At 43.3% G+C, this 144,179-nt stretch overlaps 1 protein-coding gene and 1 pseudogene across 1 annotated transcript; one reads left to right on the forward strand and one right to left on the reverse strand.

Moving 5' to 3' along the window:
• Positions 1-27,695: 27,695 nt before the first annotated feature.
• Positions 27,696-41,503, reverse strand: LOC113902711 (annotated as a pseudogene).
• Positions 41,504-43,278: 1,775 nt separating this feature from the next.
• TGM3 (transglutaminase 3) lies at positions 43,279-85,908 on the forward strand. The gene is made up of 13 exons (XM_027559279.1): positions 43,279-43,383; positions 55,025-55,192; positions 55,526-55,768; positions 56,383-56,501; positions 57,855-57,983; positions 60,964-61,141; positions 61,249-61,384; positions 73,147-73,250; positions 75,036-75,278; positions 78,871-79,179; positions 81,447-81,604; positions 84,757-84,890; positions 85,259-85,908. Exons 1-13 carry the CDS (start codon positions 43,377-43,379, stop codon positions 85,404-85,406), a joined length of 2,076 nt encoding a protein of 691 aa, XP_027415080.1. The 5' UTR covers positions 43,279-43,376; the 3' UTR covers positions 85,407-85,908.
• Positions 85,909-144,179: the final 58,271 nt, after the last annotated feature.

The following is a 144,179-nucleotide window of genomic DNA, read 5'->3' on the forward strand; positions in this document are numbered from 1 at the left end:
TTGTGATCCCATGGCTGGCAGATGCCAGGCTCCTCAATCCTCCACTATCTCCTAGAGTTTGCTCCAATTCATGTCTGTAGAGCTGGTAAATGCTATCTAACCATCTCAACTACTGCCGCCCACTTCTCGTTTTGCCTTCCATCTTTCCCAGCCTCAGGGTCTTTTCCAATGAGTCTCTCTTCACATCAAGTGGCCAAAGTATTGGAGCTTGAGCTTGAGCTTCAGCACTAGTCCTTCTAATGAATAGTCAGGGTTGATTTCCTTTGGGGTTGACTGATTTGATCTCCTTGTGGTCCAAGGGACTCTCCAGCACCACATTCGAAAGCATTAATTCTTCAGCTCTCAGCCTTCCTTATGGTCCAACTCTCACATCCATATGTGACCACTGGAAAAATAATAGCTTTCACTATGTGGATCTTTGATGGCAAAATGATGTCTCTGTTTTTTAATATGCTGTCTAAGTTTGTCATAGCTTTTCTTCCAAGGAGCAGGAATCTTTTAATTTCGTGGCTGCAGTCACCATCTGCAGTGATTTTGAAGAGTGAGAAAATAAAATCTGTCACTGCTTCCATTTTTCCCCTTCTATTTGCCATGAAGTGATGGAACCGGAAGCCATGATCTTAGTTTTTTGAATGTTGAATTCTAAGCCAGCTTTTTCACTGTTAAAGCCTAAATATGAATCTTAGTTTTACTGTGTGATTTTGTCTGTGTTTCCTCATCTGCAAAATCAGAGGATTGAATTAGAAGGTCTTGAAGTTTTCTTCAAGCTGTAAGAACTCGGATTCTTCTGACTGGGACTGATTAACTGCCCTAGGGCACTACAAGGAGGTATAGCCTGTCCAGGCTGAGAGAGAGCTGACAAAACAGGGAGCTGAGACATCCAAGACCTCTCACTCACTGTGCATTGCACCACACAGCCTGAGCCCCTGGGGGCAGGAAGGTGAGAGCAGAAGGTGAAGACGCTGGGCCAGAGCAGCATGGATTAGAAGCTGGAGCTAAGCTGTTGTAAGCAGGAAGGAGCAATCTGGGGAGGCCATGTTTCAAATCCCCTCTGATCCCCAAAACCTGAAGCACTGCTGAGCGTCACTGCTTGATGACAAGAGGAGGGCTCCCTTAAAGACCTCCTTTAGGTCTGCGGCAGGAAGAGGCCCACATCTGGCATCGCACGTCACCTGGAATCGGTCACCAGTGTGTCTATCAGTTGTATCCATTTACCCCCATGTTGGGTAGGGAAGCAAGACTTGTGAAGACCCAGGTCTGCCCTTGAGTTTTTCTGAACAAGTTAATTGTCTTCTCTAGGCTTTAGATTCCTAGCTATAAAAAATAAGCCTGACATACATCACTAATTTTTAGATCTTTAGCACTGGAACAGAAACAGATTAAAAGCTTGAGATTCCACAAGCAGCAAGCTGTCTTCTTGGCAAGAGATACTTAATGATTGGCAGTACCTGTGGCATCTCTGAAGACCCCTCTGCCTGCAGCGAAAACTTCTAGGTGACCTTGGATCTCCCTCTCTGCTTGTTGACCTTGGCCTTTTTGATTATGGTTATAGTTTTTTTTTTTTTCTCATATTTTCTGTCCACTGCAGTTTGACCCCACACGTTGCATTTTTAAAATATCCGAGGTACCATCATGATGTGATCTCAAGTCGACATGTCTCACCTCTGTACATTGCTTGTTTCTGGTCATTCCTCAGTTTCTTCATTGAAGTTTTTAATTGCCCTTCCCCACCCTAATTGTCTCCTTTGTCCTTGCTCCAGACACTTATTCATGAGATGCGATGACAAAGGCAGCCATTCCTACTCCTGTCTCCATGTTGAATGAGTCACAGTGAAGCCGATCCTGAAAAGAAGCCTCACACCTGCATGAGACTGTTGATTCTACTCTGTGCCTCATCTCAGGGGTGGAAGCTGCTGACTTTAACTTTTTATTTGTGTGGTCTCTTGGGGGAAAGAACTTTTGAGGTTGGTTTCACAAGTGACCTGCTAGACCGGTTTCACTTAGGTTCTGCAAGCCAAAATGATGATCTTCTTCCTTCCGTTTCAACTTATAACAGCAATAAAAATACCAAAGAAACTCAACTAACATTGATAGAGTGCCTATTAAGTGCCAGGTCTTGTCTCATTTAATCCTCTGACAACCCTTCAGCTGACAACAGATCAATGCACTGTTCATTGAACACCTACTGTGTGCCAGCTTATTCTTGGAAACAGGTGGCACACAAAGATGACTAAAATAGGGATTTCATGTGATTTTTATTTTATTTTAGTATTTTCCCACAATTAATTTATCATGAGAAGATCTTTTCCTCTCCCCCATCTTAAAAAAAGTTAAGGAAAAAGGAAGTCGAAGTCTAGTAGAAGAGACAGATATGCACAGTGAACCAGCGCTTGTGGAAGATCATGGTGAGTTTCATCAAAGAGGTAGCAACAGCTGGGACAGTAAACTGTGACTCTAGGGACAGGAGGCCTTTACATGCCCTGTGAATTAGGAACAATAATAATCCCTGTCTATTCTTCCTCACAGAGTGGTTACAAAAGCTCAACAAAATGGACAAAAGGTCTCAATCCTATATAATGGTACAGCCTATAATAGATTATTATCCCATCTGCTCATGTTGCCAGTAGAGTTGAGGGTTAGGGTGTTCCCTCTGGCAGTTGTGCTGCGCCGGGGTCATCTGAGGACTGTCCTCTGGACAATTCTGTGAGCCCTTGAGCTCACACTGCGGGTGGCAGCCCCAGGAGCCACAAGTTCAGTCCTGCTGCCGTATTAATTCTTGCCTCGTTTCCTGTCTTTGTCCCTTTCCCCATCTTGCATTGAGCTCTCTTCATCCTTCTTACAAATCTCTTAATCCTTCTTGTCCTTTTTCGATACTGTGTGGGTATTCCTAAGACCACTCCCAGTTTCTGTGACCTGTTATGAGGACTCACACAATGATTTATTTACAGTGAAAGGACATGAGGTGAGATCAACGAAGGGAAGAGGTACGTGGGGCAGAATCCAGAGGGCACCAGGCTCAGGCTTCCCGGAGCGTTAATAGACTCTCTCCCAGCAGATGCACTTAATTCCTCCAGCAACAAACTGTGACAATGCATGTGAGATTTTATCTACCAGGGTAGCTCACCAGAGCATAGAGGTTCGAGGTTTTGTTGGGGATCAGTCACATGGGTACCCTCTGCCTGGCAGGTCCCCAAACACCAGGTTCCCAGAAGGAAAGCAGATGTTCAGTGTGAACCATGTCATTTGTACAAACAGGTCAGGATAGACAACCATTCATCATCTCAGGTCTGGAGGGAACCCTCCAGAAATTCATGTTGCCCAGTGCCAGCCGAGGGCCTGTCTTTCTGAAATGTAATCTCAGGCCTGCTATATTCACTCTTTTCTGCACTGTCCACTTCCTCCCTTATTGGCCAAGACGTCTTTGCAGCAAAATTATTCTCACTAGGAGCCCATGAAACAGGGTGAGACCAGCCCAGCCTGCAGCACCGACCTCAGTCATGTACTTTAGAGGTTCAGGACTCTGCCAGTTAAAGCCCAGTAACCAGAAAGGGCTATTTTAGGAAAGCAGGTGGCTTTCTCCTCAAGTTTTACTGGTCCAAGGCATCAGCTGAAGTTTAGCACAGCTGCAGATAGAAAGTTGAAGCTGACGTGAAGGCTTCCAAGTGGTGAAGTGATGCTGAGGTGCAACACACAAGAAGAGCACCCCAGAGAGCGTACCTGGAACTCCTGAAAACCAAGAGCTGGTGATTATCAGGGCACCCCAAATAGGACAGCCACTAGGCAGGCAGTACAGGTTCATAGGGCCCCCAGTGTGCCCCCCACCCAATCATGGGGCTCCCTTCAAAGGTCTCCACTTCCATCCAGTTAGTTCAGTTTAGTCCTCACATTCGGAGGGGCTACCCAAGGCTGGCAGTTACAAACGCTGGGCTTGTCTGAAACAGCAGCTCACCCAACCTCGAGTGGACAGCATCTGAAGGCATTCTCCATGGGAAGTGTGGGGCTGGGTTGCACTGTGCTCCGCAATGTCAGATGTGCTCCAGGCTTAGTGAGAATTGAAAGGTTTCAGCCACTTGGAAAGTGAATTTTCCTTCAGAAACAGGGAAGCTTCCACGGAAGTTCTGGAAAACAGAGCATTGGTGCTGCCCTGAGCTCCCTAGGTACTGGTTTTGGATTTTCCTCTCTTGTCTCAAACTCAGTGTGTCCCATTTAGGAATCATAACTTAACATGTTGAAATCATCCCTTAGGGTCCTCCAGACCTTTCACCAGAAGGGTTGTATGTGGAAGGATCAAAAGCATTCTTATAGAAAAACATTCTTACACAACTGAACCAGAAAGATAATCCTGTTCAAGAAGTGGTTGGGATGAAACCCAGAATCTTTAACACCTTTAAGAATGGGCTTCCATAACTTCCCATCCTTTCACCCTGATCTTTCATCCAACGAGCAGCAATTTCTGGAGCAGCTGCATTCAACAGTCAAACTACCTCCTAAGGTGTTGGCCCAGGAAGAGAGGGGAGGGGCCATCAGTGCGTATTCTGGGAACAGCAGGCAGACGTCTCTGAAGTGGGCGTGAGACTCCCATTTTTCTGTGGGAAGCTGAGGGGTTGCAGGCACTGAGGTGCAGCTGCCAGCAGGAAAAACTCAAGTGAGAATGCCATCAGTCTGTGTCAGAAGCACTGAGGAGCTTCTGCAGGAGCTCCTTCTCAGATGGTCCCATCTGATCCTAAGCCCTTTCCTGTGGACACTTGTATGCGAACCAGACAGTTCAGCCAGAATCCATGACATTCTCTTTGTTTAGGACTTTTTATCTACATGGGTACCAGAGTTTCTAGAGCTTGAGTCCAGCTTTTAGGTCAGCCCAGCTCCAGTTGAGGCTATAAAGACCCAGAGCAGAGAGCGTTAGGTTTAAGGTCAGAGTTAGGCGTAGGCCCTTAGGATCAGTGAATTTAGGACCCCAAAGGCCAATGGCATTTCCCTGGTGCCAGAAATAGCTGATGCTAGTGGACCAAAGGGCCAGGTTCTAAGCCCAGTGACAAGCGAGTCTTTCCCAAGCACTTTCTGAGAGTCCAGATTCTTAGAGTCCAAACCGACCCACTCAAATATATGCACAGCAGGCAAAAACATAAGCCTGTTACGATCGGCATTTGCAAGATCTGATATTATCAGATGAGTATTAGCTACTAAAAACTGCTTTTTAAAACTCCAAAGTGTGTTTTCAGCCGGTGAGTGCCTATATTTTCATGTCAATTGCCTTTTCCCCATGAAACCAAGGGCAACTATTAATTAGATCCCTTAAACTTTAGCTTGTTTGTGCGTGTGCTCAGTTGACTCTGGCTCTTTGTGGCTCCATGGGCTATAGCCCACCAGGCTCCTCTGTCCGTGGAATTTACCAGGCAAGAATACTGAAGTGGGTTTCCACTTCCTATTCCAGGGGATCTTCCCAACCCAGGAATCGAACCCATATCTCTTGTGGCTCCTACATTGGCAGGTGGATTCTTTACCACTAGTACCACCTAGGAAGCCCATAAGTTGCTTAGTAAATAATATCCTTCATTGAATAACTTACTTTAATTATTGCTTTTATTATTGCTTTAATAACTTGCTTTAATTATTCTCACAAACATATGTCCTCCAAGCTTCAGGTAACTTAGATAGTATATCACAAGACTCCTTTAACTTCCCGTTATAAATAACACCTCTGATGTGTGGGTCACTCTAGAATTGGTTGCTTGAATTGTTTTCCAGGAATGTGGAGCTAGTCTTGTTCAATTCAAATCAGTAGAGACCACTGACCATTCAACTGGGCCTGTGTGAGTGTCCAGTTCATGACCTTTTGTCTTCAGAGGCCAAAAACTCCATTCTCAGATCATGTTAATGATGCTATTTTCTGAACAATGTCCCACAAAGAAGCATGTAAGACAGATATGCTTGTACAGAACATCGATTACTTCACCTTTCTCTTACCTCCAGTCATCTGTCCCCACACCTCAGACTACCCTACTTCTTTATCCCATAAGTATCCCCAGCCCCTCGCCTTCCAGGAGACGGATTTGAGACTTGTTCTCCCACTTCCTTGCTTGGCCACCTTGTGAATAAATGCTTTCTCCACTGCAAACCTCAGCATATCAGAGTTTGGCTGGCTGAGCACCAGGCAAACAGACCTGGTTTGGTCATGCCAGAGGCTCAATAGGCAAAACTCAAAGTGAAAATCATCAGTAAGGATGTATTTCACGAATACTTTTTGTTGTTAATTTTTCAGTTTCCCTCTTTGGGATGATCTCTCTAGCATTTATGAACTTACATGGCTAGGACTTTTCTTCAGTTTTAACCAAACATCCAGATGCTCTAGCCACAAAATACAAAGCCATTACAAAAATTCCCCCTTTCAAAAAATTGCATATTTACACAAGTCCCAAGCATTCAGCATTTATACGGCTAACATTACAGCTGCCAGGAGATCATGGTTGGAATGCCAAGGGGATGTGGGCCTGAAGAATTGGCTGCATTGCCTCCTCTGGTTTTCCCTAGTTTATCCAAAGTTTTACTCCTGGCAACCACTTTGCCCTCTGCCTTAGAGAAGAGGACGTTGCAATGTCAACCTCCTTAGCCCCCTCGAGCTTCCCTTTTGGAAGAGTTGGGCTCTGGAGGAGAGGATGAAACCAAAGGCATCTCTCAGTCTGGATTTCCCTTCTCACTCTGGCCAGCAAGTAGCCAGGGGAGATGCAAGCCAGTTCTTCTGGAGTAGAACTCACGTTTTTGAATGCTATAGGTAACTTTTCCCTCTAACAAGAGGCAGGAACCAGCAGCTATTTTATTCCAGCCCTATCTCCAAAGCCATCCTGACAGCAGGTGTGCAGCATCTCCTGCCCCTTTGTCCTTCCTTCTTTCCCAACAGCCCCTTCACTGTATTTCAGTCAGGTTCCTTCTAGGGAAATCCACTTCTAACTCTGTCCCAGGGTCTGCTCTCAGGTTCAATCGTTCACTGAAGTGAAAGTGTTAGTCACTCAGTCATGTCCATCTCTGTGACGCCACAGACTGGGGCCTGCCAGGCTCCTCTGTCCATGGAATTCTCCAGGTAAGGATACTGGAGTGGATAGCCATTCCCTTCTCCAGGGGATCTTCCCCACCTAGGGACTGAACCCTGGCCTCCTGCATTGCAGGTGGATTCTTTACCATCTGAGACACCAGGGAGGCCCTCAATCATTCATTAGCAGGACTCCTAAGACTCAGCATATAGTCGTACTCACAGCTAAGGTTTATTACAGTGGAAGGATACGAAGCAAAATCAGTGAAGGGAAAAAGTGCATGCGGTGAAGCCCAGAGGCAAACCAGGCCCAACTTCCAAGAGTCCTCTCCCAGTGGAGTCTAGCAGGACGTACTTAATTCTTTCAACAATGAATTGCAACAGCAGGTATATAATCTTGCCTACCAGGGAAGCTTCCCTGAGCTCAGAGGCCTAGATCTTTAAGTAGAGGGAGGTCACATAGGCACCTTCTGCCAAGCATGTACTAAATACAGATTCCCAGAAGGAAAGCATAAACCACATGGTTCCTCCCAATAGTTTAGCACAGTGAGCCACTCTTTTCATTAAGAATGACAGAAATCTCCCCCAAATCGAAGTTCTAGACTTACTGTCACAAGTGAACACATCTGGGTAACCACCACCTAAATAGAGAAAAAAAAATTACCAGAATCCCCAAAGCCCCACTTGTAGCCCCTTCCAATCATTACTGCATCTCTCCAAGGGTAAACTCTGTCATGACTTCTAAGGCCATAATTTTTCTGTTTGTTCTTGAACTTCATATGAATGGAATTATATAGCAGGTATGCTTTTGTGTCTGGCTTTTTTTGCTCATCATGATATATATGAAATTAAACCATGATGTCATGCATAGGTTGTCATTTTAATTATTATGTAATATTCTTGTGTAAGTAAATAGCAGTTTGTCTATCCATTCTGATGTTGATAGAAATCTGGGTTGTTTCCAGTCCTTGCTATGAACATTCTAGCACATCTTTGGTGAACATATGAATGCAGTTCTGTTGGGCACACATCTGGGAGTGGAATTGCTGAGTCACGGAGTATGAATATGTTCATTTTACTCGATTCCCCCAAACACTATTCCAAAGTAATTGTTCTGCTTTACACACCCCACAGCAATGTATGAGAGTTTTAGTTGTTACACGGCCTTGTTAACATTTGCTATTATCTATCCTTTTCATTTTAGCCATTCTGGTGGGTGGGGGCAGTATTACATTGAGGTTTTAATTTGTATTTCCTGATGACTAATGAAATTGAGCACTTTTCTGCCACTTGGATATCATCTTTTATGAAGAATTTTTTCAAGTCTTTTTCTACTTTCTTTGCTGTGTTGTCACCCTTCCAGTTTTTACCCTTTTAGAAGCAGATCAAAAAGGGAAACAGGGATGAGAAAAAACTGATTAAAAGTCACTTCTGCATGTTACACACTGTGCAGACGTATTTCATTTACTCTGTGTGACATTCTTATCATATCATATCATTTTACAGATCCATTCACATTTCTCAAAAGAAATGAAGTGTCTGCCATATTGTCTGGCACAATACTTGGCTCTGGAGATACAATGAAACTCATGATCAAGAAGGTCCCTTCTATGGGACCATCTTGCTGTGGGGGATAGTCAGGTAAAGGGAAGATACAGTGTGTCCTGTGATCATAATAGAAGTGGCTCAGAGTGTTAACTTAATGGGTTAACTCAGACCCGGGGAAAGCAAGATTTCCTAAAGGAACTAAAAGGACCAGGCGTGGGATAGAAGAATGGAGATGATGGGTTGGGAAGATGAGGAATGAGGCCGGAGAGGTAGGCAGACAGCAGACCCTAGAGGGCCTAGTATGAAGTCTGAATTTACCCTGAGATTGGTGGGAAGGTTTTCAGTTGTGGGATGGCAGCTGAGATGTCCCAGTTCTGGAGCTGCAAGTGAGGTCAGCTATGACCATAATTCAGAGCAGCAGAAACAGGAGCCTGAACGAGAAAAGGATCAGGGGAAAGAGAGAAATGGAAGAGATAAAGACATCAGTGTAGGAATCAGCAGGACTTGGCAACTGCTGTGCTGTTAGAGAATTCCAGCATGGCTCACAGGGTTTGTGTTGGGCAGCACTGATGTGATGTGCCACTGATGACTCAGTTGCCCACGAAAGAGAACTGAGGTTCACGCAAGCAATTTGTCCAAAGTCAGTCATCTTGTCAGTAGTAGAGCTGCGGCTCAAACTCATCCCTCTTTGATGACTTTCTAACTGTAGTGATTTCAGAATTTTCCTGTTCAAGATTGTCTAGACAATAGTCATGAACAGCTTTAGTCAAAGCACACATAAGCTTCTGCAGTTCATTTGAAAGAAATGTTAAGAACCTCGCCACTCAATTCCCTGGTGCAGAGAGCTATTTGCTATCCCCAAAGGCAGCCAAAGGATCAGGAAAGAATCATTAATCTGGGTCGGGAAAGCTGTGTTCAAGTTCTGGTCCTGCCACCTCACATACCTTCTCTGGGCCTCGGTTTCCCAATCTAAGAATTAATGGGCCAGGCTGGCTGATCTCCAAGAGCCTTCTCAGCATTGACTTTTAAGATTCTACATTTCTGGGAAGCAGGGAATGTGCTTAAACATGTAAGGTTGTAGGCCTGAGGCATTCTGGAGACCATTTAGTTAAACTTTCTAAATAATATGTTCTCCTCTATTGGGATCCCAGCTGTGACCCATGTAAGTTGGGACATTCATAGACCTATGGCACATTGATCAAGCCAGAGTTTGTGAGTAGGGCTGTAGAGAGGAATCTTTGAACACTCTTTAGTAATCAGCGTGTAATGAGGATTCAGAGCCTCTCTGTCTTTGCGGACGCTGGGAAATCAGCAAGATGTGTGTCACCCACAGGAAGCCAGTGGGAATGTCAGGGACCTCCACAGAAGAGAGATCAGCCCTGTGAAGAGTCAGGCATTCCAGAGAAGGGAGGGAAGTGAATGCATGGCTGAGAGTTAATCCTGACTCAGTCTCTAAACTGTGTTCCTGGTTTCACAGGAAAAGGGTACACAGGAAAGATGAAGCAAGAATTCAAGCCCTTAAAGACTTAAATACAAGACCAGACACCATAAAACTTCTAGGAGAGAACATAGGCAAAACATCCTCTTACATAATTCATACCAATGTCTTCTTAGGTCATTCTTCCAAGGTTAGGTCAGTCTCCCAAGACAAAAGATATAAAAGCAAAAATAAACAAAAGAAACCTAATAAATCTCACAAGCTTTTCTATAACAAAAGAAACCATCAACAAAAAGACAACCTATGGACTGGGAGAAAATATTTGCAAATTATACAACCAGCAAGAGCTTAATTTCCAAAATACACAAATAGTTCATACAACTCAACCCCAAAAAGCAAACAACCTAATGAAAAAATGAGTAGAAGACCTAAATAGACACTTCCTTGAGGAAGACATACAGATGGCCAACAGGCAGAAGAAAAGAAGGTCAATGTCTATAATTATTAGAGAAATGCAAGTCAAAACTACAATAATGTACCACTTCATACCAATCAGAACGGCCGCTATTTAAAAATCTACAGATAACAAATGTTGGAGAGGGTGTGGAGAATCGGGAACCCTCCCACACTGTCAGTGGGAATGTAAATTGGTATAACCACTTCCCTAATGAAAAAATGAGTAGAAGACCTAAATAGACATTTGCAGCTTCCCTGATAGCTCAGAAGGAAAAGAATCTGTCTGCCAATGCAGAGGACCCTGGTTCAATGCCTGGGTTGGGAAGATCCCCTGGAGAAGGGAATGGCAATCCACTCCAGTATTCTTGCCTAGAGAATTCCATGGACAGACCGTGGGGTCGAAAAGAGTCAGACGTGACTGAGCGGCTTTCCCATAGCCACTATGGAGAACAGTATAGAGGTTCCTGAAAAACTAAAAATAGAGTTGCCATATGGTCCAGCAATCCCACTCCTGGGCCTATATCCAGAGAAAAGAAAGAAAGTGAAGTCGCTCAGTCATGTCCAACTCTTTGGGACCCCATGGACTGTAGCCTACCAGGCTCCTCCATCCATGGGATTTTCCAGGCAAGAGTATTGGAGTGGGTTGCCATTTCCTTCTCCAGGGGATCTTCCCTACCCAGGGATCGAACCCATGTCTCCCACACTGCAGGCAGACGCTTTACCATCTGAGCCACCAGGGAAGCCCATATCCAGAGAAAACTATAATTCAAAAAGATGCATGCACCCCTAGATTTATAATAGAACTATTCACAACAGCCAAGACATGGAAGCAACCTAAATGTCCATCAACTGATGAATGGATAAAGAAGATGTGGTGCATATACACAATGGAATATTATTCAGCCATAAAAAAGAATGAGACAATGCTATTTGAAACAACATGGAATGGACCTAGAGATTTATCATACTAAATGAAGTAAGCCAGAAAGACAAATACCATATAATATCACTTCTATGCGGAATCCATAATAAAAATGTGACACATGAACCTATCCAAAGAACAGAAGCAGATTCACAGACATAGCGAATTTGTGGTTGCCAAGGGAGGGAGTGTGGGAGGGGAGGACTTGAAGTGTGGGATTAGCATTCTAGCATGCGTGTGTGTGCAGGCCAAGTCACTTCAGTCATGTCTGACTCTTTGTGACCCTGTGGATTGTAGCCCACCAAGTGCCTCTCTCCACTGGATTCTCCAAGCGAGGTTACAGGAGTTGAGTTGCTATGCTCTTCCTCCAGGGGATCTTCCCAACCGAGGGATTGAACCTGTGTCTCCTGAGTCTCTTGTGTTGGCAGGTGGGTTCTTTACCACTAGTGCCACCTGGAAACCCTGAACTATTATATATAGGATGGATAAACAACAAGGTCCTACAGTATAGCACAGGGAACTATATTCAATATCCCGGATAGCCATAATGGAAAAGAACATATACATATGTAAAACTGAATCACTTTGCTGTACAGCAGAAACTAACACATTATAAATCTACTACACTTCAATAAAATAAATTTTAAAAGTTTTGAGCCTTTTCCCCATTGCTCCTCTCCCTCAGTCCCTTCAGAGCACCTTCCCAGCTCTCTGCTCCCGCAGCATTAGCATGAGTATTGTGGCTGTCACTGGGCTCAGAGAGTGACGTGACTTGCTACAATCTCATAAGAGAAGAAGACAGAAAACACTCTGAGTTCAGAGTAAAGAAAAATTATATCTGGTCGAGAGATGGGAAGACTTTGTAAAAGCAACACCTTAAATTTCATCAGTAAGAATTTGTTGACAACCGTGTTTGCATGCCCACTCTGCTGGGCATCATACCTCCCCTGAGATGAAAACAGGAGGGATGCACACTTGGACCATTAGCCTCCAGATCAGAGGAGGTGACAGACTAGCAAATTACAATCACAGTGTAGCATGAGAGGCTCTGGGAACCCAGAGGAGGGCCACTAAAGCTCCAGCCAGGCATTCCAGGAAGGCTTCCTGGAGGAGTTGGTGCTTGAGCTGATTTTTGAAGGACAGGCTTGAATTATTTATGTAGGAAAGAGTGTGTGGGTGTGTAAGGGAGGTATTGACGCCATTACAGCATTTTGTAAGGTCCAAAGCCCTTATCCATCCATTATTTCATTTGGTGATGGTATGATGCTTATTGAGAAATTCACAGATGAGAGTTTCTTTTGGACCTCCTGACCATTGAGGGACTAGGATAGGAGGCTACCCTCATCATTACAGTAGGAGAATCAGAGATCCTCACTTGACAAATACAGTGGTTATGGAAGGAATCTTCTCTGGTGCTTGGACTCTGCCCACAATTCCTCTCAGTCTCTCTGGTGACAAGTGAAATGGGTGGAATTTTCTCTATGGAAGAAGAAAACAAGGCATAGGGAGAGTGATTTTTCCAACCATACTTGTGTACTTAATGACTAAGCAAGGGTTCAACATCTTTAAAGACTTTCTGGATTAAGGTGAAGACTCCATTAATGAGCAGTCCTCCTAGAGCAGGGCTTTCTTTTACTGCATCCTCCCGCACAGGAGGGATTATTATGATACTGTTGATGGACCTCACCCACTCCCTGTTTAATCCTATTGTTTGGCTGTCATAACCCAGCAATATTAAAGACAATGAGATTATTTTAGTTTGGGAATGGATGAGTATAACTATGTCATCTTAGCAAGCTTCTCCTATGACTACTTAACTCATGTCACCAGAGCTGATGCTGTCCAGGGCTTAAGCACACTGTGAACCTGATCTTTCTGGTTGTATTTCAAGCAATGACACAGAGAGGAGGGTTCAGAACTTTGCCAGAGTCCCCTGAGCTTTCCAAGATGTGCTAATGGATTCCAGCACACATGGTAGATCCCAGGTATAGGGGTCTATGTGTTAAAGATAATTTTTTACCAGTGAATCACAGTATGCAAATTGTGATGATTGCAAAGGACATGTTCTAGTCCAGAATATTGTTTTAATAGTCAGTTTTTTAAAATTAGATAGTTTTAAAAATTTCCTTGTAACTAAAATAGATGTTGCTGTACTATGAAGAGAAAAAACAAAGCTATAAATTTTAGATGAAAGGGGAAGGTAGTGTTTAATTCTGGAGAGGCAAAGGAGACTTTTTTAAGAAATTAAGATGTAATTTATGTACAGTGCAACACACCATTCTTATTAAACATTTCTCCAACTGTTGGCAAATGTGTGTTTGTGTGTGTGCACTCTCAATCATGTCCTACTCTTTGCAGCCCCATGGACTGAAGCCTGTCAATGGAATTTTCCAGGTAAGACTACTGAAGTGGGTTGCCACTTCCTACTCCAGGGGATCTTTCCAACCCAGGAATTGAACCTGGGTCTCTTGCATCTCCTGCACTGGCAGGCGGATTCTTTACCACCGCCCCCCCTGGGAAGCCCTGACAAACGTATACAGCATGCAATCACCACCACAGTGCAGGCATAGAACAGTTCCATTACCTCTCAGCTTTTCTACCGTCTCTTTAGAGCCAAGCTCCCACCATCTTTAGCCCCTGATCTGCTTTCTCTCCCTATAGTTTTGCCTTTTTTGTGATGCATCATAATAGAATCACACATATGTAGCTTTTGAGAGACTTTTCTTTTTTATTTAATTAATTTATTTTTAATTGGAGGATAATTGCTTTACAATGTTGTGTTGTTTCTGCCGTACAACATTAATCAGTCATAACTATAACTCTCTCTATATATATATATATATCTCTCTCTATATATCTCCCCTCCCTCTTGAGAGTCCCTCCCACTCACTCCCATCCCACTCTTCTAGGTCTTCACAGAGCACTAAGCTGAGTTCCCTGCTCTTTGCAGCAAGTTCCCACTAGCTATCTATTTTACAAGGTAATATATATACGTCAATGGTACTTTCTTAATTCGTCCTACCTTGTCCTTCCCCTATAGTGTCCATGAATCTTTTCTCTACATCTGCATCTCTATTCATGCCCTGCAAACAAGTTCATCAGTATAATTTTTATAGATTCTATATATATATGTGTTCATCTGCACAATTTGTTTTCTCTTTCTGGCTTACTTCACTCTGTATAACAGGCTCTAGGTTCATCCGCCTCAGTTCAACCGATTCACATTTGCTCCTTTTATGGCTGAGCATAATATTCTATTTTATATATGTACCACACTTCTTTATCTATTCATCTGTCCATGGTCATCTATGTTGCTTCCATGTCCTGACTATTGTAAATCATGCTGCAATGAACATTGGGGTACATGTGTCTTCTTGAACTATGATTTTCTTAGGGTGTATGTCCAGTAATGGAATTGCTAGGTTATATGATAGCTTTATTACTAGCTTTTTAAAGGAATCTCCATACTGCTCTTTTCACTGCATGCTTTTTCATATCTCTTTAATTTTGCACCATGTATTCAAAAAACAGATATTATTTTTGGATAATAAAAATCATACTTCCATGTCAAATCCATATTAAAGAGGAAAGCCAGTGAAAATTTAAAAATATTTAGAACTGAATAATAAGAAAGTATTAATGAAGTAGCATTAAAGAAATGAGTTTTGATATTATCACATGCAGTGGAAGTAATGGAAACACATGGATGCAGTAAAAGTGATACTTGAAGGAAAATTCATAGCCTTAAGTGCATTTACCAGAAAAAAACAGCAAAAAAATTTTAAGACCCTAAACCTATTTTAAGAGCCAGAGAAAGGAAACAAGGTAAATCCAAAGAAACTAGAAATAGAAACTAGTATAAAAATAAAGATAATTGTTGAATATTAATGAATAAGGACAAAAAATAGATGGCAGTAATAAAGATGCATATGATTTGCATAATGATGTACAAACCAACTTAGGGTGGTGGAGTGAACATTGAACTTAATACCTTTGAGCTTCAGTTTCCTCATCTTTCAGATGGACACAGTAATGCTGGCGTCTGCCCAGCAGTAGGTAAGATTTCCCCTAGTAAGGATTTGGCCTTGATAACACTTCCTTTTCCGTGTGCATCAGCATAAAAGGTCATTAGAGTGAGGATTATGGTGTGCTGTTAAGGGAGTTTCACATCAAGATGTTACATTTGTGTTCCCTTGCCTGAATTTTTCTTCTCTTCTTAAATCTTTCCTTTCCTCCTCTGCTGTTGCCTATTCTAGAGAAGCACTTCAGGAAAAGGACACTGGGGCCGCTGAACCCTCAGTCAGGCCGGTGGGAGCTCACACGCTGGATTCTGGATGCCCTGAGATACAAACTAAAGACCTGTATTCGGAGGCCAGGGTTTCCAACCACATTTACCACCTTCTAGCTGTGTGGGCATAAGCAAAGCTTTTAATCATTTTGAGTTTTGTGTCTGTATCAAATGGGATCATAATAACGCCTATATTATAGGGTCATTACAAGAATCGAATGGGATGATACATGAAAATACGTGATAAATTTGCAAAGTGCTATAAAAATGTCAGTTATTATGGCAATTATTGTTATGAAAACTTATTCACCAAGAGTATACTCCAAAAATACTTCCTTGGTTCGAATATGACTTCTGTGCCTGTGGCAGTTGGAATTGGGGTGGTTGTTCTTCTGGTTAGATGCCTGGCTTCCTGGGTTGGCTGGTCAGCCACCCAACAAGCTACCAATACTTCAGTGGATTTCCCAGCTTTCTAGGTATGTGGTTAAAGAGACTGCAAAGGAAACTTTAGGGAAAGAATTAAGGTAGAAAAAAGAAGGAGGAATCTTTTTGTTGTTGCCAAGAAAGTTAATTACCCTTATCTTTATTTCCTAGTTTCTCAGCTAGACTGAAAAAGTAATTTTTGCTGAAAGGTTAACAATTCATATATAATTCTTTTTGGTTAATTTTTAAGGCTTTTTTCTTTTTTTGTACAACAAAGTGATTTGATACTTTTATGCATTATAAAATAATCACCATGATAATCTAGCAGTTATCCTCTCTCACCATACAAAGTTATTACAATATTATTGGCTATATTCCCAATGTTACACATTACATCCCTGTGGCTTATTTTATAATTGGGAGGTTGTATCTCTTAATCTCTCACCTATTTTACTCATCTCCTGTAACCCTGCAATAATTCTTTTTCTAAAGCTTCTCTAATCTAGATTGCAATAGAGCCCAATAGATTTATAATGTAAGCCACAAAGGGAAGCCATACATGGAATTTAAAATTTTCTTGCCATATTAAAAAAAGAAACAAATATGATTGATTTTAATAGTATTTTATATTCATGTGGGCTTCCCTGGTGGCTCAGTAGTAAAGAATTTGCCTGCAGTGCAGGAGATGCAGGAGACACGGGTTCAACCCCTGGGTCCTGGGGATCCCCTGGAGGAAGGCATGGCAACCCACTCCAGTACTCTTGCCTAGAGAATCCCATGAACAGAGAAGCCTGGCAGGCTGCAGTCCATAGGGTCGCACAGAGTCCAACATGACTGAAGTGACTAAGCAGCAGAAATAGCTACCAACCACCCATATAATAGATGAAAACCAGGAAAACAAATTGGTTACTGTTTAAAAGCACTGAGATCTTCCAGAAGCATTTGTGTATCAATGACAGTGACTCTATGAAGTAAATGTCAGGGGTGTGTGTGAGGCAGGAATAGGGTGTCCCCAGACCCCAGCAGGATCAGGTTAACACTCCCTCTTGTGTGTCTGGATTCAGGCCTCAGCTCAGGGGCTGAGTGTGTGGCTGGTGGCAGGAAATCCTTTCCTAACTCTGAATTAACCCAAATTGCTGAGTGACTCTGAGAAAATCAGACTTTGTAGCTCAGTCTGAATAAAAAAGTTTATAATGGGTTTCACAAGGATGAACAATAGTTATTGCTGCAAAATAGTTTCATTTGTTCAGGAAAGAATAGCATATTAGGTAATATGATTAAGTACAATGGAAAGGAAAAGTTATTGAAAAATAATTGATAAAACCTGGAAAATAGCTTGACAGTATTTAGTTCTTTAATATATGGATACAGATTACCAGTGCCTCAGACTTAAAGGTAGTTATGTGACTGAAAGGTAGTTATATAACTGAAGTTTCCTCATTATGCATATAGTTTTTAAACTGCTGGTCACTGACGCTGGAATAAAAAGCAGGCTTTATCAAGCGTTGCTCTTTTCAGTGGGTTAAAGGGCAGTGCTACAGTTATTGTTGGTGACGCCATGAAATATCAGGCCCAGACAATTGTTACGGCAGTCCAAATAGAGTTCTTTTTTTACACACTACTTGCAACATGAGTGCAATATTGTATATACTGTATCAAAGAAATAAACTATTTTTTGTCATTTAAAAAAAAATAGTATTTTATTTAACCCAGTATATCCAAACTATTATTGGTTGAACATTATTGATTGAACAATAGTTTTTTAAAAATTAGTAATGAGATATTTTACAGTTTTTTTTTCATACAAAACCTTCAAAATTTGAGCTTCATCTATAGCCCATCTGTTTGGACCTGCCACATTTTAGCTTTTTGTAGAGCCAAGTCAGGGTAGAGAAACATGTACCAGTTTTGAGTTCCTTCAGTCATTCATTTATCAAGTATTTATTTATCAAGCACCTACCAGTGCTATGGTCTTGGCTCTGCAGCCACTTTACTCAATGAATGTGGGCGAGTTATTTCTCTTCTTAGGGCTCCAGATTCCCTGTTCCACCTTTGAGAAAATTAAGATATCCATGTAGGAAAGAGAGAAACCCAGCTGGAGGAAAATGCATCTGAAAATCATTAGCTTACTTGGTGGAGTTTTGAAAGACCATCGGCACCAGTCACTTTCATTGATAGTTGGATGGCACTCTCACAATCCCTTTACTGTTAATGTCAAAACTTGATTGACCCCACAGGAATTTACTGGAGGAATTAATCACACAAGTCTTATCCGTGGAAATGGTGATTTGTCATGTTGATGGTGTTACCCAGGACCCAGATTTCTTCACCAATGTTTTATGGACCATACTTTTAGGGACATTTGAGGAAGAACTAATAAAAACAAGTCATAAATTCCTTTGTGCTTTAGAAATGTTAAGTAATCCTTCCCATCTATCAGTAGGTCTAACTGCAGGAAGTTGTCTGGGAGGTGTTGCAAGGAGTGGTGTACTATCTCAGTACCGTCATCGGCTTGGAAATTAAGTCATATTCATTAACTTGTAGATGGTCATGACTTAGAATGACTGCAGCTTAAACAAAAAAGGAAATAGAGCTCTACTTCCTGATAACAGGGTGGCATTAGCCAGACAGCTAAGCTATCAGGTGAAATCAGTTTTTAACTTCTGTGTTGGGAGAATGATTCTCAAAGTTATTTAGAAAGAGAGAGAACAACTCTTAAAAAATAAAAGTGTTGGAAACTTATTTAGTAGATACTGATCAGAATATCAAATATCACTTGTGGTTGCAGGCCAAGCCAGTATTGGTAATTGAGAGGCATGGAGATAGGCAGGCATCACAAGGGCTAACTCAAGTTCAGGTGGTAAGCATAGAAAAATAATACCTGAAAAATAGTACCTGCTCTTTAACTTTGCAAAGATCTTTTGCAACATTGTCTCACTGGAGCATCACAACAGCTCTTCATGGTAAGATAGGGAGACAGGACCACAGTGAATGACGAAGATGTCTCTAAGAGTGATACAGTTTGTTGTGTTGGTTGTCACTACTTCTTGCTGCCTTCCTCAGCTTCCCCAGAACAGAAAAGTGGCCTTGATGCCTTATACAACTTGGGGCATGTGAAGAGCTTCTTAGAAGACTGTATGTCTAGAGAGATCCCAGCAACTAGGCTTCCAGCTAATTGCTGAAAGAGAACTCAAGTATAGACGTAGGTCAGCCTCTGTTCTCTCATATATGTGTTGACTTTTCACTTTGGACAGGATGGAAGAAAGGGCGATTTTTCCAGTGATGTCAGCCACAGAAGATGTAGGATCATTGCTAAGACACAGTTCCCTAGAACTGGACATAATGGACTTTATTAGAAAGGAAAAAAAATTTTGGATCCCATCTTATGTATAATAACCCATTCCTTCCCAAAGCACTTTATAGTTTATAAAACTTTTTCAGACATGGCTCAACCAGTTCATATGTGTAGCAACTTCACAAGTAGAGAAAGTTATTACTTCTTGCCTACAATGCTCTGTTGAGTTGAGTTAATGAATAAATGAATCTCCATGTTATGGATGAGAAAATTGAGATCTGAAGTGGGGAGACACAAGACTGAATCCCTTATTTTCTGAGTTCAAGTCTGATCCTGTTCCTATATGAGTTCTCCCTTAAGATATGGTTTCTGAACCTGCACCATGGAATATCACTGGGGAAAACAGTCAGACTTTCCATGATGTGAGGATCTGGGGTTATCTCAAGTCTCTTCTGTCATTCCCAATCATTTCTATAAATTAAATCATTATTCACTGTCTCTGGAAGAGCAGTCAAAAGATCAACTTGGCATTCTGCTTCCTAAATAGCCCAAGGCAGAGTGAAGATGGCAGTGAACAGTAGCCACATTTCTAATCATCTCATCAAGAATCCAGAGCAGAGGAATTAATTCAAGAGCCATCAACCACAGGTGTAAAATAAAGCCAACTTGGCAAAGAAAGTGGGGGAAGTACACACACACGAACACGCACACACACACACGAACACACACACCCACACGTAAAATCCCCCAGCAGCACCTGGTACTGGAATCCCACTTTATAGGACAGATGCCTTAACAAGGGAGATACTGTTTATTTATTCTCCAGGAATTTCAAGGGTGAAGCGAGAAGTGTTAAAAGAAGTTTAAAACTCCCAGTGTTTATAAGGAGGCCCCAAAGGAGGAATGATGGCCAATGATGAGAGAAAAGATGTAATTTTTTTTTTTTATAAATCCAAAGATGTTTGGATAGTGATTTCTTTCAGGAAGGTTTCAGGCACTACTGGGCACCCAAAAGGGCAAGCATCTTCTATTAGGGATTTTCTAGAAACCAAGTCTCCAAACTGAAAGGGCCCTTCCTGAAATTGACGTTCTAGGGTAACCTGCTTGACTCTGGTTTGTCTGCCAACCGTTTTCAAAACGTTTCTGTCATGTCCTTGAGCCTCCACTTGTTCCACAGCAGTGGACAAATCCACCATCCTTTGAAGTGTTGTTTCTCTTGATCTGAGTTCTGGAAAGTGTTGCCCTTATGTTGAGCCCAACCTGCCACCCTGATATTTCTACACTGGAGCTCATTCCAAACAAAGACAATCCCTCTTCAACATGACAGCCTGTCAGCTGCTGAAGACCTTAATTGTGATACTTCTGTCTCATGCAGCCACTCAGCTCTACACAAGTATCTCAGTCAGAGGGGGCTCCCTGAACACATTCCAAGAAGAATTGGGTTTCCAGTCCCATTGTCATTATGGCTGTCCTCCTGTCCAAATTTCAGAACTGAAACTGGGCTCCAAAGATAGTCTGAACTGCAGCAGGCACTTTCTCTAGATTGGTTCCTCGTTGCCTACCTCCGACCTCAGAAAAATGCCCACTGAGAGGGGAGTGCGTGCAAGATGGAAGGATGGTCTCTGAGCTCAGGAAACTTTAGAGCTTTAGAAATGGCACGGTCCATGACCTGGAACTGTTCTGGGTTGTCACAGCAACAGGCAGCACCATGTCAATACCGCAATGCTCTGGCCATCAGTTCCTGGTGCTGGCCCCTGCCTGTGGCTGTGGGCCCAAAAGAGGGTGAGGGGCCATGTTCTTCAGAGGGTCCTTTGGGGCAGGCTGGTTCTCCTTCCTGCAGCTTGGGCAGTGGCCCCATCAGGCCTAGTCTCACTCTGGCAGGTTAGTTGAAATTTAATTTATTCTCTGCCAATAGCATGGCCTGTCCAGACTGGGCCTTGAGTCTCCTGAACACAGATTCTGTAATCTCAAGACAGAAAACATGGCAGGTAAATGGCCAGGGATTAAATGGATAAGGCTGTAGAACAGGGCAGTGAAAGACAGAAGGACGTCAGCTATGCTGTGTCTTTGATATGAAACTCCTTTCCATGGATCATTCACTGATAAACATCACAAACCCAACCTCTTCCTTCTTAGATATGAGGAAACAGGCCCAGAGAGATGGGAAGTGACCCCTGCACCCCAACAAGGGCACACAGTGCTCTGCAGGCAGAGTCTGAGAAGGGCTCAGTACCCACCCCTGGAGTCCAAAGCAGTTAGTCATGTTTTCCTAGGACCTACTGAGAAGGGCCACCCAAGATAGATGGGTAATGGTGGGGAGTTCTGACCAAAAGTGGCCCACTGGAGAAGGAATGGCAAACCACTTCAGTATTCTTGCCTTGAGAACCCCATGAAAGTATGAAAAGGCAAAAAGATATGACACTAAAAGATGAACTCCGCAGGTTGGTAGGTAGTCAATATGCTACTGGAGAAGTTACTGGATAAATAGTTCCAGAAAGAACGAAGAGACTGAGCCAAAGCAACAACAACACCCAGTTGTGGATGTGACTGATGATGGAGGCAAAGTCCGATGCTATAAAGAACAATATTGCATAGGAACCTGGAATGTTAGGTCCATGAATCAAGGTAAATTGAAAGTGGTCAAACAGGAGATGCCAAGAGTGAACATCAACACTTTATGAATCAGTGAACTAAAATGGACTGGAATGGGTGAATTTAATTCAGATGACCATTATATCTACTACTGTGGGCAAGAATCCCTTAGAAGAAAGGGAGTAGCCCATATAGTCAACAAAAGAGTCCGAAATGCGGTACTCGGGTGCAATCTCAATAACGACAGAATGGTCTCTGTTTCCAAGGCAAACCATTCAATATCACAGTAATACAAGTCTATGCCCCAACCACTAATACCAAAGAAGCTGAAGTTAAACAGTTCTGTGATTACCTACAAGACCTTCTAGAACTAACCACCACCAACAAAAAAGATGTCCTTTTCATCATAGGGAACTGGAATGCAAAAGTAGGAAGTCAAGCAATACCTGGAGTAATAGGTTAGTTTGGCCTTGGAGTACAAAATGAAGCAGGGTACAGGCTAACAGTTTTGCCAAGAGAATGCACTGATCGTAGCAAACACCCTCCTGAAACAACACAAGACAAGACTCTACACATGGACATCACCAGATGGCCAATACCAAAACCAGATTGATTACATTCTTTGCAGCCGAAGATGCAGAAGCTCTATATAGTCAGCAAAAACAAGACTGGGAGCTGACTGTGGCTCAGATCATGAACTCTTTATTGCCAAACTCAGACTTAAATTGAAGAAAGTAGGGAAAACCACTAGACCATTCAGGTATGGCCTAAATCAAATCCCTTACGATTATATAGTGGAAATGACAAATAGATTCAAGGGATTAGATCTGATGGACAGAGTACCTGAAGAACTATGGATGAAAGTTCTAATCTAGAGATCTCGTCAAGAAAATTAGAGACACCAAGGGAACATTTCATGCAAAAATGAACACAATAAAGGACAGAAATGGTATGGACCTAACAGAAGCATATTAAGAAAGATATGCAGAAGGTAACAGAAGATATTAAGAAAAGCTGGCAAGAATACACAGAACTATACAAAAAAAAAAAAAGATCTTAATGACCCAGATAACCACAATGGTGTGACCACTCATGTAGAGTCAGACATCCTGGAGTGTGAAGTCAAATGGGCCTTAGGAAGCATCACTACAAACAAAGCTAGTGGAGGTGATGGAATTCAGCTGCGCTATTTCAAATCCTAAAAGATAATGCATTAAAGTGCTGCACTTAATATGCCAACAAATTTGGGAAATTCACCAGTGGCCACAGGACTGGAAAAGGTCAGTTTTCATTCCAATCCCAAAGAAAGGCATTGCCAAAGAATGTTCAAACTACCACGCAATTGGATTCATTTCACATGCTGGCAAAGTAATGCTCAAAATTCTCCAAGCTAGGCTTCAGCAGTACTTGAACTGAGAAATTCCAGATGTTCAAACTGGATTTAGAAAAGACAGAGGAATCAGAGATCAAATTGCCAATATCGGTTGGATCATAGAAAAAGCTAGAGAATTCCAGAAAAGCATCTATTTCTACTTCATTGACTATGCTATAGCCTTTGACTGCATGGATCACAACAAACTGTGGAAAATACTTAAAAGAGATGGGAATACCAGACCACCTTACCTGCCTCCCGAGAAACCTGTATGCAGGTCAAGAAGCAATGGTTAGAACCAGACAAGAAACAACAGACTGGATCAAAATTGGGAAAGGAGTACATCAAGGCTGTATATTGTCACCCTGCTTATTTAACTTATATGCAGAATACATCATGCAAAATACCGGGCTGGATGAAACACAAGCTGGAATGAAGATTGCTGGGAGAAATATCAATAACGTCAGATATGCAGATTACACCACGCCTATGTCAAAAAGTGAAAAAGAACTAAAGAGCCTCATGATGAAAGTAAAAGAGAAGAGTGAAATCTGGTTTAAAACTCAGCATTCAAAAAAATGAAGATCATGGCATCCGGTCCCATCACTTCATGGCAAATAGATGGGGAAACAATGGAAACAGTGAGAGACTTTATTTTCCTGGGCTCCAAAATCACTGCAGATGGTGCCTGCAGCCATGAAATTAAAAGATGCTTGCTCCTTGGAAGAAAAGCTATCACCAATCTAGACAGCATATTAAAAAGGAGAGACATTGCCAACAAAGGCCCGTCTAGTCAAAGCTATGGTTTTTCCATTAGTCATGTATAGATGTGAGAGTTGGACCATAAAGAAAGCTGAGCACTGAAGAATTTATGCCTTTGAACTGTAGTGTTAGAGAAGACTCTTGAGAGTCTCTTGGACTGCAAGGAGATCCAACCAATCAATCCTAAAGGAAATCAACCCTGAATATTCATTGGAAGGACTGAAGCTGAAGCTGAAACTCCAATACTTTGGCCACCTGATGAGAAGAGCCAACTCACTGGAAAAGACCCTGATGCTGGGAGAGATTGAAGGCAGGAGGAGAAGGGGACGATAGAGGTGGAGGTGGTTGGATGGCATCACCGACTCAATGGACATGAGTTTGAGCAAATTCTGGGAGTTGGTGATGGACAGGGAAGCTTGGCATGCTGCAGTCCATAGGGTTGCAAAGAGTTGGACAAGACTGAGTGACTGAACTGAATTGGGAAGGCTCCATGGCCGGAGGCACTTGATTCAGTTCCCCCTTTCTTCACCCAATCCCCACAGGTAGGAGGCAGCCTCATAACCATCACATTTTGATTTTCCACCTCAATAGCCTAAGGTCTCACACTGCACATGAACTGTGGGGGGTGCCCTCACTGGATCCCAGTGACGTGCGACCTCAGCCTCCAGGCCTCATGCCCCCATGTAGCCTGGACCAGATTAGTCACTGAGCTTTCTTTTCCAGCTCAGACTTTCCATGATCATTCTGTGGTCAGGCCAGGAATGTTTACTTACATTGCAGAGGGATTTCAACCACTGTCAGTGAATTCCTCAGGAATCTCTGCCTCTGCCAATTGCTTCTTTCACTGTCACGAGAGAAGGAAGGGCTTTGTGGATGTGACTGGAGGTCCTAAGGCAGCTCTGCTGTTCCTGTCGTGTGGGCCAGGGGCAGAGGCTCTAGCTTCCCATGGGCTGAGACGGCACCTCACAGGAGCCAGTCCCTGATCTGTTCAGTCTCCCAGGAAGCCTTCTCCAGGCCTTTGAGCCAGGTTCACGGGAGGTCCACATGCTGCCACAGCATCGCCAGTGCCATCTCTGCACTGCCATGTGGCTGCCTCTCCACAGTGCCATGTTAACCCCAGCACCTGGCATGTGCTGGGTATTTACCTTATTCCTAACAACTAATGAAATGGGCAGAGCCTCTCCAGAGAGACAGAAACGCAGGTGTGGGGGTGCTTGGAATTACCCTGCTTCTGCTTATTGTATTACTTGGGCAAGTCTCCTGCCTCCAGTTTAATAAAGAAGTCTGATTAGATGAATATTTTCCAAAAAGGTTTAAGAACACAAGTCTCTTTGTATTTTTCTGCTTCCAAAATGCTCTAAAAACATGGGTTTCTTGGTATTTTTCAGGCAAAAAAACAGTAATTTAGGTGATGTGGCATACTACAGCTCCCTCTCAGAGACTCATGTACACAGTAGGATATTAAAAGCTCTGAGAAATCCCAAAGAAAAGATGTCAATTTAATTTATTTAAACCAACTTTCTCCAAAATCTCCTGGCCTCCTCCTCCTCCCTGAAGAACTGGTGTATTGATGCACACAGCCTAGGGGATCCCAAACTAGACGATTTCCAAGTCCCCTCATAATATACCCTACCCAGAGACACGGTAGCCTGATGTAGGGAAAAGACCAGGGACTTTGGAGGCAGACAGAGCTGGGCTTGAATCCTGGCCCTGTTTTATGGTAGCTGTGCGGCCTTAAACAAGTCATTTAACTTTCTAGGCTTGGATGTCCTCATCTATAAGATGAGTATGATAACACCTACTTGTTAAGGTTGTAGGTTGTTGAGAGAATTTAATGAAATAACAGGTATGGAACACCTAGTACCGTGTGTGACACACAGGAGGCCCATAATAAATATCAGTTCCTTTGCCCCATTACTCGTGACCCTCTTCTCTCATCTCTCACCCCGCATCCCCCAGACCTAGAGCCAGCCATTGGCAGGGCAGAGAATGTAGCAGGAGGTACGCTGAGGCTAAGTCTCCACATGACCCTGACTGTGTTCTGTCACTTTCATGGAAGGACCACACGTCAGCAGGACCAAGGTGAAGGGGCCAAAGGAGAGGCGGCAGAAGCTCCTGCCCTTCTTTGCCAAGCAAGTGTGTTCTCTCTATACTAGGCAACCAGATGCTGTTGGTAGAAAGAAAAGATTAGGAATGCTGTCAAAATGTTCCAGAAGAAATGGCTACTGTCATAAATCCACTACCTAAAATACCAAACCCTGCTCAAGTCCCAGCTTGAGGGCAAAGCCTTGGCCTGTTTGCCCAGACCAGAAGCTGAAACAAAAGCAGTGGTCTGAGTGATGGCAGCAAAAAAGGGCAGGGTTCAAGATGGCTTCTAGGAGCCTTGGCACCAGGACTGTTGTTTCAGGATCTGCCCTTGGAGAAGAGCCACCACTTGACAGACAAATCAAGCACCAGGTCTGTGCCAGGTACAGGGCTTGATCATGATGAAGGGAACCAGTTCTCCAGGGAGGCAAGAATGGGCTGTGGGGCTTGGCTCTTCCTAGGAACTGAGCAAGCTGGGTGGATGAATGCATTGAACTCTGCAGAAAGATCTCATTTTTGTGTATCTCCTTTCTTCCTTCCTTCCCACTGTAGGGCAGTGTTAAGAGAAAGAGCACGGGCCTTAGAAATGTAATTGGCTTCAATTCTTACTCTGCCTCTGCTAGTTTTGTGACCTTGAACAAGTTACAACCCCTCTGAACCTTGGCTTCTGCATGTGTAGGAGGAGGACCATCATCTCTACACCAGGGAGTGGTAGCCAAGACTGAAGAAGCTAATCTAGATGTATCCTGAAGTATGGCATGAGTAACTATGACATGGGGACAAATGTTGTTTTACTTCTAGTAGCTATATGTTGATTTAAATATGCACTAGAAAAATAACTAACCTACCAAGCCCTTCTATAGATGCCATTGATTGGTAGAAGGCTAAAGTAGCTATACAAGTTAAAGGAAAAAAAGAAAAGAGAGCTGATTCAAAGAAAAATACTAAGTAGATGATGCCATACCTGGTGTGTAGATATGGCAAAACCCATGAATATGTTACGTGAGTGAACAAGGGTGGGAAACTGTCCAGAACCCAACACTGTGGCTGGCACATGGCAGGCCTTGAAGGGCTTTTCTCCTTCTTCCTCTTCTACTCCCAGGAGATGAAGAAGATCAAGGAAGGGAGGAAGGAGGGAGGAAGCAAACCGACTGACTTATGTACCTACTTGATTTGTAAGTCTACTTTAGCCCTACCCTTTAGTTCCATAGTTTCCCTTTATGTAGGAGTTGCCTGCTTACCTCTGTTTCCTCTCAGACGCATCTCTTAGCTTTCCTACTAGAAAATGATTCTTGCCTAAGTCTTCTGATGTAACCAGGTATTGGAAATTCTAACAATACCTATATAATAAATTCTACCTATTCTAAATCCTCATCTGCAGCACTGTTCAACAATCCTTTGGAGCTTTGCAGGAGAGAAACAGGTTTTTTTAAATGTATTATCATATGTAAGTACAAAAACTTTTCCAGTCATGTCACATAGAGATCATTTTATCCACTGCTCTGTTTGGGTGCCAGTCTCTTGTTGCTCTCCTCAGCGATGGTAAGGTTAGTACCCTTCCCACTGAAAGAGAGAGCCATGGTTTACTGCCTTTGCCAATAATGAAGATGTTTGAGAGCCAGGTGGCAAAGCTGTTGCCGTTGGTATCTTTCACATAAACTACATCAAAAGAACCTGGATGTCTCTCCAGGTTGATGATCACACCAATTCTTCCCAGGTTAGCACCTCCAGTCACCATGCACAGGTTACCAGTGTCACATTTGGTGAAATCAGTAATCTTGCCAGTCTCCAAGTTCATTTATTAGGTGTCAATGCACATTGATGTGGGGATCGGGGTAGCAGATATGTGAGCATCATGGGTCACCAGATGAGGGGTTCCTTTTGTCCCTACAAAGATCTTTCGCACTTTGCACACTTGTACTTGCCCTTCCCAAGTGTAATTCGATGAACAACAAAGCGACCCTTGGTGTCATAGATCAAACAAAAATTCTCTTGAGTCTTATTAATGCTGATGACATCCATAAAACCAACAGGGTAGATTATATCAGTGCAGACTTTGCCATCAATCTTAATGACATGTTGCATGCAAATCTTTACTTCATCTTCTTAAGTCTGTTCCTTAGAACTTAAGTCTGTTCCTTAGGAAAATAATTAGAGGGAGACATTCCCTCAGCTTGTGGGGACTGGTAGATGGATGGGGGGCAAACACACCAGTCAATTTATCCAGCATCCAATTCTTTGGAGCTGCTCTGCAATTCAGGTGCTTTTTGGGACCCTGAGGCTGTGCTAGGCACAAAGAGAGGGAGCTAAACATTTTAATGGATGTGAGAGAGAAAGAGACAGAGAGAGCATGTGTTACTTATGGGAGGAGAGGAAGCAGAATTCAGGAGGGGGAGATTGTGGGCCTTCAGACTTAGGTCCTGGCTCTTGAGTCTTTGGGACTGGCCTGAGTTGTCTTCCTGTTTCCTAATTGTTCTGGGTTTTTGTTTGTTTTCTCTCTTGAGGAAGTAGAAATTCAGGGAAAGGAAGTGATTTGCTCACAAAAACAGGAACTTAAACCTGAATATCTCATTTCTTGGTCCTATTTCTTGCATTCTGTCATACTGGGGTACTTGGGCTTTCCAGTCCTAGGAAAACCAAAGCAGTTCTTAAGAATAACCTCAGATGACAGGAACAAGATGGCAGAAGAGTAAGACGTGGAGCTCATTTTCTCTGCACAAAGATACCAAAACTACATCCACATGTGGAACAACTCCCAGACATTATATAAAATATGTACTAAATATATATTTAAATGTATATATTTGAAGACAATACATGACCACTACATATATATCAGAATGACCCAAATCTAGGACTCTGACAGCACCAAATGCTCGAGAGGCTGTGGAGCAACGGAGACTCTTATTTATTGCTCATGGGAATGCAAGCTGTCACAGCCACTTTGGAAGACACTTTTGCAATTTCCTGCAAAACTCAACATACTCTTACTGTAAGGAACTGAAATTTTATGTCCACATGAAAACCTGCACACAGAAGTTTATGGCAGCTTTCTTCATAATTACCTCTTGGAATCAACCAAAATGTCCTTCTGTGGGTACATGGATAAATAACCTGTTTTATGTGAGGAAAATGAGATATCATTCAGCACTAAAGAGAAATGAGCTATGGAGTCATGAAAAGACATGGAGGAGATTTAAAGGCATATTACTAATATAACCTAATTACTAATACAATCTGAAAAGGCTAAGCACTGTATGATTCCAACTATATGGTACTCTGGAAAGGAGAAAGCTATGGAGACAATAAAAAGGTCAGTGGTTGCAGGGATTGAGGAAGGGAGGGAAGAATAGGCAGAGCACAGAGTAATTTAGGGCAGTGAAGCTATTTTGTGTGATACTATAATGATGAGTACATATCATTATTCATTTATCCAAATCCACACAATATATAAAACCAAGAGTGAACCCTCATGTAAACTATGGACTTTGAGTAATTATGATACGGTAAAGTAATGCTCAAAATTCTCCAAGACAGGCTTCAGCAATACGTGAACCGTGAACTTCCAGATGTTCAAGCTGGTTTTAGAAAAGGCAGACGAACCAGAGACCAAATTGCCAACATCCGCTGGATCATGGAAAAAGCAAGAGAGTTCCAGAAAAACATCTATTTCTGCTTTATTGACTATGCCAAAGCCTTTGACTGTGTGGATCACCATAAACTGTGGAAAATTCTTCAAGAGATGGGAATACCAGACCACCTGACCTGCCTCTTGAGAAACCTGTATGCAGGTCAGGAAGCAACAGTTAGAACTGGACATGGAACAACAGACTGGTTCCAAATAGGAAAAGGAGTACGTCAAGGCTGTATATTGTTACCCTGCTTATTTAACTTATATGCAGAGTACATCATGAGAAACGCTGGGCTGGAAGAAGCACAAGCTGGAATCAAGATTGCCGGGAGAAATATCCATAACCTCAGATATGCAGATGACACCACCCTTATGGCAGAAAGTGAAGAGGAACTAAAAAGCCTCTTGATGAAGGTGAAAGAGGAGAATGAAAAAGTTGGCTTAAAACTCAACATTCAGAAAACGAAGATCATGGCATCTATTCCCATCACTTCATGGGAAATAGATGGGGAAACAGTGGAAACAGTGACAGACTTTATTTTTGGGGGGGGCTCCAAAATCACTGCAGATGGTGACTGGAGCCATGAAATTAAAAGACGCTTACTCCTTGGAAGAAAAGTTATGAACAACCTAGATAACATATTGAAAAGCAGAGACATTACTTTGCCAACAAAAGTCCATCTAGTCAAGGCTATGGTTTTTCCAGCCGTCATGTATGGATGTGAGAGTTGGACTGTGAAGAAAGCTGAGTGATGAAGAATTGATGCTTTTGAACTGTGGTCTTGGAGAAGACTCCTGAGAGTCCCTTGGACTGCAAGGAGATCCAACCAGTCCATTCTGAAGGAGATCAGCCCTGGGATTTCTTTGGAAGGAATGATGCTAAAGCTGAAACTCCAGTACTTTGGCCACCTCATGCAAAGAGTTGACTCATTGGAAAAGACTCTGATGCTGGGAGGGATTGGGGGCAGGAGGAGAAGGGGACAACAGAGGAGGAGATGGCTGGATAGCATCACCGACTTGATGGACATGAGTCTGAGTGAACTCCGGGAGTGGGTGATGGACAGGGAGGCCTGGCGTGCTGCGATTCATGGGGTCGCAAAGAGTTGGACACGACTGAGCGACTGAACTGAGCTGAATGTAGGTTCATCAGTTGTAGCAAATGTACCCTTTGGTGGGGGATGTTAATAGTAGGGGAGGCTATACATGTGTTGGGGCAGAGGTGAATGGAAAGTCTCTGCACCTCTCCCTAAATTTGGCTGTGAACTCAAAACTGCTGTAAAAGATAGTCTTAATTTCAAAAAGACAGCACATACACTGATAATCACAAAGCTCATATCCATTCTTACTAAAAGAATCCCAGTATTGCATGATGTGGCATGAGTCCCAGCATCCCTTCAGTCCAAAATGACAGAGCCACACAGGTTCTGAGCAATGAGATGTAAGCAGAAGTAAGCTGAGGAGGGTTTCCAGTAAAGCTTTTTTAAAGGATCACAGTCAGCAGGCAATACTCTTTGCCCTTTCACCTTCCTGCCAGAAACACAGGGGTCATACTTGGAGCAGCTGTCTATGAGCTTGAGGCCTGATTTAGGCTGGAACCTCAGAAGGGGGAACAGAGAGCTGGGAGGATCCTGGGTCCTTGGTATCAACTCTGGACAGCCTGGCCCAGAATTCTTATTTAGTAAGAATACAAAAGATGTTTGCTTAAGTCATCATTTCTCAGGTCTCTTTTACATGCAACCAATTGATGTTCCTAACTTAATATGTATTCAGTAAACAAATTCAATGAGTATACAGTGAAAAGTCTGTGTCTTTGTTTCTTTAACCACCAGACTCTCCGTCTCTTCCCTAGAGGAAAATCACTGTTACTTAAACCTTTTCAGTTATTGCTTAAGCACATACAAGTATGTGCAGGCATCACTGTGTGTGTCTGTTTTTTCAGTGCTCTTTTGATGATCATTTAAATCTAGAATCCTAAACCTTAAGCAGAGAAGGCAATGGCACCCCACTCCAGTACTCTTGCCTGGAGAATCCCATGGACCGAGGAGCCTGGTAGGCTACAGTCCATGGGGTCGCTAAGAGTCGGACATGACTAAGCGAATTCACTTTCACATTTCACTTTCATGCATTGGAGAAGGAAATGGCAACCCACTCCAGTATTCTTGCCTGGAGAATCCCAAGGACAGAGGAGCCTGTTGGGCTGCCGTCTATGGGGTCGCACAGAGTCGGACACGACTGATGCGACTTAGCAGCAGCAGCAGCAAACCTTAAGACTTACAGGTGTGAAACACATGAAGACCATTTTGTTGAGATTCTCAGGGGAGCTCAGAGAAAGGACCACACTTGTTGACAATCACTGTGTCCAAATAAGCATTTGGATGAGAGTGTGTAGAATGTGTGATGGTGTGGGGACTGAAGAGAAGCTTTGGCCTACTAACGGACACCAAGCCCCTCATTTCCAAGGTCTCCAACTGAGTTAGTGATGGAGCCAGGATTAGCATCCAAGTCTCTAGTCAATTTATTGCTCAAATGTCACTGAAATGTAATCATTAAGAACAGAGACTGTGAGCCAGAGGAAGTGCTCCTAGCTGCTTTCCTGGGACCAAAGCTGAAGAGAGGCCAGGTGTTTGGGGCCTGCTGGAAGCAGGTGGTGCCTAGGAAAAGCTTTATGCAGAGGGATGCCAGGACAAGCCTGAGCCCTCTATAATTTATAGCTTTCTTTATAGATGCATGAAACTAAGATCTGAATCTGATGAATTAGTAAATCCCCACTTGTCCATGAGAATTAAAGAATTGTTAGTATCAGATGCAATTGGTGAAGATGAAAACTGCCAATCAAACCCGTTTGCCAAGAACCAATAATTCAAACTAAAATAATTCATGTGACATAAGTCACATAAAAAAACTAAGTGACTTATGAGTATAAGTCACATATATATAATGAATCCATGTTCATTTCCCTATCCAGTATACAATAAGATCAAACCAGAATGGAAAGTGCACCCTTTGCACTCATTCAGAACTGCCTTGTTTGAAAAGGTGTGGATGACCCTGATGACTAAGCATGGTGGTTGGGTGGGAAAGAAAGACTGAGAGCTGGTCATGTGTGATTAAGCCTATTCCAGGCCTTTTCCCTGCTGAGAATGCCCTTTCCTCCAATTTTTGTTTGTTCACACCTACCTTTTAAGGTGTGGCTCAAATGTGTCTTTTCCATGAATCTTTCCTTGAGCCCCTTTCCACTGTGATTGCTCCCATCTCGGTGAGTTCGCAGAATGTTGCTGTACCATGTCATCCCATTTCTCTTCTCATCTCCTCTGTTAGACTATCAACATTTTAGAGGCAGGGGCTCTAAAGAATCTACCTGCATTGTGGGGGACCTGGATTCAATCCCTAGGTCGGGAAGATCCCCTGGAGAAGGAAATGGCTACTCACTCCAGTATTCTTGCCTGGAGAATTCCATGGACAGAGAAGCCTGGCAGGTTACAGTCCATGGGGTCGCAAAGAGTCAGACACAACTGAGCGACTAGCACTTTCACATTTCTTCTATTTTATTAATACTTTTTTTAAGAAAAATAAAAACCTTCTTGTTACATAATTTTACTTGCCTGTTAATAATTTATTATTGCCCATTCATTCTAGACAGCAGACAATACAGCAAAGCAAAATCAGGGAATGCAAATCATTTGCATTTTGTTGTACATTCGAGGCTTTTAAAATTCCTATATTTAATAACAAAAAAGAAGCAGACTCACAGATGTAGAGAATAAACTAGTGGATACCAGTGGGGAGAGGGAAAAGGGGGGCAATATAGAGATAGGAGATTAAGAGATACAAACTATTAGGTATGAAATCAGCTACAAGAATATATCATACAACACAGGGAATATAGCCAATATTTTATAGTAAGTATAAATGGAGTACAACCTGTAAAAATTGTGAGTTACTTTATTACTATATCACTATATTGTATACCTGTAACATATAATATTATACATTGGCTATACGTCAATTTTTAAAAATTCATACAGTTAAAATTTCTACCTTTATAGGTGTATCAAAATTGGGTCCTTCTATACATAAAGTTTTAAGATTTTCTTTCATGTTATTGTATATCAGTAACGTCAGTGATAATATGGTAATTTTTAATGAATGGTAATATGTTTTTCTGATTATAAAAGTGTGATATGATTTATAAAAATTAAGAGAATAGAAAATTGCATACAGTGTCAAGATTATCTTTTAATCACACCACACAGATAGACCACTATTAACATTCTTGTATATAGCCCTCGATACGCTGGAATACTAGATTTTCTTCTGAGAGCAAGTGTATGTATATGTATCACATTCATGTATACTTACTTAAATATATTCATTCATGTAAGTGTTTTAACTTAATATTAACATCTTTCAGTGTCAAATTCTTACATATCTACATCATCCCTTTTCTTTTAAACTAATGAATGAATTTATTTTTGGCTGCGCTGGGTCTTCGTTACTGCACTTGGGGCTTTCTCTGGTTGCAGCGAGCAGGGGCTGCTCTCAAGTTGCAGTACCCGGGCTTCTCATTGCAGTGGCTTCTCTTGTTTTGCAACACAGGCTCTAGAGCAAGGGGACTTCAGTAGTTGTGGCCCTCGAGCTCAGTCGTTGTGGCTCATGGGCCCTAGAGCACAGGCTCAATAGTCATGGTGAACAGTCTTAGCTGGCCCTTGGCTTGTGGAATCTTCCCAGACCAGGGATAGAACCTGCATCCCCTGGGCAGGCAGACAGAATCACTCTACCATCACTGTACCAATGTGTGGATCTGCCACAATCTAATATACTTCCTATTACTGAACATGGACTCTTTTTTTTCCAAAATATTTCCTCTTATTAACAAATTTTATGGATCATTGTGTTAAATACATTTGTATATGTGTACTTTGAAATGTTTTGGTACAAATTGCCCTCTGAGACGTGTTCATCTTTGAATTTCCCGAAGTGTCTAAAGAGAGCCTTGCACACTGTGGACATAATAAATTGGGATAAATGCATGGAATATAGAAAAATCTTTGCCTCTCTCTCTAATCTTTCTTCTTCTCTTTTGAGACCTCAGTGGAAGATCTGTTGATTCTTCGGGCACCATGGGAAGGGCCCAGGTTAGAGGCAGGACCAGTGCAAAGTAACTGCCTCAATTCCCTTAGCACTTTGGAGGCTGGGGAAATGGGCCCTGAGAGGGAGCATCTGGTTCTGAGCCAGCCTGTGGCTGAGCAGCTGAGCAAGTGTCAGAGAGGGCCCTGAGGCTATCGACTCCTAGCCCAGCCCTCCTTCCCCCTTCATACTCCCCTGGACAGCCCTTTACCTCTTCCCAAACCTGTAGATTCTTCATAAATCATATTTATATCAAGTAACTTATGTCAGGTGGCAACAATAAAGTGAAACATGGTACATACAAGTTACTTACTATAAATCATCCAGCACGTGAGTGACCCTGAAAATCTTTTTTCCCATTTATTATTAGCACTTGACCTGAAATGCAGAAGAAAGAGGACAAAATTTGGAGGCCAGAATTTTAAATTTGAATCTGGTCTCCATTCTCTCCCCTGTAACATGGCAATTGTACTAAAATCTGCTTCCTTAGGAACCAGGTAACGATCGGGGAGATGGTGAATATAAAAGCAGATGTTGTGATAATTGTACTGTATTTAACAATGTTGGGGCTTTCCTGATAGCTCAGTTGGTAAAGAATCTGCTTGCAATGCAGGAGACCCTGGTTTGATTCCTGGGTCAGGAAGATTCGCTAGAGAAGGGATCAGCTACCCACTCCAGTGTTGTTGGGCTTCCCTTGTGGCTCAGTTGGTAAAGAATCTGCTTGCAATGCAGGAGACCCTGGTTTGACTCCTGGGTCAGGAAGATTCGCTAGAGAAGGGATCGGCTACCCACTCCAGTGTTGTTGGGCTTCCCTTGTGGCTCACCTGGTAAAGAATCTGCCTCCAATTTGGGAGACCTGGGTTTGATCCATGTGTTGGGAAGATCCCCTGGAGAAGGGAAAGACTACCCACTCCAGAATTCTTGCCTGGAGAATTCCATGAATTGTATAGTCCATGGGGTCCCAAAGAGTTGGACACTACTGAGTGACTTTCACTTCACTTTACTTCTTAACAATGTTAATATTTTCTGCTATTGATAAGATTGAAAAATATTTCCCTACTCTTGCCAGCTCAACCAAGAGGCCTTTCTAAGGTGGGTTTCTTAACAGAAAGTTGGCAGCAGAAAGAGGGTGATGAACTGGAAGCATGCATTCTAATTTCGGGTGTCATGGCCTCAGTGCTCTCCTCGGAGGAAGGAAGTTCAGTTCAGTCCCTCAGTCGTGTCCGACTCTGCAGCCCCACGGAGTGCAGCACGCTAGGCTTTCCTGTCCATCACCAACTCCTGGAGTTTACCCAAACTTAAGTTCATTGAGTCAGTGATGCCATCCAACCATCTCATCCTCTGCATCCCCTTTTCCTCCCGCCTTCAGTCTTTCCCAGTATCAGGGTCTTTTCCAACGAGTCAGTTCTTTGTGTTAGGTGACCAAAGTATTGGAGTTTCAGCTTTAGCAGCAGTCCTTCCAATGAATATTCAGGACTGATTTCCTTTAGCATTTGCTGGTTGGATCTCCTTGCAGCCTAAGGGACTCTCAAGAGTCTTCTCCAATACCACAGTTCAAAAGCATTGATTCTTAGGTGCTCAGCTTTCTTCAGAGTCCAACTGTCACATCCATACATGACCACTGGAAAAACCATAGCTTTGACTAGATGGACCTTTATTGGCAAAGTAGTGTTTCTGCTTTTTAATGTACTGTCTAGGTTAGTGATAGCTTTTCTTCCAAGGAGCAAGCATCTTTTAATTCCATGGCTGCAGTCACCATCTGCAGTGATTTTGGAGCCCAGGAAAATAAAGTCTCTCACTGTTTCCACTGTTTCCCCATCTATTTGCCATGAAGTGATGGGACCGGATGCCATGATCTTAGTTTTCTGAAGGTTGAGCTTTAAGCCAGCTTTTTCACTTTCCTCTTTCACTTTCCTCAAGAGGTTCTTTAGTTCTTTGCTTTCTGACATCGGGGTGGTGTCATCTGCATATCTGAGGTTATTGATATTTCGCCTGGCAATCTTGATTCCAGCTTGTGCTTCATCCAGCTCGGCATTTCGCATGATGTACTCTGCATATAAAGAAGTTGGACAAATGACCTTTAACACTTTCCAAGCTCTGAGCCCACGCCAGCTATTCCATGACCTTAGGCAAATCATTTCTCTAAAGGCCTCAGTTCTCCCATCTGTGAAAGAAAGGGTTGGGCTGGATGACCTCTCTGGGTCGCTTCCTTTCTGAGGATTGACTCAACCCCAGAGACATGCCCTCTGTCCATTTTGCTTCCTGGTGCCCTTCTGGTGCCTGTGCTCTTGGGCAAATCGCCAGCCTTCCGGGTGGTGTCCCCCAAGCCACCAGGTGGTGGGCTGTGGCCTCCTCTCTTTCCTGGTTGGTTTTCCAGCCCCAACCGGAAAGAGGTGACTGAGTGACAGCTGGACAGATTGAACCACCCCTCCTGTTAAGAGATTACACACGTGTGCTGAGCGGGGCTGCCCCCTGCGGTCCCTTCCTCATGCCCAGGATCCATGTCCTCACCCTGTTCTGGGGCGTGGCTAGCCTCCCCCACCCTCCCCCACTGTTCTCACACTGGGTGCTCCCCATAACCTCATGTTCAGTCTTTTCCCAGAACGACTTGATTGCTGTCCTCTCTTTGATCTTTTCCCGCCTTCTCCTCAATAAGTAAGTCTTTTTTTAATCTCTGTAATTGGAGCCCGTCACTCGTTCTGCACCTCTTTTTAGCTCTTATCAGTCTCTGTGTTTAAGAAAAGTTCAGCTTCTCCCTAAACTGCTTCATGTCTTCCTCCCTGAGGGAAGCTCCCTGAAGGCTGGATGTCTGCAGTTCTGACTACCTTTGACCCCCCTCAACAGGCATTGTAAGAAATCAGTGCTGACATGAGCTATGAAGGACTTTTACACTTCTATTCTTCCTTCAGCATTTTGCTTTATTCGTTTGGGTGAGAGTGGGAAATGTGGGCATAAACACATTAAAGTCGAGGCTTTCATATTAGTTCTGCAGGGACGCTTCCTTCTGTTCAGCCCTGAGTTACTAATACTATCATCCCCAGAATCAGAAACACTCTCCTGAATGCAAGGTCCAGAGTCACTCAGATGTCACTGAACTGGAGGATTCATCAGGGACAGGGCAGCATAGAGAGGCCTCTGCTGTCTGGCAGACCTGGGTTCACATCCTGCTTTGCTACTTGGTTAGCTGTGTACCCTTGTCAAGTTCCTTAGCTTCTCTAAGCCTCTGGCTTCTTATTTATTAAATGGGATTGCATTGAAAATATCTTCCTCGGAGGACTGTTGTGACACTTAAAAGTCAACTGATGTGAAACTCAGCACAGAGCCTGGTGTCAGGAAAAGGTGGCCAACCATCCAGACCCACACGCTCCCCTCCTGAGTCAGATCATGTATCATTAGGTGCCTGATGAGTGACACAGGGCAAGTTGCAGAGGCTCGGGTGGAGAGAAGTCACTGCATCTTGTCACTTACATGTGTCATCACAGGATTCCTCAGGATGCTCTGGAGGGTGAGTGGTGCTGGCATCACCAGACCTATTTTTCAGAGGAGAAAACTTAGGCTCAGAGAGATTAAGTGATTTGCCTAAGGTCTGTGTGATTATAAAAATGTGTGCTTGTGATAAGTAAGAGTGTGTCTGAGGCTTAAACCTCAGTTTGCCTCTTTTAGCACCAGCCCTCTTTCCTGGAACAGCACACTGCATTGAGCACGAGGAGGGAAGATCTTTGGCTTGGTAGTGAGAGATCCTGATGCAGAGGAAATAGAGAAGGTGTTCCAGGCAGGGGCATTTTACAAATGGGTGTAGAGGCAGGGAAAACATATGGGATTCCAGGAAAAATGATTAGGTGTGTTTTGCTGAATAGGAGAGTTAATGTAAGAGTAGCAGAAAAAAAAAAACAGAATTCATTTGGACATACACTGGAGGGTCTTGAATGCCAGACTAAAGAACTTGAGCTGCGAGAGGCCCTGGGGAGCCACTGAAGGTTTCAGAAGAGGGGATGACCTGATCTCATCAAGGAGATGAGAGGTCTCCAAATTGTGACTCCCCAGGAATGGTTGGAGAAACTGATGCTTAATCTGAAGAAGAAAAGACTTGTTGGAAGGGAAGGGTTTTTTTTTTTTTGGCATATTTGGGGGAGCATGTGATCTTTGTTGGGTGAAGAGGGGACAGGTGGGTTTGTGTGGGGTCAGTGATGGATGGAAGAGAAGCAGTGAAGATCAATGGGCAGAAGCTCAAGGGAGATAGACTTTTTAGGAGGAACTTTCAGAGAGACAGACTTAGAGAAAGAACTTATGGTTGCAGGGGTAAGGATGAGGGGAAGGGATAGTTTGGGAGTTTGGGATGGACATGTACACATTGCTGTATTTCAGATAGATAACCAAGGACCCACGGTATAGCACAGGGAACCCTGCTCAATGTTATGTGGCAGCCTGGATGGGAGGGGAGAATGGATACATGTATATGTATGACTGAGTCCCTTTGCTGTTCACCTGAAACTCACAACATCGTCAATCAGCTATACCACAATACAAAATAAAACGTTTAGGAAAAAAAAGGAGGAACTTTCTAGTCCTCTCAATGCACTTTGAACTCCAGTTACTGAGAGCCCACCGCATGCGCTGGGCACAGTGATGCACTGAGCATGGAGCAGTGAAGCATACAGTAAAGCCCCTGCCCTCACAGACTTCCTGTAAAACAGGAAGGGGGACATGTGCCTTAAACAGAATCATCCCCGACATGGATGTTACAGGCAGAGCTGCCTGTTTCATGTAGGGACTGCTTTGAGACTGTGCATTCCCTGTCACCGGAGTTTTCAAGAGATATGTGTCAGGAAACAGGATTCTTACTATGGGAGAATGGCTGGGGGTTAGATGATTCTTATAAGGTTCTGTACCTTTACATGTGTTGTGAAATTTTCAGCAACTCTAAATCTCTCAATTAGAGGGAGAAAAAAGGCAAATGATCAATTAGTGTCTCTCTCTCTTTTTTTTAAGTCCATATTTGCACGTTCCATTCTAACTGGAGTCTGAGGTGCAAAGTGGGTGGCCAAGCAGGAATTTCATCCTGCGTGTAGCTGGGTGACTCCACCTGTGAATTGAAAATCATTTAGCTGAGATTGTGACAGCATGCAAATTACGGCCCGCCTGCAGGCTGGGGCTGCAGCTGCAGCCATGGTGCAATCCTCCAGCTGCTAACAGGGAGTCGATTCAGGCTGAGGACACAAGGCCCTGCTGCTGAGCAGTTAGAAGCTGCAGGGACCAGCAAGCAAGTGGCAGGCATGGGAGGAGGCAACCTGGCACCACCCTATCTATAGGGGAGTGTCATATCTATGACTTCAGGGTTTGAAGCCTCACGACAGTGCTGAGAGGTGTCTGGGTAGGCTGACGGGAAAACTGAGGCTCAGAGAAGGAAAATGACTCTGCAAACCACACAGCGGGTAAGCCCCAGAGCCCGGCTTTCAGTTGGGGTTTCTGAATCCAGCATGGGCATCTTTCTGCCACACCACCTTGGGGTCAAGAGTGATCAGCTACAGATCCTTCCAAGGGGATGCCAAGGGGTCATTGGGCAGGCACCATTGTCCACACTGTGGGTCCCATTGCAAAATCTATGACACTTGGGAGTGCTTTAAGGGCATTGAGAACACCGATAACATCAGCATGAAGGGGCTACGCTGAGCGGTGCCAGAGGCGGTGCTGAGCACTTGTGTTCATGCTCTCCTTTGACCCTCCCTGAGCTTCTAGCTTAGCTTTACCCATGTGAAAACCAGGACTCTGAGAGGAGGGCTATGTCAGAGCCAGAGTTTGGACCCAGATCTGTGTGATCTCAGAGTATAAGGGCAGAGCTGCCTACCTGTCATCTGACAGGTTTCCCTGCCAGGTCACTGAAAGAGATGCCAAGGGTCTAGTTCTTGGCTCTCAGGCCAACAACAACAGCAGTAATAAGCAACTCCCCCATCCATTTCTTTATCCCTCTCTTGAGGGCATGCACAGCCCTTTACATCCACTCATTCCCTTGGATTCACACAGCTCTTGGGTTTCTGGCAGGACTGATTCAGCGTAGTGAGACCCTTGCCCAGAGTCTCAGCCAATCCCACAGCAGGGACCAGGACCCATGCCATACACCCAGCTGCTGATCAGGGTCCAGCTCACTTTGCTGTTACCTCTCTATGCTCTGCTCTCTTGTGGATCATCTGCAGGAGCCAACAGCGACCACATTCCATGGGGCCATGGATGCAGAGCGGCCAGGCCTGGGAATGGCTGACCTACCACCTCACTTAGGCAGCCAACCTCCAGGTTAAGCAGAAAGACTCTGGAGTCACTCACATAGGGGTGGGAATTTCTCCCTCCTGTAAGACAGCAGAGGTAATGGCACCTATGCCATAGGACTGATCTGAAGACAAGAAAAGGTGACACACGTGAAGTGTTTAGCCAATGCCTACCCAGGTTGGGTTCTACACTGACGGGAATTATTATTTCCAACTTTACATCGATTGATTGATCCACGCATTCAAAAATAGGTGTGCTCCTGCCATGCGACATGCCCATGTTCGGTTCTGAGAAGACGTGAGTAACACATAGCCTGGGCCTTTCGAGAGTGAGTGATGGGGATAGATGTAACCAGATGCCCCAGTGTGGGAGACGCATGTGGTAAGAGAGGTCCTAACAGGCACCAAGTGCTGTGGGAGCCCAGATGACAGAGAGGATAGACGTAACCAGACAGCCCCAGTGGGGGAGACGCATGTGGTAAGAGAGGTCCTAACAGGCACCAAGTGCTGTGGGAGCCCAGATGACAGAGAGGATAGACGTAACCAGACGGCCCCAGTGGGGGAGACGCATTTGGTAAGAGAGGTCCTAACAGGCACCAAGTGCTGTGGGAGCCCAGATGACAGAGAGATGACGTAACCAGACGGCCCCAGTGCGGGAGACGCATGTGGTAAGAGAGGTCCTAACAGGCACCAAGTGCTGTGGGAGCCCAGATGACAGAGAGATGACGTGGATTTCCTTTTTCCCATCCGCCTTATTCAGTCTCATCTTTCTCAGGGTCCAGCGTTCCCATCTTCTCCCTAAAGACCTAATTGTGTCATGGTGCTTTCCCACTCCAAGTCTGGCGGAAGCCTTGAGAAGTTTCCTCTCTGTCACAAAGCCTTGGAGCATTATCATTATATTTTAAAACTCCCTTGTCTATCACAGGAAAGCTTGGAACTTGTATATAGCCACCATGGGATCTTTAAATATATATATATATATACATATACCCTTAAAACAACAAACAAGCAAACAAAAAATGTAGAATGAGAGTCTCCCCCCCCTCTTAATTTTTTAAAACTGGTGTAGAAGCTGGGCTCAGAGAAGGCCCGTGACTTGCCCTCCAGTTTTACAGACAACGTGTGGCAGAACCAGAATGAAGTCGTGTCACAGTATAGCTTCACTGGCTGTCCTCACTGCCTCACTGAAAAGAATGATCCTCCCTCCCCCCACTCCCAGGAGACCCAGGTTCAATCTCAGGGCTGGGAAGATCCCCTGGAGAAGGGAATGGCAGCCCACTCCAGTATTCTTGCCTGGAGAATTCCATGAACAGAGGAGCCTAGCAGGCTACAGTTCAAGGGATGGCAAAGAGTTAGACACAACTGAATGACTAACACTGACCCCAACCCCACATCTGGAATTAAACTGACATCTGATTCCAGATGACAACTGGATTTAATCCACATGGTACACATCCATGCACTTTCCACTCACATCACTTCATTTGATTACTCCCCCACATCTTGAGTTGAGAAGAGTGGATGGGCCTCCCCTCAAGTCACAGACAAGGCTTCCAAGACTTCAAGGTCCAGTGATGGCCAGGACCCAGCCAGCATTGGAACCGAGTGCTTCTAACCACAAATCACACGCCATTTCTGGCACACAGCAACCTGTACAGTGAACTGTGATGAGTATCTCACGCCCCTCGTGCAAGTGGAGACCACTGGCATGTCAGGACGATGAGAAAGCATTAGGCAATTTTCTGCTCTAGGTTCTGCAGAGACTTTTCTTTGACCCCAGGGGACTTCTCAGCATCAGCTCTGGACAAGCATTACATCATTTCCTGAAACCTGTGATCCAGGAAGTAGTTCATCTTGAAAAAAATAATAAAATCAAACTCTGCATTTTTTTTTCTTATCTCCCCTCTTCTTCCCAAACTGGTCTTGCACAAGCAGGTATGACCTTCCATTGGGTGACAAGTATGTCGTAAGTGAAACGTTTACAGGCACTACAGGAATGACCTGGTGCCTCGCCTACCTCATTAGAATTCTAATTGGGGTGTGTAGGAGAGGCCTCTATAAATGGCAAGGCGATCCCAGCAAGGCAGTCAGTCTCCCCACACCATCCGTGCCATTCCCAGACGAGCCAGAGAGGAGGCAGAGGAAAGCGAAACATGTCTGGTGAGTGCATGGCATCTTCTCTGCCAGTCCCCGCTGGACTCCCATGCTTCTCTTGGGCCTACTGAGGGGCCAAAGTGCCCAGCTCATGACAGCTGCCTCTGGGGCTCTGAAAGCTAGAGCCTGGTTTTTTTTTTAAGGTTCTCTTCAGAGGCAACTCTTTCTCCATGCCTGCCTAGTCCCTCTAGTGTGGTCTCAGGGTTAGAGCATGTTTGGGACGAAGTCCTGAGTATAGGGCAGGTTCTTCAGTGCAGCCAGAGGCATATCCCCTTAGCTAGATGGACAAGCTTTGCCCTTTCAAGCCAGTTGGCACCTGCTTCCCTTGTTTCTCAATGTCATTTTACCAGCTGTCAGTAATGTAGGCAAAGAAAAGCACGTCTCAGAGCTACAAGGGAGGGAGGGATGACAGCGTGTAAGTCGATTTAACAGAAACCATCAGCGGTGCTGGAATGCTCCTAAGTAAACTACACATCCGGAAGCACTGGCAGGCTCTTTGAAAGTGACTTGATGAGTGAAACCACCAGGAGCAGAAGGAGCAGGTATGCCGAGGACAGTTCCTAAGAGCGGCACCAGGGAAGGGTGTGAAAAAGCACTGCTGGGGAGCACGGGTTCTCTGACTCTGTGGTCACTTTGAGGACTGGGCTCTGCTTAGACAGCGCCCCCGCTCAGCAGCAGACTAATTATTGCCTGTCGTGGGTGCTCAGCCTAGTGGGTTGGCAGCGACGCCAAACCCAAACAAGGCATGAGTCAAACCAGTAAAATATTGTGAATGGAGGTTAAGGCTGCAGGAAGGTCTGCCCAAGAAATCGCTGAGCACGATGCAAAAGGGGAATGCTGGTTACTTCAGAGGTCACAAAGACCAGGATAGGGTGGCTGCAAAAATGGACTCTTCCCTTATCCCGGACTTCTTCCCATGAATATGCAACAGTGCTGGGTTGCTAAGAAGGGGAACCTTGGATTCTGTAGACTTTAGCAAGAGGGGATAGGCCATCTCCCTCCCTACTTCCCTCCTGCCAGATGATGAGTTGCCCTTACTTGGGTCCCACAGAAATTTGATAGCTGGGCCCAGACTAGGTTTTAGTAGCATCTTTTCTGCCACCAGTTCCAAGCTCATCCATGACTGTGGGTGAAATCTGTGACATGGAAAGCAATACTGAACCTGGTTTCTCAGTTGAACTCTGTTACCAACTGCTACTGCTGAGCCTCCAGCTCCCAATTCAAGATGAAGAGCTTGAAATGGAGGGACTTCCAGGTTCCTTCCAGTACTGACTGCTCTCTTGCATGAAAGGAAAGAGGGGGCGGAGGGCGATGGGCTTCGGCAGGGGCTCAGTCCTGGAGCATGTGCACGCACAGCAGCCCACCCACTGAGAGCCCTGCAGGCATCCCCAGGGGCCCAGTGTGTCCATGTCTGTGACTCCTGGGGACACTGCACTCTTAAGACTAAACTTCTGGGTCCACCAGATGCCCAAAGGTCACAGAGAAATGTGGACAATGGTCAATTCAGAGAAAATCAATTTTTAAAAAAGAGAGACAAGGAAACACCTTCATTCCCTTGAAGCTGTCACACCTGTGGTTCTTGGCCTGTCCCAGTCATGCAGCCAGGCAGGGCTCAGTAATGAATTCCTGAGTTCCTGAATGAATGAGTTTGCTTACTGGACACTCAGGGAAGGAGCCACGATGCGCAGCAGAAGCATAGAGATCGAGAGGGCAGTCTTCCCATGGTGGGTTCACAGTGGACTGTCATTAGGTTGCGTTATACAACCTAAGCGGAGGAAGGGATTAACCCTGGTGGAGGTTTAGGGTAGGGGAGACCCTAGGCCCCAGGTAGCACCAGGTAGCGCTGGTGTGGACGATGAGCTGGACTTGGTCAGAAGTAGTTTTGGGGGTGAGGAGTGTTCTGAGAGGAGGGAAAAGGAAAAGAAACATGGGTGGTCGGGTGCGTGTGACCCGGGGACTAGCAGGGCTGCAGCGTGCTGGTGTGAGAGGCTGTTTCTGGCTCCCAGGTTAAGGTTCTTGTTGGAATCTGTGGGGTGTGATTATTCTGCCTCCCAGTGGAGACAGCAGCCTGGGCTGGGTGGATGACATGGTGGAGGAAGGCCTGGCAGCCTTCTACCCACAGTGGTTGGCACCCTCTGCCTTCCATGCACCAAGGCCAGAGCCCCATGTTGGACAGACATGCAGGCTGTGGACACAGACACTGGGCCCAGTGCGAAGGGGTTCCCCATCCTAGAGCCCACACAGAGGCCCTGAGGCAGAGTCCCTAAGGGTCAAATATGGATGCAGACCTCTGCCTACAGGAGTCCAGCACTTCTGTGTCGGGGACTGGCGCCCTGTCCCACTAGGCCGGTGAGTGTCTCCACCATCAGCTTAGCTAGGCAGAGTGCTGACTTCAGGACTCACCCTCTCTGGCTTCAGGCCCCAACCTACAGAGGACCTATATCATTCTGGGCTGTGGGTCTGCACGTTTCCTGGGAGATCAGAGGCCGGCAGCTCCTTCTCCATTTCCAGGCCCCCACGCCTGTGTCCCTGCTGCTCTGCTCACCTCAAATAACTTCCCAGCTCAGCCTCCACCCCGCTGGGCTGTGCTCCACATATGGGGCAATCATTCTGGTCCCCAGGGCCCGCATGCCAGCCTGGGTGTGAGATGAAGAGAGGAAATTCTTTCCTCATTGCATGGAAGTAGAGGGAATGAGGCCTCTCATCTTGGTAGGAGCTGAAAGGGGTTCAGAAGGATCTGCAGTCCTCCATCTCAGCCTGTTTTCCTCCTTTGTAAATAGGAGATAGTGATTGCCCCCCTGCCTCCCGCTCAGAGTGGCCACGTGGCTTGGGGAGAGAATTCGTGGAAAGTAGCTTTGATTGCTTAGTGTAAATAGACACTGTGTAGGCTTAAGGTAGTGATTCTCAACTCCAGCTCTGGTTCCATATTAGAATCACCAGTAGAGTTTAAGCAACCAGTGCTGTCCCAGTGGTGGGGTTTAGGCTAATATGAACTCTCCAGGTGCTCCTCGTGCATGGTGAGGGTTTAAGAAATTTGAAACTCTCTCTGGAAGTGAAGGGGACCCAGGAGTCCTTCCTTCCTCTCTCATGAGAACCGTGTAATGTCGAGGCAAGGAGGAGGCTGTGGGTGTTCCCCTCTCCCTGGCAGCTTCCTGGACTCATGCCCATTGCCGCCACCACCACCCCCTCGGCTAGATGCAGGGTGCAGCCTGGAGTGGCACATGGTCAGGCTGCACCGGCTTCAGTGTGAGCTTGGGCCGGTCTCTGCCTGAGCGTGTGATGTTTGGCAAGTGATGACATTTGACTGGACTTTCAAATCCCTCATCTGTGAAATGGGAATGACAACATCAGAGGGGTTTGTAACTGTGAAGGGACATATGCAAGTAAAACACTCAGCACCTTGTCTGCCCATCTGAGGTCCTCCATGGCAGCCCAAAAAAAGCTCAAACCCTTCTCCCTCCTGTGTCGCTGGTGCCATTATGTGTGGGATCCTAAGACCTCTGTACTACTGACAGGAGCCCAGGTGCCAGTGATGGGTGCTTGTGGGGTCCCAACCAACACCCTACAAGGACGGATATTTGGTTTCACTGTTCCCTTCTACAGAGAGGCTGAGACCTTGCTCAAGGCTGCTCGAACCACCAGTTCAGGGCTCACTCAGTTTTGTCTGGCACCCTTGCCAGCCCCTTGCTCAGTGCCCCCCAGGGAATCCCTATTTCCCTACCACCTGAGCACCAAGAGATTTTACCACCCATGCTGCACAGGATTGAAAATGTCTGAATGCAGAGGAAAGATGAAGGGAAGCAGCACAGGCTAGAGAGAGAAAGAAGAGACTGGTGAGGGCTGGGGTGAGGGAGGACCTGGCCAGGAGCTGGAGACATCCTGATGCCCAGAGGAGAGGGGTGTGTTGCAAGTAACAGCCTCCCAGTGACCAGGATCTAAGACCCGGTTTGTGGGCCAAGCTCTGACTTTCAACTACCGGTGACCTCAGTAGACCTTCCAGGACCTCAGTTGTTTTACCTGTCACTGGGAATATTGCATCATATCGCTGCTTTTCAAGCTGCCAGTTTTCACCATTAGCAAGCTGTAAAATCAGTTTAGTGGATTGGGACCAGCAAATTATTTTTAAAATGAAGTAGAAAATATCACTGTGCATTGTGCATAGTAAGGGTTCATACTGTTTTGGGAAACTTCACATCAATTATAAACCCATGTGTGTAAGCAATGTACAAAATGTCCTTTTTAATGCAGTCTCTAACAAAAAACTTGAAGACATTTGGCTAGATGATTTTTAATATATCTGTCCTGTGAGTCACGTTTCACAGTCTAGAATCTGTTCTGTGCTTCTCTTTTTATCCCTGCCAAGAGTGGGCCACAGAATAAGAGGGGAGGGCATTACACTACCAGTTACATGCAGCTAGGTTTGGCTGTAAATGACAGCGAATCCCAAATAACAATGACTTAAAGAAATGAACAAGACAGACGTTTACTGGATGTAGGCAGTTCTGGTGGGTGGGGCAGCTGCACAATCCTGAGGGGCCTGGGCTCTTGTAGGCCCCTACTCTGTCATCCGAAAGGCATGTGTGGTCTAGACCGAGTCCACATCACACCCAGACCTGGGACAGCAGGTGGAAGAAGATGGAAATAAGCAGGCTAAGGGCCTTTGCCAACTATTTTGGAAAAAGAGGTTTCCTCAGAATTGAAAACAGGTATTCAAACAAATGTTTGCAAAGAAACATTCAGAGCAGCACTATTTAGAAGAGTCAAAAGGTATAAACAACCCAAATATCCATCAACTGGTAAATGGATTAACAATATACAGTGTATCAACATAGTGGAATATTATTCAGCCATAAAGAAGGAATGAACCTCTGATACACTCTACCACATGGATGAACCTTAAAAACATAATGCTAAGTGAAAAACCAGACTCAGAGACTATATGACTCCATTGATATGAAATGACCAGAGCAGACAAATCTATGGGAACAGAAATCAGATTAGCGGTTGCTGGGGGCTAGAGTTGGGGAGGTGGGAAGTGATTGCTAGTGGGTGGGGGATTTATCTTGAGGATGAAGAAAAAGTTCTGAAACTAGAAAGTGTTGATGGTTGCACAACATTGTGAATGTACTAAATGCCACTGAATTGTATGCTTTAAGTGGTTAAAATGGTGAATTTCACCTCACTTTTTACCAAAGAGGTTTCCTAGGAATTAAGAATTAATACATTTAACTTGCACCTGTAAGTCATTGGCCAGAACTCATTCACATGACTCCCAGCTGCAGGGGAGCCTGGCCATTAGCGTGAAGGATTTTATTACCAAGAAAGGAGGAGTGAGTGTACACTGTGATAGACATTTAGCAGTCACTACCACGTCAGTGGTGCTGGTGGCACTGATGTTCTCAGAATAAAGAAGATGGGGAAACTGCCCCTGGCCTGCTGGTGGAGTTAAGCAGTGAGTCAAAGAGGCAGCATGGGATTGTGAGACGGGCCCTGGATAAGAGTCCAGAGACATCCCACTGTGGGAAAATCACTTCCTGGGACTCCAAGTCCTCACAGCCAGAATAATAGTCGGGGGAGATGCTCAGTCTCCAAAATGTTACTCTCTTTGATGTTTCTGAGAGTCTCTGTTGATGAGTCAATTGTAGGGGTGAAGCCACTCTCCTTTCATCCCTGCCCTTCATCCAAGCAGGCACAAAGAACAGCTCTGAAGCTCATAAACATCCATGAAGTTGTAAACTCAGATGGTTGTGCACCTCCCCTATTCCCTGCCCTGTTGTTCACCCACCAAGGCATGTCCGACTCTTTGTGACCCCATGGACTGCAGCAAGTCAAGCCTCCCTGTCCCTCCCCATCTCCCAGAGTTTGCCCAAGTTCATATCCATTGAATTGGTGATGCCATCCAACCAACTCATCCTCTGTCGACTTCTTAGCCTCTGCCTTCAATCTTTCCCAGCATCAAGGTCTTTTCAATGAGTCGGCTCTTTGCATCAGGTGGCCAAAGAATTGGAGCTTCAACTTCTGCATCAGTCCTCGCAATGAGTATTCAGGGTTGATTTCTCTAAAATTGATTCTCTGAAACCAGGATTGACTGGTTTCATCTCCTTGATGTCCAAGGGACTCTTGAGAGTCTTCTCCAGCACCACAGTTCGAAAGCATCATTTCTTCAGCACTCAGCCTTCTTCATAGTCCAACTCTCACGTCTGTACCTGACTACTGGAAAGATCATAGCCTTGACTGTACGGACCTTTGTCAGCAAAGTGATGTCTTTGATTTTTCATGCACTGTCTATATTTGTCATAGCTTTCCTGCCGAGAAGCAATCATCTTTTAATTTCATGGCTGCAGTCACCATCTGCAGTTATTTTAGAGCCCAAGAAAAGGAAATCTGTCACTACTTCCACCTTTTCCCTTTCTATTTGCCGTGAAGTGATGGGACCAGATGCCATGATCTTATTAGCTTTTTTTTTTTAATAGTGAGTCTTAAGCCAGCATTTTCACTCTCCTCTCTCACCCTCATTAGTGGCTCTTTAGTTCCTCTTCACTTTCTGCCATTAAGGTGATTTCATCAGCATATCTGAGGTTATCCCCTGCTCTTTCCTTTCTAGAACAAACTCAGGCTGAGATTAGTGCTACATGAAGGGGTGGCAGGTGGGAAAACAAAGGCCCCTGCATAATCCACAAACAGGATCATCAGATCACTGATTTGGACTGGCAAGCTGATCCTAGGGTTCAGAAGTGGGGTGACAACTGAAGGCAGCCAGCCGAAGAAGGGTTTCAGAGCATGAGCATGCTCTCAACCTGCCCATCCCACTTGGGGGTTCAGGGATGTTCCCGTTCTCTCACGTCTCATGTAGAATGCCTTTGGGATGCATTGGCCTTCCAGTGACTCATCCTCTCCTCTGTATCAGAATACAAATGCCAGAAGGGAGGACAATGTGTAGTGAGGTTCTTCACCACCTGGGTGTATTCTGGACTGAAGGAACTGCCAGGGTTCCCCTCTCAGGTGGAGAACAGGAGACCATGGCAACAGAGAGGGTAAGGCCTGTCAGTCACTAAGTACATGACCTCAAATAAGACATTCATCTCCTTTGGTTAAGGAGTTTGAGATCGACATGTGCACTCTGCTATATTTAAATTGGATAACCAGCAAGGTGTTACTGTACAGCACAGGGACCTCTGCTCAGTGTTATGTGGCAGCCTGGATGGGAGGGAAGTTTGGGGGAGAATGGATACATGTAAATGTATGGTAGAGTCCCTTTGCTGTCCACCTGAAACTATCACAACATTGTTAATTGGCTATGCTCTGCTAAGCCACTTCAGTCGTGTCCGACTCTGTGCGACCCCATAGACAGCAGCCCACCAGGCTCTGCCATCCCTGGGATTCTCCAGGCAAGAACACTGGAGTGGGTTGCCATTTCCTTCGCCAATGCAGGAAAGTGAAAAGTGAAAGTGAAGTCACTCAGTCGTGTCCGACTCTTAGCGACCCCATGGACTGCAGCCCACCAGGCTCCTCCATCTATGGAATTTTCCAGGCAAGAGTACTGGAGTGGGGTGCCATTGCCTTCTCCTAATTGGCTATACTCCAATATAAAATTTAAAAAAAATTTTTAAGATATTTATCTCTCTGAGTGTTAGTTTCCAGTTTCTTTTTTTCTTCAACTGAAGTATAGTTGATTTACAATGTTGTGTTAGTTTCAGATGAACAACAAAATGATTCAGTTATACATAAATATATATTCTTTTTCATTATAGGTTATTACAAGATATTGATATAGTTCCCTGTACTCTACCCAGGGACCTTGTTGTTTATCTCTTTCATATATACCAGTGTGTATTTGCTAATCCCAAGCTCCTAGTTTATCCCCCCAACCCAGTTTCTAGTTTCTATAAAGATTTCATCCATGGTGTGTGTAAGTTGCTCTGTGTTCTGTTAACAGCAGTTGACACACAGGACACTAATGACAAATGTGAGTCCTGTTTTTCCTCACCCTGCAGCTCAGAGAAGCCTTGCACATCCCACAAGCACTCCAGGGAGGAGCAAGACTCTCTCATCCAGCGCTCACGGTGGGAGAGGCAGAGATGATCTCTGTCAGCCGAGGACCCCACCTAGTGTGTGCAAAGTGCCCTTTATCTCCTTTCAGTGTCTCTGCAGTCAAGGCACCCTAGAGCCCAGTCTTTTCTTCATCATTTTCCCTACAGACAAGCCGCTGGGTTCTGGGATGAAAGAGACACACCTCTACTTTTTTTTTTTTAATAATTAGAATTGTTTTATTTTTCAGGACTTAGGCAAACCTATGTGAACTGGCCGTGTGTACTTCTGTGTGTTGATTCCCCCCTTTTCTTGCAAATCTCTTTTTAAAAATTGAAGTGTAGCTGATTTACAATATTGTATTAATTTCATATCTATAACATGGGGTTTCAATTTTTATAGATTACATTCCATTTAAAGTTGCTATAAAATATTGGCTATATTTCCTGTGCTGTACAATCTATCTTTATATTCATTTTATACTTAACAGTTTGTAACTCTTTTCCCCCACTTCTATCTTGCCCTCTCTTCCCACTGGTAACCACTAGTTTGTTCTCTGTATCTATAAGTCTGTTCTGTTTTGTTGTATTCATTCATTTGTTTCATTTTCTTAGATTTCACATGTAAGTGATAATATATAGTATTTGGCTTCCTGGGTAGTGCAGTGGTAAAAAGTCTGCCTGCCAATGCAGAACATGCAAGAGAAGAGGGTTTGATCCCTGCGTTGGGAAGATTCCCTGGAGTAGGAAACGGCAACATGCTCCAGTATTCTTGCCTGGAAAATTCCATGAACAGAGGAGCCTGGCAGCCTATAGTCTATGGGGGTCACAAAGAGTCGGACACCACTGAGTGACTGAGCACATGCGCATGCGCGCGCGCACGCACGCGCGCGCACGCACACACACACACACACACACACAGAGTATTTGTCTTCCACTGTCTGATTTCATAAGACCCTCCAGGTCCATCCATGTTATTGCAAATGGCAAAATTTCATTCTTTTTTATGGTTGAGTAGTATTTTATTGTGCATACATACCACATCTTCTTTATTTATCTGTTAATGGACACTTAGATTGCTTCCATAGCTTGCTATTGTAAATAATGCGGCTATGAACATTGTATCTTTTTGAATTGGCCTTTTTTTATTCTTTGGATAGATATCCAGGAATGGAATTGCTGGGTCATATGATAGTCCTATTTTTAGTTTTTTAAGGACCCTCAATACCGTTTTCCATAGTGGCTGTACCAATTTACATTCCCTCCAACAGTATACAAGGATTCCCTTATCTCCACACCCTCGTCAACATTTGTTATTTGTGGAGACGCCTCTGCTCTTGACACAGCGCTAGCAAACAGTGCTTAAGCCTTGGCAGAAACCAGCTACAGATGGGAATCCCTGCTGCCCCCCATTCCTTAACCTGTGCTATCAGAGGGCTGTCTGGGGACATACTTCCTGTTCTCAACCCATGGTTGAGAATAGTGAGCTTCTCCTGGGGAGAAGACACACATCCTTTTGGATTTGGGAGTAGAGAGGAATCTCTGGGGAGACTTGTATGACCTCAGACCACTGTACCTAAGAGCTCTTCTTTTTTCTAAAGCGAGACAGTGAGTAAATCTCTACCAAATCCCATGCACAGATGATAGTAAGTGCAGTTGGTAAGAGGCAGGGTTTAGAAGGTGGGGACTTTGCCCTAGAGGGTCCTAACTTTCAGCAAGCCAGGTCTCTGCAGGTCATATAGAGCTTGATGCTTGCCAGAGACCACCAAGATCTGAGCTCTCACCGTTCAACATTTATGGGCAGGAATGTTCATCTCCCTCTGTCCCACCTTTCCCTCTGTGCCTTTCTCTTCAATCAGTAGATACTTGGCTGCATGAATGTTTTCGTTTCCCTGAGTTTAAGAAAAAAAGCTTTTTAATTTATTCTTTCAATAGTTATTTGCTCAATGCATAAATAAATGAGTGGATGTGTGAATGAATGACTCTTTAGTACACTGAGCAGGTGGCACGATTACCTTCTAAGCCTGCTTCAGCAGCAACCTTGGTTCATCACCCCAGATTCTGCATCCCACTTGAGTCGATGATGAGCCTGTGCCCACCCCTGGAGCTGCTTGGAGGATCCCCAGCCCCAGGCCTGCCCTGGAGCCATGCCCTCTGTCTCCCCTTTCTCTTCCAGACAAGACCTCTGCTCCAGCCAAAAATACGCCTGCTCTTCTGGGCCTTCGGTCTCTCTGCCTGTTGTCTGAAATGCGCTTGACAAAATTCTCTCTTCCTTCAAGGCCTGGCATTTTCGATGAATTTTTTTTCTGATTCCTATAACTGAAAGTGATTCTTGCCTGCATCTCCTAGACATCTTTTTGGGTTGGGGGAGGAGATTGGATTTCTCTCATCATTCATTCTGACATGTTGTCTTATGCACTGCTGAAGCTCTTTGAGGGTTAAAACTAATTTTCATACATTTTCACACCCCAACATGTGCCTTACATAGTGTCCCACAAATAACAGGTAATCTCTCTATAAACATTAATGAATACCCCATATACACCTTTCCTTATAGACTAAATTTGGAGCCCTAGTCATGAAGGTCATTGCATGACATTAGTTTTATGTTTGTTTGTTCATTTAGCCCTTCATTTGTTTATCTGATTGTCCTAATCTAGTTAAGCAATGTGCCAGGCATTAGAATATAAAGATACAGAAGGCACATTCTGATGAACAGAGGCAGACATATATAAATAAGAGTTGAGTCGTCACACTCCCATCATAGCTGTGACCACATCGTAAAGACGGAGACCAGTTTCATTTGCAGAAGATTGGATGTTGTAAAGTCTCAAACATAACTCAAAGGAATTAAATATCTCAAAAGCTTTAGAAAGGTTGAACTCCTCATATCCCATGGAATCTCTCATGACCCTTCTCAGCTTAGCTCCCTCACCTACACAATCATCTGAGAAGTTGGAGGTAGATTTTGAGGCATTTGTCCTCAGGGTCTTATCCAGGGATCTCATGGCTTGAGACCACTCTTGCCAGTGAGCCTTTGAAAGGCCCTCCAGGCCAGTGGTTTCCCAATCTCTGGGCCTCAAAATGCTTCCCAGAATCCTTCTCAGCATCAGGGGCATAGGCCAACAACAAGGTGTTGCACATATAAAGTACAGATGACACGGTAATCATTTGCTGGGTGTTGGCGTGATAGAAGGCACTTGGCGTCTGGGAAGACACAGAGGAAGCCAAAGCAGGGCGGTAGATTCAAGAGAAGCGGCCTCCTCCCGGTCCTACGTGCGCCACTGTCTACAATGGAAGGAGGATAGCGTGGACAGAATGGCTTACTCAGTTTCCTCGCTGGTTGGGGGAAGCTACTTCCTTGAGGGCTGAGTGACAGTCAGCCAGGTGGCAGCGGAGGCGAGGTAGTGTGTGCAAAGCATCAGCCACCTGAAAATGCGGGTGGGAGTAGGTTGTGAAGTGCTTGCCATCTTGCGTTTTAATGTGATTTTTCCAAGAAGATTCTTCCCCAGCTAGCCCTGTCCAAAAGCTGTCTCTTTGGTAACTTACACCTTTTCCTATATGCCACCATCCCTTTTCTCCCAGTATCTCAAGTCCTCTTTTCTGTCTCATGGCTTTAGGACTCCAGAGTGTCGACTGGCAGATAGCCTCCAACCGGCAGGCACATCACACAGAGAGGTTCTACGGCAAGGATCTCCTGGTACGGAGAGGCCAACTCTTCCAAGTGTCACTGACCTTATCCCAAGGTCTCAGCTCTGGAGGACGTGTGACATTCACAGCTTCCACAGGTACCTGCTCACTGCTCCCTGCCCCCCTCCCACATACACACCTTGAGGAAACCTTGGGGCTGTGCATCCAAGGGGCGGCGGCGGTGGTGGTGGCCTCAGGCTCTAACCCAGATCTACCATTGACTTAGCAGAGTCAAGTTTCACCTATCTCTGAGGGTCACAGTCTTAACCTCAAGAGGGATTTGGACCACGTGATCTCCAGTTGCTTCCAGTGCCATAACATGCTGCTTCTTTGTATAACATCTCCCAAAGAATCTCTGCAGTTATACTGGGATCTGGTTTCTCCACAGTCAGCCAAGACTACTTGGTTTCCATTGTCCTATGTCTTTCCAGGGCCTTACCCCTCAGAGTCGGCCAATACAAAGGCTGTGTTTCCACTCTCCAATGGGACAAGTAGCAGCGGCTGGGGTGCACAACTTGTGTCCAGCAGGAACAATGTTCTGAACATCTCCATCCTTAGTCCTGCAAATGCACCCATTGGAAGGTACACGCTAAACATGCAGATCTCCTCCCAGGGCAGTGACTCCACGCTGAAACTTGGGACATTCATACTGCTCTTTAACCCCTGGTTGCAAGGTAGGCATCCAAACACCCACACTCCCAGCCATCAGCTAAGGGATGTCCATGGAAAAGAGATGGAGGGAATGATTTTCATGGGCTCAGGTTTGATTAGGGGAAGTTTGTGGAATAGGGGACGAGCACAGAAGCTAGAAGTCAGAAGCCAGGGGTTTTGGCCCAGCTCTGCCTCTGAACCCACTATGTGAGTCTGGCAGTCTCTCTACCCTTCTGAGCCTCAAATTCCTCACCATTAGATGGACAGCTTGCTATTTCTGGGGCTATTGCAAGGATCTCATGAGTTTTTGAAAACTCTATAGTATGGTGTCATGACTACAGCATCATTCTGCAGCATGGAGACAGCTTGTGCCCGAAGAAGCAAGTTTTTCATTCCCAGAGATCTCATTTTCAGATTCTTAGGTCATCCCAGCTTCTCTTTCAAGTTTATGGTTCTCATGATATGACGTGGAAGCATTTTAGCCCAAGGCTTCATTCCTCAGTGGAGTTGGGGGAAGGGTTGAAGGTGTGGCTTGCTCCAGCCACCATGTGGGTACTCAGGACTGAGAAAAGGACGAGTCTCTATAGTTCTCTGTAAGATTCTATCCCCTGCTATCTGTTTTTTTCTTGTCAAACAGCTGATAGTGTCTTTATGAGTAACCATGCTGAGAGAGAGGAATATGTTCAGGAAGATGCTGGCATCATCTTTGTGGGAAGCACAAATCGAATTAGCATGATTGGCTGGAACTACGGACAGGTAAAAGGGTCATAGAGGCTGGCAGTAATGTCCCTATTCTACCCAAAGAAGCTCCACAGCAGACCCCACAGATAGGTGGCAGTTCCCAAATCTGTCCATTTGCCTGCTTCTTATTTGTTCATCCATTCATTGATGACCTACTATGTGCCAGGGGCCAAGGTACACCTATGGATACAGGAGATGGATACGACATATTTCATGTCTTTGAAGAGGTCACACTTTCATGGGCAAAACAGACACATAACTAAATTGATGCAACAACGTGTTATTGGTACCATGATGCATGAATGAAGATAAGGCCCAGTAGAGACTTGCACAACAGTATAGTTTCTGTTATTCATTCCGCATCATAATGTGATGAAATTTCCTTGGTGTGAGCATTTGACCTTCCAAGGGTCCTATGGTACTATGACATCTGAATCCACAGAATTCCCGAGTTTGCTCAGCTAGCCACATCCAGGGATTCCCTCCATATTTTCTTCTTTCCGGCAGACAAATGAAGTATTTCAATGAAGCACCTTGGATGGAGTGCCATGGATGTCCAGCAGAGGGTGGACAGGTGCACATTCTGCCATGTCCAGATCCCTTTCTGGAGTCAACCAGGGCACATCTGCCATGTATTCTATCTTCAGTATAATGCCATATATTTTATATGTTGAGTTTTAAATGTTGTGTTCTGTGTTAAATTTCATAGAAAAGAAAAAGGGGTGGGGTGGGTGCACTGAGGGGTGGAAGGGAGGATATTTTTGATGGGGTGATCTGGGAGAACCTTGCTTAGAAAGGAACTTAGGATAAGAAACTTAATGGAGACAAGGGAGCTGGATAGATATCTTGGGGAAAGGCATTGGAGGAAGAAAGAACAGCATATATGAAGACTCTAAGGCAAGAAAGAGCTTGGCCTTCTCCATTTTGTGAAAATGGCTTCAAATTCCAATTTTAGTGAGACACTTTATAATCAGTTCCCCAAAGTCTAAGTGATATGCTAGAGATCAATGTCAGAACTAGATGGAAACTTTGAGATGTGCTCAGCCTGATCTCTTGTTATACAGCTGGTGAAATTAAGGCCCAGACAGGTCAAGTGACTGCTCTCGAGTTCGTAACAGTGAGGGAGTCTCATTAAACTTGAGGGGCCTCAGTACAGGGCCTTGTGTACAGCAAGAGGTCTGGATGAGTTCTCAGGGTTAAAGGCCAGGTGGGTGGTTGTTCCTCAGCCTCTCAGTTCTGGGGGCCATGGAGCGGGGGCTGAGATATGGGCAGTGCCCGTGGCTCTTACCAGCATAGCCTCCATGCCCTCAATTAGCCGATACTACTTGCAATTTCTTTTATAGTAACATATGGCCCCATTTTGAACAGTTTGAAGAAGGCATCCTGAACATTTGCCTCTCAGTCCTGGATAACAGTCTGAATTTTCGCCGTGACCCTGCTACGGATGTGGCCCACAGAAACGATCCCAAATATGTTGGCCGGGTTCTCAGTGCAATGGTGAGTGATGAGAAAACCATAATAACTAGTTGTTCCCCTATATCAAACTCAGCTATGGGTTAGGCACAACCACTCATCTTGTTGGTTGATGTCTCACAAAATAAAGTTGGTGGTTATTATATCCCCGTTTTGTACACACAGAGTATGACACACCTGTAAATTAAAGGACTTGCCTGAGACACACAGGAGCGAGTGGCAGAGGCAGAACCAGACCCAGGCTGCCGGCTCCCAAGCCCTTCCCACTGTTTTGTGAGGCCTTCCTCAGATGACAAGGACTTGATCTGTGGGGGTCCACCAGGGCTGGGAGGACACAAACCTGAGACATTACTCCATCCCTGGGGCTCCTGGGGAAGGGGCTATGCTCCTTTGTTCTGACTCATCCCCTCCTCAGCACAGAGGGCTTGAGTGCCAGCAGGGAGGACAGAGGTTGACATGGTCGTCTTCTGGATGGGGAACCTGATGCCAGGGGGCTGAAGGAAATCACTCACAACTTAGCTTTCGAGTGAGTCCAGCCAGAATAAGGCCTCCAACTGCCCGCCTGGAGCCACCTTCACTCACCCACTCCCTCCACGTGAGAAACCTACCCCACCTATCCAAACACACACATTAGCTGGACACATACACAAGCTGAATGCTGGAGGAATGCTCTCTACTCAGTGGGTAGAAAACATCCCCATCAGAAAAATGTCCAAACAAGGGATAACCTGCTCAAAAGTTAGAAAGCTAAAAGTCAGAGAGTTTTGAACTTTAACCGTCTGAAACTAAACAATTACTCAGAAGTGTCAACTTCTGTGTGTGTGTGATTAATGGACTAGGCATTTCCAGTCTTTTTGGAGCTGGAGAATATCCAAGCTAATGAGCTAGTTACATGGTTAATTGAACGACCTCCTGACTACATGGTAGATATTGGGGGTCATCAGACAGGGCTTCTTAACTTGAACCTGGCAGGACAGGTGTGGGGAGGCCCAGAGAGTGTGGAGGCACTGAGGAGACGGTGGGAACCAGGGTGGCAGGAAGAGTCCAGAGAGGGAGTGGACCTGGGCTGAACCTTGAAAACCAAGTGGTCCTAGAAGGGTGGGATTAAAGCCCAGGCCAAGGTCTAGGAAAGCTGGTGTTTAGGCCACTTAGAAAGTTGAGCCTCCTCAGCTCAGGAGAGGGTGGGGGAGGAAGCTGGCTCCAGCAGCTGCTGACTCACTCCAGCCCTCGGGACAAAACACTTGATCTCAGAGCCAGGCTCCTCAGCTGCACCTCCCTGCTCTCTCTCCAGCCCTCCTGGTTGGGCTGGACCACGAGCTAATTATGGCCTGTGTGGGGCTTTGAAACACTCGGCTTTCAGTCAGAGATGAGCCTGTGATTACCACACTGGAGGCTGGAGCACCTGTGACTCAAGAGATGGAGATGGGCCGTGCAGTCTTCCATCTTGAAGGAGCCCCGTGGCCCTGATCCTGTGATTCCAGCCCGGCCATCCTGGAGAGGGTGCAGAGCTTACCCAGCACACAGAGGGGCTGTGAAGGCTGGGTCAGCTGGTCGTGGGCAAGGATCCTTGCATTTCCAGACTGCTGGTTCTCACAGGCCTTGTCTTGTGACCCCCACAGAGTGAGGGAGCAGTTCTGACTGTGACGTAGGGGTAAACGCTAATCAGTTTCATAAGGGCATACTTGCTTCTTCTGTTTCCTGTGTTGGAAGGTGAGCTTGAATGCATCGGCTTGTCAGCAATCACCCAGCTGACAAGCAGCCAGGCTGGGCTCGTGACTCAAGTTTCTCCTTCTTCTTTCTAACTTTTTTTTCTTCTTATTTGGCTGCATTGGGTCTTAGCTGTGGCACACAGCTGTGGATCTTCGTTGCAGTGCACAGATTCTCTCATTGTGGTGCCTGGACCCAGTGCAGCTCACAGGCTTAGTTGGTCTGTGGCACATGAGATCTTAGTTTCCCTGACCAAGGATCAAACCCACATCTTCTGCATTGCAAGGCAGATTATAACCACTGGGCAACCAGGGAAGTCCCTCTTTTAACTTTTTATTATAGAAAAGTTCAGACATTCACAAAAGTAGAGGAAAAAGTAAAGTGAACTTCTGTATGCCTGTCACCGGCTTCATCATACCTACCCAAGGCCAGTCTTGTTTCATTTGTGTCCCCTTCTCCATGGATTATGTGATAAATTCCAGATATCACATCATTTTGTCCCTAAATATTTCAATAGGAGTCTCTAAAAGACTCAGACTAAGAGATTCAGGTCTCTTGATTTCTAGCCTAGTGCTCTTTTCATGTGACTTATTCAAGAATCAAGGGCTTCCCAGGTGACGCAGTGGTAAAGAATCTGCTTGCCAATGCAGGAGAAGCAGGAGACATGGGTTTGATCCCTGGGTCAGGAAGATACCCTGCAGATGGGAATGACAACCCACTCCAGTCTTCTTGCCTGGAAAATCCCATGGACAGAGGAGCCTGGCATGGAATTGCAGAGTCAGATGTGATTGAGCACACACAAAAACACCCAAATACAAGAATCATGCATTAAGCTGAGTGAAATGAATGGATGGATGAAAAGCGGAAGTCCATCTTTATTCTTTTCAAGAATAAGTTAGTTGCTAAAGTTTTAAAGTGATCTTTTTAGAAGACCAGGACACCAAAAGAGAGCTTCAAACTATGGATCTTCAAGTCAGGCGGCAGCAGCCTGCAAGTTCTGGCCAGGAATTGACTGTGAGCTGATTTTCTACCCCTGCTTCATCACTGACAAGCCATGGAGCCTTCATTTTCTCTGTGAGCTGGGAATGACATGTGAATTAGGGGCAAACATGGCCTGTTAAGGAAAGCACTTTCAAATTCATAAACTTCTTGATACCCATTATCACAATTATTATCCAAATTGCCCAGAAAGACACTGAGACTTGAGGGAGTCTCCCTTCTTTAACTCCTTACCTTGCCCCCTGAATTCTGCCTGTCACTCTCTGTGCTGATTCCTTTGGGGTTTATTCCTTCCCAGATCAATGGCAATGATGACAGTGGCGTGATTTCTGGGAACTGGAGCGGTAACTACACTGGTGGCCGGGATCCTAGGAACTGGAATGGCAGCGTGGAAATCCTCAAGGAGTGGCAAAGATCTGGCTTCAGGCCTGTCCGATATGGCCAGTGCTGGGTCTTTGCTGGAACCCTCAACACAGGTATTCTGGATGAGGTGTGCCTTTGCTGGATGGGTGGGCAGCAGTGGGGGGCCCCCAGGTACTGTCTCCACTGCACCTTGAGTCCTTAGACTGCCCTTGACTTGCAGTGTTGCGATGTTTGGGGATTCCCTCCCGAGTGATCACCAACTTCAACTCAGCTCATGACACAGACCAAAACCTCAGTGTGGATGTCTACTACGACCCCTTGGGACGGCCCATGGACAAAGGCAGTGATAGTGTGTGGTGAGTTATCTGATCCTTTCTGAGCACCAATCCGAGCAGCTTCTCCCTAGCTCTCCCCAGCTCCTGGGACCAGCTCCCAACAGGAATCGGGAGGCAAGTACCATGTCAACACATGGTTTAGAATGGAAATGCTGTCATATCTTGGCCTTTTGGCTAAGATTAAGTGTAGAAAGGAAATGCCGAAGCTAGCAAGACCCAAAATAACCCTTCTCAGAGTTCTGCAAATGCTGATGGTCCATTTTATCTTGCCACCAGATGAAAGCTCTGATACCAGTGAAAAATATGATTCCTGGGCTCTGTGAAACTGCCCTGAATTTATAGGGGCCCCTAGACCCTATGATATTTTGGAAGAGAAACATTGAAATCATTGATTTTCTAGTAAGAAGAATAATGTATGTCATTTCAGGCAACCCATATGACTTAACGGGCTTTCTTAAAGAAAAGTGACATATTTTCTCATATATATATATATATACATATATATATATATATATACACTTTCTTTGTACCTTGATTGATAGAATAAAATGTTAGCTTATTCTGGATTTCAACTGAAAATAAGAAACTTTATATGTAACTGGAAATATATATATTTCTAAACCATAAATATGACATGTGCATATATGTGTGTAATATATAATACATGCTAACTGAAAGTAGCTTATCTAAAACTTACAGACAAAAAAAATAAAAATAAAAATAAAACTTACAGACATATGTCTATAACTTTGTATAGCTGCTTATATACATAAAATAGATATGGTTACAGCTATTTAAGGTTATACCATATGACAAGTTATTACCAGATGGCAACTGAAAATAATTATCTATATGTGTATATACACATAGATGTCTACGTATATAAAGTACTACATGCATATGTCAATAATCCATTGTTTGAATTATATTATATGAAAATAATTATGTCTATATGTGTATATACACATAGATGTCTACGTATATAAAGTACTACATGCATATGTCAATAATTCATTGTTTGAATCCTCAAAGGATATACATATAATAATCATTCACATGCATATACATGGCTAGATAACTTAATAACAGATGTCATCTTTTTTCCAAATGTTCAACTTTGAGATAGTCTGCATAAAAAATTCTTTATTGCTTATTATTCCCAGAATAAGTAGATGCAACTTTACTGAAATGTATTTAGGGTAACTAATAGAATAAAGTCAATGGAATATTAAAATTAACAGAAAGAGATATTAAAACAAATAAACAACAGCCCACACCAATAATGGCACTGAATACTGTAAGCATCCCCTCCCCTCTGAAGGGAGGGACGCGTATGTAATTCACCCAAGGTCACATGGATGCTAGTGTTTAATGGGGGAGAGAAAGTTTATTTCAGATGTTTTTCCTTAATCTACACATGCATAATGTTCTCTCTAGTGATGCTGCTACTTACCGTGAGGTTTTGTTTTCCAACTTCTCATAAATGAATGTCTTTTCTTCTCCCTGTTTTTTCCTTTTGTTATTGTATCCAAAATCCCATTGCAACCTTTTCTGATCCTTGGGACAATGCCATTCCTGGCTTTGTCTTCCTTTAGAAAAAGAGATGCTTGTTCCAACAAGATGACTGATTTGAGGGAAAGGGTGGTCCCCTTAGGCTTAACCCTTCTGTAATTATCCTGCACACTAGGAACTGCAGAGGGGTCAGAAAGCATAAGGCTCAGTCCTTCTGCTGAGAGCATTTCTGGTGCTGTTAGTGGACAAAAAGTGGGGAGGCCATTAGAGGCTATTTAGTGATGCAGTCAGAGAAGGCAATGGCACCCCACTCCAGTACTCTTGCCTGGAAAATCCCATGGACAGAGGAGCCTGGTAGGCTGCAGTCCATGAGGTCGCTAAGAGTCGGACACAACTGAGCGGCTTCACTTTGACTTTTCACTTTCATGCATTGGAGAAGGAAATGGCAACCCACTCTAGTGTTCTTGCCTGGAGAATCCCAGGGACAGGGGAGCCTGGTGGGCTGCCGTCTATGACTGAAGCGACTTAGCAGCAGCAGCAGCAGTGATGCAGTGTGCCAGACAGTTAGTACTGTGGGAACTCAGAGAGGGAGCCATCAAGGAAGACCTCCTGGGAACAGAAAGTTGGGGCCTTTGAGCTGAATTTGGAATTAGACCTGAGATCTCTTGGTTACTGGTTCATGCTACACATTAGCTTCATAATTTATTCTAAATATAATCACCTTGGGGCAAGTCTGGACCCCTGGAGACATTCTCTACTGTCATTTCTGTTGGCTTCGCTGCAGAGTGTCAGGCCGTAAAACTCTGATTTTTCCTGGGGGTCCCTCATCAGAACCCTCCTCAGAAAGCAGTGGGTGCTGAGCATTCCCCCTCCTCCCCCTTCCCTGTCAACTGTGGGTGGGGAACCAGCACTGGATGGTGTGTACACAGGGATTCCTGAACCCCAGTTCCAGTCCCACCACCATCTAGCTCTAGAACTTGTATAAGCCACTCCATCTTTCTGGCCCCCAGTTTTCCCATCAGTGAAATGTAAATGTTGGCTTGGAACTAGATGTTCGCTTAAGCCTCTTTAACTTTTTGATTCTGTGACTCTTCAGCTCACCCTACTTTTTGAGTTAGAGCTACACCTCCCAAGAGTCACTTCAAAGTGGTTCCTGCCAGGGGTTGGAGGGAATTAGCTCACAAGTCATTTTATGCCTGGAGTGAAATTACTAACCTATGTTTCTTCCTTGCCTATTATTAAAAGGACAGTTTGAGTTTGGACAGAAATTCTTCGATCTGAATCTGTATGTTGCAAACGTTAAAAGCTTTTACAACCTTGTTCAGATTTACCTAAAGTAATAGAATGTAAGGATCAAGTGAGGTTAAGCACCTGAGAATGCTTAATAATAAAAACAGCAGCAATAATAATTTGCTGAGCAATTGTGCTTCAGGTCCCTTTCTGAATGCCTGCATGTACTCTTCAGAAACAATGAAGTAGGCGCTATTGTGATCACCCCATTTTACAGCTGAGGAACCTGAGACATAGTGTCATTCATTCAAGGGCAGATAACTTGGAAACGATGGAGCCTGGATTTGAACCCAGGCCACTTTGTAAACTATGAAGCACCAGAGAGATGCCAAAGAATGTTATCACTATTCCTGACTGATGTTTGAGAAATCTGACCGCATAACTTGAGATTTTCCAGAATAGGGGTTGGGACAGTGGCTGGACATCAACCAGCTGAAGAATCTGGGTTCTTTGGTTCACACTTAGGTGGCAAATGAAAATTTTCTATGACACTAGATGCTATCTCAGGGTTCAGTGGGGAGAAATGATTTGCCCAAAGTAGAACTGAAATAGTGTCCAAGCTAGAGGTGGACACAGGTATCTGTCAATAAGACTATTCCAGGTCAAAGAGCTTTAAGATCTCTGAGGGATCTTAGAGAGGGACCCACTTATCTCATGCCTGAGAAACCAGAGGCCCAGGGAGAAGCACTGGTAAACAACTGGAGACATTTGGGTGCTCTCAATAAGTGTCTAACTTTATGTAAGTTCCTTAACTTTCTGTACCTCAGTTTCCTGTCTGTAAAATGAAGGGCTAGGTCAGGGGACCTCAGCAATTTCTTCTGGAGCTCTCTTTGAATCACATTATAGCATCCAGTGGGGTCTGTTTTCTTCTAAGCCATTCTGCTCATGCCAGTGGTTTGACTTAAAAGGCACAAGGCTCCGGAGTTTTTACTTCTTTGGAGTCGGGACACTCTGGGAAAAGCTTCTTTATTACGGCTCCCCTCTGTACCACTGTGAAGGAGGTCTCTGAAGCCTGAAAACAAATATTTTAGAAAAGTTTGGCCAACTTTATCTTAATCTTGACATTTCTGGCTTGTTTTCCTGGTTCATTTGACTTGATCCCCCAGTTTCTCAAGTCACAGATTTGACTCTATTTGTAGCCTTTACAGAGCTCCGAGGTGGAAGGCAAATGGTGATTGCTCATTCTTGTGATCAGGGAAGTGGAGTTGGTCAGTACTGGAGAAGAACTGTCATAACCCACACCCTTACATGAGCCCTAACTCCTAAGGCATCTATCTCTCCGTGGCCACCAACCTCCACTACTAGTTAGCCAGTCCCCAAAGTAGCTGGAGCAGCTTGCTTAGACCCACAGCACGGAAACCAAGGCTGCAAGAGTGGCAGGGCTCCGGAACAATTCAATTCAGAGAGCATGATGCATGAATTGCATGTCAAACCCCACACTGGACACTGGGCAGCAAGCGGAGTGAGATACGCGAACCTCACTAGAGGAGTTCCCAGCTGCACAGGAAGCTGGGCGATTGTGGAACCGAAGTTAAATCAGAGACAGCATAGAGGTAGGGTTGGCACTCTCTGAGTGTGTTCAGTTCAGTTCAGTCGCTCAGTTGTGTCCAACTCTTTGCAACCCCATGGGCTGCAGCATGCCAGGCTTCCCTGTCCATCACCAACTCCTGGAGTTTGCCCAAACTCATATCCATTGAGTTGGTGATGCCATCCAACCATCTCATCCTCTGTTGTCCCCTTCTCCTCCTGCCCCCAATCCCTCCCAGCATCAGGGTCTTTTCAAATGAGTCAGCTCTTCACATCAGGTGGCCAAAGTATTGGAGTTTCAGCTTCAACGTCAGCCCTTCCAATGAACACTTACAACTAATCTCCTTTAGGATGGACTGGTTGGATCTCCTTGCAGTCCAAGAGACTCTCAAGAGTCTTCTCCAACACCACAGTTAAAAAGCATCAATTCTTTGGCCCTCAGCTCTCTTTAGAGTCCAACTCTCACATCCATGCACGACTACTGGAAAAACCATAGCCTTGACTAGATGGACCTTCTTGGCAAAGTAATGTCTCTGCTTTTTAATATGCTGTCTAGGTTGGTCATAACTTTCCTTCCAAGGAGTAAGCGTCTTTTAATTTCATGGCTCCAGTCACCATCTGCAGTGATTTTGGAATCCAAAAAAGCAAAGTCAGACACTGATCTTAGTTTTCTGAATATTGAGCTTTAAGCCAACTTTTTCACTCTCCTCTTTCACTTTCATCAAGTGGCTCTTTAGTTCCTCTTCACTTTCTGCCATAAGGGTGGTGTCATCTGCATATCTGAGGTTATTGATATTTCTCCCAGAAATCTTGATTCCATCTTGTGCTTCTTCTAGCCCAGCGTTTCTCATGATTACTCTGTATATAAGTTAAATAAGCAAGGTGACAATATACAGCCTTGACGTACTCCTTTTCCTATTTGGAACCAGTCTGTTGTTCCATGTCTAGTTCTAACTGTTGCTTCCTGACTTGCATACATATTTCTCAGGAAGCAGGTCAGGTGGTCTGGTATTCCCATCTCTTTCAGAATTTTCCACAGTTTGTGGTGATCCACACAGTCAAAGGCTTTGGCATAGTCAATAAAGCAGAAGTAAATGTTTTTCTGGAACTCTCTTGCTTTTTCGATGATCCAGCAGATGTTGGCAATTTGATCTCTGGTTCCTCTGCCTTTTCTAAAACCACCTTGAACATCTGGAAGTTCATGGTTCACATATTGCTGAAGCCTGGCTTGGAGAATTTTGAGCATTACTTTACTAATGTGTGAGATGAGAGCAAGTGTGTGGTAGATTGAAGATTCTTTGGCATTGCCTTTCTTTGGGATTGGAATGAAAACTGACCTTTTCCAGTCCTGTAGCCACTGCTGAGTTTTCCAAATTTGCTGGCATATTGAGTGCAGCACTTTCACAGCATCATCTTTTAGGATTTGAAATAGCTCAACTGGAATTCCATCACCTCTACTAGCTTTGTTTGTAGTGATGCTTCCTAAGGCCCACTTGACCTCACAATCCAGGATGTCTGGCTCTAGGTGAGTGATCACACCATCATGATTATCTGGGTCATGAAGATCTTTTTTGTACAGTTTTCCTGTATATTGTTGCTGCTGCTGCTGCTAAGTCGCTTCAGTCATGGCCGACTCTGTGCGACCCCATAGACAGTAGCCCACCAGGCCCCGCCGTCCCTGGGATTCTCCAGGCAAGAATACCAGAGTGGGTTGCCATTTCCTCCTCCAATGCATGAAAGTGAAAAGTGAAAGGGAAGTCGCTCAGTCGTGTCTGACTTTTGGCGACCCCATGGACTGCAGCCTACCAGGCTCCTCCGTCCATGGGATTTTCCAGGCAAGAGTACTGGAGTGGGGTGCCATTGCCTTCTCCCATGTGTATTCTTGCTACCTCTTCTTAATATCTTCTGCTTCTGTTAGGTCCATACCATTTCTGTCCTTTATTGAGCCCATCTTTGCATGAAATGTTCCCTTGGCATCTCTAATTTTCTTGAGTATGTTAGGACAAGATTTTTTGAAGGAGTTAGTATCTGAACTGCATTTGGAAAGACAAATAAGCTTTTATCAGTGTAAGGGGTGGAAATCTGGGTCACTTCTAGAGAGGGTCCCCTAACCCCATGAATTCAAATGTCAGCATAACTCAGTTGCTGTCTCTAGGGACAGTGGTTTAGAAACTTCAAAGGTCGAATTAGAATTGATTTGAATGGAGGAGCAAGGAGGGGCAGGGATCAGCTTCTTGTAAAATAAATGCTTCAGTCTGCGCTTCTATGTGCTCTTACTGGGGAAACCCTCAAGACAGGAGCGGAACCCAAGGTTGGGAGGTAGAAAAGAGTGTGACACACAACCAGAAACAAACCAGCACATGCTTGATGATGCACTTGAAAGGCACATACACCCAAGTAAGTGTGAGCAAAGTGCTGGCTTTCAAACAAGGGAGGAACCAGGATGTGCTTATTATCTACTTTGTCTTAAATTCTTGCCTTGCAAATAAATATTCAAACATAGCCACTCACCTGTATATCTTAACCAACTCACCCTTCTCCTAAGGTTCTCTGCCAGAAACAAAATGAATCTGAAATTTGATTTTTTTCTTCCTCAAAATGTTTTCTCTTCCTCTCTTGCCCTCTCACCCTTCTAAGATCATCTTCCCACACTCCTCCTGCTTTCTCCTGGGTAAAATATAACCGACAAAAAATATAACCCACCAAAAAGATTTTGTGGGTCTGCCTGGAGATAATTTTTTTGATGACTTTTTTCTCCTACAACTGTAGGAAATCTCACAAAACATATAAAGAAGTAAAAATCATCTATAATCCTATTGTTCACATACTTTAAATATTTGATAGTTTTCTATGCAATCTTTTATGAGTTGTTGTTTTTATAGAATTGGGATCATGCATTTTATAAGACTTGGGCACAAGGCGGAGCATGTAATAGACACATCCTGCTTTTCCCCATACTTGGAAACTAACCACTTCATAGTTTTAAATCATGTGTTTTTGACTAAACAGGGTATTATGAACATTTTCCCAATGTCATTAATCTTCAAAAATAAGATTTTTAAATGTATTATATTCCATTGAATGTTAAAAGCCATTATCTCTTTTCCCACTATAATGGTAAACTGTTTCCTATTCCTTATGTTACCTATCTATTCCCCCTTTTTTTCCTACTTTAAATAACACTGTAACAGGCATTGTTATATGGAAATCTTGAGCATGTCAGTGATTAGCCCTATGAGAAAGATCCCTAGAAATGTATATCCTAGGTTAGAGAATGAACATTTTAAATGCTTATGAACCTATTGCTATTGCCTTCCAGAAATTTTGTAATGAGCTATGTTTCATTACAGTAGTGAGTAAGGGATTGCTTTCTTCCCACTCCTATCATTGGTTGGTTTTTTTTCATTATCTGTTCACCTCTCATGGCCTTATCCCTTCTGTCTTGTTTTAGAACTGACTTTTTAGCTCTTCCCCTTTTCCCTGGAGAATCTAGCAGGGTCATAGTGCACCTGATAAGTACTTAGGAAGCACTTCTAACTCCTGACAACTGTATAGTGTAGAACTCTGGATCTGGTCCCTACGGAAAGGCTTGCAAGTTTCATTTTACAACATGTAAAATGCAAACAGTTTTCCCTGATTATAAAACAATAAAAAATAAATTAATGGGGGTCATAGTAATATAGCTACCCAAAGAAAACGCTAATAATATTATGAGTTAGAGCCTTCCAGACATTCATGCTGTTTATACTCACACACATCAGATATATGTGTGTTGAGTAATCATTACCCAAATGGGACCAAATTAAATGGTCTGTTTTACAACATTTAATATCTTCCTGTATCAATAAATTAAAATTTAGAGAGAATGTTTGGCAGTTAAAAGCATGGACATTGCAGCCCTTCTGCCTGGGTTAAAATCCCATTCTGCCTATTTACTGACTTTGAGACCTTAAACAAGTCACTTCACTTCTCTATGCCTCAGTTTCCATAATTGTTGAAAGAGGATAACACTTATTCTTATCTTCCCTTATAAGAACACTGTGAAGATTAAGATATAACACAGACACTTAGTATTATTCTGTGTTGACACTTAACTGTGTTAGCGATTAGTGTTTATATAATATACGTATTTTAAAATATTCGTTTATTTTGTAATTAGAGGTTCCCAGGTGGCGCTAGTGGTAAAGAACTGCCTGCCAATGCAGAAGACTTCAGAGATGTGGGTTCAATCCCTGGGTTGGAAAAATCCCCTGGAGGAGGGCATAGCAACACACTCCAGTATTCTTGCCTGGAAAATCCCATGGACAGAAGAGCCTGGTGGGCTAAACTCCATGGGGTCACACAGAGTCAGACACGACTGAAACAACTTAACACACATATTTTGTAATTACAGAATTATAGAAGTAATAAGTAATTTTCATTATAGAAAATGAAAACATTGCAGAAATAAATAATGTACAACTTAGTTCATATGCACCGAAATCTGTCCATATGCATAATACTTACACCAAACCATTACTTAAACTGTGGTTATCTAAGATAATGGAATTACGGGGGACTTCCACTACTTTTTTTATGATGACTTTTTTTTTCATAATTGTAAGAAATCTCAATAATATATATTTTCTAAATCAAAATAGGTTCATCATATCAGTATATATTTTTATAAGCTTATGCATACACATACATGCTCTTGTAATTTTTCTTACTTGGTGATATAATTTAGACATCTTTCTATGTAAATGCTAGATTGATTTTGCTCATTCTTTTGGACGGCTGCATGATATTCCTTTGGATGGTTATGTCACAATTTATCTAACCATCTCCTTATTGGTAAACTTCTCCTCCATTATTTTTGCTATTACAAACAATGTTTCAGTGAACATTTTTCCGTGTACATCCATGTGCATGTATCTGAGGGTTTTTATAGGAGAAACTTCTAGAAGTGGAATTACTGGTTCAGTGGGTATGTAGATTTTTAAAGATTTTTCACACTGATTACCAAATTGCCTTTCACAAATGTCATACACATTTAAACTCCCACCAGTAGCGTATGACAGTGCTTGTTTTCCCACACAGCAATGGGTATCATCCTATGCCTTCATCTTTGTCAGTCTCATAGGTATGATAATATCTTTTTGTCATTATAATTTTTTATTGGAGGATAAATGCTCTACAATGTTATCTTGTTTTCTGCCATACAACAACACAAATCAGCCTTAATTTTCTTTTCATTGTGGTGGAGCTAAAACTATTTTCATATGTTTAGTGATCATTTTTATTGCTTATGAAAACTGCCTGCGCATTGCCCATTACTGGCGTGCTTGACTTCTTCTGTGTCCTGTTGTTGTTTAGTTCCTAACTTTTTTGTGACACCAAGGACCGCAGCCAACCAGATTCCTCCGTCCATGGGATTTCCCAGGCAAGAATACTGGAGTAGTTGCCATTTCCTTCTCCAGGGGATCTTCTTTACCCAGGGATCAAACCTGTGTCTCTTGCATTGCAGATAGGAGAATCTGGCTTTATCACTGAGCCACCTGGGAACAGGTTCTTTTGTATCTTATTGATTTGTAAATACTTTATAATATTCTTTATAGTAAGTGTCTGGTATACATGTTGCATATATTTTCCCTATTTTATTGATTTTTTCAACCTTTTTTCCTCTCTCTTCTTCAGACTGGATAATTTATACTGATCTGTCTTCAAGTTTACTCTTTCCTCTGTTATCTCTGTTCTGCTAGTAAGCCATCCATTGAATTAATTTCAGGTCTTTTTTTCCAGTTAACATTTTCCATTTGGTTATTTTTCTGTATTTTCTATTTTTTTGCTAAGAGGTTCCCTCTTTTCATTTGTTATGAGCATATTTTCCTTTATTCCATTGATCATAATTATCATAACTGCTTTAAAGTTTTATTCTTTATTTATTCTAACATCTGGATTATCTAAGGGTTAATTTCTGTTGATTGTCTTTTGCTTTGAGGATAAGTGACATTTTTCTGGTTCTTTGGATGTTCATTAATTGGGGATTGTATCCTGGTCATTGGCTGTCTTGATTCTGCATTTTGTCTTAGGAGCCTACCTGGGGTAGACTCAAACTGCAAACTCTGTCTCACCTGTGGTAGGCAGCAGCTCAAGTTTCAGTTCATTCTTAAAACTTTTATCTGGACTGTTTGTGGTTTGCCTTGTATATGCCTAGCTCAGGGGTCACCCAGAAGCTTAGGCGGAGTTAATATACAAATCTAGGTTCCGCTTTCTGACTCTCCTTTCCAAGACTTCTGCCACACTCTCTAGTGATTCTAGTTAACCCAGGGTTTGTTTCTTAACTCCTCAGGTCAGAAAGATGTGGACTGTCTGTTGGAATTTTTACTGCCCTGCTCTGTACATCTACTGCAGCTTGTCCTTGGGAGCAAGGTCACCAAAGCACAACTCCCTCCATGCTAGTCTCTTCCTCAAAGTTTGACACCCTTCCAAAATCCTCCTACTCTGTCTCCTCTCTGATAGTTATCTTTTGTCAGTGTGTTGTTTTTGCATAAGAGACTATCCATTCATTATGAGTTTATTCTTCTATGCTGGAAACAGAACGATAGTCTCTTTGTTTACTTGGTATATGAAAGCTTAATATTTTTACCTAGTCATATGTATCATTCTGAAGTTGGTTCTCTGCTTAAAACTATCTTTTCCACCTCATGAATATAAAAAAAAAATGTTTTTCAAGTTGAATAGAACTTGAATTTATGTCAGACTTACATTTTCTTCCAAGTTGGACCCAACACTGCCAATGCTAATGTAGTTGTTGTGGGATTGGAGAGGAGGAGAATAGAGGGCAGAATAAAGAATGAAGAAAGCTCTGGATAACTGTTTACACCTGGTGAGGGAGGGGACCAATGACTGAGAACATGCAGATTGGGAGATGGGGGGGCTCCACTGATGAATATTTTAGGACTGGTGTGTGCATTCTTCTGTCCAGACCTCAACTGCAGGGCTCTGTGGCTCTTAGCCAGACCTGTTAATCTTGCTGCACCCCATTCATTTTCACCCCACATGAAATACAGTAGTGTACCCCAACAGGATGCACAAGAGAAAGCTGTGTGGGTTTGCTCACTGGGTCTTGGCTCTAACCTAGATCCACTCTGCTTCTCAGAAAGGCAGGAGAACATGGTGATTTCGGAGTTAGGCATATCTGGGGCCACACTTTGACTTTGCATTGTTAGCTGCTTGGCTTCTCTGAGCCTCAGTTTCCCCTTTTATGAGATGAGCATAAAAAGAGTACCCCCTTAACCGTGCTGTGAGAATTTAAGGAGACGGTGCTCGCGGAGGTCTAGCACAATAGCTGGCCCAGAGTAAACTCACTTGAGTGCGAGGGCGCTGCACCGTCAGGTCAGAGGTGTGGCGCTTCACCGTTCCTCTGCTGAGCGGCCTTGGCCACGCTCTGCAGCCTGTGGTTCTGTCTGCAGGAATTTCCACGTCTGGAATGAAGCCTGGTTTGTGCGGTCTGACCTGGGCCCTTCGTACAATGGATGGCAGGTTCTGGACGCCACCCCTCAGGAGAGAAGCCAAGGTAACCAATCCTCTGTCAGCCTACTGGTGCCCCCCTTCTCTGGGTTTGGCTCTAAGTCATGACCTCTCAGTCTTTACAATGGTGGGAAGCGGCACAGCAAGATCACCTAAATCTTCTCTGCCTTTGGGGGCACAGAGAGGGATTAAAACAAAAGTATTTTCAAAGTAGATTTTCCTCTTAATTGGCTTGGATCAGGCTGCTGTTTAAATGACTGACATCCCTGCTCCCACACAACTGCTGCAAAGGCCCTGGCCCATGCCCGGTAATAGCGAAGAGTAACAGGTCCCCTGCCAACAGTGATTCTCCCACACAGCCTCTAGTAGCCCATCCCTCCCAGCACAGAAACCTTCCGTTTCCCTTTGCCTTGGGACTTAGCCCAGATTCCCTGGCTCAGCTCCAGGCCTCTGTGCTCATGGCCCCCAGCACCCCTCTCACCTTCTGGGTGTCCCCCGCCAGGCTGAGCTCTCCTTCTCGCAGGCTGGCCCTTCCCCGCCCCTGATGGCCACTCTCCCATCAGATCTCAGGCGTTGGGCTCTCCAGGAACCTTTCCTCGTCCCTCCCCTGATCTCCAGAGCATTCTTGTCCATTACCTTCATTTTCAGTTGTTTCTTTCAAAGTTAAAAAAATTATAAAAGTCATATATGCATGGTTAAGAATGGTTAAAAAAAATTCAAATCATTCCAAAATGATTTACAATGAAAATGAAGTCTTACCCCCCTCCCTTGCTGCAACATCTATACCAGAAGCAATGAGATTCAGGGAATTTGGGTGTGAGGAGGGTAACTTCCAGATATTTTCTAGGCCACTATTTAAACTTCTCACTGCAACTCATTAGTGGTTATGAAATCAAGTTAATGGGTTGTGACCATTGTTTTAAGAAATGAAATAGAATAGCATGGAAAGAAGTGAGGAAAGGAAAGAAAAAGAAACTATCAGAGTGTATTGGACATTAAGAATAAGAATTTTCCTGTGGAATTTTTGTTTCAGGACCATATATGTGCCATGATGTAAAATCTTATTTCTAGAGATCATGGTAAAAAAAAAAAAAAAAGCTGAAAGTCACTGTCACTGTTTCAGGTTTATAAATGTGTGTTTGTTTTATAAACACAAATGGAATAATATTCTTCTATTCTGCTGTAACTTACTTTTTCATCTGGGCACTTCATGAAGAAAACTGTATCTGTGTATCTATACCTGTATCTACATCTATGTCCTTCCATCCACCCATCCATCTATGAATCTATCTACCTATCTGTCCATCTCTCTATGTATCCACCCACCTACCTACCTAGCTGTCTGAGCTAGCTATGCTGAGTGCTCAAGAAGGGAGGTGATGGTCAGGGCTTGGGGGCCCAAAGAAGCAGCACATCTCTGTAGGCTGGGTTTGCAGAGAAGTCTTCCAAAATTGGGGGGTGATTTGGGAAGAATGATTTGCAGAGTAGAAAAGAGGCAGCCCTGAGCACAAGACAGTCAGACTTTCCTCTTTAGGAAACAGACTGAGGGCAGGGAGTTAGCACCAATTATGCACCTACAGAATGTGGGAGTGGGCCGTCTTCTGTGGAGCTGGAGTCTGACCAGAGTGCTATTGCACAAGATAACGGTAGCCCCAGAGGGTCCTGCTGAGTGCCCCAAGAGGAGAGCAGACAGTCAGGGTTGAAGGAGTTTGCGGTAGAGGCAGGGGAGCTGGGCGGTGGGGAGGGCCCCCAGAGAAGCAGGCTATGAGGCGGGCTGTTGCAGAGGGGCCTTGCTTTGGCACACATCCAACCTCTGCACCCTGGCCCCCAGGGGTGTTCCAGTGCGGCCCTGCTTCGGTGATCGCTATCCGAGAGGGTAATGTGGACTGGGACTTCGACATGCCCTTCATCTTTGCGGAGGTCAATGCCGACCGCATCACATGGATCTACGAGTCGAACGGTGCCTTGAAGAAGAATTCCGCAGACACTCACAGCGTCGGCAAGTACATCAGTACCAAGGCGGTGGGCAGCAACTCTCGCATGGATGTCACCGAAAAGTACAAGTATCCAGAAGGTAGGAGGGGCTTGGATGGGCTGTGCCACCCAGGGCCTGACGGTGGGAAGACAGCTTTGAGGCGGGAGAAGGAAAACTTGCTCATGCTCCTCCCGCTTTCTCAGCCAGCTGTGCCTGAATATTAGGATTGCTCCCTGGCATCTAATGCCCAGTTCCCCAGACTGTTTCCTGTGGGGACAAAACCATCAGGGGCAGACACAGTGCCAGCGGAAATGTGCTGAAGGACTCAGGCAGCTGTCAGTCTAGCTCGTCTCCAGCTGTGTCCCTTTGCCAATTGCACCATTAGGATGACAGCACCATGACTGAACATCACAGGGAGAAACATGGCCCCCACAGAAGACCCCCTAGGGTCTCTGTCAGTCCACTCCCCTTGCCTCTAAGAAGCGAAAGCAGGAAACATCCTCTGAAAAAAGAAATGGACAGTCCCCAGAGACATGGGGACTGCTTTGTCTGCTTCAGTGGGCTCCCTGAAAGCCAGATGAGGTGCAGACACCTCCTACACCATGAGGACAATGCCCGAGTCCCTGAAATCGTCAGCATCCACTTGAGTGCTGATCCCCCTAAAGTCACCTAGAAGCTGGTAGGAGGCCACGTTTAACACAAATTACGTGTGTTTCTCTGTTTCAGAAGTTGCTTTCAGTGTTAGCAAATTAATATCTCTGAGGAATCTCAATAGTGACAAAATTCTACATTTGAAGGTGATGTTCATTTTAGAAATAGGCCGCAGTGAATTAATGCTTGCTCTAGCAGGCCAGTCGCTCCTTAATGGGATCGACGTGTCACTCTAAACGCTTTGGAATAGTTGCTTTAGCGGGTCCTCACTGCTGGTTCTGAGGTGTCAAGAAAAGTGCTCTTGAGAAGGTACCCATGTGCACCCTAAAGTAAACCCCACAGTTCGGTGCCCTGGATGGCTGCTGCTGCTGGCTGCCGTATACAAAAGAGGAGAGTTGAGCAGGGGGTAGGCTCCAAGTCCAGGTGGATGAGCTGCTGGGTGTGGGTCCTTTGGAGGCATCAGAGTAATGAGATTGGTGCTTTCCGTTAGACCCCAGTGTACCTCTGCGGCCCATTCCTCGCACTGGGGTCAGATGGCCTTTCTCTCAGTCAGTAAACATGTACTGAGACCTCCCTGAGTGCCCATTCATGCTCAACTCCAGGAGGCCAGGAAGCACCCTGCAGATGGGTGCCTGCCCCTCCAGAGCTCACAGGCTGGGGGTCAGGCTTGAGTGTGACAAGCATTCTCAAAAGTGTTCTGATGTAGAAACCAGAGTAGGGGCCAAGGAACTGATAACCCCGGGCAGGAGGTGAACTCTGCCCTACCCCTTATAGCTGTGCAACCTCAAGCACGATTCTTAGCATCTCTGATCCCTCACTTCCTCACCTGTAAAATGAGAAGAGCAAGGCCTCTCTTCAATGGGATTTAAATGAGCTAGTGTATAGAAAGTATCAAGGGCAGTGCCTGGCCCATAGTGAGGACTTAATAAATAGTGATGATTTTTATCAACTTGAACATCTGCAGCCTCATCGGAATGACCTCCCAAAGTGACTTTTAAAACGCACTGTCTATACAGTTGTGTGATTCTGTGGGGCCCCTTATCTGAGTGTTACACCTTAATTCCACTTCTTGAGGGCTCTGGCTGTCCCAGCCAAACCTCCTGAGCAATGAGGAGGGGCCACAGCCAGGTGGAGGGATCCCTGCCAGACCCCTGGCAATGCCCCAGCCCTTGTGTGACAGCAGGACTGATCACTCCACCTGTTGTTGCTCAGTCTCCTTTACCTAATGATGCTTGTGTCTGATGGCCGCAGGGAGGAAAAGCCCATAAAATGGGTTGCTAAGTATTTGCGCAACAGCAACACCAAAGGAAAAAACAGTAGCAGGAAGCTTAGTCTTGAGTAAGCCCGGCAGGTGACCTATATAGGTATCTAGGCTCTGAGCCTCATTGTGCAAACGCAACTGCTTCGAGGTTCTGGGCACAGAGGCTCAGCTCCCTGCTCAGCCGTCAGACCTGGGTGTGGATTTACAGCTCGGCTAGAGAATGGGAAGGCACCAAAAGGAACCCAGCCCACCAGGAGCGATCAACTCGGGTAATTTGGCTGCCTGCCTTCTTTTCAGGGGTGTGTGGGAGGAATTACTAGACTTCAGGTCTAAACTTCTGGGGACTGGCCCTCTTTCCACCCCTAATTCTCAGATTACCAACAACTTGGACCAAACACTCCTCCTCTTTAGGACCTTAACTCTAACATGATGTGCTTAGATGTCTTCGGGGTCTCTGCCAGTTGTTACATGTAACTTATAGGAAAGATTTCACTAAATGATAAAGTGCTTCTAATAAGTCATCTTAAAATTTCACAGGTTTGTAGGGGACGTTAGGGGCAGAAGGGTAAACATGGTCATTCTTCTTTCAGTATCTCTGTCCATGTTACTGGAAAGTCAATATCTTCGCCTCGTTAGTGGATCTATCTCCCAGTCAAGGCAAGGAGACTCATGTGCACTGTGTGGTCTACCCTGGCTCAGAGGCTTGGAGTTGGTTATCAGCTCTTAGTGCCCCAAGAGCCATGGTTTCTTGGCCACAATCTTGGCCACTTTCTGGGGACTGTTTATAGTATCACATTCAGCAGCACCCACAACAAAGGCTGAACCCATCCTGTGGTTCAACCTTTGTGTTTTTGAAACCTGAACTCTCTCAACAATTTAAACTAGTCATAACCTGGAACCATACCAACTGTGGGAAGTTCTTGTCAACTGACCTAGACAGAAGTTCCACTCTCTAATTCTCAAAGCATCATTAGAAATAAAACAGAATAACATGATAAAGTGGTTTGGAATTTTTTTCAGTGAGGCAATTCTAAATCATAGTTTTCTCACTTATGAACTCATTCTAATCTTTTTAAACTCAGACTTGTTATTTTTTAAATTATCGGTTTGTTCTTTGGGCTTCCCTGGTGGCTCAGATGTTAAAGAATCTGCCTGCAATGCAGGAGACCTGGGTTCAATCTCTGGGTCAGGAAGATCCTCTGGAGAAAGGAACGGATACCCACTCCAGTATTCTTGCCTGGAGAATTCCATAGACAGAGGGGCCTGGTGGGCTACAGTCCATGGTTGCAAAGAGTCAGACATGACTGAGCAACTAACACACGCTTTGTTCTTTAAGTCTCACAAAGGAGCTTTTATTAAAAGAAAGGAGGGAAGGAGGAAGGAATGGAGGGAAGGAGGGAGGGAGAGACGGAGAGAGTGAAGGAAGGAAGGGATCTAACCTAATTAACCTAAGCAAAATATCAAGCTATGTATTTTATGCAGCTTTCCCTACAGCTCGATGGAAATTTGAGCTGATTGGAAGAGCTGGGCTGTGAGCCTCATGTTAAGGAGAATGAAATGGAGATCTGAGGGAGGTCAGACACTTGCTTGGAGGTCAGACATATGTTAAGGAGGGTGAAATGGAGACCTGGAGGAGGTCAGACACTTGCTTGGATTAGAATCGTTGCGCAAGCAGCAGAACCAGTGTTAGTTCCAGGCCACCTTTCCAGGCAGGGCACTGTTCTTTGTTCACGTTGCCACCGCATCTCTGAGATACTTCTCTCTTTTCCCACCACACAGGTTCCAGCCAGGAAAGACAAGTATTTGAAAAGGCTTTGAGGAAACTTAAACCCACAATGTCATTTAGTGCAACATCTGCAAGCAGCCTGGCAAGAGAGGAACGGGAGCCTAGCATCTCTGGGAGGTTCAAGGTCGCTGGTGTACTGACAGTGGGCAAAGAAGTCAACCTGATCCTAATGCTCAAAAACCTAACAAGTGATACAAAGACAGTGACAGTGAATATGACAGCCTGGACCATCGTCTACAACGGCACACTTGTACACGAGGTGTGGAAGGACTCTGTCACTAAATCCCTGAATCCCGAAGAAGGTAATTCAACCTGTAGGCTGCTGGGATGCCACACACTCATGGTAGCTGGTATTCTCTTGGGGTTGGAGAGTTCCTATTGGAACCAAATCAACTGATTAAGGAAGGAAACAGCACAGGGTGAGCAGTACAAGTGGGGGTGGTGCCAACCAAAATACTTTCATGCCCTGGAGGAGAAAGGAAGAGGACTTTGGCAGTTAAAGACAAACCACAATACCCCTTACATACATTTTGCCCAGTGTGCAGAGTGCTCCTTATATACTCTTATGTACTATCACATTTGACCTTCTACAAGAACAGATTTCAGCATTCCTTTTACAGAGCCAGAAACTGAGGCTTGGAGAGATTGTGATTCACTTAAAAGATTAAGTGTCATAGCTACTAGGTGGCAATGCCAGATCCTGGTCCTGGAATTCCTGATGTGAAATCCAGTGCCACCACCCATTTTCTCGGTTTTACTGCTGCGACCCCTTCCCCTTTCCAGCTCCCACCCTACCTTACCCCCATCCCACAATGAATCACTTTCCCGGTTTGACCCTAGAGGGGTTGCAATATACCACGAGGGCTTGAATTCCCACCAGTGTTCCCCCACAGCTGCCAGTGGGTGGGTGAAGTTCCTTGATTTCCAGTGACAGTGATGGGTTTTCTTGGAGGCCTGAGCTTCCGGGAGGAAGAGTGAGTTGGTTCTCCTGGGTAGCACAGATGGGAGGGGAACAAGGTGGAGCAGAGAGAGGCTGGGGCTGTGGAAGGACTAGCAGGCAGGTGTGCCCAAGATGGCAAAATCCTTCAAGCTGTTATGGAAAGTCTAGACGTACAAAGCAGATTAATAAGGGTGGGGTGGCTATTTGCTTCACATAAGGAACTAATAAAAACTGATTACTTATACAGCCCATCTTGAAAAAATTTTGTCTGCAGAAAAACTGAAAGCTATCACACCTGTCAGAGGCAGCATCCCCTAGCAACCTGTCTTCTGGCAGAACTGAGCAGAAATCTTCCCTATAACAAAAGCACCCGGCTGGCTGTTATTTACCTTCAAAGCTCAAGGGAAGAGCTATTTTTGTAGGACAAAAATAATTTATGTGAGGGAAATGCTTTTAAAAAAAACTGTACTTCTGCAAGAAGCAACAGAGTTAAATGGGAAGGCAGGAGGAAACAGGCAAAATGGTCTTGGAGTCCTGACGTCATCACCTACTCTCTGGATGACTCTGTTAAGTCTCCCTCCTTTCCTGAGCCTCAGGGTTCACTGTTCAAGGGAGCTGGACCAGCTGATGCCAGGGCCTGTCATCTCCATATTTGGGGCAGGCTGGGTAAATCCCTCCAGTGCTAAAAACAGAGACAGCTCCCTCCTTACAGCCTCACCTCAAGGCGTGTGTGACCTGTAGGTGCCGGGCACCCCCCAGCCACCTAGCATGACTGCATGAGGGAGGGGGAGACCACCCAGAGGCAGGCGAGCCCCCCACCCTTGCTTGCCCAGTGAGTCAGAGAGGGGCCTTGAAGCTTGAGAAACGGAGAAATGCTGGGGAAGGCCTCTCCATCTGAGGGGACCTTGTGACTCAGAGCATGGAGGTGGTAAGGCACCTGTGTTGTTAAAAGGACAAAGAGAACTGTGGGAAGGAACATTCTTTTGAGGAAGAGAGTGACACAGGGCCATACTGAGGGGTCTGAACTTTATTCCTGGGGCAGCGAGGGACCACAGGAGATTTTTCAGGTGACACAGAAGAGTGACATGATCTGAGGGGAAAGTGCTTCTAAAGCCCACCTGACTGGTGCATGCGGGTGACTTAGAAGCAGGAGACACCAGAAGTAGGGTGGTGGTTCCAATGCTGTTGCAATAGGATCCCAGGCTATACAGTCACCTGAGAGGACCAAGCTCTTACGTAGACAGCCCCTGGCTTCCCTTGCTAGTTATTATCATGCTATCATCATTACTGTTTTCTTTATTGGGCAATGAGTTAATACTCATATTCTTCCCTGCCCCTTAGATGGAAATTCACCCTCTGATATTTACCAGGACAGGGAGGAAGTCTGAGCCCCCATGAGCTCCTCCTCCTGGAATCCGCCCAGCCAGCTGGCATCCTGGTCCCAGGGCCCCCGCTCTGCAGCTGGTGTGGAGCAGGCGGGTGTTCCCCCAGGGCCTGGTAGGGAAGATTCAGGCAAGCCTGGGCTCCAGGTACTCCCAGCCAGCCCACACTGACGCGGCTTGGCATCAGCTTTTAAGGTTTCAGAAGCCAACCCCACCTCTCACGCTGCTCCCTGGTTTCTTCTTCCAGAAATAGAGCACCCTGTAAAGATCGCATATGCTCAGTACGAGAAGTACCTGAAGGCGGACAACATGATCCGGACCACAGCCGTGTGCCAGGTCACCGATGAGCCTGAGGTGGTGGTGGAGAGGGACATCATCCTGGACAACCCCACCTTGACCCTTGAGGTAAAGGGATGCTGAAGGGGCGCTGCTCCATGCTAGTCCAGCCCTCCCTGACCACAGGGAAAGCCCTGTCTGCCGACAGGACAAGCACAGTGCCCAGCTCGGCTCCAGCCTCTACCAAAAGGATCAGCCAAGAGTTCTGCTCAGAGCAGTGTCCTTGGGAAATCCCAGTGGTCCAGTGGTTAGGACTCCATGCTGTCCCTGCCGAGGGTGCAGGTTCAATCCCCAGTCAGGGAACTACGATCCTGCCAGTGGCGCAGCAAAGCATGTCCTTGCTCCCTCTCTGGAAGGATCCACGGGCACGTTGCCCTGTGGCTTCTTTGGCTGCAGCTCTAGACCCACTGGGAATGCCAGCTGAGGAGCAGCTGGAGGGCTCTTCAGCTCACTCGCTTTGAACATCTGCTGTGTCCTGGGCTGTGCTAGGCTCAGGAATCACAGAAGACCTCAAGGTCTGGGTCCTGCCTTCAGGGAACCCACAGCCCAGCCCCCCAGACACATTTGTAGGGCAAATCAGAAATGGGCATAACTCACATGCATCTCCTGACTCTAGACCCCAGAGTTACAGAAGTGAAGACTCTTAGAAACCTGGTCTCAAGCTTTCATGCCCTTCCATTTCACACATGAGTGAACTGAGACCCAGAGAGAAAAGAATTGCCAAATACTGCCAGAGCAAAGGCTAGACCTCAGGGCCCTTTCCAGGACATCTGGCCAGTCCATACCCAGCAGCAGCATCTTCCCAAGAGTTGATAATGAGGATGCCTCATTTTTGTGGCAGCAGGCTCTGCTCCCAGGCTGCCTCTCAGGAATGCAGGCATGTGGGCTCTCAAAGGTCTGTGGGAGGCACTTGGAGCCACTCTGTCCCTTCCTCAGCACTGGTGCTGGAAGTATGGGGCTGACTCCAAGCCTGTCCCTACCCACACCAACCTCAGCCCAGGGTGGAGGCAGCCAGAGCCAGATAGCACAAATCTAGGGATGAGGGGCTGGCAGGCAAGGAGAGGCAGATGAGTGGATGAGGAAGATGGGTCTTCCCTTGGGACCCATAGAGAGCTTCATGGGTCAGACTCCTCACAAATCTGCAGCACCATCTGCCCCAGCAGTCTAGACAGCAATTGCCTTTTTTGTTATTGCTGTTCCATCACAATGTCACTAGCATCCCTAGCCCCAGATTTCTAGAGTAACTTGTGACTGCCCTCGTCCCACTCTCCCTAAGCTACACCCCAGCTTCAGGGATTCCTGATTTCAGACAGAAGGCAGGGGGACCCAGGGCCTGCTCCTTGACACTAGCCTGAAATAGAGCTCTCTGGTTAACTGTCCTGGTTAGTCTGGGCTGTGCTTCAGAATGGGGGCCAGAGTGATCCATCATCTCCAAGGTTAGGGAGAGGGAGCCACCCCTGTTCTAGGCCCATCACAGTGGTTGTGAAACAGAAAGAGGCCCCTCCACGAGCAGGACCAAACAGAGCTTCTGGGCTCCGGGCTTGCCTTCTTTCCCACCCAGCAAGTTTTCATCCATGATTGTAGAAGCCGCCCCTGTTTCCTAGGGTGTTTTCAAGAAATGAAACATTCTGAGTGAAAGTTATCAGTGTTTGATAAAGTTAGTTTCTCCACCATTATATTCCCTTATCCAGTATCCTCAAACTTGCTTATAGCTTTCTCTCTTTTTCAAAATTTTGCTGTACATCATTTAGATGTCCATATCAAATCAGCTTCATCTTTCAAGAGAATCTAACATCTTTTAAAAGGAAATCAGAATACACACAGCCTGGAAATTATTTAATCCTTTAAATAAATATCTGCTCTTTCTTCTTTAGGACATCTTTGTATGCATTTGCCCTTTAACACAACTTCTCCTTTACTTTAGACTTCAGAGAATCAAGATGATCTAATTGTGATTGAATGAATTAATGCATAGCTGACTCAGAGCAGGGCACATGGGTGATCTGTATGAGAAGATAATAATTTGGGCAACACCCTATTGTCTTATTTATGATTGGGAGTAGGCATTGAGGACTTTTGAACCAGATTATACAATCTTTCAAAGACTGAGGTCCTTCACATTGGCCTGTGACCTACTGACAATGTCAGACACAGGTTTCTGAAGTGGCTCTTATCCTCTTCTTTGGGTGTATGTATAGATTTAGGTCAACAGGATAGAGTGGTAAGCAGCCATAAAGAAAGGAAAACAAATATAGGAAAATCTCAAATTGAATATCAGTGTGAAAAATATGGCAACATTTATATATATTCTTGGGTCCCAATGGCATAAAATTATGCTTCACCCTTCAAATCATGTCATACACTTAAATGAGTTCCATGGGAGAAATTGTGATATAGACCATGGTCTCTAAAACGTTTCAGTTATGCACAAATTATTGGCAGGCATTGCAAAGTTTAGTAAGAAGAGAAAACGGCTCTGGAACCAGAAATCTCTCAGTTATTGAGTCAACCTGAACTGCAGGTTTATTACTATAAAAGGGTTGCAGGGAGAATTGGTGACAACAAAAAGGAAAACCAAATGAACACAAAGTAGCTACCTCTAGGGATCCTCAAAAGAAAAATCCACCCGTCACCTAGTTTCGGTTTCTGTTTCCAAAGCGCTTTCTTCTGCATCCATGATCTCATTTGTTCCCTTCTAGTCCAAGGAAGGAGGAGGGGAGGGATGAGCCCTCTTTATCAGGGAGGGAGTCAAGGCCCAGGGAGGTGACGCATCTGCCCAGGCTTGGCTGCTTCTCAGCAGGAGTGCAAGCTTTCATCTTCAGGAGCAAACAGATAGTCCAGGTTGCTTCTCTGACCAGCCCCTGATAAAGGACCCTGTGCAGACCACATGTCTGGGAAGTGGGGGCTGCCCTTCCCAAGATGAACTGAGAAAGGGCCCACAAACCCAGCTGGGAAGTTAAGTGCTCTCAGCTGCTGCGACCTGCCGCCTCTCCCTCTGGGCTTGGGTGTCCTGTCTGTAGCCTGGGGATGACAGCAATTTCTTAGGAACCCCCTGCATGGATGGCACTGGCACTTAGGAGGACTAAACCAAATGGTGTTCCCTTCCTTTGTCCCCAGCGATATCTTTCCCATGACCAAGTCTCAGGCACCGCCCCATCGGCTTTCAAGGGCAGATGAGATGAGCAGTCTAGCCCTGACTCTGTCAAGCCCTCTCCCCGCAGGTGCTGGATGAGGCCCGGGTGCAGAAGCCTGTGAACGTGCAGATGCTCTTTTCCAACCCACTGGATGAGCCCGTGAAGGACTGCGTGCTGATGGTGGAGGGCAGCGGCCTGCTGCTGGGCAATCTCAAGATCGAGTGAGTCCCACACTGAAGGGCTGGTAGGGGATGGCGGGGAGGGGGTCAGAGGGACCTCCCCAAAGCCCCAGGCAGGGTAGACAGAACTCTGCTAGGCTCTGAACTTGGGAATCTGCCCATAGGGATGCACACTTGCATTTGGTTTAGGGGTTCACCAAACTTGAACTTAAGAGAAGTCCAGGTCTTCAGTGCTTGGAGCTGGTCCTTATATGTGGGAGCTCATGGGACTCCTACTTTCCCTGCTGAGGGGTCCCAGGGCTAAAGGGGCTCAATGACCCAGGGTGGCAGCTAGAGGGAGTTGAAGGAGCAGTGACCTTGACCAGAGCAGGACTTGAGGCCTCACACTGACTCCTGCCCTTCCCCATCAGCGTGCCAGCCCTGCGTCCCAAAGAGCGGTCCCGCGTGCGTTTTGAGATCCTGCCCACCCGGAGTGGCACCAAGCAGCTCCTTGCCAACTTCTCCTGCAACAAGTTCCCCGCAATCAAGGCCATGCTGTCCGTTGATGTGGCTGAGTGAAGGGCCCAGGTGGCCCCATACAAACTTGGGAACACGCAGCAGGCAGGACTTGCCTGTGGAGTGAGCCCCTGCCATACTCACTATCCAGCCTGGGAAACTCACTCCGAACCCCAAGGCGGCCTGGGTCCGGAACTCCAGCCTCCAGCACACATCCCTGCCTCGCTCCCAGGCTGGGCTGGTTCCACCCTGGCCCATCACTTGATCACTTTTGCACGTTCCCTGAGCTTCTCCCCAATGCTGCCTAGTGTGTGAGCCCCATGCCCCTGCTCAGCCCTCATACCCTCAGTGTTGTGGGCACGGACTGGCACCTGACCCAGCAACTCTCCAAATGGATACTGGGGGAGAAGACGGTCTGGACTGTGTGCTGATCCCCAGCCTGCAGTTGGCACTTTCCTGCTCCTCCCCTGGGTCATTGTGGAGGTGCGGGGGATGATGGTTAGCCATCCATTGTGACACTCACAACTACCCTCAAAATAAATGTTAAAAAGAGTGTGATCACACAGCACTGACTCTACAAGACTGCTGCTTTGCCTAAGGTGGTGGAAAAGGAGACAGTGGGGCTGGGGCCATATCTTTCTGGAGGAGGGATGGCATTGGGGAAGCCGTGTTCTCCACATTCCAATATCCAAAACGAGTGGGCTGGTTCCTTGTGGCTCCAGGTGCAAAACTAGAGAGACACTTCAAGTCAGTTTAGGAAACTGCACTAGGATGATGTCCAAAAATAGATTGACTGCCTTGGGAGGGAGTGACTTGTCTAGGCAGGTTCAGACATTGTAGGGCGAAGTGAACCCTTCCAGGACCCTCTATGGGCATCAGAGTGAGAAGGGACTTCAGTCTTCACTGGAACCTTCTGCAGAGCAGCTGTGGGTGGTGGCCCAGCCTCTGTTCACACTGGGCTTGCCCCAACTTGTGCCACACTCCTCCTCTTGCAGCCAAAGCAATGCTAACTCCACAGGAACCTTCTCTACCTTCACATATGCTCTCGTGGTTCCTCAGTTTGTGCCCCTTGAAATCACCCCAAGAAGATCCCATAGCCTTCCGTCACCGGTGCTGACTAACCTCATTTTGGCGATCATGGCTCACTGTTGGGACATAAGGGACCAGTCCCATCTAAACAGAAGCTTCAGCCTCACATCCAGCTCCAAGTTTCTTCCTTATTCTCAACTCAGGCCTGACCCAGGCTTGTAGGAAGCACTGTCCATGCCTTCTTCTTACTTCCTCCTTCTTCTTTTGTTGCTTGATCCATTAGAGTTGGAGCAGGGAGAGAGGAAATTTAGAGAAAAACCATAAAGTTCCATTTCACTGGTGCTGATGTAGTATGGCCATGGAAGCCCACCACATGGCTGGTGTATAAATGCAGACTTTCTGCACTGTGTGTCCCCCCAGATTTGGGCCCCCCGAGTTCTGCCCTACCTCTAAGTGCACTGAAGTGCGGTCTTATAGTGATGGCTTGAGGCCAGTTCCATTCATGGGCTCCACTGCCCTGCCCCAGCTGCCTCCTCTCCCCCTTCTCGTCTCAACCTGGTCCAGCCTCAGCTGCCCAATTCAAGTTCCCCAGGTGGGCAGTCAGCATCAGAATCTGTGTCCATGTTTGCTCCTGGTGTCAAGGAGCTCTGACCAGGGTCTGTTTCTGGTGTCTGAATGCAGCTGGGCCTCCCATTCTCTGCAGGACAGCAGGCTCCGAGCTGTGGATGGGGAAGCTCATCTCATCTCCTGAAGCTTTGCCCCTCTCTCAAGTGCCCCTTGGGGCTGGGCTCCAGTTCAGAGTGAGGAGGGGAAGGGTTAAATAGACATACTTCTGCTCTGGTTTCTATCAGAAACAAAGAAATCCAGAGGTTTCCATTTCCTCCCATCTCCATGAGGCCTGTCTCAGACCTTAACTCTATCAAGCATCAGCCAGTGTCTCCTGAGCGCATCCTTTCTGCCAGTCTCTCTCCAGGGAGATGAAAAACCAACAAGAGCATGACCCTGCCTTTGGGTTTCCATCCTCAGGGAAATTTCCTAAGGTGTGATGGGAAAAGTCCATGTAGAATTTCTAATCAACCCCAAGCACATGTGTCTTAGAGCTATAGCTAAATACCCCTCTGCAACTTGGCTTCTGAAGAATTTAACAATAAAACAACATAATAGCAGGCCAATGCCACAGCACCACATTTATTTCTGGTAGACTTAAAGTTAGAGGTGGTAGTGAAGTGTGAGATGCAGTGGGTCTGCTGGCTGAACCCCAAAATTAGGTGGTCTTGCTCTGTTGGATAGGATCTATGCTTAGCAACCACAGCAGGGAAACCCAAACTGCCAGGGTCCTAAACAGGATGGGCATTAATTTCTCTTGTATAAGAGCCAAGGGAAACAGTTAGGGGGACACAGGCTTCCTCATCTTACCTCACTGTCATCCTCCACGTGTAGCTTCCACCTACCGGTTCCAGGTGACTGTTACAGCTGAAGGCAAAAGCCACAGGCTGTCCAGCAGGAAGGAAGAAAAGGCAAATCAATGGGTACCCTCTTTCCCATCAAGGGGACAATCTGAAAGTCAAAAGTTTAAATTATACATTTTATTTCTGCAAACATCCTATTGTCCAGTGAAGCTAAAAGTGGGTTTTTTTGAAATGAATCACACTGATATATTTCTAGCCAAACTGACTGGGAAAAATTAAACAATATACAAATTACAAATATCATGAGAAAAGCTGCTGCTGCTGCTACTGCTAAGTCACTTCAATCGTGTCCAACTCTGTGCGACCCCATAGACGGCAGCCCACCAGGCTCTGCCGTCCCTGGGATTCTCCAGACAAGAACACTGGAGTGGGTTGCCATTTCCTCCTCCAGTGCATGAAAGTGAAAAGTGAAAGGGAAGTCGCTCAGTCGTGTCCGACTCTTAGCGACCCCATGGACTGCAGCCTACCAGGCTCCTCCGTCCATGGGATTTTCCAGGCAAGAGTACTGGAGTGGGGTGCCATTGCCTTCTCCGATGAGAAAAGCTACAGCTATTTAAAGGATATGGAGGCATATGTGAACAACGTTTTGTTAATAAATCAGGCAACTTAGATAAAATGAATTGCTTCAAAGACACAAACTATCAAAATTCATTCAAGAAAAGTAAATATTCTCTGTATCTATTGAAGAAATTGAAATTGGAGTGAACACCAGCAGGAACTGCTCAGGAGCCTAACCAGCCACAGAGCAGGTGGCTGTTTTATCAGTATGTTTTCCTGCTGTTTGTTATACAGGAAAGGATCCATTTTTTTCCATTTCCATGAATACATTTATGTGCTCTCCTCTTCTGAGAAACCTTCTCCATTTCCCTCCCAACTTGCTGCACCCAAACACAGTTGGCCTCTCCTTCATCTATGGCTCCCTTCACTGTGTCTTTTTAGACCACCTGGCTTAAAGTCATCTGGGTCATCTCTCCCCATCTTAGACAAGTACTTGTCATGGGCGAAAACCAGGTTTCCTTTAGCCCTGCATCCTCCACGCTAAGCAGTGTCTGGTGTAGATGAAGTACTCATAGATATTCACTAAAGACCAAAGAAGTGAATGATATTGTAGATGAATAAATGAATGAATGAATGAAGTGACCAATTGGAATCACTAAAAAAAAATGTAATATCTAACCTTCATTGAGAGGGTAAATCTGTAAGTTACTGTTCTAAGGATTTTTGAAAATCTATTGAGTGCTTTTTATGTGCCAGATATTGTGCTCAATATTTCACATCCATTATCTTACTGAATCCTATATACCATTCTTGAGTAGCAATCACTATTATTCTTATTTTTGTTCTTTCCCTTTCTCTTTAAATAGATTTTATCTTTTAGAGTAGTTTTAGATTCATGGCAAAATTGAACAAAAGGTACAGACATTTCTCACATATCCCCTGCTCCCACATATGCATAGCCTCCCCCATTATAAATATTCCTACTGAAGTGGTAAAACACTTTAGCATTCTTGCCTTGAGAACCCCATGAACAGCATGAAAAGGCAAAATGATATGACACTGAAGATGAACACCAGGTCGGCAGTTGCCCAATATGCTACTGGAGAAGAGCAAAGAAATAGTTCCAGAAGGAATGAAGAGGCTGAGTCAAAATGGAAACAAAACCCAGTTGTGGACGTGACTGGTGATGGAAGCAAAGTCCATTGCTGTAAACAATATTGCACAGGAATCTGGAATGTTAGGTCCATGAATCAAGGTAAATTGGAAGTGGCCAAATAGGAGAATGGCAAGAGTGAACATCAACCTTTTAGGAATTAGTGAACTAAAATGGATGACCGGAATGGGTGAATTTAATTCAGATGACCATTATATCTACTACTGTGGACAAGAATCCCTTAGGAGAAATGGAGTAGCCCTCATAGTCAACAAAAGAGTCCAAAATACAGTACTTGGGTGCAATCTCAAAAAAGACAGGATGATCTCTGTTCATTTCCAAGGCAAACCATTCAATATCACAGTAATCCAAGTCTATACCCCAACCACGAGTGCAGGAAAAGCTGAAGTTGAACAGTTCTATGAAGACCTTAAAGACCTTCTAGAACTAACACCAAAAACAAGACATCTTTTTCATCATAGGGGACTGGAAAGCAAAAGTAGAAAAACAAGAGATACCTGAAGTAACAGGCAAGTTTGGCCTTGGAATACAAAATGAAGCAGGGCAAAGGTTAACAGAGTTTTGCCAAAAGAATGCACTGGTCATAGCAAACACCCTCTTCCAAAAACGTAGAAGATGACTGTAGACATGGACATCACCAGATGATCAATACCAAAATCAGATTGATTATATTCTTTGCAGTCAAGGATGGAGAAGTTCTATACAGTCAGCAAAAACAAGACCAGGAACTGACTCAGATCAGCTCAGCTCATGAACTCATGTGGCTCAGATCATGAACTCCTTATTGCAAAATTCGACTTAAATTGAAGAAAGTAGCAAAAACCACTAGGCCATTCAGGTATGACCTAAATAAAATCCTTTAATATTATACAGCAGAAGTGACAAATAGACTGAAGGGATTAGATCTGATAGACAGAGGGCTTAAAGAACTATGGATGGAGGTTCATAACTTTATACAGGAAGTGGTGATCAAAAACATCCCCAAGAAAAAGAAACTCTAAAAGGCAAAATGGTTGTCTGAGGAGGCCTTACAGATAGCTGAAAAAAAGAAGAGAAGCAAAAGGCAAAGGAGAAAAGGAAAGATATACCATCTGAATGCAGAGTTCCAAAGAATAGCAAGGAGAGATAAGAAAGCCTTTCTCAGTGATCAGTGCAAAGAAATAGAGGAAAACAATAGAATGGAAAAGACTAGAAATCTCTTCAAGAAAATGAGAGATACCAAGGGAACATTTCATGCAAAAATGGGCACAATAAAGGACAGAAATGGTATGGACCTAACAGAAGCAGAAGATATTAAGAAGAGGTGGCAAGAATACACAGAAGAACTATACAAAAAAGATCTTGATGATCTTTTTAAAGATCAAAAAGATCTTGATAAATATGATGATCACTCAGCTAGAGTCAGACATCCTGGAGTGAGAAGTCAAGTGGGCGTTAGGAAGTATCACTACAAACAAAGCAAGTGAAGGTGATGGAATTCCAGCTGGACTATTTCAAATCTTAAAAGATGATGCTATGAAAGAGTTGCACTCAATATGCCAACAAATTTGGAAAACTCAGCAGTGGCCACAGGACTGGAAAAGGTCAGTTTTCATTCCAGTCCCAATGAAAGGCAATGTCAAAGAATGTTCAAACTACCACACAATTGTATTCATCTCACATGCTAGCAAAGTAATCCTCAAAATTCTCCAAGCTAGGCTTCAACAGCATGTGAACCAAGAACTTCCAGATGTTCAAACTGGATTTATAAAAAGCAGAGGAACCGGAGATCAAATTGCCAATGTCCATTGGATCATAGAAAAATCAAGGGAATTCCAGAAAAACATTTGCTTCATTGGCTACACTACAGCCTTTGACTGTGTGGATCATGACAAACTGTGGAAAACTGTTAAAGAGATAGGAATACCAAACCACCTTACCTGCCTCCTGAGAAAACCTTATGCGGGTCAAGAAGCAATAATTAGAACCCAACATGGAACAGCAGACTAGTTCAAATTTGGGAAAGCAATATGTCAAGCCTGTATACTGTCACCCTGCTCATTTAACTTCCATGCAGGGTACATCATGGGAAATGCTGGACTGGCTGAAGTACAAGCTGGAATCAAGATTGCTGGGAGAAATGTCAATAACCTCAGATATGCAGATGACACCACCTTCATGGCAGAAAGCAAAGAGAAACTAAAGAGCCTCTTGACGAAAGTGAAAGAGGAGAGTGAAAAAGCTGGCTTAAAACTCAACATTAAAAAAGTGAATATCATGACATCTGGTCCCTTCACTTCATGGCAAATAGATGGGGATACAGTGACAGATTTTATTTTCTTGGGCTCCAAAAATCACTGTGGATGGTGACTGCAGTCATTAAAGTAAAAGATGCTTTCTCCTTAGAAGAGAAGCTATGACAAACCTAGACATTAAAAAATACTAAAAAACAGAGACATTACTTTTCCAACAAAGGTCTGTATAGTCAAAGTTATGGTTTTTCCAGTAGTCATTTATGGATGTGAGAGTTGGACCATAAATAAGGCTGAGTGCCGAAGAATTAATACTTTTGAACTGTGGTGTTGGAGAAGACTCTTGAGAATCCCTTGGACTGCAAGAAGATCAAACCTGTCAGTCCTAAAGGAAATCAACCCTGAATATTCATTGGAAGGACTGATGTTGAAGCTGAAGCTCCAGTACTTGGGCCACTAGATGCAAAGAGCTGACTCATTAGAAAATACCCTGATGCTTGGAACGATGGCAGAAAGAGAAGGGGATGACTGAGGATGAGATGGTTGGATGGCATCACCAACTCAACGAACATGAGTTTGAGTAAGCTCTTGGAGATGGCAAAGAACAGGGAAGTCTGGTGTGCTGCAGTTCATGGGGTCACAAAGAGTTGTACATGGCTAATCAACTGAACAACAACTAGAATAGTACATTTGTTACAATTGATGAGCCTATTTTGACACATCATTATCAACAGAAGACCATTGTTTCATTAAGATTCACCCTTACTTTGCCAACAAAGGTTCATCTAGTCAAGGCTATGGTTTTTCCTTTGGTCATGTATGGATTTGAGAGTTGGACTATAAAAAAAGTCGAGTGCCAAAGAATTGATGCTTTTGAACTGTGGTGTTGGAGAAGAATCTTGAGAGTCCCTTGGACTGCAAGGAGATCCAATCAGTCCATCCTAAAGGAGATCAGTCCTGGGTGTTCATTGGAAGGACTGATGCTAAAGCTGAAACTCCAATACTTTGGTCACCTGGTGCCAAGAGCTGACTCATTTGAAAAGACCCTGATGCTGGGAGGGATTGGGAGCAGGAGGAGAAGGGGATGACAGAGGATGAGATGGCTGGATGGCATCATCGACTCAATGGACATGTGTTTGGGTGGATTCCAGGAGTTGGTGATGGACAGGGAGGCCTGGTGTGCTGCGGTTCATAGAGTCGCAAAGAGTCGGACATGACTGAGCGACTGAACTGAACTGAACTTGCTGTTGTACATTCTATGGGTTCAGATAATTTTATAATACAGTGGTACAGTCTACTACTGTAGTACCACAGTAGTTTCACTGTCCAAAATATCCTCTGTGCTCCCTCCATCTCTTCTAATGGCTGGCAACCACTGTCTCCATAGTTTGCCCTTTTTCAGAATGCCATATGGTTGGAATCATACAATAGGTAGTTTTGTCAGCTCTGCTTCTTTCACTTAGTAATACGCATTTAAGTTTCCTCTATGTGTTTTCATGACTTGATAGCTAACTTATTTTTACTGCTGAATAATATTCCTTTGTCTAGATGTGCCCCACTGAAGGACATCTTGGATACTTCCAACTTGCAGCAATTATGAATAGAGTTGCTGTCAACATCCATTGGCAGAGTCTTGTGTGGACATATGTTTTCAACTCTTTTAGACAAATATCAAAGAGCCTAATTGCTGGATCATGTGATAGCAGTATACTTATTTTTATAAGAAACTGCTAAATTCTCTTCCAAAGTAGCTACACCTTATCATTCCCACCAACAATGAATGAGAGTTCCTGTTGCTCCATATACTCATTGTTTTAACTTGCATTTCCCTGATGACATATGAAGTGGAGTATCGTTTCATATGCGTATTTACCATCTATATATTTTCCCTGGTATAGTGTCTGGCAAATGTCTTAGGCCAATATTTTTGTCAGGGTGTTTATTTTCTTATGGCTGAGTTTCAAGAGTTCTTTGTATATTTTGGATAATAGTCCTTTATTAGATATATCATTTGCAAATATTTTCTACTAATGTCTGTGGCCATTTTCTCATTCTCTTGATAGTCTTTTGTAGATGAGCAACTACTAATTTTGATGAAGTCCAGCTTATTAATTCCTTCATGTATCATGCCTTTGGAGTTGTATCTAAAAAGCCATTGCCAAACCCAGGGTCATCTAGACTTTCTCTTATGTTATCTTCTAGGAGTTTTAGCATTTTACATCTTTAATATAGGTCTGTGATTCATTTTGAGTTCATTTTTGTAAAAGGTATAAAGTCTGTGTTTAGATTCACTTTTTTTACATGTGAACGTCCAGTTGTTTCAGACTCTTTTGTTGAAAATGCTATCTTTTCTCCATTGTTTTGTCTTTGCTCCTTTGTCAAAGATTAGCTTTGTGTACAGACCCCATATGTATGTGGGTCTATTTCTGGGCTCTCTATTACATTCCACTGATCTATTTGTCTATTCTTTCAGCAATACCATGTTGTGTTGATACGTGTAGCTTTACAGCAGGTCTTGAAGTTGAGTTGTATCTGTACTTTGACTCTGTTCTTCTTCAATGCTGTGTTGGCTATTCTGGGTCTTTGCCTCTCTGTATAAACGTTAGAATCATTTTGTTGATATAGACCAAATAACTCAATGAGATTTTGATTGCAATTGCTTTGAATTTACAGATCAAATTGGGAAGAACTTACATCTTGGCAGTATTAAGTCTTCTTATCCATAAATATGGACTATGTGTCCTATATTTTGGAGAAGGTGATGGCACCCCACTCCAGTACTCTTGCCTGGAAAATCCCATGAATGGAGGAGCCTGGTAGGCTGCAGTCCATGGGGTTGCGAAAAGTCGGACACGACTGAGCGACTTCACTTTCACTTTTCACTTTCATGCATTGGAGAAGAAAATGGCAGCCCACTCCAGTGTTCTTGCCTAGAGAATCCCAGGGACGGTGGAGCCTGGTGGGCTGCCATCTATGGGGTCGCACAGAGTCGGACACGACTGAAGCGACTTAGCAGCAGCAGCCGTCCTATATTTAGTACTTTGATTTCTTCATCAGAGTTTTATAGTTTTTCTTATATAGATCTTGTATTATTTTCTTAGAATTTTATCTATTTTATTTTGGAGGGTGGTGAATTAAATAATATGGTTTTTTAAAATTTCAAATTCAGCTTTTCATTGAAAGTATATAAGAAAATGATTGACTTTTATATTAATTTTAAATCCTGCAATTTTGCTCTAATAGATTCTTAGTCCCAGGAGTTTGCTGCTGTTGTGACTGATTCTTTCAGATTTTCTGCATAAATAATAATGTTATCTATGAACAAAGATAGCTTTATTTCTTCCTTCCCAATCTGTATATATTTCTTTTTTTTTTTTTCCCTTCTTGCATTAGCCAGAACTTCCAATATTGAAAAGAAGTGGGAAAGCTTATAGTATGATCCTTGCTTTGTTCTTGTTCTTAGTGGGAAAGCTGTTAGTATAATGCTGTCTGTAGGATTTTGTAAATGTTTTTTAAATCAAGTTGAGGAAATTCCCCTCTATTCTTGGTTTACTGAAGGTTTGAATTGAGTGTTGCATTTGGTCAGATGCCTTTTCTACACCTGTTGATTTGATTATGTGATTTTTCTTTAGCCTATTGATGTAATGGGTTACATTAATTGCTTTTTAATTAATTTTTATTGGATTATAGTTTCTTTACAATGCTGTGTTGGTTTCTGCTGCACAGCAAAGTGAATCAATTATACATATAGATAGCGTTGAGTTGTATCCGACTCTTTGCAACCTCATGGATGTAGCCCACCAGACTCCTCTGTCCGTGAGATTTTATAAGCAAGAATACTGGAGTGGGTTTCCATTCTCTCCTCCAAGGGATATTCCTGACACAGGGGTCAAACGGCCACTCTTTAAGATCCTTTTCCCATATAGGTCCTTACAGGGTACTGAGTAGAGTTTCCTGCATTATGTAGTAGGTCCTTATTAGTCACCTATTTTATATACTATAGTGTGTATACGTCAACCCCAATCTCCCAATTTATCCCTTCCACATTAATTGATTTTTGAATGTAGAACCAACCTTCCAAACCTGGGATAAATCCCACTTGATTATGGTACATAATTATTTTTACACAATGTGGGATTTATATTGCTATTATTTTGTCAAGGATTTTTGCATCTATGTTCCTTAGAGATACTGGTCTATAATTTTCTTTTCCTGTAATGTCTTTATCTGGTTTTGGTATTCGTCTGGCCTCATTGAATGGGTTAGGAAGTAGGCTCTCTGCTTCTATTCTCTGAAAGAGGTTGTAGAGAATTGGTATAATTTCTTCCTTAAATGTTTGGTAGAATTCACCAGTGAACCCATCTGGACTGGTGCATTTTGTTTTGTACTGATTCAATTTCTTTGATAGCAATTTAATACATGTAAGCCTTTCAGATCCTTCTGTACATTTTGACAGATTGTGGAATTGGTCCATTTCATCTAGATTATATTAATAAAATTTATGGGCATAGAGTTATTCATAATATTTATCTATTTTCCTTTTAGTGCTCATGGAACTTAATGATGTCCCCTCTTTCATGTTGATATTAGTAATTTGTGTCTTCTCTCTTTCTTCTTATTTAGCCTGGCTAGAGTCTTATTGATTTTATTGATCTTTTCAAAGAGCCAGTTTTGGGTTTTGTTGGCTTTCTCTCTTGATTTCTTATTTTTCAATTACTTTATTTTTAAGTTTTATTTCCTTTATTTTGTTTACTTTTGATTTTATTTGTTCTTTTTCTAGTTTCATAAAGTGGAAATTTTGATTATTGATTGTAGATCTTCCTTTTCTAATATATGCATTCAGTGCTGTAAATTTCCACCTAAGCACTGGCTTGCTGCATCTTACAAATTTTAAGTTACATTTTCATTTAGCTCAAAAATTTTTTTTAATTTCTCTTGAAATTTCCTCTTTGACTCGTGTATTTAGAATTGTGTTGTTTAATCTCCATGCATCTTGGGATTTCTAGTTATCTTTCTGTTTTTGGTTTCTAATTTAATTCTAGTGTTGTCTGAGAGCATGCATTGCACAGTCTCTATTCCTTTAATTGTTAGTTGTTTTATGGTCTAGAATATGGTCTATCTTGTCTTATGGTCTAGAATATGTTATATCTTGTGAATATTTCATATGAGCTTGAGAAAAACGTGTAGTCTGTTGTTAGGTATATTAATCTATAGTTGCCAATTATATCCAGTTGATTGATGGCATTGTTGACAATCCTTATGCTTTTCTGCTTGCTGGATCTGCCCATTTCTGATAAGGACATGCTGATGTCTCCAACTATAATAGTGGATTTATCTATTTCTCCTCATGTTCTATCCATTTTTATTTCACATATTTTGTTGCTCCATTGTCAGGCACATACATGTTGAGGACTGTTATGTTTCCTTGGAGAACTGACCCCTTTATCATTATATAATGCCCTCTATTATTTCTGATAATTTTCCTGTTCTGAAATCTCTTCTGCCAGAAAATAATATAGCTACTCCCAGTTTCTTTCAGTTAGTGTTAATATGGTGTATCTCTCTCCATTCATTTATTTTTAATCTATATACATTTTTATATTTAAAGTAGATTTCTTCTAGACAAAGCATATTTGGATCTTGTTTTTCAATCCACTCTAACAATTTCTGCCTTAATTGGTGTATTTAGATCATTGACTTTCAAACTAACTAGATATAATTGGGTTACTATCTACCATATTTATTACTGTTTTCTATTTGTTGTCTTTGTTCATAGTTTCCAGTTTTTTCTCTCACTATTTTTCTGCTTCTTGTGCTTTTAATTGATCCTTTTATATTATTCCATTTTATCTCCTGGCATAGCATACCCTTTGTTCTTTTTTTAAGTGCAAGTACCTTATAATAATAATCCAAAGTCTTTCTTCCTGTCCCTCATATCACTGCTGTCCTTCATTTTGTTATTATGCAAGCATATATATATATATACATATATATACACACCATACATGATATATAAATACACAGTCAAATATATTGTTGCCATTATTATTTTGAATAAACTACTATCTTTTAGATCAATTAATAATAATAAAAACAAGAAAATCATTAGGGGAATTTTCTCTGATCTTCACCAAGAAAATTTGGTAAGGCTTCTGGAGGGAAAGCCCACAGAAGTGTTGGGGTCCTCTATGACTGGGTCCCCCTGGAGGTTTTTTTTTTTTAATTTATTTATTTTAATTGGAGGCTAATTACTTTACAATATTGTAGTGGTTTTTGCCATACATTGACATGAATCAGCCATAGGTGTACATGTGCTCCCCATCCTGAACCCCCCTCCCACCTCCCTCCCCATCCCATCCCTCAGGGTCATCCCAGTGCACCAGCCCTGAGCACCTGTCTCATGCATCGAACCTGGACTGGCGAGCTATTTCACATATGATAATATATATGTTTCAAAGCTATTCTCTCAAATCGTCCCACCCTTGCCTTCTCCCACAGAATCCAAAAGACTGTTCTTTACATCTGTGTCTCTTTTGCTCACATATAGGGTCATTGTTATCATCTTTCTAAATTCCGTATATATGCATTAATATACTGTATTGGTGTTTTTCTTTCTGACTTACTTCACTCTGTATAATAGGCTCAAGTTTCATCCACCTCATTAGAACTGATTAAAAGGCATTTTTTTAAATAGCTGAGTAATATTCCGTTGTGTATATGTACCACAGCTTTCTTATCCACTCATCTGCCGATGGACATCTGGGTTGCTTCCGTTTTCTGGCTATCGTAAACAGTGCTGTGATGAACATTAGGGTACACGTGTCTCTTTCAGTTCTGGTCCCCTGCAGTTTTTAACTTTCAGACTTGTCCACACTGAGCCTCCTTCAATAGCTACTTACTTTAGATTAATCCTGTAAAAACTGACTTCATTTAGGATGAGTTACCTTTAAAATCTTATAAACAAAGCAAAAAAAAAAAAGAACAAAACAGTCACTTCGGTTCAGATTTTCCTACTCTGGCACTGGTTCCAGTAGAGGTTGTGCTCATGGGATTTCTCTGTATTCACCAGTCTCTCCAATTTAGGGGACAGCAGTTTGCCTTGTGACCTCACATCTCTTATGGATCTAAGAGGGTTTTTTTTTTTTTTTTTATCAGTTTGTTCAGATTTTTACTTGTTGACAGTACAGAGTGGTGACTTCCAAGCTTCTTAAATGCTAGACAGGGAAGCTAGAAGTCTATCCTAAGCATTTTATAGGTGTTTGTTGATTTAAGCTTCCCAACAAATCTTTGAGGAAAGGAGTAACAATAATCTTCACTTTACAAATAAGGGAACCAAGACTTCAAGACTTAATTAGGTCACAGGAGAGTTAGTAAGTGGCAGTGCTAGTGCCTAGGTGGACTGGCTCTAGTGCCTAACCTCTGTGTTATGCTGTACTACCTACACAAATTCTGAAAAGGTATCCAGTAATAAATGCCATCACAGGTTTACAAAGAGATAGGGAGGTAAAAGACGAGAAACTCAAGGAAGTGTGCCTCTGCCATAGAACCCAGCCCTGGAGAGGCATCCTGGGATGCCTCCTCCCAGGCTACTTTCCTGCAATGACTTGATTCCAGGCTCTGTCTTTCCACATTGAATACATGTCATTAGCAGGGGAGCTAAGAGTCCCTCTTCCCAGAAGCAGCCTCTTCACCCGCCCTGCTTTTGGCTCCCGGCTACTTCTCCTCCTAACCTTGATCATATCTGCCTCAGAAGCAAACCTCAAACAGCTGAATTCAACCAGCATCTCCTGGAACCTACCCCATAAGTAGGGGGTCCTCCTGCCATTATGTCATTTCCCCTCCTTGCAGCTTTCATAGGCAGACATTATTTACCCCCCTCCTTATACCAGTGCAGAAACAGAGGTTTAGCAAGTTCTCTCCATTCTCTGCTCTCATACTAGCCTTCACATACCTTTATGATCACCTTTATTGCAGTCATTTATCTGTCAATAGTTGCCATTATGCAAGGTAGAAACATAGGCAAATGTGTATAAAAATGATTTATTGATATCACGTTATAATATACGATCTATTCAGTGACATTGCATAAGTTCAACATGTATGAATTATTGTACACCATAATTTGTCTTCTGCAAAACAGCAATGAAATTAAAGCATTAACACAGAAATTCCAGGAGTCCTGCATGCTTTCCCAGGTGAACTGTGTCTCCAACTTTTGCTGAATAAACCCACAACTTTAGCATGCTTCAGGAGATGCAACCAAGGGCGTTCAATCTGGAATGAAATTAAGTAATATTGCTTATGTCTCTTAACTTGATGGCCAACCTGTAGTAAATTGTTGGTGGGGTGTTCAATTGCTCAGTAATGTCTGACTCTTTGCAACCCCATGGATGCAGCATGCCAAGCTTTCCTGTCCTTCACCATCTCCCAAAGCTTGCTCAAACTCATGTCCATTGAGTCAGTGATGCCATCCAGTGATCCTGTCCTCTGTCATCCCCTTCTCCTCCTGCCTTCAATCTTTCCCAGCTTCCTGGTCTTTTCTAATGAGTCAGCTCTTTGCATCAGGTGGCCAAAGTATTGGAAGCTTTATATGTTTAACATATACAGATACATTTATTAAAATATTTCATACAAATATAGTCACAGTATAAAAATTCCTTAAATGCTTAATCAAATAAGAGAGTGGGAAAACAGTTCTCTTCGCCACTCATCTACTCTTTTTTTTCCAGAAAACACACAAGTTGTCAGTGGTGGTGCACCTCCCAATTTCTGGGCTCTTGAGGGAAGTTGAGGTCTCCTACTGTGCTGTGGTGAGAATTACAGGCTTTTGTAAAATCATCTGATGGTCCACACTTCAGACTGAAAGTCCCACCTTCTGTTTAATCTTGATACCCCTGTGGAGACCAGGGGCATAACTCTACAAGATTTTGGCATTTTTGTTTATGACATGGGCAATCCAAGTCACCTGATGTGAGTAAACTCCCAGGTCACCAAGCCATTAAATTCCAAGATTTTATTGAATCATAGATGATTCATGAACCCCTACTGTGATCAGGCTCTAGGGACTCAGCACAGATGATCATCTGTGTTTTCTGGAAGTTCGTTGTCATGGGGAGACAGAGGTATGGGAGTAGATGTGGGGAGATAGATAATAAAATGCACAGTCCAATAAATAAAAATATCTTTAAGTAACTATTAGTACACTAATTAATAAAAGTCAGGATAGGGGTATGGGTTGGGGAGGGACTGGGCAGGGCAACCCTCTGACAGATGATGTTTAGATTGAAACCTAAAATTGACTGTGAAGGAATGCCATGTAAAGATCTAAAAGGGTGAGTTCCAGGAACAGCAGGCCAAAGCCCTGAGATGGGAGTATCCCTGGTATGTAATCAGAACAAAGGAAGCAATGCTCTGGTAGGGGAGAAGTGGGGGTGAGAGTGATCAGAATGAAGAAAGAGAGGTGGGGTGGGGGGCACAGATCCCACAGGGTCTTTGAGACCACCGTGGCACTTTGGCTTCTATCTTAAGTGAGATGGGGGGGTCCAGAGGGGGTTTGAGCAGAGAAGTGTCAGGATCTAACTTGTGTTTCAAAAGAAATCTTCTGGCTGACGCAGGGAGTCCAGTAATCAGGTTACTGTAACCACCCAGGTGAGAGGTGATAGTAGCTCAGACCAGGGTGGTAGCAATGCCTTGACTGAGAAGTAGTGAAGAAAACAGAACCCATAAGACATCCCAAAGGATTAGATGTGGGATATGAAGAAAGGAGGCATGTAACTGACACCAACACCTATTAGCCTGAGCATTTCAGTGATTCCAGGTCTTATGGAGCAAGCTCTTTTGCTCTTCCCTGGAAAGATTGACGCCAGGAGGAGAAGGGGATGACAGAGGACAAGATCACTGGGTCGCATCATCGACTCAATGGGCATGAGTTTGAGCAAACTCTGGGAGATGGTGAAGGACAGAGAAGCCTGGCATGCTGCAGTCCATCGGGTCGCAAAGAGTCGGACACAACTGAGTGACTGAACAACCACCAGGTGAGCTGTGAGGGACTGTAAAATAGAAGCTCTTTATCTCTCCCTCTAGGCTCACTCTGGTGATCTCTCTGTGTCTAGCTCCCTATCCACTGTGCTGGGACCCTGGCCTAAGCACAGGAAGCATCTTCCGTGATTGATGTCCCAGGTGTTCAGAGTTCCAGAGCAGTCCTGGAAGGAAGAGCAGGTTTCAGAGAGAAAAGACTTGAGGTGCAGATGGGAGACTGGAGCAATCAAGAAGGACTTCTTAGATGAGTTGACCTTGAAAGATGTTGGGACTTCCTCATATTTAGGCAGGAGGCCTTGGACCCTGGCATAGGGAGACATGAGAAGGGAAGATGTGTTGCTAAACTCGACAGATGTGAGGCTGGAGAGGCAAGTAGATGAAGACTCGGAAAAGCCTGACTCTGACTGGCCAGTTCATTTCAACTTGGCAGGGCAGAGCTGGGGAGCAACAGTACAGCAGATAATATTTTCCAAACCAGATCACAAGTATAGTTTCACGTGTTCTTGCAGACTAAATCAAAAAGTAGAATCTAATTTCTCCCCTTGTCAGAGTGGTCCGTTGAGACCACCTTGATGAACAGAATACAGCAGAGGTAGCATTATGGGGCTTCTAAAGCTTAAAAGACAATGTGGCTCTTGCCTGGCTCTATCTCTTCCTCTCTCTTTCTCTCTCTCTCTCAGCACTCATCTTTGGAACCCAGCCTCTATGTTGTAAGGAAGCCCAAAGCACATGGAGAGGCCTCATGTAGGCGTGAACCAGCTAAGGTTCACCAGCCAGAATCAACTGCCAACCACGCAAGTAAGTGAACCTCCAGTAGCTACAGCCCCAGACAGAGTTACCCTCAGGCCTCAAGTCCTCAAGCCAATGCTCTGAACTTCATGGAACACAGGCAAGCCATCCCCACCTTGCCCTGTCTGAAATCTTCACTCATGAGAACAATACATGAACATTTTACCCCACAAAGTTCGGAGGTAATGTGTTATGCATTTATAGTAACTGTCACCAGCTTCAGTGCATGTCAGTCTGGTGAATAATTTTCCAGTGTCATTAATGTGTCCCTATCATTTACAGGGTTATCAATGTCTAAGTAGGTATTATGCAAAAACATTAAAGCCAATTATAACCTTTTATCTAAATAGTATCTTGTTATTGTTCCACGTTGTGCTTGGCTGTTTATTGGGAAAGCAGGAACACTCCCAGTGAAGGACAGGAACAACCCTTGCGGTTCTGCTTAAGAATAAGTTTCTCTCTGTATGATGCTGTCTTGTAGAAATGATATGCTTGCTCATCATGGAGGAAGAGAACTGGGAGACTTGAGGTGACTCTGGAGGAAGGAATGTGACTTAAGGCTTATCTGCCTGTCAGGTGCCTCCCAGGTCAGCTCTGTCCCAAAACAAGCCTCTTTAACCACCCATGCATCCCTCAGTCATCTATGCATTTATTCAGTCACAACCATCTTAAACACTTACTGTCAGGCCCTACACTGCACGCATGAGAACACAATGATCCATAGCCTCATGAAGTTTACATCATAATGGGGAATCAGACAGAAGCAGGTAAACAAGCAAATAAAATAATGACAGTTTGTTATAAGTGGAATGAAGCAAAAACACAGGTGTTGTCCTGGGGAGTAATAGGCTACTTCCCCTCTGGTTGGAGGAGGTCTCTCTGAAGGGTTGTTTCAGCTGAGATCTGAAGAACCTAAGCACGGTAGACTTGCCTGCAAGCAAAGGAAAATGACTCTGGCTGGAGAGGAGAAAAGGACAAAGGGAACTCTCATTAAAGAGAGAAGACGGAGGACTAGGCTTAGAAAATGAGCAGGAGCAAATGATGGCCACGTAACTGGCATGACAGTCAAAACTTCACCACAGGGAAAGGGTTTAAAATGGTGACAGAGGAGGCTCCTGAGCACACCTCCTCCCATGGACACACTAAAGTTTCAACTACTATAGAAAAGTTCTCTCAGAAAAGACCCGAAGATTGGCAAAACAGCTATTCCACAACAAAAGACAAAAGAGGAGGATAAGTGCACATCAAGATGGATAAGAGAGGCAGAGGTGCCACCTTCCTAGGACTCCCCACCACGCCCCAGTACAGTGACCCACAAGCAGGAGGGATGCTGCCAACACAGAGCTCTTCCCTAAGAAGTGAGTGGTTCAGCCCCACACAGGGGCCCCTAGACTGTGAGACCTGACCCAGAAAGGTGAGCCCCTGGAATGATGGGCTCTGAAGTCCAGCAGGGCTTACTCCCAGGAGAACTGGAGGAAACTGAGCCTCCTCTCTTGCTTACACACAGACTCACTCTCTCCAAGTCCTGACACAGAAGCAGTAGCTTGAGCTGCACCTGTGCCATGTGCGAGGGAGATTTGCAACTCATCTTAGGATGCATACTGGAGGGTGAAGGTCTTTTGGAGGTCTCTCCAGGGACAGAGGAGCTGGCAAGTGCCGGTTTTCTAACTCAACTTCTGCCTTGTTAGCCTGGTGCTAGCAGGCATCATTTTTGGCACTCAATCTTATACTAGCACTGCTTACCCAGCCTGGTGCTCACCCACCACAGACCCCATCCCACCAGACTCAGAGTGTGACCTCACCGCAGTCCAGCGCCTGTTCAGCACAGCCCCTGCACCACCAGATCCAGCAGACGGGCTTGCCCCATCTTGGCTCTCATCCACAGCCGCCTCACCCCACTAGATCTAGAGGTGCATGCACCCCATACAAGGGACACTACTTGAACGTTGGGTGTTGGTGGACAGGAGGGCTTGTGTTTCTGGGCCCCACTGGAAGACAATGAAAAGCAAGCAGCTAGAGCAGCAAAAATAAAAACAGAATTTTAAAAAGTGAAGATTTCTTAAGGGACTTCTGGGACAACACCAAGGAGAATAACATTTGCATTATGGGGGGTCCCAGACAAAGAAGAGAGAGAGAAGGACCAGAAAACAAATTTGAAGAGATAATGGCTGAAAACTTTCCTAATGTGGGGAAGCAGAGAGAGTTTCAAATAAAATAAACCCAAAGAAATCCACATTATATTAAAATGGTAAAAGTTAAAGAGAAGATCTTAAAAGCAGCAAGAGAAAAACAACTTCTTATATACAAGGGAAACCTCATAATGCTATCAGCAGATCAGGAGAGATCAAGAGCTTTCCAAATAAGAAGCTGAAGTTCATCACCACTAAATCAGCCTTTCAAGAAAGGTTAAAGAGATTGCTTTGAGCTGAAGAGAAATGGCACTAATTAACCACAAGAAAACATACAAAAGCAAAAATTCACTGAAAAGGATAAATATATAGTAAAGATAGTGAATCAATTATTTATAATGCAAATACAAAGGTTGAAAGACAAAAATAGTAAAAATTAACTAAAACGACAATAATTAATTAAGGGATACACAAATAAAGCAATGGAAAATGAGACATCAAAAATATAAAACACCATGCTGCTGCTGCTGCTGCTGCTGCTAAGTCACTTCAGTAGTGTCCGACTCTGTTCGACCCCATAGACAGAAGCCCACCAGATTCCCCCATCCCTGGGATTCTCCGGGCAAGAACACTGGAGTGGGTTGCCATTTCCTTCTCCAATGCATCAAAGTGAAAAGTGAAAGGGAAGTCGCTCAGTGGGAGGGAGTAAAAATCTGTTTAAATTTAAGCTGCTATCAACTTAAACAGATTGTTATAAACATTTTTTTTTGTTCAGTTGCTAAGTCATGTCCAACTCTTTGTGATCCCATGGACTACAGCAAGCCAGCCTTCCCTGTCCTTTACTATCTTCTCGAGTTTGCTCAAACTCATGTCCATTGAGTCAGTGATGCCTTCCAACCATCTCATCCTCTGTCACCCCGTTCTCCTTATGCCCTCAATCTTTCCTAGCATCAGGGTCTTTTCCAATGAGTCGGCTCTTCAATACTTTGTGGCCAAAGTATTGGAGCTTCAGCATCAGTCCTTCCAATGAATATTCAGGGTTGATTTCCTTTAGGATTGGCTGGTTTGATATTCTTGCAGTCTAAGGGACTCTGCAGAATCCTCCAAGAGTCTTCTCCAGCACCACAATTCAAAAGCATCATACATACAGAGTTTTATATATGAATCTCACAGTAGTTACAAAATGAAATATAGAAAAGAAATAGAGAAAAGCATCTAAACTTAACACTAAAGAAAGGCATCAAACCATAAGGGAAGATAGAATGAGAAGAAGAAAGGAACAGAGAAGAATTATGAAAAAAAAAGCAGAAAGCAATTAACAAAATTGCAATTGCAATAAATGCATGCTTATTGATAATAATTTTAAATTTAAATGGACTAAATGTGCCAATCAAAAGATATAAAATAGGTAAGTGAATTAAATAACAAGACCCATTTATATGCTGCCTACAAGAGACTAACTTCAGGAGTAAGTATACACACAGGCTAAAAGTTAAAGATAGAAAAAGAAACTCCATGAAAATGAAAAGAAAGCTAGTATAGCTATATCAGATTTTAAAAGTCTTAAAACAGAACTTACTTGGTGGCCCAGTGGTTAAGAATCCACTTGTCAATGCACAGCAAATGGATTTGATCCCTGCTCCAGAAAGATTCCATATGGCGCAGGGCAACTAAGCCTGCGCACCACTACTAAGCCCGAACTCTAGAGCCCATGAGCCACAACTACTGAGCCCTGTGTCACAGCTACTGAAGCCCGAGCACCTAGAGCCCATGTTACACAACAAGAGAAGCCCCCATGATGAGAAGCCCCTGCTCACCACAACTGGAGAAATCTGTGCACAGCAATAAGGACCCAGTGCAGCCAAAAATATATAAATAAAAATAAATTTTAAAAAATTTTAAGTCTTAAAAACAAAGACTGTAATAAAATGCAAAGATGGGAATTACATAATGATAAATGATCAATCCAGAAAAAATATATAATATTTATAAACATATATGCACCCATCAAAACAGCACCAAAATATGTAAAGCAAATGTTAACAGACCTAAAGGGAAAAGTTGACAGCAATACAATAATAGTAGAGGACTTTAACATCCCACATACATCAACAGATAGATCAGACAGAAAATAAACAAGGAAACATTGACCTTAAATGACACATTGCAACAGTTGAGTTAGTAGATATATACATAGAGCACTCCATCCAAAAGCAGCAAAATACACATTCTTCTGAAGTCACAAGGAACATTCTTCAGGATAGATCACATGTTAGGTCACAAAACAAGTCTCAAGAAAGTCAAGAAGACTGAAATTCTATCAAGCATTTTCTCTGATCGCAATGGTATGAAACAGGAAATCAACTACAAAAAGAAAACTGGAAGAATCCTAGAAATGTGGAGATTAAGGCATGCTATGCCTCAGTGGGTAAAGAATCTGCCTGCAATGCAGGAGGAGACACAGGGGAAGTGGGTTTGATCCCTGGGTTGGGGAGATTCCCTGGAGGAGGAAATGGCAACCAGCTCCAGTATTCCTGCCTGGAAAATCCCATGGAGAGAGGAGCCTGGTGAGCTACAGCCCAAAGGGTCACAAAGAGTTGGATACAATTGAGTGACTAAGCATGCACACAGAAACAACCAATGGGTCATCAAAGAAATCAAAGAGGAAATAAAAAAATTTCATTTGTGAAATGAAAACATAAATGTGACATACCAAAATCTATGAGATACAGAAGAAGTTCTGAGAGAGAAGTTGATAGCAATACGGGTCTACTGCAAGAAATAAGAAAAATCTCAATTAAACAATCTAACTTCACACCTAAAGGAACTAAAAAAAGAAGAACAAATGAAGTCCAACTTTAGGAGAAGAAAAGAAATCATAAAGATAAGAGTAGAAATAAATGGAAGAGAAACAAAAAAATCAATGAAACTAAGAGCTGGTTCTTTGAAAAGACAAGCAAAATTAACAAATCTTTACCTAGACTAACCAAGAAAAACTAGAAGTCCTAAATAAACAAAATAAGAAAAGAAAGAGGAATCCTTATAACTGATACCACAGAAATATGAAAAGATAAAAGACTACCACATGATATGCCAACAAATTGGACAACCTAGGGGAAATGGATAAATTCATAGAAACATTCACTCTTCCAAGACTGAGTCATGAGGAAATAGAAAATCTTAATAGGCTAATTACTAGTACAAAGATTGAATTAGTAATAAAAAAAATCTCCCAATGAATAAAATTCCAGACCAGATGGCTTCACTGGTGAATTCTACCAAATATTTTTAAAAGACTTAATACCTATCCTCAAATTTGACCAAAAGATTGAAGAACAGTGAGTACTTCCAAACTCAATTTATGAAGTCAGCATTACCCTGCTATTTAAACCAGACAAGGGTATCATAAAAAAAGAAAATTACAAGTCAATATTCTTCATGAAGATAGATGCAAGAGTCCTCAACAAAATACTAGCACACCAATTCAATAATACATTAAAAGCATCATATATCATGATTAAGTGGGATTTATTGCAAGAACACAAGAATGGTTCAACAGTCACAAATCAATCAATGTGATACACCACATTAACAAAATAAAGGATGAAAAGCATATGATCATCTCAACAGATGCAGGAAAGGCATTTAACAAAATTCGACAACCATTTATAGAAAAACTTTCAACACAGTGGGAGTCAAAGGAACATATTTCAACATAATAAAGGCTATATATGACAAATCCACAGCTAACATCATAATGGTAAAAAGCTGGAACCTTTTCCTCCAAGATCAGTAATGAGATGGGAATGTCCATTCTCATCACTTTTACTCAACATTTTGTTGGATATCCTAATGATACCAATTAGGCAAGAAAAGGAAATAAAATACAACTAAATTGGAAAGAAAGGAGTAAAGGTGTCACTATTTGCAGATGGTATGATACTTTATATATTATAGGAAACCTTAAAGATTCTATCAAAAGAACTATTAGTAAAATTATAGGATAGAAAATCAGTCTATAGAAATCAGTTGGAGAAGGCAATGGCAACCCACTCCAGTAGTCTTGCCTGGAAAATCCCACGGACAGAGGAACCTGGTGGGCTGCAGTCCATGGTGTAGCTAGGAGTTGGACATGACTGAAGCGACTTAGCAGCAGCAGCTATAGAAGTCAGTGGTATTTCCATACACTAATAATGAACTATCAGAAACAGAAATTAAGGAAAGAATCCAATTTACAATTGCATCAAAAGTAGATAAATAAAATACACAGGAAAAATTTAACCAAGGAAATTAAAGACCTGTACATTGAAAACCATAAGACACTGATGAAGGAAACTGAAGACACAAGTAAATGGAAAGATAGTATATGCTCATAAATGTGAATAACTAAACTTGTTTGGATGTCCATACTACCCAAAGTAACCTACTGTCAAATTCAATTCAATGTAATCTCTATAAAAATTCCAAAGGCAGACTTCCCTGGTGGTCTAGTGGTTAAGAATCTGCCTACCAATGTAGGAGACACAGGTTTGATCCCTAGACCAGGAAGATTCTACGTGCCAAGGGACAACTGAGCCCATGCACCACTGAGCCCATGCTCTAGAGCCCATGTTCCAGAACAAGAGAAATCACCAAAATGAGAAGACCATACACCACAACTAAAGAGTAGCCCCCTACTCACCATAACTAGAGAAAAACCAAGTACAGCACAGATCCAGGAAAACCAAGAAAATAAATAATTTTTAAAAAATTCAAAGGCATATTTCACAAAACTAGAACAAATAATTCTAAACTTTGTATGGAACCACAAAAAAACCTGAGGAGCCAAAACAATCTTGAGAAGGAGAAATAAAGCTGGAGGTATCATACACCCTGATTTCAAACTATATTACAAAGCTATAGTGATCAAAAAAGTATGATATTGGCATAATAATAGAAACATATCAATGGAACAGAATTGAGAGTCCAGAAATAACACCACAAATATACAAAGAGCTAATTTATAATAAAATGGTAAAAAAAAATATACAGTGAGGAAAAGACAGTCTTTTTTAAAAATCGGGTTGATAAAAAATGGACAGCTACATGCTAGACCACTATTTTACACCATATGCAAAAATTAACTCAAGGTAGATTAAAGACTTGAACATAAGACCTGAAACCATAAAATTCCTAGAAGAAAAAATAGGTGGTAATCTCCTTGACATCAATCTTAATTTTACTGGATCTGACCCCAGTTTATAGTACCAGATACCCTGGAGATTCTGGTTTGTCTCACAAACTAACTGTACAACTTTGGACAAATTACTTAAACTCTCTGTGCCTCAATTCCTTCATTTATACAATGCAGATAATGAAGGTACCCACCTCATAGAGTTGTGATCAGTGACTTAAATGTGTTGAGCACTTAGAACAGCAGTTGGCAAAAAGCTAAGTGTTCAGTGAAGGTCAGTTTTTTGAGATGTTGAGTTGAAACCTGGAATAAAGACAGAAGTGGAAAATGGGTGAAGTACAAACAAAGTCTGTGGTTTAGTTCAGGTTATTTGTTGTTGTTCTGTTACAAAGTCATGTCCAACTTTTTGCAACCCCATGGACTGCAGCACACCAGGCTTCCCTGTCCTTCACTATTTCCCAGAGTTTTCTCAAATTCTTGTCCATTGGTTGATGATGCCATTTAACCATCTCATCCTCTGTCACCCCCTTCTCCTTAAGCCCTCAATCTTCCCCAGCATCAGGGTCTTTTCCAATAAGTTGGCTCTTTGCATCAGGTAGCCAAAGTATTGGAGCTTCAGCTTCAGCCTCAGTCCTTCCAATGAGTATTTAGGGTTGATTTCCTTTAGGATTTTTGGCTGGTTTGATCTTCTTGCAGTCCAAGACTCTCAAGAGTCTTCTGCAACACCACAGTTCAACAAGCATCAAATCTTTGGCATTCAGCCTTCCTTATGGTCCAGCTCTGACATCCATATAGGACTACTGGAAAAACCACAGCTTTGACTATTTTGACCTTTGTGAGCAAAGAGATGTCTTTGCTTTTTAATACACTGTCTAGGTTTGTCATAGCTTTCCTTCCAAGGAGCAAATATCTTTCAATTTCATGACTGCAGTCCCCATCCATGAAGGTTTTGGAGCCCAAGAAAATAAAATCTGTCACTGATTCCATTTTTTCCCCTTTTATTTGTCAGTTAATTTCTCAGTCTGAAAGAAGTTAACATCTAACAGATGTTAACACCAAGGAAGAGGTGTCCATTTTTGCAATGTATTCTGTGCTATTTTAAAAATGATTCTGTAAGTCAAATGGTTCCAAAATACCCAGTTAAAAAAAATCAAATGCTAAATTTTCTTTTACTCTTAAAAGCACAAGATTACATTCTCTACTTAAATGACTTATTCATATTCTAGAAACACACACAATGTTTGCATTTGGTATATAAAATCTTCATTTGAAAATATCACTTCTTGATTTTTTAACTTATTTAATTGGAAAGTAATTACAATATTGTTTTTTGCCATACATCAGCATGAATCAGCCATGTGTATACATGTGTCTCCCCAATCCTGACCGCCCCCCTCACTCCTCTCTTCATTCCATCCCTCCAGGTTGTCACAGAGCACTGGCTCTGGCTGCCCTACTTCACTCATCAAACTTGCACTGGTCATCCATTATACATATCGGAATGTATACTCAAGTCAACTCTCAATATTACTTTCCTTGTTTGATTTGTTTTTTACTGTTTATATCCCTTAATATTATTAATATCAACAACTTCCTTCCTTAATTAGCCTCAGTAGGACCATAGATGGAGAAGACGATGGCACCCCACTCCAGTACTCTTGCCTGGAAAATCCCATGGACGGAGGAGCCTGGAGGGCTGCAGTCCATGGGGTCACGAAGAGTCGGACTCGACTGAGCAACTTCACTTTCTTTTCGCTTTCATGCATTGGAGAAGGAAATGGCAACCCACTCCAGTGTTCTTGCTTGGAGAATCCCAGGGACGGGGGAGCCTGGTGGGCTGCCGTCTATGGGGTCGCACAGAGTCAGACACGACTGAAGTGACTTAGCAGCAGCAGCAGCAGCAGGACCATAGAAGCTAAAGTGAAGAATTATAGAATCATCAAGAACTGCATTAGTTTTGCCTTAACTCTTATATTTTACGTTTTTAATAAACTTTTTATTTTGTATTGGGGCACAGCCAACCAACAAACAATGTTGTGACAGTTTCAGGTTGACAGTGAAGGGACTCAGTCGTACATATATTCTCCCCCAAACTCCCCTCCCATCCAGGCTGCCACATAACACTGAGCAGAGTTCCATATGCTATTCAGTAAGTTCTTGTGGTTATCCATTTTAAATATAACAGTGTGTACATGTCCACCCCAAACTTCCTAACTATCCCTTCCCCTATCCTTCCCCCAGCAACCATAAGTTCATTTTCTGTGAATCTGTTTCTATTTTGTAAGTAAGTTCATTTGCATAATTTCTTTTTAGAGTCTACAACTAAAGGATGTCATATGATATTTCTCCTTCTCTGTCTGACTTAAACTTCACTCAGTATGACAATCTCTAGGTCCATCCATGTTGGTGCAAATGGCATTATTTCATTCTTTTTAATGGTTAAGCAATATTCCATTGTATATTTGTACCACATCTTCTTTATCCACTCCTCTGTTAGTGGGTATTTAAGTTACTTAAATGTCTTTGCCTTCATTCTTCTTTAGCGACACAGCTTCAAGAAGCAATTTGTCATTTCAAAACTGCAATTTATTCATCTGCATCAGGTGCCAATGGTAGAATCTAACTCAGAGGCCTTGTCTAAGAGCTAAATGAGATAATCCACGTGAAGTCTTCAGCAGCATGCTCAGTACACGGTAGGCACTTAAAATTAGTGAGAAGTAAGCTGGAGAAAGATGGGAAGGAATTCTTGACAGAGGCTTAACTTAATGAAGTAGAACTAGGAATGTGCTTCTAAAGAATAGCTGTTATAAGGTGTTTGAAGAACCCTTCACATAGCCTGCCAGCAGATGGTTCATAATCCATCACTAAATAAAGACATGGGAAATCTGGGTAGGGGGTGGGGAGCAAAAAGGTCACCTTTAATTATTATTTCCAGGGTCAGGCATTCATCTTAGTCAAAGAGCTCCCCATCCCCACTCCCACCCCAGAGCACCGGGATTTGAGAGTACTAGAGAGGACACAATCATTCTGCCTAGAGGTTACACGGAGGACTTTTGAAGGAGATGAGATTTGATTTCTCCTTTGGTCAGAAGAGGTCTAATCAAGGCTGAATCCGTGGCTCCAGGGAGAAACTTAGGCTGGGGCTCAACTCAGAGCTCTGAGGGTCTGCCCAGAGTAAAGCAAAGGCTTCCTTCTCTGAAGAATCACAGGGATAGATGCTGAGCTGCAGCCTGGATTTTGAAAGACTCAGTTGCTCTGAACCCACTGCAATCCTTCTGATAACCAACAGAGGGAGACCTAGACCAGAGTCAGCTTCCAGCATTCAACAACTAGCAAACGCCAGACCCGGAAACCAGGTGCTTTCCATGTCCAGTCAAGATTGAGACATGGGTGCCAAGTCACTTCGGCTGTGTCCGACTCTTTGTGACCCTATGGACTGTAGCCCACCAGGCTCCTCTGTCCATGGGATTATCCAGGCAAGAATACTGGAGTGGGTTGCCATGCCCTCCTCCAGGGGATCTTCCTGACCCAGGGACTGAACTCTGTGTCCCTTAGGTCTCCTGCATTGGCATGTGGGTTCTTTACCACTAGTCCCACCTGGGAAACCCAACTGGCTATATAGTACTGTGCTATAATAGGTTTCTAATACATTTCATACACATAATACCTTAAAAACAAACAAAAATAATGAAAACATTTTAAATCTTACAGTACAATACCTTCAAATGTACAATAGTATAGTGCAACAACTGGCGTACAGGGCTGCGTAGAGTGAAGAGGCAAGAAGAGTTACTGACTGGAGGAGGGAGATCAGGTGACAGACGGTAGAGCTGAAAGATCGTCAGCAATAGGAGATGGAGGGCAAGCTGCAATTTCACTCATGCCTGATATTGATGGCACAGGTTCTGGTTCCTTGCTGGAACCAGATACATGTGTGAATCTTGGAAACTTCATAACTCGAAGGTTCATATGTAGAGGACTTACTGCGTACAATTCAATGTTATCAACTAAAGCCACCATATTTTATATTAGATGCTCAGAGCTTTGTACCCTTTTATGACCTCTTCTTATTACCCCCCACCTCCAGCCGCCAGCAACCATTTTGCTGCTATTTCTATGAGCTTTTCACTTTCTGTTTTTAAATTTATTTATTTATATATTTATTATTAAACTTATTTATTTTTTTAATTGAAGGATAATTGCTTTACAGAATTTTGTTGTATTCTGTCAAACCTCAACATGAATCAGCCATAGGTATACATATATTCCCTTCCTTTTGAACCTCCCTCCCATCTCCCTCCCCATCTCACCCCTCTAGGTTGATACAGAGCCCCTGTTTGGGTTTCCTGAGACATACAGCAAATTCCTGTTGACTATCTATTTTACATATGGTAATGTAAGTTTCCATGTTACTCTCTCCGTACATCTCACCCTCCAAGACTCCCCATGTCCATAAGTCTAGTCTCTAGATTGCTGCCCTGCAAATAAATTCTTTGGTACCATTTTTCTAGATTCGATATATATGCATTAGTATACGATATTTATCTTTCTCCTTCTGGCTTACTTCACTCTGTATAATAGGCTCTAGGTTCATTCACCTCATTAGAACTGACTTAAATGTGTCCTTTTTATGACTGAGTAATATTCCATTGTGTATATATACCAGAACTTCTTTATCTATTCATCTGTCAATGGACATCTAGGTTGCTTCCATGTTCTAGCTATTGTAAATAGTGCTGCAATGAACATTGGGATACATGCGTCTTTTTCAATTTTGGTTTCCTCAGGGTATATGCCTAGGAGTGGGATTGCTGGGTCATATGATGATTTTATTCCTAGTTTTTCAAGGAATCTCCATACTGTATTCCATGGTGGCTGTATCAATTTACATTCCCACCAACAGTGCAAGAGTGTTTCCTTTTCTCCACACCCTCTCCAGCATTTATTGTTTATAGATTTTTTGATGGTGGCCATTCTGACCACACTGTGAGGTGATATCTCATTGTAGTTTTGATTTGCATTTCTCTAATAATGAGTGATGTTGAGTATCTTTTCATGTGTTTGTTAGCTATCTGTATGTCTTTTTTGGAGAAATGTCTTTTTAGGTCTTTTCCCCACTTTTTGATTGCGTTGTTTGTTTTTCTGATATTGAGTTGTTTCAGGTGTTTGCATATTTTGGAAATTAATCCTTTGTCAGTTGTTTCATTTGCTATTATTTTCTCCCATTCTGAGGGTTGTCTTTTCACCTTGCTTATAGTTTCCTTTGCTGTGCAAAAGCTTTTAAGTTTAATTCGGTCCCACTGTTTACTTTGTTTTTATTTCCATTACTCTAGGCTGTATGCAGGTCAGGAAGCAACAGTTAGAACTGGACATGGAATAACATACTGGTTCCAAATAGGAAAAGGAGTATGTCAAGGCTGTATACTGTCACCCTACTTATTTAACTTATATGCGGAGTACATCATGAGAAATGCTGGGCTGGAAGAAGCACAAGCTGGAATCAAGATTGCCGGGAGAAATATCAATAACCTCAGATATGCAGATGGCACCAGCCTTATGGCAGAAAGTGAAGAAGAACTAAAGAGCCTCTTGATGAAAGTGAAAGAGGAGAGTGAAAAAGTTGGCTTAAAACTCAACATTCAGAAAACGAAGATCATGACATCTGGTCCCATCACTTCATGGCAAATAGGTGGGGAAACAGTGGCTGACTATTTTTCTGGGCTCCAAAATCACTGCAGATGGTGATTGCAGCCATGAAATTAAAAGACACTTACTTCTTGGAAGGAAAGTTATGATCAACCCAGACAGCATATTAAAAAGCAGAGACATTACTTTGCCAACAAAGGTCTGTCTAGTCAAGACTATGGTTTTTCCAGTGGTCATGTATGGATGTGAGAGTTGGACTATAAAGAAAGTTGAGTGCAGAAGAATTGATGCTTTTGAACTGTGGTGTTGGAAAAGACTCTTGAGAGTTCCTTGGACTGCAAGGAGATCCAACCAGTCCATCCTAAAGGAAATCAGTCCTGGGTGTTCCTTGGAAGGACTGATGTTGAAGCTGAAACTCCAATACTTTGGCCTCCTGATGTGAAGAGCTGACTCATTGGAAAAGACTCTGATGCTGGGAGGGATTGGGGGCAGGAGGAGAAGGGGACGACAGAGGATGAGATGGTTGGATGGCATCACCAACTCAATGGACATGGGTTTGGGTGGACTCTGGGAGTTGGTGATGGACAGGGAGGCCGGGCGTGCTGTGATTCATGGGGTCGCAAAGAGTCGGACATGACTGAGCGACTGAACTGAACTGAACTGAACTAGGAGGTGGGTCATAGAGGATCTTGCTTTGATTTATATCATCGAATGTTCTGCCTATGTTTTCTTCTAAGAGTTTCATAGTTTCTGGTCTTACATTTAGGCACTTAATCCATTTTGAGTTTATCTTTGTGTATTGTGTTAGGAAGTATTCTAATTTCATTCTTTTACATGTAGCTGTCCAGTTTTCCCAGCACCATTTATTGAAGAGGCTGTCTTTGCCCCAATGTATATTCTTGCCTTCTTTGTGAAAAATAAGGTACCCATAGGTGCATGGGTTAACTTCTGGTTCTTTATATCTTGTTCCATTGGTCTGTATTTCTGTTTTTGTGCCAGTACCATACTGTCTTGATGACTGTAGCTTTGTAATATAACCTGAAGTCAGGAAAGTTGATTCCTCCAGCTCCATTTCTTTCTCAAGACTGCTTTGTCTATTCAGGGTACTTTGTGTTTCCGTATGAATTGTGAAATTTTTTGTTCTAGTTCTGTGAAAAATGCCGTTGGTAATTTGATAGGGATCACATTAAATATGTAGATTGCCTTTGGTAGTATAGTTATTTTTACAATATTGATTCCTCCTACCCAGGAACATGGAATATCTCTCCATCTGTTTATGTCATCTTTGATTTCTTTCATAAGTGTCTTATAATTTTCTGGGTACAGTTCTTTTGTCTCTTTAGATAAGTTTATTCCTGGTTACTTTATTCTTTTTGTTGCAGTGATGAATGGGATTGATTCTTTAATTTCTCTTTCTGATTTCTCATTGTTAATATATAGAAATGCAAGTGATTTCTGTGTATTGATTTTGTATCTTGTGACTTTGCTAAATTCACTGATTAGCTCTACTAATTTTCTGATAGTAATTTTAAGGTTTTCTAAGTACAGTATCATGTCATCTGCGAACAGTGAGAGCTTTACTTCTTCTTTTCCAATCTGGATTCCTTTTATTTTTTTTTTTCTTCTCTTCTTGCTGTAGCTAGGACTTCCAAAACTATGCTGAATAATAGTGGTGAAAGTGGACACCTTTGTCTTGTTCCTGATCTTAGGGGGAATGCTTTCAGTTTTTCACCATTGAAAATAATGTTTGCTGTAGGCTCATTATAAATGACCTTTACTATGTTGAGGTAGGTTCTTATATGCCCATTTTTTGAAGAGTTTTAATCATAAATGGGTGCTGAATTTCGTCAAAGGCTTTTTCTGCATCTATTGAGATTATCGTATGGTTTTTATCTTAAATTTGTTAATGTGGTGTATCACATTGCTTGATTTACATATATTGAAGAATCCTTGCAGCCCTGGAATAAACCCAACTTGATCATGGTTTTTTATATGTTGTTAAATTCTGTTTGCTAAAATTTTGTTGAGGATTCTTGCATCTATGTTCATCAGTGATATTGGCCTGTAGTTTTTTGTGTGTTGTCTTTGTCTGGTTTTGGTATCAGGGTGATGGTGGCCTTGTAGAATGAGTTTGGAAGTGTTCCTTCCTCTGCAAATTTTTTGAAAGAGTTTTAGAAGGATAGGCATTAGCTCTTCTCTAAATGTTTGATAGAGTTCTCATGTGAAGCCATCAGGTCCTGGGCTTTTGTTTTTTTAGGAGATTTTTTATCACAGCTTCAATTTCAGTGCTTGTAATTGGGTTGTTCATAATTCCTATTTCTTCTTGGTTCAGTCTTGGAAGATTGAACTTTTCTAAGAATTTGTCCATTTCTTCCAGGTTATCTATTTTATTGACATATAGTTGTTCATAATAGTCTCTTATAATCCTTTGTATTTCTGCATTGTCTGTTGTAACCTCTCCTTTTTCATTTCTAATTTTGTTGATTTGATTCTTCTCTCTTTTTTTCTTGATGAGTCTGGCTAAAGGTTCGTCAATTTTGTTTATCTTCTCAAAGAACCAGGTTTTAGTTTTATTAATCTTTGGTACTGTTTAATTCATTGCTTTTTCCTTTATTTCTGCTCTGATCTTTATGATTTCTTTCCTTCTGCTACTTTTGGGGGTTGTATTTGTTCTTCTTTTTCCAGTTGTTTTAGGTGTAAAATTAGGTTGTCTATTTGATGTTTTCCTTGTTTCTTGAGGCCAGATTGTATTGCTATAAAATTCCCTCTTAGAACTACTTTTGCTGCATCCCATAGGTTTTGAGTTGTTGTGTTTTCATTGTCATTTGTTTCTAGAAATTTTTTATTTCCCTTTTGATATCTTAGTAACCTATTGGTTATTTAGAAATGTATTGTTGAATCTCCATGTGTTTGTGTTTTTTACAGTTTTTTTCTTGTAACTGATATCTAGTCTGATAGCATTGTGGTCAGAAAAGATGTTTGATACAATATCAATCTTTAATTTACTGAGGTTTGATTTGTGACCCAAGATATGATCTATCCTGGAGAATGTTCCATGTGCATTTGAGAAGAAGGTGTATTCTTCTGCATTTGGATGGAGTGTCCTGAAGATATCAATGAAATCCATCTTATCTAATGTATCATTTAAGACTTGCATTTCCTTATTAATTTTCTGTTTTGATGATCTGTCCATTGGTGTGAGTGAGCTGTTAAAGTCTCCTACTATCATTGTTTTACTGTGTTATTGTGTTATAATAGTCAACTACTATTATTGTCAATTTCTCCTTTTATGTCTATTAGTGTTTATCTTATACATTGAGGGGCTCTTAAGATGGGTGCATAAATATTTGCAATTTTTATGTCTTCCTCTTTGATTGATCCCTTGATCATTATGTACTGTCCTTCCTTATCTCTTGCAATATTCTTTAGGGTCTATTTTGTCTGATATGAGGATTGCTACTCCAACTTTCTTTTGCTTTCTATTTGCATGGAATATATTTTTCCAATCTCTCACTTTCAGTCTGTATGTGTCTTTAGGTCTGAAATGGGTTTCTTGTAGACAGCATATATATGGGTCTTGTTTTTATATCCATTCAGCCAATCTGTGTCTTTTGATTGGAGCATTTAATTTATTTACATTTAAAGTAATTACTGATATATATGTTCCTATTGCCATTTTCTTAATTATTTGGGGGTTGATTTTGTAGATCTTTTTCTTCTCTTGTATTTCTTGACCATATAATTCCCTTTAACATTTGCTATAAAGCTGGTTTGGTGGTACTGAATTCTCTTAACTTTTGCTTGTCTGAAAAACTTTTGATTTCTCTATCAATTTTGAATGAGATCCTTGCCAGGTACAATAATCTTGGTTGTAGATTTTTCCCTTCGAGTACTTTAAATATATCCTGCCATTCCCTCTGGCCTGCAGAGTTTCTGCTGAAAGATCAGCTGTTAAACATATGGGGTTTCCCTTGTATGTTACTTGTTGCTTTTCTCTTGCTGCTTTTAATATTCTTTGTGTTTAGTATTTGTTAGTTTGATTAGTATGTGTCTTGGAGTGTTTCTCCTTGGGTTTATCCTGTATGGGATTCTTTGTGACTCTCAGACTTGATTGACTATTTCCTTTTCCTTCTTGGGGAAAATTTCAACTATAATCTCTTCAAAAATTTTCTCATACCCTTTCTTTTTCTCTTCTTCTTCTAGGACCCCTATAATTTGAATGTTGGTGCATTAAATATTGTCCTAGAGGTCTCTGAGGCTATCCTCAGTTCTTTTCATTCTTTTTACTTTATTCTGCTCTTCAGAAATTATTTCCACTATTTTATCTTCCAGTTCTGATTCGTTTTTCTGCTCCAGATATTCTGCTATTGATTCCTTCTAGAGTATTTTTAATTTCAGTAATTGTGTTATTTTTCTCTGTATGTTTACTCTTTAATTCTTCTAGGTCTTTTTAAATTGATACTTGCATTTTCTCATTCTGTTTTCAAGGTTTTTGATCATCTTTACTATCATTATTCTGAATTCTTTTTCAGGTAGTTTGCCTATTTCCATTTCATTTATTTGGACTTCTGTGTTTCTAGTTTGTTCCTTCATTTGTGCAGTATTTCTCTGCCTTTTCATTATTTTTTTTAAACTTACTGTGTTTGAGGTCTCCTTTTCCCAGGCTTCAAGGCTGAATTCTTTCTTCCTTTTGGTTTCTGCTCCCCTAAGGTTGGTGCAGTGGTTTGTGTAAACTTCATATAGTGTGAAATTTGTTCTAAGTTTTTTGTTTGCTTGTTTTTCCTCTGATGGGCAAGGCTGAGTGAGGTGGTAATCCTGTCTGCTGATGATTGGGTTTGTATTTTTGTTTTGTTTGTTGTTTGGATAAGGCATCCTGCACAGGGTGCTGCTGGTGGTTGGGTGATGCCGAGTCTTGTATTCATGTGATTTCCTTTGTGGGAGTCCTCATTATTTGATACCCGCTGTGGTTAGTTCTCTGGTAGTCTAGGGTCTGGGAGTCAGTGTGCCCACTCCAAAGGTTCAGGGCTTGATCTCTGGTCAGGAATGAAGATTCCACAAGCAGTTTGTTATGGCACTGAGACTAAAACATATATCCAAAAATGAGAAACAAAAGATGAACCCCAGACAAATGGCAGTTACAAAATTGGACAAATAATAATTAAAATAACGGAATATATACATATACATCCATAAGCAAAATCAAAGCAGTCCAACAAAAATAAAGTACAATAGATTGACCCACCCAACAAAGGAAACCAAAAAGTGTATCCACCAGTTAAGAACAAAACTAACTAAAGCACAAACTGGAAAACAAAACTAAAGCAAGACGCCAATTGGGGAATAAAGCAATGAAAGCAAAACTAACATATGTTGAGAGGATAAGAGAGAAAGGAAAGAAAGAATAGACATGCAAAGCTAAATAGAGTTAGATAAATAAGATTTATATATATTAAAGATTAATTGCAAGGGGAAAAGAACATTAGGAAAAGCAAACAAAGGAATAAATGTAGAAAAAAATAATAATAAGTTAAAAAAATTAAAAATTAAATAAAAGAAGAAAAGGAGACAAAAAAAGGAAAACTCCACAGAACTGCAAAAGACCAATGTAGAGGCAGAGGTTTATAACAACAATAAAAAGTGTGACTGGAAAAAGAAAAAAAAAGCTCAAAAGCTTAATTAGATTTCATAGTGCCAATAAAATTGACAACTATAACAAGGGGGAGGGGGAGGAAAAATTTAAAAATCCAAATGAAACTACAGAACAAGTCAAAGCATAAGAATAATAAATGTTTTTCTTGAGTCACTGCTGTCAGGATCCTTTCCCTCACTGGAAGTCATAGTCCATCTCACCTCCCTAGGATGCCCTCCAACACTGTGCTGGTCTCTGGACCTGCTGTGGGGGCAGCTCAGATTCTAATCTGGTCCTACTCCTGTGTGTTCTTACCTCCAATGTCCACACCTATCAGAACTAGTGAGTTTTCTTTTGTGGGAGCTCTCAGTGTCCTTTTACATATTCTGTAGACACAGAGTTTGATCATGTGGATTTAATCTGCAGCTTGTACAGCTAGTGGGAAGGTTTTGGGTCTTCTTCCTTAACTACACTGCCTCTGGTTTCAATTATGATTTTATTTCCACCTCTGCATGTGGGTCATCCACTGGGGTTTGCTCCTGAGGCTGCTCTGGAGGACTTGGGTCTGCCCCACTGAGGGCCAGGTGTGGAGGTGGTGCAGCTACTTGGGTCACAGGGGTTCTGGCAGCACCAGGTACTCAGGGGAGTTGGCAGCTAGGGCAGCAGGAAATATAGAGCTCTAGGAGGGTATAGCAACCAATATTGGCCAATACACTCCAGTATTCTTGCCTGGAGAATCCCCCTGGCTGAAAAGCCTGGCAGGCCACAGTCCACAGGGTCATAAAGAGTTGGACAAGACCAAAGCAACCCCGCATGCATAGACACAAGACTTTTTTCTTTTGACTGTGGCAGCTCTGTCCCAGTAAGGGTTGAGCATGAGGGTAGTGCAGCTGCTTGGTTTGTGGGGACCTTGGGGGCACCAAGTGTGCAGGGATATGGACTGCCTCAGTCACTGGAGTTATGGCCCTATCAGAGTCTTTTTTCAACCCTCTTGTAACTGGCGATCTGAAAGACTCTTTGACTAGTTTTTGTCCATAGCTCCATCCATTCAGTCACTTAGAGGGCTCCCTTGTCTGGGGTCCTTCTCTGTTGTTCAGCACATCAGGCACATACAGGGCCCCCTCGACTGGGGTCCTATTCTGTAGATTGGTGCATAAGTCAATTAAAGGAGCACCCTGGGTGGGGTCCTACTCTGTAGTTCCCTGCATCAGGCGCTTGATGGGCCAGCTTCTCTATAGTTCAGCTGTCGAAGCTGGCCTGTGGGGAGGGAGAAGCTCTGGTGATGGCTCCACCCCCTCCACATGACTCAGCAGTATCCGCTGGCTTCCATGGTTGCCTGGCTTTTTCTCCACAGGCATTTCCCACCACAGTCTCCTCCCTCACATCCCCTCAGTCCATCTCTGCTGCAGTCAACAGCAGCCCTTGCCCTAGGATTGCTCCACAATCCCTAAGGTCCATCTCCCAGCTGCTGCACCTTCTAGGGGACCTGTATCCCTGTCTAGGGTACATATGGCTGCAGCAAGGACTGTCTGATTCTCATTTCATTTAGGTTGCCACAGATCAGCTGTTTCATTCTCAGCCTTAAATGTTCCTCCTCTGACTCAGACAATTGCCCCAATGTGGGGATCAGAGCCCTACTTCAGTTCCCCCACCCACCAAGGGCAAGTCCAGTCCTAGTAACACTCCTATTTTCCCCCCTATTTCCTTCATCTTACTGAGTTTTGTGTAGTTCTACATATTCTTTTCTGCTAGTCAGGTACTCCTATCTGCTCTCAGCTGGTGTTCTGCATGCACTTCTGTGTCTGAAGGTGTATTCCTGATGTATCCGTGGAGAGAGATGTACTCCACGTACAACTACTCCTCCCCCATTGTGTTCTTCCCACTTTCTGTTTTTAAATACACTTTTTTTTGTTGTTCTTTTAAACACATTTATCTATAGAGTTGAGAATAAAAAAAGAAAACCAAAAACAGGGTCATGAAGATGACCCTGTACCTGCTGGAAGCATTTTTCAAGACCCAGCTCAAAGGGCAGGTTTGTTCCATCCTCCTGACATTAACTGTGCCAGGCCTGCCCAACACCTGGACATTGTCTGCCATGGGCTTACACAAGGGAGGCAGAGAAAGTGAATTTGTTCTATCTATTCACCCCCTGACAGCCACCAAGTCTCTCTGGGCTCTTTCAGAAGGCAGTTCTCCAAGAAAGGCAACAACCTGCTCTCCTGAAGAGTGCAACCTATAAAACTCAGGATGAGTTGCCAACTTCACCAAAGGATCCACTCATTATTGTAGGGAGCAAAGAGATCAGGGGCAAGGATGAAATGAAGTAGACACGACTCCCCATCCTCCCCAAAGGGAAGGGTCCCTCACCCTGGGAACCTCCTTCACCAACTGGAAGGTCAACTGGGTTGGATAGGGAGCTTCAGAGACGCAGAGGAAAGGACAGCAGCTTCTTCATAGCGGGCAGGACAGAAAGAAACCAGCACAGGTGGTCCTAGCCATCTGGCTTCACTTCCCAGTCCGATAAGTCCACAGCAACTGAAACTCCAGCTTCAGTGGACAAACCCAGGGCGAGGACTAAGTTCAGCTGCATGGAGCCAGTCCAAAGAGACTAGTGTGGTCTGGGCCATAACTTGGGGTGTGTGCAAGATAGAGTCCAGGTCCACCATAGAACTCCACTGTCAAAGGATACAAATGAAAGTATGTGGTCCTGCCTTAGCAGCCTCACTCTCTGCGTGCTCACAGTGGGGATGAGTCCAAAGCTGCAAGCTCTGGAACCATGCATGAGCCAGTGGGCTTCTCACAAGTGGAGGCAGGGCTGAAGTTTAAGCCAGTTTCTGGCACTCCTAGAGCAGGTGTGGGCATGCAGCTTCAGTGGATTTACACCAGCAGCTTTGTGACCAAAGTGACTGAGAGACATCTAAGCTGATTACTGGCGCCTGTAGCTGAGGCACGTCTGGAGCCAGCAGCAGCTGGCTTTGAGGGCACACACACATGTAGGGCCAAAATCCAAGCCAATTCTCAGCACTCCTACAGTAGGTGTGGGCACATGGCTTCAGCAGGTTATACCACCGGATTTGTGAGCACAGCACCTGAGGGACATCTAAGCTTAGTATCAACATTCCCACAGTAGGGGTGGGGCTAAGGGCAGTGTGAATAACAGTGTATGTTGTGGGCATACATACCAGGTGGCAGGTGATGTCACAGAGTGCATAACCCAGGAAACAGCTCCTGGGGAGGAATATGCAGCAGTTCCTTTCCCAGCATGAGCACTCCAGTCCCACCTACCTCACACTGCATCTGGGGACTTCTACTACAATATTTTGGGAGTAGACTCTGACCCCAACTGGGCCATGACATCCACAGAGTAAAGAGGAGGCCCCATCCAGCATCCATTGTGCGTTGTCATCACCACAACAACAAACATACCCCTATCAAGGAGATAATGGCCAGCACACTCTGAAGAAAGAAGTGGTAGGCATCCACACCAAAAACAGTCCTTGCACCAAAACTACTGGACTCACGTAGGCAACGGGGACACTCTTACATAAAAGGAGCCCTTCAAGACCATAGTAGACAACTGCTGCTTCTAAATTCATAAAGCCAGAAATGTACAAATAAAATGAGAAAAGCAGAGGAACCGCCCTCAATTAAAAGAACAAGGGGAATCCCCTGAGATAACAGTGAATCAGACCTCTCCAAACCACCAGATCCCAAGTTCAAAAGGGAGGTAGTAAAAATGCTGAAGGAATTAAGAAAGACTGCTGACAGAAATGTGGATCATTGTAACAAGGAACTAGAAACTATAAAGAAAAGCCAATCAACATTAGACAACTCAATTGCCAAGATGAAAACCAAACCAAAGGCAACAAATAACTAACTGAATAATACAGAAGAATGAGTAAGTGATCTGGAAGGTAGAATAGTGAAAATCGCCACTCAGAACAGCAGAAAGAAAAATGAAAAAATCGAAATAATATATGACATCTATGGGATAATAGAAAGCATGACAATCAAAAGAAGGAAGAGAAAAGGGATCAAGTTTATTTGAAGAAATTATGACTGAAAACTTCTCAAACCTAAAGAAAGAAACAGATAATCTATAGGAAAGTGAAAATGACAATAAGAAAGGTAAAAATACATAAGGATTGAAGACCACTTAAATTAGCCAGTACCTACATTTTTTTAAAAAATCAGAAAATTCTGTGAAAGCAATTTTAACTACAGTGAATAGCAAGATGATAAACATGATGATGTAAAATAAGACATGAAAATTACAAAATGTGGGGAAAGGGGTAAGAAAATGTAGACCTTTTAGAATGTGTTTGAGCTTATATGAGTACCAGTCTAAAGTACACAGATATAATGACAGGTTAATATACTTGAAAACCAGGGCAACTACAACTCAAAAACATACAATAGATTCACAAAACCAAACAGAAAGGTACTCAAGCATAATAGAAAAAAAATCAAACCACAAAAGGAAAAACAAAAAAAAAAGAAAATAACAAAGGAAATACGTAGTCAACTGGAAAACAAAGTTAAAATGGTAATAAATACACATCTATCAATATGACTTTAAATGTCAATGGACTGAATGCCCTGATCAAAAGACAAACAGTGGAAGATTGGATAATAAAACAAAACTATACAATATGCTGCCAAAGGAGACCCAACTTAGGGCAAAAGACACATATAGATTGAAAGTGAGAAGACGGTAAAAGATATTTTATGCATAAGGAAATGACAAGAAAGTGGGGATAGCCATATTCATGTAAGACAAAATAGACTTTAAAACAAAGGCCACAAAGAAAGATCAAGAAGGACATTATATAATGACAAAAGGATTAATACAAGGAGAGAGTATTGCACTCATTAACATATTACACCCAATAGAGGAGCACCTAAACACATAAAACAAATACTAACAGAGATGTAAAGGGAGAAACTGATGGGAATACAATAATAGTAGGAGACTTTAACATTCTCACTGATTTCAATGGACAGATATTTCAGACAGATCAATAAGGCAACAGAGATATACCTGTGGCAGATTCATGTTATTCATGTTGATATATGGCAAAACCAATGCAATATTGTAAAGTTAAAAAATAAAAAAAAGAAAAGAAAAAACAATAATAAAAAATAAATAAATAAATGACACAATAGAACAGTTAAACTTAATTGAAATCTTCAGGACATTACATCTAAGAAAACAGAACACATATCCTTTTCAAGTGCATATGGAACAGTCTCAAGAATAGACCACATACTAGGATACAAAATAAGTTTCAACAAATTTAAGATGATAGAAATTATTTCAAGCATATTTTCTGACCACAATAACGTGAAACTAGGAATCAACCACAGAAAGAAAAGCAAGAAACAAAAGCAAAAATTACATGAGACTAAAAAACATTCTACTAAAAAACTAATAATTCAACAATGAAATCAAAGAGGAAATTGTAAAATGCCATAAGACAAATGAAAATGAAAGCACAATCATACAAAATATGGGATGTGGCAAAAGCCATACTAAAAGGAAAGTTCATGGTGATACAGGCCTTCCTTAAAAAATAAGAAAAATACAAAACAAGCAACCTAATCTACTACCTAAAAGAATTAAGAAAAGAATAACAAATAAAACTTAAAGTCACAGCAGAGGAAGGAAATAATAAAGATTAGAGAGAAATTAAAATAGACATTAAAATATAGAAAAAAATCAATAAAACCAAGAACTGGTCTTTTGAAAAGATAAATGAAATCAACAAATCTCTGGCCAGGCTCACCAAGAAAAGAGAGGATCTAAATAAAGAAGAATTGAAAGAGGAAAAATAACAACCTATACTATAGATACACAAAATACCATAAGAGCCAACAAAAAATGGACAACCTAGAATAAATGGACAAGTTTCTAGAAACGTACATCCTGTCAAAACTGAATCAAGAAGAAAGATAATTTGAACAGATCAATCACTAAATGTGAAGTAGAATGTGTAATTTTAAAACTCCCTACAGACAAAAGTTCAGGACAAGATGGATTACTGGGAATTCTACCAAATATACAAAGAATTTTTATGACCCCTTCTCAAACTCTTCGAAAAGACAGAAGAGGAAGGAACTCTCCCAAAGTCAGTCTATGAAGCCACCATCACCCTGATAACAAAACTAGAAAAACACACTACCAAAAGGGAAAAATTACAATCCAATATCTTTGATGAACATAGAGGCAAAAATCCTCAACAAAATATTAGCAAACTGAATCAAATAACACACAAAAAGGGTTATACACTATGATCAAGTTGGATTTATCCCAGGGTCACAAGAGTGGTTCAACATGTGCAGATCAATCACTGTGACACACCACATCAAAAGAAAAGACAGAACCACACGATCATCTCAATAGATGCAGAGAAAGCATTTCATAAAATTCAACATTCATTCATGATAAAAAAAAAACTCTTGCCAAACTGTGGGTAGAAAAAAAAACTATCTGAACATAATAAAAGCTATTTATGAGAAACCTACAGCCAACACACCAAAGAAAAAAAGCTGAAAGCCTTCCCATTAAATTCTGGAATAAGGATGCCCACTCTCACTACTTTTATTCAACATGGTATTGGAAGTCTTAGACATAACAATCAGAAAGGAAAAAGAAATAAAAGATTTCCAACTTGGAAGGGAAGAAGTCAAATCACAATTATGTGCAGATGACAAGATACTTTATATAGAAGAGTCTAAAGACACCACACAAAAACTATTGGAACTGATAAATGAGCTCAGCAAGGTGGCAGGATACAAAATTATCATACAGAAATTGGTTGCATTTCTTTACACTAATAATGAAATACTAGAAAGAGAAATTAAAAACCAATCTCATTTAAAATCACACCAAAAAAAAAAAAAATTCCTGGGTTTAGGAATAAACCTGACCAAGGAGGTGAAAGACTTTAACACTGAGAACTATGAAACATTATGGAAATTGAAGATGATTCAAAGAAATGGAAAGATATCCCATGTTCTTGGATTGGAAGAAATTAATATTGTTTAAATGGCCACACTGCCCAAAGCAATCTACAGATTTCAAATAGACTGAGAATTGCCAAAGCAATCCTGAGGAAAAAAAGCAAAGCTGCAGGAATAACCCTCCCAGACTTCAGCAAATACTACAAAGCTACAGTTATCAAAACAGCATGGTATTGGCACCAAAACAGACACGTGGAACAGAATAGAGAGCCCAGAAATAAACTCATACACATATGGTCAATTAATCTTCAAAAAATGAGGCAAGACTATACAATGGAGAAAAAACAGTCTCTTCAGAAAGTGGTGTTGGGAAAGCTGGATACTCACATGTAAATTGATGAAGTAAGAACACTCCCTCACACCACACACAAAAATAAACTCAAAATGGCTTAAAGAGTTAAATATGAGACATGACACCATGACATTCCTAGAAGAGAACACAGGCGAAACATTTTCTGACATAAATCATACCAATGTTTTCTTCGGTCAGTTTTCCAAGGCAAAAGAAATAAAAGTGGAAGTAAACAAAAGTGACCTAATCAAATGCAAAAGCTTCTGCACAACAAAGGAAACTATAAAAGTGAAAAGACAATGTTTGAAATGGGAGAAAATATTTGCAAACAATGCACCCAACAAAGGATTAATTCCCAAAATATGCAAGCATCCCATAGAGTTGAATATCAAAAACAAACAAACAAACAACCAAATCAAGAAATGAGCAAATGACCTAAACAAACATGTCTCCAATAAAACATACAGATGGCCAACAGGCATGTAAAAAGACATTCAACATCACTAATTATTACAGAAATGAAAATCAAAATTACAATGAGGTATATCACCTCACACCAATCAGAATGACCATCCTCAAAAAGTCTACAAACAATAAATGCTAGAGAGGGTGTGGAGAAAATGTGGAAATGTAAATTGGTGCAACCACTATGGAGAATTGTAGGAGGTTCCTTCAAAAATTAAAAATAGAGTTACAAATATGATGCAGCAATCCCACTAATGGCATATATCCAGAAAAGATGAAAACTCTAATTTGAAAAAACATATGTGCCCCAATGTTCACAGAAGCACTATTTACAATAACCAAGACATAGAAGCAACATAAGTGTCCATCAACAGATGAGTGGATAAAGAAGATGTTGTATGCATACACAATGAACTATTACTTAGCTATAAAAATAATGAAATAATACCATTTGCAGCAATATAGATGAACCTAGAGATTATCATACTAAGTGAAATAAGTCAGACAAAGAATAATATCATACAACATCACTTATATGTAGAATCTTTAAAAATGATGCAAGTGAACACAACAGAAAGAGACTCACAAAGAAAACAAGCTCACTGTTACCAAAGGGGAAAGGGGGGGAGGGATAAATTGGGAGTTTGAGATTAACAGATACACACTAAGCTAAGCTAAGCTAAGCTAAGCTAAGCCACTTCAGTCGTGTCCGACTCTGTGCGACCCCATAGACAGCAGCCCACCAGGCTTCCCCATCCCTGGGATTCTGCAGGCAAGAACACTGGAGTGGGTTGCCATTTCCTTCTCCAATGCATGAAAGTGAAAAGTGAAAGTGAAGTCGCTCAGTCGTGTCCGACCTCAGCAACCCCATGGACTGCAGCCCATCAGGCTCCACCGTCCCTGGGATTCTGCAGGCAAGAACACTGGAGTGGGTTGCCATTTCCTTAGGAGAAACACAAGGACCTGTTTCATAGCAAAGGAAAGTGAAAGTGAAGTCGCTCAGTCGTGTCCAAACTCTTTGCGACCCCATGGACTGTAGCCTACCAGGCTCCTCCGTCCATGGGATTTTCCGGGCAAGAATACTGGAATGGGTTGCCATTTCTTTCTCCAGGAGATCTTCCCCACCCAGGGATCAAACCCGGGTCTCCCGCATTGTAGACAGACATGTTTACCGTCTGAGCCACCAGGGAAGCATAGCGAAGGAACTGGAGTCAATATCTTCTATAACCTATAATGGAGAGGAATCTGGAAAAGAATATACATATACATGCATGTGTGCTCAGTCACTTCAGTTGTGTCTAACTTTTTGCAACACTATGGACTGTAGCCCTCCAGGCTCCTCTGTCTATGGGATTCTCCAGTCAAGAAATCTGGAGTGAGTTGCCATGCCCTCCTCCAGGGGACCTTCCCAACCCAGGAATTCTTTACCCACATCTCCTGCATTGCAGGCTGATTCTTTATCCACTGAGCCATCTGGGAAGCCTGTATATGTGTGTGTGTGTGTGTGTGTGTGTACATATACACATATACATAACTGAATCATGTTGCTGTACACAGGAAACTAATACAACATTGTAAATCAATGATGGAAAGTAAAAGTATTAATTGCTCAGTCGTGTCTGACATTTTGCAACCCCATGGACTGTAGCCCAACAGGTTCTTCTGTCCATGGAATTCTCCAGGCAAGAATACTGGAGTGGGTTGCCATTCCCTTCTCCAGAGGGTCTTCCCGAACCTGGGTCTCCTGCATTGCTGACAGACTCTTTACCACTGAGCCATCAGGGAAGCCCAAATCAATGATACATCAATTTCAAAAAAAAAAAAAGTGGGAACTGACGTGGTGATTGGTGATGGGAAGCTCCAAGAGGGTAGGTGAAGCTTGTGGACCAAGTGTCATAGGATGATCACTGGGGAAACTCCAACCCAGTATTTTTAGATCTTTTGAGGTGGTCAGCCTTGTGAAAAGTGCTTCCTCCCAGCTGCCAGCATCATAGGTAGAAAGTGTGAGAAGAAGGTAGAGGTGTGATGGGCCAGCATCTCAACACCTAGTATGGAAAAATCCCCTCAGTACCCTTAGCTTCATTGTAGGACTCTAGACCTCAAATGTGCATGCTGTTGTATTCTATGCAAAGAGTAAAGATTTCCTGGCAAAGGGAAGGAGAAATCATTCAGTTCACAGAATGAGGGAGGGACCTGGCGCTGACAGCTTCATAAACAGATTTTCAACCAAATCTTACTTATTACCATAAGCCCCATCTCCAACTCCAACCTCCATTTACAGAGGTGCCTGGTGCTGTCAGTTCTGGAGTCTTTGGGAAACTCCACAATGACTGTTGGGTTGGTTTCCTCCACTACCTGGATTTCTCTATTGCCAGGTAAGGAATAGGTTTTCTTTTTTTCAGATCTGCTAGTAAGTTGCCCCAGAGAAGGCAATGGCAACCCACTCCAGTATTCTTGCCTGGAGAATCCCAGGGACAGAGGAGCCTGTTGGGCTGCCATCTATGGGGTTGCACAGAGTTGGACACGACTGACGCAACTTAGCAGCAGCAGCAGCAGTAAGTTGCCATTCTTCTTTCTGTTATTTAGATTTTAAAGTTTTGCTGCTGTGACCTTCACCCTAGTTATCCCATCCTTGTGCATTTATGATTTTTGCATAGGAATTCCTTCCTGCCATTTTGGCAGGGTTTCAGGAAATGACTGTATATATTCACTCTTAACATCTTTACCTGGAAGTCACCCCTCACACCTCTCTGTTCCGCAGAGTTCTCAATAAGGTTAATGAGGAGAATCTGGCTTTCTGAAGTTACTGGTCTGAGAACCATCCAGGCTGTGCTGGCCTGAACATAGTTAGAGCCAAGAGACTATCACTTTTAATTGTTTCATCATCTTCTTCTGTTTTCCTCTCCTTGAGAGCTTGAAGAATGCTTCAGGACAGGAAAGTGGGAAGTTAGGTGCAAGAGTATTTTAGAATTGAGATTTAATTTTTTAAAAAAAGAGCACTTAAGGATTCACAAAAAGAACATAATTTTCCCAGTAGAATTAAATTACTTTTTTTTATGTTTCCCAAGAAACTTACTGGTAATGGCCTCTCTCACTTCTAACACATTTTCTGTTTATGCATTTCTTAGGAATTATCCATTTCTACCATGTCCATAATTATTTTATGTACTTGTTTTCTCTTTCTTATAAATGTTGAGTTTCCTTAAGGCTGGAGAGTGTCTCTTACTCATTTTTATCTCCCCCACCTCCCCAGACCTTCATTATCACTTTGCCAAGAGCAGGTGTTAATAAGCATTTTATAAATGATCGAGTTGTTCTTGGCCTCCTTGTGTGTGTGTGTGTTAGTCACTCTGACTCTTTGTGACTCCATGGACTTTAGCTGGCCAGGCTCCTCTGTACAAGGAATTGTCCAGGTAAGAATACTGGAGTGGGTTGCCATTTCCTCCTCCAGGGGATCTTCCCAACCCAGGGATCGAACCCAAGTCTCCCACATTGAAGGCAGATTCTTTATCATCTGAGCCACCAGGGAAGCCTACTTGGCGTCCTAAATCAATAGAAATTGATAAGAGGCCAGACAAATTCAGGCAAGGTTTCACTGGGGCCCCTGATGCAGCAGAGGGGGATGAGAACAAGTAACAGCTTCCTTTGCTTGCTCACTCCCCAAGGTGGGGGCGAGCTGGTACCTTACACAGGATGAGGGTAGGGGTCAGGCCAGAGGGGTGGTTTAAGTGGTCTGCCCACTGCTTTGGCAGTGTTGTATTCACGGGTCATGTACAGTACCCTGCTTTTGCTCCCATCACTGTGCTTTTGCTCTGGATTCTTCAGAAGTAGCAGTTGGGTTATTTTGGTCTTTTGTATCTTATTGTTCATAATTTGCCCCAACTCTGCCTGCACGCAGTTTTTTTTAGTCCCTTATAGTTTCTTTGCATTTTGCTGCTCAAGGAGATATTTGTCCAAGTTCTAGCACTGCAGCACAGGGTCCCGGGTCCCAGGTCCCAGCTTGTCTCAGAATGAGTGCGTGAATTAATTAAGGGATTCTGAACTATGTAACGCCTGGTGGCAGGAGTGTGTCTAACTCAACCTTCCACGGTGTCTTTCCTGACACAAGATCTAGTATGTTCAGTGGCTGGCAAGAGAAAGAGAGGAATCTTAAACAGTGATGCCTGGACCAGAGAGGCAAGAGCATGGCTACCTCCTTGTATTCCTGCTGTATTCCAGCTATACCTGTTCCTTTCCCAACAAATAGCATTTGCTTTTTGTTGCAGAAATAAGGAAATGGAAGAATTTCAGTGAGGCTGGAAAGTTAATTCACTGTGTAACACTATATTTAGAATATGGGCTCTAAACTCAGGCTGCTGCTGCTGCTGCTGCTAAGTCACTTCAGTCATGTCCGACTCTGTGCAACCCCATAGACGGCAGCCCACTAGGCTCCCCCATCCCTGGGATTCTCCAGGCAAGAACACTGGAGTGGGTTGCCATTTCCTTCTCCAATGCATGAAAGTGAAAAGTGAAAGTGAAGTCGCTCAGTCGTGTCCAACTCTTAGCAACCCCATGGACTGCAGCCCACCAGGCCCCTCGGTCCATGGGATTTTCCAGGCAAGAGTGCTGGAGTGGGGTGCCATTGCCTTCTCCGAAACTCAGGCTACACAGGTTCAAATTTTGATTCCACCAATATTTAGATTTGTGACCCTAAGAAATGTGTGTCCTTTCCAAGCCTCAGTCTCTGCTTCTGGAAAATGAGGACAACACGTGCCAAATGATCTATAAGAAGCAGATTAGAGCAGTGGCACACAGTAAATGGTGGCTATTAGAATTTCTCAAAAGATAAGGAAATATGGCTTTTAAATTTTCTATCATTGATCAAATCTTCATGAGCCCTGGTCCTGCTGAATCCCAGGAACGACACATTTTAAAACTTGGATCAACCACACCTTGGACACTTCCAGCTCATGTGACGTACAGTAATGATCCAGCCCCTGCAGGACGGACAAATGCTCAGTCTCTCGGATCTTTCTCCTCTTCCTGTTCCTCTCCAGGTCTGTCTGGGAGCCCTGGGGTGGGGGCTTACCTCAGGGAGCTCTCTGTTATAGAGAGATTTATCTGACCTGATAAGTCTTTACTGGTGACAGCTGATGTATCCATGACCCCATCTGGCCTTCTGGGAATGAGAGTGGCTCCCAGGACTAGAGGCTGTGGTTCCAACCATGTGCCTCCAGTTAGAAGTTCTTGCTTTCTGCAGCTTCTGTCTCAGTCCTAGGCCACCTCAGTTCAATTAACCCTTTTACTTAGCCTACTTGGTGCCCTTGGAGCTTCGGATATTCTCACTTATTATTGCTTCAAATATTTCTTCTGTTCCTTTTCCTCTTTCTGGTATTCTGACATTCCCATCGTGCATTTGTTACACCTTTTGTAATTGTCCCATAATTCTGAATATTCTGTTCTCTTCTTTTTTCACTTTTTTTTCTCTTTGTTATTCCGTTTGGGGAGTTTCCGTTGACATAACCTCAAGCTCACTGATTCTTTCCTCAGCTGTGTCTAGTCTACTAATGAGCCCTCAAAGGCATTCTTCATTTCTGTTATAGTGTTTCTAACATTTCTTTTTGATTCTTTTTTAGGATTTCCATCCCTCTGCTTACATTATCCATCTGTTCTTGCTTATTGTCTACTTTTTCCATTAGGACCCTTAGCATATTAATCTTAGTTATTTTAAATTCTCAGTCTTATAATTCCAAAATCCTTGACATATCAAACATCTGGTTATGATGTTTGCTCTCTCAAAAACTGTGTTTTCACCTTTTAGTATGCTGTAAAATTTTTTGTTGTAAGTTGGACTGGTTAAAAAGAATTCTGGTAAAATACACCTTTATTAATATAAATAAAGCTGAGCAGGTGGGGAGGCATTCTATTATCCTTTGATTAGGTCTCACTCTTTTAGGAAGCCTGCATTTCTGGATTGTGACCTTCACAAGCACTTCTCAGTCTCTCCCCCACCCCTTTAGTCAGGATGGCTAGGGTGGGCTGGAGCTGGGTATTTCCCTTGCCCTAGATCAGTTAGGTTCTTATCCAGTAGGTTAGCATCTAATGATGGAGAAGGCAATGGCACCCAACTCCAGTACTCTTGCCTGGAAAATCCCATGGACGGAGGTGCCTGGTAGGCTGCAGTCCATGGGGTCGCTAAGAGTCGGACACGACTGAGCAGCTTCACTTCACTAGCATCTAATGAAACAGTTTCTCTTACAGACAAGCCTTGTTAAGGATGAAAAGCTAGGATATGTTTCATAATGGTTCCTTTTCCTCTCCCTTTGCCTGAAACTTGAGAGGTTTTTTCTCCATTGTTCACTGTGAGAACCTAGTGGGGCTCCTAGAGGTAAAACTCACAAAAGCGCATGGTCCTCTCTGTGACTGAGCCTCTTGGAGTTTGTAGCTCTCAATCTTATCCACACTGAGCCTCCAGCAATTCATCAATCACAGTTTAGGTTTTTCTATTCCTGGATAGGTTGCCATGGTTTCTACTGGTGGGTTTCTGTTCCAGTAAATTGGCATTCTCTGTATCTGCTTGTCTGTTCCTCGAACTCGAAGGGGCAGCAGTTTTCCCTGTAACTTCATTTCTCTGATGGATCTAAGTAGAGTTGTTGATTTGGTTGTTTACTTTTTCTAAGGACATCATGAGCACTGCAAAGCTCCTCACATGCCATACAGGAGCCAGAAGACCTCCTCCATGGGCCCTTTCAGCATCTCTACTTCCTGAGATATGTGGGAACATCTGGATTCCTACCTGATATATAAAACAGGGTTGTTTCAGGCCTGCCTCTTAGGCATCCTCTTTCTGCAACTGCTGTTTTCAGCAGAAAATGAGTTTATTAAAAGTACAAGGAGGACCCACAGAATCATCAGAAGTACTCAGCTTCCAGGAATGATGTCTGGAACCTTACAACTAGCCTCACAAAAAGAAACAACAGTTGTTACCGATGCTCCCACCTCCCCACCCTGCCAATAGCACCTTTGGGGCAGGAACTCATCTTGACAGTGTCTGGAAAAGCACAATCACCACAGAAGCTGGTCCCTGCCACCACCCATGCCAATAAACACAGGTTGTGTGAGGAGTCAGTCTCATCAAATCACACACTTCCGAGCTAGAGTCTGGGTGTAATTTGATGCATATGGGTCTCAGGCTGGTATCCTAGCTGCAAAGGAGGGTGGGCTTTCAGTTTTTTGTGTCCTGCCTTTGGATACTGGGACTCAAGCCTGGAAATTCACAAAACACATCAAGGGCATTCAAAAGGGGCTCAGGAGCTACACCAGATTATATCACATGAAGCAAAAAACCTTTTTTAATTTTTCATGAAAATTGTCCAACATGCAGTAAAGTTAAAAGAATTGTTTATTAAGTACTGTATACCATCCTCTAGATTCTCCTTTAACATTTTACTATATTTGTTTTAGCACACATCTGCCCATCCATATCATTTTTTGGTGATGCACTTCTCTCTAAACACTTCAGCATGCCTATCATTAACTAAAGCTTGAAATTTGCTTACAGCTTTTTTCTTGGATATTAAGTTTACATACAACAAAATATCTAAATCCTAAGTGTACATTTATCGAAGTTTAACAAACACCTGAGACTCCCAATCAACTATCTCAATCAACCCATCACAGCAGAAAATTCCTTCCTGACCCTTCCAAGTCAACCCCTATCAACAACTCACCCCGAAGGCAACCACTGTTCTGATCTTTTCCCATCAAAGGTCAGTTGGCAAAACCCTTTTTAATTTTGGCTTTTCCCTCAAAGTAGGAGCTACCAACACTTCCCCACCTTTCCTCCTGCTGCTCTGGAAACTTGGTCCAGAGAAGTGAAGTCAGGTGGATAAATCTGTCTGCTTCGTCTCATTTGATCCCCCTTCCTCCTCTCACAGTCAGCAGAAGTTGATTTCTTTCCCTTCCTGGATGGAAAGAACTTCCCTTAAATGGTACATCCAGAGATCTCTGGCCTTGGCTTATAGTAACCTTGAGGGTAAAATCCATTAGGTCTGGCTCTTCTTAATGCAAATTTAGGGTTAATTAAGCCCTTTTCCAGCAAAGCCAGAAGACCACTGTCTTGTGAGGGACAAAACAAACGGAAACCAGAACACTCAATCAGGCAGCCAATGCTGAGCAGTAGCTCACTGTTCTCATCCTCCTCCATCTTTGGCTTCAGTGGACGAGGAGTTCCAGGCAACATAATTTATAGGAAATACAGTTCAAAATACTTCAAAACACTGTCCCCATTACAGAATGAGTGAATCCACATGAACCAAGGGGAGAAGTTAAAATCAGTTGCTATCTAGACATTGATAGAAAAAATGCACCAACCACTGATATCTCTGGAGACTTCACAGTGATTTGCCCTTTGGTGGGAATGAAGAAGTATTTGTCAAACTAATTCGGAAGGAGTGAATGAATGAAAAATTAATCATGAGTGGATCATGAGCGCCCAAAGCAAGAACACAGTGAGCTCTAAATACTTTCATAGCAGCTTCTAGGTCCTGATGATGATAGAGTAAAGGAACAAAGTAGAAAATTAAATAGTTAATGCCACTAGGGGATTGTAAGTAGAAAAAAATGTGAGTGACCCCTGCAAGTTACTGATTACTCAAGAAAGCAGGTTTACTTAACCACAAAACCTAGCAGGCTTGTTTAGCAACAAAACCATGCAACAGAAGCTTGAGACATATTGTAAAACAATAAAATAATGGTGGCCTGAGACCCACATCTTGCCCAGTTAGTTCAGGGACTTAATAATCCCTGGACATGCTCTCTGCATGCATAAAATAATAATTTATAGAAAGGTGATATTTCAAAATAAAAGATACTCGTTGTTCTAAGACCTGAAATAATTTTTCCACAGAGCCATGACAGTCCTGGCTTGACCATGTAGGGACAAAAAAGCTCCTCTGGCCTAACCTGGAGGAGGAGCTGATGTTAAAAGCACGAAATCTACTCAAGGATCAGGAAGAAAGTGGTTGTTTCCCCCCTCCCCACTTTTCCTTTGACTATAAAACTGTAGCCCACGAAGTTGTCAGGGTAAGGCACCCTCTTACCCGCCCACGTGTAAGCCTCACAAGTGCCCTATTCTAACAAATTACTCTTTGCCTCCTGCTGAATTCTTTCTTCACTGGAACATAAAGGACTGGAGTTCCTTGGAGCCCTTGAAACACCACCTAGTGGTTTCAGTGATCTTAGACAGAAGTACAGATGGATAAACAAGGTAATACCTGGACACTGAGGGCCAGGTGAGGCCACCTCTAACCTTCTGGCTTGCCTTGCAGCTGCTGGTCCACCCACAGCAGGCAGTAACAAGGTCTCCTGATGATAGTAGAAGAGAAACTTGCTTTCTTACTGGGCAAGAACTTCCCTCTCACAGTCTGAACTCTGTCTACATCACCATGGTTATTGCTTTCAGGATAAGGTGATGCAGCAATGAGTTAGAGCTTCACAGTCTTAGTTGTCCAGTGAGTTCACCCAGTGGTGGGAGGGGAAAAGAATCATCTTCCATTTTACAGGCTGGGTTGGCAGAGGCCCAGTCCAGGTCTAGTCCTGGTGGGTCCTTCTGACCCACCACGATCCTATGAGGATGAGTTCTCAAGACAGTGGAGGTAACTTCTATCCTAAGCACACAGGGACTCATATTTCCAGCCAACTGCTCAGACCTTTGGATTCACCCATAAGCAGCACCTGTCCATATTTGCTGGAGCCACAAGGCTCTGGAAATGAAGATTCCCAGCACCAGGGCACTCTGTGGGCTGCCCCAAGCACAGCACAGCTGCCCCTGGGCTTGTCTGTCCTATGGTCTCATCTGGACTTGAGGGCATGGCCTCAGGCCCCTCCTCTCTGATATGTCAGTTTATGGCTTTTCTCTTGAGGGACAGAACTGAAATCCTAGAGGGGAACCATATTCTAGTCCAGCAGTTCTCCAACATTTTGGTCTCAGGACCTCTTTATATCCTTAAAAATTACTGAGAATTCCAAAGAACACTTGTTTATGTGGGTTATATTTCTGAATAGTTACCAAGTTGGAAATTAACACTGAGAAACTTATAAAATGTTATTCATTAACTCATTTAAAAACTAATAAGCTCATTGCATCTTAAGACAAATAACATGCATTTATGAAAAATAAATTTTTTTTCAAAAACAAAAAATAATAAGAATAGCATTGCTTTACTCTTTTTGCAAATCTCTTTAAATAGAAGGCTCTATTCTCATATCTGCTTTTGCATTCAATTTTTTGCAATATCATGTAGCCTCTGGAAAACACTGTACACTCATGAGACAATGAGAGTGAAATAGGCCCCAGAAAGTTTTAATATTATGAAAATAGTTTTGACCACGCAGATTCGCCAAAGGAGTCCTGGGAACCCTGGACCTTCTTTTGAGAATAGCTGGTCTGAATTGTGTGTGCTTAGTCACTGAGTCGTCCAACTCTTTGCGACCCCATGAATTACAGCCAGCCAGGCAGCAGGCTCCTTTGTCCATGGGGATTCTCCAGGCAAGAATACTGGGTTGGGTTGCCATGCTCTCCTCTAGGGGATATTCCCAAACCAGGGATCGAACCTAGGTTTCTTGCATTGCAGGCAGATTCTTTACTGATTGAGCCACCACGGAAGCCCCTGAATAGAGTCTGAATAGAATTCCTCCAATTCTATTCATTCAGGGAAGGTCTGAATAGAGTTCCTCCAATTTTAGAATGCATGCAAATCACCTGTCACAATGCAGATTCTGGTTAAGGGGTTCTGGGGTAGGGCCCAGGAGCCTGCATTTCTAACCATCTCCCAGGTGATACTGATGCTGCTAGTCTGCAGACCACATTCACAGATTCTTAGCTGTGCCTCTGCCACTCTCTGAGGCAGGGCCAGATAGTTGCCCTGAGTCCTGGAAAAGCCATGATGCCCTCCCAATATACCTATAACTAAAAATACAAGTAAATTTGAGATTAAACAAACCCAACAAAATTATTTTTCCCAAGGTGATCAGTTTGATTTTTTTAATTTTTAATTATTTTTTAAACTGCTTTTGGTGTTCACATTTTGCTGGTCTCAAGCATGTGGATAATCCATTATTGCTTAAAGGGCAGGAGCCCTGCCTAGTCCTCTAGCTGCTTCGCTTCCTGGAGAAAGTTCTTCCCCATTCTCCAAGGCCCACCTAGAGGCCTCTGTTTTTCTGTACTACCACCACCAAAAGGACAGGGCTACTTAACAGGACCTCCTCTCCACCAGATCTAGGGCTTGGTGCTGGGAGCAGGTGAGAGGACAGGGAACTCCAAAGCCCTCAAGATGCTCTTCAGTCAAGGAGACTGAAACAGGAAGCACTCACAAATACCAGGAAAAATAGTATTCTGTTTCTTTACAAGGACAAAAATACTGGACACAAAGTAAATCCCTATCGATTTGGGGAAGGCTAACTAAATTCTGTAAGCTCACGCAAGAGACCCCACTGCTGACGACAATGCGTGTGCAGTCCGTGATTGGAAAAGAAAGCATCGAATGAGCATTTATACAGTTAAGCATAAAGCGCAGGCAACAAACGAGCTTCTCTGGACAATGGGATTTATGGAAATTTATTTTACATATGTTTGAGGCAATATGCATGTATGCTTTCTTCTTCCTCTGTGTTGCTTGGATTTTCTACAAGTATAGTTTTCTTTACAGCAAGAAAAATAATTAAATTATTTTAAAGCATTTTTATTTCATAGCACAGATTTTAACTTGTGAAACACCCACTATATGCTGGACACTGGAGTATCCTGAGTTTTCCCAGTCTTTGGCTCCTATCTGCCATCTCTAGTCTGATCATTTAGAATCAGAGAATGTTAGAACCAATAAGATCCAGCTCACACCCTTATTTCATAGATGAGGACACAGAGTCTCAGAGATGGTAAGTGACTTCTTGTGGGCCACACAGCCAGTTTGGCCCAGAGATACCAAGCCCAATCTCCTGGCTTTCATCCCAGGGCTCTACTGCCAGGCTGCTTTCCCCTAAATCGGACAATGAATTGTTTGGGTTTGTTGAAGGGGCGATTTTGGAATGCCCTGGCCTCTTCTGGAAGCCCCAGTCCAGGCAAGCAAACCCAAGATGAAAGATAAAAGGGCCCTGAGTGAGACTATCATTAGCAGGGAGGAGTCTGACCCTATATAGGCAGAAGAACAGCTTCGGAGGGCCCAGGTCTGCCCAGAGCCCAGGGCAGCAGGCTGCAGGCATGAGAGAAGGAGCCAGATACCAGATGTCAGTAATTAAAGGCATGTGAGCCTGCAAAGAGCCCATAAAGATGTTTGGCCTGCATCAAACCAGCAGACAGAACGCAACCACTTGGCCACTTTCTGTAAGAAAACCAACCACATCAAACACCTTGGAATTTTTATACACTTTCCCAAATGATGATCACACGAGCAAGTGGGGAGCAAGGGTTCATGGCATAGACCACTGCCTGCCCGTCTGTGCCCATCTCAGGGAGTCTATTCCCTCCTACTTCCTCTTTCCTCCCTGGCCCACCCTACTTGGCCTCTGATGGCCCCAGGGCCTCCTCTCAAGGCACTCCCCGACAAAGAGAAACTCCCCTCCCAGCTCCCCTGAAAATAAATTTCCCCCCATTTTACTCCACACAAGTCTAGAGTCTTTGGGCCCTAGACTCTTAGACTTTGAGCTAGAAATGCCTTCGAGAATACTTTAGCCAAGTCCTTTTTAGTTCACAGGGTGGGAAGACAGCATTCTCAGATGGAGAGGTCTTATCCAAGGTCATGGGGCACCAGTGGCTTTCAGGTCTCTAAATTCCAGGCTGGAGCCAGCTCACAAAGATCAGTGAATTAGCCTTGCTTTGAACCAGAGGGCCTCTCCCCTCTTTATTATTCACTTCCTCCCAAAAGCCTAGGTTGACACCACTCCAGGCAGTTGGGTTGTCACAGGGAGGCCCTGCAAGGAGTCCAAAGGATAGAAGATCCCACAAGAACTCAGACCGAGGGTCTCCTTTCAATCCCCCAGAGTAGATTTAGCTCAGGCAACATGATGTCCCCGCCTCTGTTCTACAGAGCTCAGAGATGCCAACACTTAAGGGCCAGACAAGCTCAGGAATGGTTCAACTCCCGAAGTATGGGTGACTGTAAGAGCAGGGGACCTGTGAGCCAGGCTCTCTAAGCATCCAGGCCCTGCCCCAGAGTTTCCCCTCTCATTCCCTTAGTCACCAGATAAAGAGAGGTTGCTGTCTTCATTTTACTAAGACTCAGGGGATCACAGACCTCTGCAGGATCAGAGTGACCAGGGGCAGGAGCTGGCCTTCAAACTTGGGCCAGCTGGATCTAAAGTTTATTCCTCTGAACCTAAGGGCTCCTCTGTGGAGGCTGAGCCTACGGGTGGGAACGTGGTGGGGGCACATCCCTGGGAGAGGGTGGTAGGTCACTGCTCCTGTAGACGCTTCTGGAGCCCATACAAGAGAGAACTGTGTTTTCCAGAACCTTCTCTCCTCAACCAGAAGGGGAGAAAACTGCCCTGGACTGGATGGCATGAGGCCTGGCCCATTCCAGCTCTGCAACTGGTAGCCATGTACATTTAGGGCCTCCTCTCTGAGCCTCTGTTTTCTTGTAAGAACAGCAGACCATAAAACTTGTTCCCAGGCTTGTGGGATTGTTTCTCTCACAGTCTGGCTCTCAACTTTGCATTTGGAAGCCTCTTAGCTGGAGCCCCTCCCACACTGGACAAATTCTAGGTGCAAACCAAGGCAATTACTGGGTGATTAGGTGTCTCATAGGTGTCACGGCAGGAGTAGCAGGGCCACGCCTCCTTCTGAATTCTGACTGTCCTGCCTAGGAGTGTCCCAACACTTGCCTCGTTAACGTGGGTCTGGTTTGCTGCTCAAAAACGCTGTTCTGACGGTTCACACACCACCAAGCAGAGGAAGCAAGGAGTCGGGCAGCCCTGTCATGGCAGGTGAGTGGGCAGGGCCTGGGGGCCTCAGGGCACCAGGCCCATGAGAGGAACTTCGGGAAGCAGGTGTCTGTGGAAAGAAACTCAGGTCACTGCTTCTTAGCACTGTGGTGTGGCCCAGTCCATGAGTTATTCCTCATGTTCATAAGGATGTAGAGGCCCAGAGACAGTAAGAGCCTGCCCCAACCACCCAGCAAGCAAGTCCTTCCTGAACTGGGGCCAGGCCTCCCCAACACATCCTGTGAGACTGACTGGAGGAGGGGGAGCAGAAAGGGAGGCGTAGAAGGTCTGAAATCTTCTCACACTCTGTGTACATTACAAGGATCCAGAAGCATGTCTGGGCGGAGCTGGGGGTTGTGGGCTGGGTGAAGAGAGTGAGGCACCCATGGGCTGCATCCTCTTCTAATCCCCACTCCAGAGAGCTGAGGGTAAGTGTAGCTCCAGCCCAGGTGAAAAGAGCAATATGAGTGTGAACAAGAGAATTTGCCCCTGGTGCCTCCACTTTTCTCATCCGTAAAATGGGTATTATAATTCAGATCATCTCACAGGCCTGCAGTGAGGAACTGATGAGACCAAGTATTCACAGCCCCAGCAGTATCTCATGTGGGGCCTTGTCAACATAACACTCAGAAAATGTGCCTCCCCCGGGGGCCCAAATACAGTGAGAGGTAAATTCCCTGCCTTCCCCAGGAATATGTCTTTTAGTTAATAATTACTTCGTACCTACTCTGTGCTGGGAGCTGGGCTCCAGTGATGAGCAGGTCAGCGGAAGCAGGGATCCTACTTTCACAGGTTTTTAAAAGATGTTTCTATTTTCGATTGTTCAGTATTGTGTAACAGTTACATGAATCAAGTCCTGTTTACTTTTTGACTTTTAAGGCAGGTATTTTAATTTCCTTATCATATTTGAACTTCCTCTTCTTACTGTCGCCTGGCAATTGGGAACATTACTGGCAACCTGGGCCCTTCTGGCTCTTGGGAAGGTCTGCTCTCTGACAACCAGGCCTTGCTACCCCAGGCTTCAGTTTCAAGAGCTAGGGTGGCTTCTCACTTTAGTTCTGGATGAGAGATACTGGTTTTGCTTCCTTCAGGATGTATATTTTGGGACTCACCTAGAGGTCCCTCTTCCCTCAGTATTTAGTATACTATCAGCCTTAAATCTGGCCAAGTTTAATTGCTGAGAAAGGATCCTTCTATGAGCAAAGTTGGGGATGGGGGACTCCATGTGAGGTCATTACTAACTCACTGGGTGATCATTCCTCTCTCTGAACCTCGATTTCTCCACCTGTAAAATATCA

Source organism: Bos indicus x Bos taurus, chromosome 13 (assembly GCF_003369695.1).
Source record: "Bos indicus x Bos taurus breed Angus x Brahman F1 hybrid chromosome 13, Bos_hybrid_MaternalHap_v2.0, whole genome shotgun sequence".
In the NCBI taxonomy this organism is placed as follows: domain Eukaryota; kingdom Metazoa; phylum Chordata; class Mammalia; order Artiodactyla; family Bovidae; genus Bos; species Bos indicus x Bos taurus.

Coding starts and splice junctions, on each gene's coding strand:
- TGM3 (XM_027559279.1), top strand. Junction 61,142..61,248: donor TGCTGGAACCCTCAACACAG/GTATTCTGGATG, acceptor CTTGACTTGCAG/TGTTGCGATGTTTGGGGATT. Junction 75,279..78,870: donor AAAGTACAAGTATCCAGAAG/GTAGGAGGGGCT, acceptor CCCACCACACAG/GTTCCAGCCAGGAAAGACAA.